Source organism: Panthera leo, chromosome B4 (genome assembly GCF_018350215.1).
Source record: "Panthera leo isolate Ple1 chromosome B4, P.leo_Ple1_pat1.1, whole genome shotgun sequence".
In the NCBI taxonomy this organism is placed as follows: domain Eukaryota; kingdom Metazoa; phylum Chordata; class Mammalia; order Carnivora; family Felidae; genus Panthera; species Panthera leo.
The window spans coordinates 95,569,968-95,694,760 of NC_056685.1; the positions used below are offsets into that span (position 1 = coordinate 95,569,968).

The following is a 124,793-nucleotide window of genomic DNA, read 5'->3' on the forward strand; positions in this document are numbered from 1 at the left end:
TTAGGAAGTTTTAAGAAATGCATAGGTTTCTAAACGTGTAAACCTTTCCATAATACTCAGGTGCAAGTAGCACGTAATTTTTGGAAATATTACGGGCCTTAATTTTTCCTATTTTATGACTTAGCCAATAATTCACTTAGCCAGGAAGACTTTCCCAACCTTTCTCAGCCCAAACTTGGAGCTCCTTTGAAAATGCTTCCTTGGCATACACTCTTCTGTTCTGTTAGACTCAAGAGCCTTTTTCATCTTTGTATCTGCAATGTCTAGCACAAAGTTCAAATTGATTCTGAAACCAAAAAAAAAAAAAAAAATGTGATTCTGCACTGTGGAGTCTCTGAAAACTTGTTGTGGGGTCTCTCTTGTGAAGATCAATGAAATGAAAAGCGGAGAAAATTCTACATCCATTTTACTACAAAAGACACAGCTATTATCTACCTCAAAGATGTCAGAAAAAAAAAAACAAACAAACTCTTCACATTTATTGCAGATACCTCAACCAAGTAGTACTGACAAAATACAGCATAGCCATTACTGAGGAGGCCATGTGAGTGGCCGTGGGCCATGGTAACAACAGCAGGGTGGGGCAGCATTTCCTTAGGCAGCTGTCCACTGGCCCCCAAAATAAGAAACGCACAACTGAAGAACACCTGCAGAAAGGGAGGGGACTTTCTGGAAGTAAATGAAAACAGCCCTAAAAAAATAAAAGAAACAGCTTGGAAAGATAGACTGAACTGTGAAATTTGAGGTTGGACAAAAAAGCAACAATTTCAAAAATGTTCTTGAGAAGTCTGCCTTCTCTTGATCAGTTCTTATTCCAAAATGTTCTGTATAATTACTATTATTTCTCATGGAGGGGCAATGATACATTTTCAGACATAATATCCAAATCTAAAAGGTTACTAAAATTTTATTTCCCCATTCTTCAGTCGAACTAATGTTAACATGCAGATATGAAAGCAGACTAAGGAAATTATGACTTATCTGTGAACACATGACAGCTTTAAGCAAGAATATTGGCCCTGTTTTGTGTTACAGCCATATGTTCCTACTTTTTCAACCACCTTGAAAAATAAATATTTGAACTACAATCTTCAATAAAGTCTCTCTACATTTGTTGTCAGTCTTAATCACCTTCTGCTTGTCTGCTTAGTGCCTTTAGCTCTTAGATGTTGCACCTGGAGATTCTTGCTTGCTTTATGATGTAGGTTTATATGCCCTTTAATTGAAAGCAAACCGCCTTAGATAATCCAGTGACAACAATGTTACAAGGTCCACTTTCCGTTAAAAGGCAAATAGAAATATTAGGCTGTTCTCTAAAATGAAGAAAAACACATAAAAATACACCGCAATCTGCCACACCACTTCCTTTATCAGAGATAAAGCCCCAAAGCCTAAAATGCCTCTTTTGTGTTTCCCCCCACCGGTAGGACTAAGGGAGTGCAAAGAACTGCAGTTCTCAATGACTAACCTTTCCTGACGGTAGGCCATTTCTCTGCCCAAAGACTTTGTCATACGGTATGTTAAGTAGTATATTCATGCTACCACAGTAACTTTGTCAAGTTATTAATACCAGGTTATTAAAACCTTTATCAAGTTTATTGAGTTTTAATATTCAAATTATTATATGTTGAAAGTACTTAATTTTAAAACTGATAAAAACAAATACCGAAGGATGACCAAAACATATACCTCACTTGTAAGCAGTACTTGCTTTTGGGGGGAGGGGAGATTAAAGGGAGTTTGTAAAATGACAGGAAGAAAGGGTGACATAAGAGGTATCTTAAAAGCAATATAATTTTTATACAATAGCTTCTTGATTTTACTTTTTAAAAACATTTTTTTATTAAAATTTTTTTAAATGTTTATTTTTGAGAGAGAGAGAGAGAGAGAGAGAGAGAGCAAGAGCAGGGGAAGGGCAGAGAGAGAGGGAGACACAGAATCCAAAGCAAGCTCCAGGCTCTGAACTGTCAGCACAGAGCCCGAGGTGGGGCTCGAACCCACAAACTGCAAGATCATGATCTGAGCGGAAGTTGGACACTTAACCGACTGAGACACCAGGTGCCCATTTTTTATTTTTTTATTTTTTGAAGTAAACTCCACTCCCAACGTGGGGCTCGAATTCAGAACCCCAAGATCAAGAGTCGCATACTCTACTGACTGAGCCAGTCAGGTACCCCAAGCTTCTTGATTTTAAATAGCAGTATGACAACTGATCAAAAAGGAAACAGCTGCTTAACAAATGCTAGGTCTTCTGCATGACTATGCACAGTGTAACAGCGACTCCTGGAGTTGTCACTGCGGATAGCCTGCATGGCAGGACCATGGAGCTGATGCACCAATGCAAAGTATTCTTTTTTTAAAAAGAGATAAAAGTTACTGCTGATGAATTGTTAATGCAACAAATGGTAAGTTTAAGAATATACAAAAGTTCAAGACTTATCACTGTCTGCAAAAAACTGACATTTCAGTTAATTAACATCAAAACTGTTACACTACGAGGGGACAGACTGGAAATTTTTTTCTAAGCACCTAACAATGGTTTCCAAATAGAGCGGGAAAAGCTTTCAGGGTTAAACAGTTAAATGCATACAATGGAGGAACACACCCCTCTGTGATTACTGTCTTCCATCCAAATTTCTTTGGTTTTAGAGAAAAATCAATTAGCCTCTTTTGATTTAATGAAAGACACTAGATAAGTGGGTTTCATTCCTGACCTCACCCAAGAGCACTTACTACCAAATACGCACTGTCTGGTAGGCACACAGTTGGGCCTCAAAACATGATTTTATTTTGACTAAGCATTATACAAATACACATGTGTACAAATTTGCCTACTATTTCATGGGGCTGCTGCTCTGTCTCCAGTAATCAGATTGAATTGTAGCTATAAAACCAGATTTGTGAAAGTGTGTGTGTGTATCATTAACCAATTTTCTACCAGGTGCAAACAACCGACTATAGACTAGGAAAAAGACCTCCAAAGTCTCCTCTATATTTGGTCATAATGATATTCAACATAAGAGAGCATGTCACTAAGCAACTCATTCAAACTACAGTTGAGAGATACTTTCTAAACACTGGGTTCTGAGAACGAGGAATTTAAAGGTAATGCAAACCTGTTACTGTCCTCAAAACAGAACAGAACCTATCTTCTCATAAATCAAGAAGTCACTGGAATGTTTATGGGAAAGCAGGCTAGGATATAATTACAGTGAAAATCCGTATCTCATATTGGAACCCTTTCCCACCACGTGTGTGTGAAAAGTGAATAAAGACAGCAACGTTTTTTAAAAAGTTAACTTATATTAAAAAATATTTTGTTTATAAACAATTTTAATACTACAAAGTAGTATTTCAATACAAAGCAGTTCAAATATTAACTGTTCTTTAAACTGTTAAACTTTATTATAAATTAAAATTTCTTTACAAAAAAATTGCACATAATATTTGACCACTCTTAGGTTCTGATGCACTGGCATTTGCAATAGTTTCTTTAATCTTCAAGTTAAACAGTCTCGGCAAGGAGTCCAGAACGTAGAAAGGGCAATAAACAACCCTGTTAGAGCATTCAAGTGCAACTAGCAGACTTGTGGCCATGGCAGTTACACTTTCCTTAAGATGGACTGCTTAAGTTTTAAATCCTGAAATGAAGAATCTCAAAGGTTTAAAAGAAGAAGAACTAAAAGGGACTGCCTGGTTTTTACTGTAAACACAGCCCTGGAAATTAAATCCCAACAAGAATCTCTCAGGCATCAGAGTGTGTCAAGTGAATCAGGAATAGCACAACGTAAAGAAAAGGGGGAAAGTAAAAAATAAAAACAAAACAAAGCAAAATTAAAATAAATGTCAGTCACTTTGAGGAACTATACTTACGTACATGATGTTATGAGAATCTGGCAGGGCCTAGAAGTAGGCCAAACAGGAAGTTCATTTATCCAACCGAAGAGGGTCATGTTCATTGCTTCCGGTTTTGAGGATAGGATATTGTAGGGGACTTGATATGATCAGTAAAATGCTTGTCTGCCTTACGCAGACCTTAGCCAGGGATCAGCCTAATCTTGAAGGATCATTCAAATAATTTTGGCAATTATTATAAGGACTTAGAACTGACTGCACCCAGTGTTCAGTGATTCTTGCTTTCTGTTTTGTAACTGTTTAAATTTAAGAGCTCATTTAGGCTGACTCCAATCTCTTGGCACTTGGAAACTAGTTTTCTCAGGTTATCAGTTTTACCTCCTTCTGATGCTTCAAACAAGAGTTGCTGTAAAAGACAGGGAAGCACAGAAGTAAGACTTAGCTAGATTTTGAGCATCACCACATCAATGGATATGGCACATGCAGAAAATTTATAGGAAAACTTCAAGATGAAATAAAAGGTAAAAAGCATTACATCTTTCCACAGTGATGCACAAAGAGGTAACTTCTGTAAGGCTCTCTGATATAAACGGTGGACCTATAAGATAGATATACACACAATTCCATCAGGAAACATGATGAAAAACACCTTTATAACCCTAATTATTTGACTGGGACCTCACGAAATACAAAACGGTTACACTGGGTTTTCAAGTTTCCAAACATTTAGAGTTCTTAGGATGGTAACATCTATGCATTAATCCTTTTAAACTGAGAAGTCAACAAAAGGGGCAGAACAGCTTAAAAACAAAGTGACCCATCTGATAATCATAGCTTACCTCTCTTTGTCCCTTTAGAACAATCTCAGCAGCAATGGCTCTAAGAAAAAACAAAGGAATATAGAAAAGGGAAAAGAAAAATTTATATATCTTTGAACGAAATGAGATACTACCACTGGCAGAATACTGACTGTGGGAATCTGAGTACAAAACTTCCTGAAAGTAACAGGCTAAACTTCCAAGGAGGGTAACCTATAGTGAAAAGAAAAATTCAACAATTTTTATCAACTTTACAAGAATTAAGCAGACCAGTGTTTTGAACATAAATAACGTTCATGAAAAATACTCATAATTACTAGTAAAAACACCTGGCACTCTTAATAGCTTAAAAAAAAAAAGACATCAGACTATAAAAGGAGGGAGGGAAACCCACACATTTAAAAAAAGATGGTCTTAAAATGTGTATAACAGATTTGCTTGATAACACTACTGTTACCTAAATGTTCTGCCGCAAAAAAAAATTCAAATTCTACCCATTTTTGCTTTTAAAAGCAATTGTTAATGAGCACTCCCTTACTCTTGGTAGAAAACCTCAGCAAGTGACAAAAACAAATCTAAATTAGAGTAGAGATCTGTCCAGGAAAAAAAAACATAGATGTCATTTCAGATTTACCTGTCTGGAGCAAACCTTACAAATAAAAGCAATAGCTATAAAAACATGTACATGATTGCTGCATTACATTTTCCAGGTGGCCAGGCATGTTGGAATATTATATGTAAACATCTTGGCTTGAAGTTTCAGAATCTGAACATTGCTTTCTTCCCATTCATGTTGAAGTAGCCTGCAAAGTACATTCAGGAAAATGAACAAGGCACTGTAAGTGTAGAGAACCCCCAATGTGCTCTATGAGCAGAATGTTTGATGAGGTACAATTTTTGATCAGTTAAATTCCCTCAAGGCTATTCAGCACGTGATTCTAGAATACCTCTTACAAAAATCACCCCGGGACAGGAATAAGCAAGCTAGCAAGATACCCAGTCAAGACCCATGCCATGTTCAATAAAGTAGAATAAGGTCCATGTACTCCTACACTAAAGCACTCCCTCCAAGCACCCCCTCCCCCAAAATTTTTATAATAATGACTAGATATATTAATGCAATTTCCTTGTATTTTTCTTTCTTTATTAAACAGAGTAGACGTAAATATGAATGTTTCTTGGGCTAAAATGTAAGTACAGTGACTAATTATTAAGTTCTCTACTCTGAAAAAAAAAAAAAAAGACAAGAATGATCACAAGGAAGTAACTATCAAAATACAGAAGTGGAGCTTTACCAACAAAACCAACAATTAAACTACCTTTCCTATAATGCCTATAATTCTATCATAACAGAAACTAGTCAAAATACTACATTTTATATTTTTCAAATGTTTTACCAAAGGTGATGCCTTATAATAGAAATTTCTGTATTAGCTTCCAAAGACTAGAATGTTTACTAAGAATTTTTATTATGAAACACTACTTTTGTTGCACCCTCAGACCTTCAAATTTTTTTCAACCTCATACCATTTTCCCACACACGGGCTAAGTGGAATGTAAATATTTTAACACATGAGGAAATATTTGATAAATTTAGGTACCTTATGATCCACAAAACAAACTTAGAAACATAAGACACAATACAATGCAGTGGGAATGACTGCACAAGTACAAGCCAAGGCATTAGCACGTAGGGTACCATTTTGAATTAAAAAGCACAATTCTTGACAGTGAAAATAAGTTTACTCTGTTGGAATAGAGAAACTACAAAGAGATGCTCAGAAATCTCCAGTTCAATATATGAAATCCGTACATAAGTGTTTCTCAAATGTGATTTGAGGGCTCAAGCTCAGGAATCTGTATTTTTAAGAATGCTCCACACCCAATGTGGGGCTTGAGCTCATGACCCTGAGATCAAGAGTCACAGACTCTACCAACTGAGCCAGCCAGGCACCCCCAGGGATCTGTATTTTACACAAACATCCCAGGAGATTCTGATGCATGTTAATACTTCAGAGCAACTGACATATATGAAAACAAGTCATAATAACCAAAATATATACAGTTGGCTGCTATCTTTGTAATAACACTTTACAAACCTCTTAAGTAATATTTCTTTGCTATGTAAAACATGATTATTGCTTATTATGCACGTGCTAAGGACAGATGGTATGTGCTTAGGGACATAAATGAACTTTACTTGAATTATATGCCCCTTAAAACCTGCAGTTTTCTGAAGTTATCAGATTTTTATACTGACTTTTATATGAAGCTGTATATTGCTTAACTCTGAAATTAAAGTAGTATATATCAACGAGAAAATAGTAAAGGACAGACTACTTTTAGTCACGTTTTCAAGAATAATTTTATATGAAGAGCTATATAATATTGAGCTGAGATTGAAAAGAATTTTATTTTTTCTTACCTCAGTGCAAGTCCAGAATTAGTTGGCATAATTGAGCAAAACCGTTCCAAGGTTTTGGAATGCTGAGTCTTTGGAACACAGCTCAAATAAAAGAAAATAACCTGGAAAGGTTGACGGGGGGAAAATAAATGCAACAAAATGTGAAATCCAATTACTTAAATGTTTTAATGAGAAAACCAAAATGGTCTTTAAGACATGAATGTATAAATTATAATAATGTATGATGCTGTGAGTTACAGTTCCTACCATTAATTATATTAGTGACTTTCCAAATATGAATTAGGAAATATGATCTAGTGATGATAGCCATGGACTGAGAACACTGACAAGAAGCCAGGAGTCCGGGTTTTCATTCCTGAGTCTACCTTTACTTGCTGTATAGCTGGGCAAGTCATAGGACTAATAATACCTGCCACATCTTGCTCATGGAATGCCCGTGTGTAAATGACTTAATGTCCACAAAGTGGTTTGAGATCCTGGGATAAAGAATGGCATAGAAGTACAAAGCATAATAATTGGTTATCCCGATTAGCAACAAACCATCCCACCAAAAAATAGAATACATATTATGTTTTAGTCTACATGGAGCTTTAATAGGAAATTTTAGCCTACACTGTACTGAATAAAAGGGGTCTCTGAAAAGAAACTAAAACAAACCTTTGCTTCCTTTCTTATAAGGAAATAACCTTATAAATAGATCATTAGTTCTATTCTACTATTAAAATTCTAAACAACATCTAATTTCAGCTTTCTTATGCCCTATGTATAGCTATATTCACTTAACACAGTATTAACCAAAAAAAAGTAGCTCCACTGTACATTATGGAATTTTTCATTCAGTGAATTTCCAACTAATCAAGCAAAACATTAGATATTATTATAATTACATTTTTTGATCTTTCTTCTTTAATATGTATTAAACCTTAACATTTCTTCAATTTTGCTTCAATGTTAATTTTTCTTAAATATAAGAATCAAAATACACATTTATCTTAACTGAACCTTAAAGGGCTCTGTTCCTAGATTTAAGAGATAAGCAGGAAACACGGTCAAGAATAACATTAAATGCTAGGAAAGTGGTCCTACAAAGCTCTCTTGATAAAAAACAGGAGTTTTACTGTCATTTTTCCAAGTCCCCTTCTTTTGTACAAGTATCTAAAGATAAAAGTTTTAAGTTCTTACCCTATTATGAAATTCATAGTTGGACCAGTAATCAGCACTGCTAAAAGGAATGGGGTATCGGGCAGGGACTGTAACCAAACATCTATTCACTAAATCAGTAAAAAATTTGAATTCTTGGACTTTGTTTCTGGATCCAGCAGCTCTATTATTGGCAAAGACAAGATAACTGCCAAAAGAAAAATATTATAATTTAGAATAATTAAGGCAGCGAGTCTCTCACTCAGAAAACTGATCACCCCTTTCCCCCCACCATATCCCCTTATTCCAAATCCCATTCTTATTAAGAGGAACTAAACTTACTCCATCCAAATCTTCTGCACTATATCAGATCTCATGGCCACCCCTAATGCTGCCTCATATGCCTCCACTGTCTCTTTAATACTTGATTGAAGAGGATGACAAAGGCTGTTTTAAAAATGAAGGAAAACAATGTATGTCTACAGCTCACTTCGATTAGTAAAGGAATGACAATATATATTTAAGCATCACAGATATAGAATGGAATTCTTCTTTTGATGTTTCTTCTTTAATAATGTATAAACCTTTAATAATGTATAAAGTATGTCCCTTCAATTTTGCTTCAATGACTTTAGCATCAAGTTAACTTTAACACAAGGTAATTTGGTAATAAATAACAAATGCAAGCCTAATATGCAACATTTCTCTCCATGTTAGATAATGTCTCACCAGTAAATCAGCCACAAATAAGGAACCTGGTGGTTAAACAACTCATCATCAAAAGTCCCTTTACATAAACGGGCTGGAATGTCAAGTGGTCCTGGGATATTTAAAAGATACCTGGAAAAAAACAAACAAAAAAACACTGTTGGAAATTATGCCTATGCACACATGGATTACTAACACTTAAGAAAAACAGAAACAAAACAAAACAAAAAAGACCTCTGTTTCAACTTAAATGTCCTTGAAGTATACTTTATTTTCACATGTATACCATACTGCTTTGGTCCCATCTCTAGCATCACACAGTCTATTATTTTATACCTACACGAGTAACTCTTCAAAAATGAATTCATTCTATGCCCCAGCCCCAAATTAAATAAACCACCATAATCATCTAATCAAAAACAGAGAACAAATGAGATTACTATGTATCTAAAATTTCTCCACAAAATCTATACATTTTTAAAAAAAAAAAATTATTTAAGAGTTATAAAAGTTGATATCTGAAAATAATCTCTTCCTCACATATACACACATAGCCTTTTAGATATATCAAAGTGTATTCGGTAACATATCGGTCCATAAGGTACTTGTCAGAAGAGGTCCATAATCAAGTAAAACTGGGAAATACTGAAAATTATAGTACAGTCTTATAAAAAGCCACAATAGAGTGTTTAATAGCATATTAAAGATTCTATGAAGTCAATCAGTAAAGAAATCTATTTGACTCTCACTAATTTAGGTCTCTCCCCAATACATCTGAATTTTTGTGTACATTTACCAACATCTGTAGGGACAATGTTTTTAAAGGAAATACATTAATCTCAACAATGACAATCTAGTGTAACTAATCTTGGATTTAAAAAGTATTTCAAGAAAAAAAAATTATTGCAAGGAACTCAGTTTTAATGGATTAGAGAAACTGTATGGAGGCAGAGGGCAGGAGGAACCATAAGCAAGAGAAAAAAAACAGGACATTTAGGAGTCAGGTTATTATCCTGCTGATGACTTGGCCTTAACTAGCTGTATTACTGTCATTTAATCACTTGACTTCTAAGGATACTAGTTTTGTCAACTGAAAACTGAGGTAAGAGGAGATCTAATCTATTTAAGACTCCATCCCTAAGCTAACTTCAGTACACTGAATAAAATCCCCTGGTTAACTTCTGTGGCTATCTACTAATCTCCAAATTGATTTGAAACACATGAAAATTACCTTATCTAGTTCTTTTTATAGAAAGGGAAATGATAGAACCCAACTCCATGTAAATATTACAACACATACAAAATTCTTAGTATTCTGTTTCACAATTTCTACTCATGAAATAAAAAAAAAATATTTTGAACCTATTAAGAGCATCGACTTACCGTATTAAATAAATCTTGACTCTATTTATAAATTAAAAATTTTTTTTATCAACATCAATAAGAAGTATGACAATGCTAACAACTATCTCACCTACTGCCATTCTCCTAATAACTGACTCAAAAAAGATTTCCTAAATGAACAAAAAATGCACACTGTGTAAATAAGGTCTTCAGTATTGTCTAAACTAAGCACAAGATACCTTTTCCTTGTAACTCTTGGTGTATTATGAATTATGACTATTCCCATGAAACATTTCATAAGGCAAGGTGACTTAGTAAACAATAGAAGATTATTAGGAGGCAGCCCCTTTCCAAATTTTTATTGACAGTTATTCAGTCTCCTTCATTAAGCTGACATCAAGAAGATCTGAAGATCTTTGATTAGTTACCACAGCAGAAACTGGCAGCATCTTCTTTTAAGCTAAACCAATTACCTCCATGCCCAAGGGAAGATCAGAACGAGCAAGTCTGTAAAATGTTCAGCTTTAGATCTGTCCTGTGCCTAAGTTTGAGACATTAAAGCAATCTAACTTGACAGAGATGAAGTCAGCATGAGGAAGCTGAACAATCTCTAAGTTTCTTACAGATAGTTTACTTATTCTCCATTATTTTGTATTTTAAATTATTCTTTCGTAATTAACTGTAAGATATTAATCTAGATGTAATAGAGCAGAAAGAATTTCAGAAACAGTACTAAAGTCACTATGTCAATAAACTGGTTACCATAAGAGGACAGACATAAAGACTCAAGTCTAGGAAAAGAATAGTGGCCCCAACTTTTGCCAAATCTCAAGTAAAACTGATATTCTAAGGTAGATGGACCACTGAATTAACAAAATGTGGGTTACTTTTAGAAAATGTTTTCATATAACACTGCTACACTGTGGGATAAGCAGGGGAAGCACCTAAGAAAAGAAAAATATTTGCAAGCTTTTGACTTACATATTTAAAACCAAAACTTTATCTGCACTATTTTCTACAACAAAAATTTTTAGGAGATATTCAACTTAGGTCTTCCTTCTCTCAGTTCTTCCTAACATAAAATGATAGAGTATGTTATGATAAAATATTTTCTTTTTGATGCTGTTTGATTTGGGATCAGCAAACTTATTTTTGTAAATAAAGTTTTATTAGCATACAGCCATGCTCATTCATTTAGCTCATTCATTTATATATTGTCTATGGCTACTTTCTTCCTAAACAGCATAGGTAACAAGAAGTGATAGACCACACAGCTTGCAAGCCTATTTACTATCTAGCCCTTATGAAAAAAAGTTTGCGAGGCAGGTGGGTGGCTCAATCAGTTAAGCATCTGACTTTGGCTCAGGTCATGATCTTGTGGTTCATGAGTTCAAGCCCCGTATCAGGCTCTGTGCTGACAGCTCAGAGACTGGAGCCTGCTTCGGATTCTGTCTCCCTCTCTCTCTGCCCCTCCTCTGCTCAAGCTCTGTCTCTCTCTCTCTCTCCAAAATAAACATTTAAAAAAGAAGAAGAAGAAAGAAAGAAAAGAAAAGAAAAAAGTTTGGTGGAACACCTGAGCATACAACTCTTGGGTCAAAGGCTCAGGTCATGATCTCAAGGTTGTGGGTCAAGCCCTGTATTGGGCTCTACGCTGAGGGCTCCGAGCTGAGTGTGGAGCCTGCCTGGGATTCTCTCTCTCCATCTCTCTCTGCCCCTCCCCCATCTGTGCGTGCTCTCTCTCACTCCCTCTCTCTCAAAATAAATATTTATAAAAAAAACAACAACTTTGCTGACCCCTATAGGGATGGGGAGGAAGGGAAGAGAAGTCCACCCAGAAGTAATTCCTCAGGATTGGCTGTGGCCTCCTATTATTGTTAGAGTAAGAATTCACAACTAAGCAAGCAAAGGCAGTAAATATAGAGCTCTCTGGAAATTACTGAGAAAGTGGTTGAAAAAGATTGCCTGAAAGCTTCCCACTCAATATTTCAGAGGCTAGAGCAATTCTCTTTAGATTTTAAGAAAAAGTAAAAGGCATATTATTTACATCTACTTGAGCTCACCAAATAAATTAAAATTCATTTTTTCAGAAATCACTGAGATTGTCTCCGATAATTCACTGCTATAGTATTAAGTACTAAAATGAACAATAATAAATTAAAAGCAGGATGAGTCACCATGATGTTAATATAAGCCTTCCTTTGTTAGTGTCTCTACTCCAAGGAATGCGTATTACCTCTTTTCTCCATTTTTATTAAGTTCTACTGCCCTCATAATAGTTCAATAAGAATGTTCAAGTATTTTTTTACATCAGTCTAAAATATAATCAACCCACACAAAAAAATGTAGTTTTTCCACTAAACTATACTCTCTTTCTTCTATAAGTCAAGAGTTCTACAAACTTACCGAAACAGATCCAAGTTACTATATTTCTCAAACCCAGGTTTAAAGAAGGATGCAATAAATTTCCGCAAAGATGGAAGAAGATTATCTCCTTGATTCTATTTTTTAAAAAGAGAGGAAGGATATACATTAGACTTACAGTGTTTAATTATATCATTCAAAGGAGGAGGGCACCGGGGTGGCTCAGTTGGTCACGCGTCTGACTCCTGATTTAGGCTCAGGTCATGATCTCATGATTTTTGAGTTCGAGCCCCAAGTCGGCATGGAGCCTGCTTGGGATTCTCTGTCTCCTTTTCTCTCTGCACAGCCCACCCCCCACCCTGCCTTTGCCTCTCAAAAATAAACATATAAACATTTAAAAAATTCTTTTTTCAAGGGAGGAAAAAGCCCTTAAAAAAAAAAAACACTGATCAGATTAAGTTTCTTGAATAGGTGGAGGTAGAGAGAACTTCTACATTTTGATCTCCAATTAAAGTCAACTAACCATTAAACAGCTTAACACCCGATATACCATATCCACCAATTGTCTAATAAGCTTCTATTACATGTTTAGCCCTGTGTGAGGTGTGTTGGAAGCTCTAAATCTGGTTAAGACATGATTCTTGCCCTCAAAGAGTAGAGTATATAAAGCAGCTATCAACAAAATTACAAAGCACTATAATAAGGGCAATGGCAGAACTATCCACAGAATATTTATAGCAAAGACAGAAGGAACATATAACACAGTCTGCAAAGGGAAAAAGGACCAGGAAAAGCTCCTTGGAGAGGCTGATGCCTGAAACATATTAAAGGATGAATAAGAAAATGTGAAACACAAAAACATATTTAAGAATTTTGAGGCTTTTTTTTTTTACCTGTAGGATGAAGAATTTGCACATATGATAAAAAATCTCTGCATTCTGAGGATTTTTTTCAAATGCAGTAAGCCACACTGCTCTGGCTTTGTCGTGCTGATTTGTTTGCAAATATAAAGCAACAAGGGCTTCCAACAATTGGCAGTTCATGGGACACGTTTCCAATAAACATTTACAAAGCTCCACTGCAGCCTCATACCTTTAATAACAAAAAAACATGTCTAAACACATGAGAAAAAAAATCAACTTTTAACGCACAGTTAACTGCTTGTCGATTAAGTTTTACCTCTCTAGAAGCTGGTGCAGAGCAATCATGTTTGTGTAAAGTGGAACACAGACTTCTACTCTTTCCTCAACAGTATGGCTCTCATCTGTGCAAGCTTTCACAGCATCTATCCAAAAACATCACAATAACAGAAATCAAACATAAAATGAATTATCTGACTATGTTATTTAAATTCTGGGAGATTAATACAACATGGTGGCCTACCCTTTTGCTTGCCCATAATCTTATTCATCTTTACTCCAGAGGTATTTTTAGGTATCTCCAAACTCCCTAAAACTCAACCTCTTACCCTCACATTCTTGGTAAGAATAAAACCATTCAATATGAGCTCTCACACGTATCAAAGGTTTCACTTAAGTGTCTCTGCATTTACCTAAATTTCTTAAAACTGGTCTCAAAAAAAAAAATCATAGAATGAATTATCTTTTGGTTTTTCTTTGACCCAATTCAAGAGGCCTTGCTCTCTGTTATACAGCCATTTAATTGTCTTCCCCTAAACTAGATCCTTTCCTTATTCCTTCAAAACACGTTTCCCTTGTAAAGAGTCCTTTACTTGATCCTGCTGGGTCTTAGAGAATGGTTCACTGTTTTACTTTGCACAGCTGTTACCATTTCCTCCTTTGCTCAGTGGTAGTATGATTTCCAGATAGAGTGTCATTCTGAAACTGCACTTCTGACGTTCACTTACAAAAATCATCTAAACAAACCTAAAGGCCAATACTACACTTGCTTCATTCTCAATTGATAATGTTCTTCCTCTTCTTCTCAATTTTTTTCTTCCCTATGCTATCAAGAGTTTATTTACATGTCCTCTTGGTCTCATTCATTGACTCTTCTCCTTCACCCCTGTTGCTATAGTCTTAAGTTTCCATTTTCTCAGAGAAAATATTTCATAGCTTCAACTACTAAAAAATTTACCGCAAGAGCACATTAAAAACTGTGAAGCACTTTATAATATAGTAGCTCCTACATTAATAACTTTCAAATCATTTTTCTATCCATAATCATCCACTTAAGGTCCACTTCCTTATTTCCTTCTGCCAGTAAGTATTTCCACTTGAATGGCCAATTACCATTCACAAATACTACTCCTACTACCAAAATCAGTCTTCCCAAATTTACTTGTTTTCTATTAATACACTTTTTCCCCCAGCCTCAAAACCCTGAAATCATCTTTGACTATTTCTTCTCTATTTCCCTCACATCTGCATGTGAGAACTTCAAATGTCTCCAATAAACATTCCCTCTTTCCCAGGTTCTGTTTTTTGTGCTTCACTTATGGCCATCAACTTCTGGTTTTCCTACCTTTCAAATCATTCCTCTTCAGCACATTCTTCCTTTCTTCAAGAACCTTGACTGTCATCAAGTCTACCACTTACAAAGTTCATGAAAATCTGATATCATTCCACTTACCGAACTTAATTTCTACTGTTCTCTAGCATAAAACTCTTGCTTTGATAAGAACTCTCCCTTCTTCTAATCTCCCTTCAAATCCACTGCACCAATTTCTATCTACTTGTTGCTTTTTATTAACTTAGCTCCCTTAACAGGAATGTCCTGCTTTTCCTTCCTTTTCTTTGGTTTATTCACTAAATATTTACTAAGCACTTAGTATGCTGCAGACATTATAGGTCCTTGGGAAATACAGAACAAATAAGACCAGGGTCCCATCTTTGAGGAAGCCAACTATGTCACAACAGAATCAGCTTCACAGTCCAGTTCCAAGTCTTAATTCTTCTGCAAAGACTTCTTTCATCATGCCAACCTACAATAAGCTCTCTCCTTTGGGGTTATGACCTGCACAATATAATTCTATACATCACAAATCTCTGTCTCTTCTGAAGCACAGAATTTAGACTATATACCAATACAGTTACATGGTCTCATACATTTAATAACTGTATCAAATGGATAAATTTTATCTTGTGACTAGGCTACATACTTCCTATTAGAAGGGAATAAGCTTTGTCCTTAACTGTTGTCCATAGCTGATATACCATTTAGCATATGGTAGTACTCAAACTCATTGACTAATGAAGAAAACATTAGTTACTTGAAAAGAGATGATATAACCTTTTAACTATCACCTTGATGGATTGTTTTAAAAAAATTACCTGGTTCTCTTATTCAATCAACTCATTAAATCTACATAATATGTTTTATCTACATATTTAGCCACAATCAAAAAAAATATTTAAGGTAATATAGTTCCTGGCTTTCATAGATGCCAAATGTCCATCTTATGTGACTCAACCCTTAATCTTTTAAGCATTGATATACTACTAAAGTGTTAAACTACAGCTTGAAATATGTAGATACAAATTTGTTCCAATTAATTATGAAGAATCATAATAAGGGGTAAGTTGATGTTCTAAATAACTTATAAACATTTGCACTTACCTTCGAAAACTGCTAGCAACATGTCAGGATTAGTCTTTACATCTTGAACTGTTTGCCATGGCATTACAAATGATTCTGTGTTAACAATTCTTGAAGGATTGGCATTAGATGGATCATAAAATTTTGAAGGGAGAACGTTGAATTCAATAAGATGTATGTAGGCCAGCCATGCCAAGCATCGATCACTTGTTTTAAGGTATTCAGCTACTATTCCACCATTAGCTGATTTCAGTGCATTCTAGGTAAAATGAAAAAACAGCCTGTGTTTTTAGAAATAATGACTCCTATTCTTAGTAAGATTCAAATGTAAGGGCAAAGAAGAATACAAGGGTCGTATTTCTTTGGAGTGGTTCTTAAATATCTAAGTCAAAATTTGACAGCTGCCAATTTTTTTTTAATGAAAAAACTCTTTAGAAATGTCAATACAGATTAATATAATTTTTCCTCTGCTAAGATTTATAAGCTAATTACTGAAAAAAATTCAATTTATCTGTACATTTTTAGTGTCTCGACATTCAAAATCTAGTAAGACAAAAACAGTAAAACAACAAACAAAAAGACCCACCATACCCATACAGGAGATTTTCACTATGGACTAATTTTTTTTCCTTATTGTCTGAATACTGAAGTTTATTCTGGTGGGTACTTAACATACGTCTTCATTTAAACCTCATAAATAATCTTAAAAAGGCATTATCCCCACTAAGCAAATGAGGAAACAGTCATAAACTGACCCAACTCTACACAACTTACTGATAATAAGTGGCAAAACAAGGATTCAAATCTAAAGCCTGTGTGCTTATTAAACAGCTAATCTGTAATGTTTCAGACCTTTAAAAAATTCTCTATAAAATGTAATTAAATGCTATGATAAATGTTTACCTGTAAAACTGCAAGTGCACTCTGGCACCTTCCAGTAAATATGTGCAGCTGAACTCTAAACAAGAGAGCCTCTAAGAGCTGAAAGGACAGAATATCTGATGCTTCCCGCTTGGCTGCTCCCATCAGAAACTCCACCATTCTTTCACATACATAATCCTTTTCTTCAAAGGTGCTTTCTAGGTGCAGAAACTGCCCAAAGGGGTTTCATATAATTAATCCTGCTTCATAAAAATAAACTGTAAAGCTACAGATTTTCCACAGTTCATTAAATGTCATATTAAATCTTCAATTTCTGCAAAAAGGATCATTATAAATACGTGTAAACCCATCTTCCTGGGGCACCTGTCTGGCTCAGTCAGTACAGCAGGCAACGGGTGATCTCGGGGTTTTGAGTTCAAGCCCCATGTTAGGCAAAGAGCTTACTTAAAAAAAACAAAAACAAAAACAAAACCATCTTCCAGTACCATATCCTAGATTTCCCATTCTACAAGTTAGAAAGTAGAACCAAATGAAAACTAAAATCATACAGATGTACTCTTAGAATTACCACTGAAGAAAATTCATCTTTCCCTTCCTTGAATCAACAAAGTAATGGCAGCAAGACCATGACAAATTTACGAAATTTCAGGTTGCTGGTCAAGTACTATTTACATTGCTCAGGTTTGAGCACAAATTTTGTACATAAATATTGTACACAAATTCTGAGAACAGCATTCATATTAGATATATGTAGCAAAATAATTAAAAAGCCCTAAGAAATTAAAAGACCCCTTAAAGACCAAACAACTTTAAGGAAAAACTTCACACCCTATAAAATCTTATGGCAATCAATAGCATTAACTTTGGCACAAGGCTCCAGGTCAAAAATCAAGCATCTTTCACTGTCCAAACCTATTTGGTACCTGAGTTAGGAGAGAGAATGGCAAGTTCATTCATTAAGGGATAGCATGTTATCCAAATCTCTCTGTTCTGAATTTCAGTTAGCAAATAAATGACAGATCTGACAGTTAATACATTTATCTAAAAGTTTAGCTAAAACTTATGGTTGCTGAGTTCAGCTGATAAAAGTTCAGATATTAATAAATATGCATTCTACAAGTGGATTAATTATAATTTTAAGTTTAAGCATGGGTAGGAAACATCCCATTGTCTCAGAGAATAAAGGACTCATTTTTTCACCAAATCTCTGTATCATGGTAAAGTTCAGTATTAGTATGAATTTACAGATTAAGATTATTTCCTTAAGTAATGAGGATAGATAATAAAAAGACCAAAATGTTTTCTGACATTCATAAAAATGTTACATGAACACAGTAAATTAAAAAAATATTTTTTCAGGTGCTTTACAAAAAAATTCACGTTGCCCAAACCAAAACTGCCAATGAATAGGTAAGTGTAAAATGTTTTAAACCGTTTATGTTTTTTCCTTACCAATAAGGTTAACAAGAAAATTTACCCCTTCACTACATATTTTCTTCTTATTTTAAATTTAGTCCTGACCCATGAGTGGTTTTGAAGTTACAGGACACTGAAAAGTCATTATATCTACCTGCAGATAAAGCATATGACTTTATTAAGCTATGCATCAATATTTAAGATGATCCAAAGAATTATAATAACACATACACATACACTATGCTATCTATTCTACTCACAGTCCAAAAACTTTGATAGTCAGGAGCATATTCAACAGCTGTTTCACACATTTCCTGCACTTCTTCCTTGGTTCCTCTTTTTGAGAACAATCTGAGGTAATGGCACCAAATTTCTGGATTGTCTTTGTTGTTTTCCAAAGCTCGAGCCAGAACATTTAAAGCAGAATCCAAGGACTCTGAACATAGCCTACATAAAAGAAAAAAACCAGGAACATCTTTTTTAAAAAATACTTCAAGATACTCTTAAATCAGGCTGATCTAATGAGTCAACTTTAAAGTTTCATTTAAAAAAAAATTTTTTTTTAATGTCTATTTATTTTTGAGAGAGAGTGAGACAGCACGAGCAGGGGAGGGGCAGAGAGAAAGAAAGACACAGAATCCGAAGCAGGCTCCAAACTCCACACTGTCAGCACAGAGCCCAATACGGGGCTCAAACCCACAAACTATGAGATCATGACTTGACCTGAAGTCGGATGCTTAACCAACGGAGCCACCCAGGTGCCCCTAAAGTTCCATTTTCTATTGGAACCTACCAAGAAGCTAGAAAGACCTATGACAAAGGGAGGTAGATTAGGATTTTAAATCACATCAGTCAAAAAAAAAAGGTCCTGATTTCCCACAGACCTAACAATTCCTTTTTAAGTGGATGTTCAATGAGCATTTACCAAAAAAAAAACCAAAAACCAAACAAACAAACAAAAAACCCACTGTTATAAAACCCTTAGATTATCAACTTCAAATGTACTTTATGTCTATATTTAGCAATACCTTTTATGAGTTACTCTGGTCTGGGAATGGGAAAAGTTAAACAATTCCCCCTCAAGGCCAACTACTGCCAACACAAAATATCAAAGCTTTCAATGTAACAGTTCTTTTCAACGGTCAAGGGCTTGCTATCTCTTCAAGAAGATAACTGTCTCATGATCCTATTCATAAAATAATGTACAGTTCTTTTGGCCTTCACTCAGTAAATGAGTCAGAAAAGAAAACACTGTAACTTACCCCAGTAACATGGAAATGACACACAAGGTAAGTTAAACAAGCACCATATTCAGGTATGTGTGATACATTAGCATCCTGCAGTGCTGCCTTACTAACAAAGCTTTTATACCAAGTTTTCTGACATTCAAAATAGCTTTCAAAAACTGAATTATAAATTTTCAAGTATAGTAATAAAAGACTATTCCTGATAATAAAAGAATACTCCTGTTAATAGTATCAAAAAGTTGGGAGTTAGAAAATGCAGGTTTATGAGAAAAATTACTATTTACCTTATTTGAATACATGTAACACCACCCACAGAAAAAAAGCCAATTCATCAGTATTTAGATGTTCCTAGACAAGCTTTAAACCCCTAAATTAAAAACTAACATAAAACTTAATTTGTTCCATTGTGATTTTACCATAATTTTAAGAGACTATCACTACGTGCCTAACTTTAAAAAAAAAAAAAAAAACCAAAACAATAATCCTTGCACCACTCAGAATATACTGTTTTAACTAATCCTGCTTTGAAATAAGAGCCTACTGGAGTTAAAAACTGTGGCTAATTTATTACCCACACACTGAGCCACACACACAACTCAAGATCTAACCTTAAACTTTTTCTAACGGCTTTTAAACAATACAGTGCTTCTGGTTTTGTCAAAAAACAAAGACCTCATTGATTCCATGATGTAAACGTGATTACCACAGATAAAATACACTTCAAACATAAAAATATAAATGTGCAACAGTTGACACAAAGATCAGAAGTGGACCTACCCCTCATTCTGATTCAAATACTTGTATGCAAGCTTGAGCCAAAGCTGTACATGAGATGGATTTTCAAGCACACTTGCTTCTAAATTAGCAATGTCATCAGTCTCATTTGTAAAGTATCTGACATCATCTGGAGTGACAACTGTATCCAAAGCTGGAACATTTATTCGGTTCTCTGGCTGGAAGGCTGGAAAGAAAAGTATCATTAGCTTCACACTTTCTTTTATCCACAGACGAAGAGAAAACAATTGGCCTCAACTTTAAAATAATCTAAAAATCTAAATATTCGAAATATATGCAGTAGCTCATAGCTTTAAGATAGAATGGTCATATACTAGGACCCTTCTAAAAGTGAAAGGGATGTTATTAAAAACTATATCAGAGTAACAGGTATAAACTAGGATTCTGCTGGACAAACCAGAAGTATGGTCTCCCTACTTGAAGGGTAAGTGGCATCACCTGATAATTCACATTTACTAAATTAGAAAAGAAAAAAAAAAAGTTATAATTTATGAAGATAAAATTATCCCACTACATTTAGAAAAAAGTATTAACATAAATAAGCACATGAAAGCATATATCCATTAGATATCTGCTAATCCACATATAGTAAACAAATTATGCAAACTTTATTTTTATTTATTTTTTTGACTTTTATTTATTTTTGAGAGAAAGAGAGAGACAGAACATGAACATAGGAGGGGCAGAGAGAGGAGAAGGAGACACAGAATCTGAAGCAGGCTGCAGGCTCTGAGCAAGCTGTCAGCACAGAGCCTGATGCGGGGCTCGAACCCACAAACTGTGAGATCATGACCTGAGCTGAGGTCAGATGCTCAACTGACTGAGCCACCCAGGCGCCCCAAATTACAAACTTTAAAAAAATTAGTAAATAAAGCAGAGTTAAGATAACATAAGATATACTTGACAATACACTACTCATTTATATTTACCTTGTTTGTTCGTTTATTCGTTCTGGAAGCCTACTGCATGTCAACAAGCAGACTCAAACACAAAAAAAATACTACCCTTACCCTCAAGGACACCCAGGCAGTAGTTCTCAAGTGGGAGCAGCACTGCTCGCCTCTCCCTTGCTCAAGTATGTTGAAACCATCACATTTACTAAAGAGTGATCCCTGTATTTACTGGGCAGGGGTCATGAATACAAGGGGCAATCCTACACAATGAAGAACTACATGCATTAAAGGCCAAATGGTATCACTGTTTTAAAAAAATAGAAAAAAACAAAAAACAAAAAACTAATAAGCTTGTAGCTACACCAAAAAATTAGTAAAGCGTTAGACAAAGATGAACACCACAATTTAATGATTCAGGATCTTAAATTACTTCTTACCATACTTAATTGGTCCTGTAGACTGTTCCTCATCACTACTGAAGCTATTCTCTGAAATAGGTTTTCTCCAAAATTTTGGCTTCCATTTTCTTTTATCTTTGTAGGTTGTAAATGGAGGTGCTAAAGTAGACAGATTTCTTACAGTTTTTAAGGCTATCCACACAATACTCAAAAAAAGCTAAATTTATTCTGTTAGTCAGAAATGACACACACATATATATATTTTCTGCCCTATAGGAAGAAACATTTATTCTACTCTATAAGCATGTTTTATATATATATATAAATATATGTGTATTTTTTTAGAACATAATGCCAAAAAATTTGCTATCATACAGAAACTCTAAGGTCCTTTTGTGGGTATGTGTGTGTGAGACAGAGAGAGAGATACTCACTATGGCCTTTACTTTCATTGATATTGCTAACAAGGAGCACAGCCATCTGGTCCATGGACATTCGATCTTTATTTACTCCAAAAAGTTTTTCAACGTATTTTTCTGAAATTAGAAGAATGCTGTCTTCATAAAAAGCATAAAACCATGGATTACAGAGACAAGGCTAATTAAAGAGTATAAAGTGAAGAGTAATTTAAAAATTAAAAGAAAGTATACGTTATTAGTCAAAAACATATATGCCTCCCAGAGGGCAAGGACTCCACTACCTTAATTACTATGGCAAATCCTACCACATCATGCACCCAATTTGGACTTAAAAAGAAAAAAAAGTATTTCCTGAAACAAACTAAACAAGTAAGTAAAAATTAAAGTGCCAAATTGAGAATGATCACACAGATTCAGTGACTTTACAATCACTCTGGGTTGTGATTAATACTAAATTTAATAAACACCAATTCCTTTATTTCCAGAAAACTTGTACTTTAAGGTTTAAAATTTGGCAATAAATCTAGAGAAAATCTTAACAGTATTTACTCACAATGTGTGACAGTAATCTACACTTTCTATAGTATCAGAGTGTATAAAGTCCTTTTTATTTCTTTGTAAAATATGAAACCACATTCATCTTAATTTCCATCCCTTCTCTATTTTTTAGAATAATAAAAATAGGAGTCTTTTAAAATCATTAATAAAACTGCTAAACGAGTATGTTAATATATTCTTCTAAATAAACTGAACTATTTATTTAGATGAGTTCTTCCCAAAGAACTTTCCACAACAATGGAAATGTCTTGTATCTACACTATCCTATTGGTAAGCACTTACGGCTGAGATCAAAAGCAACTATGAAGCACTTGAAATGTGGCTAGTGCAACTAAGGAAGAAATTTTAATTAACTTATATTTGAATAGCAACATGTGGCTAGTGACTACTATATAAAAGCAAATCTGGATAAAATGCCACAGATGAATGTACTGAATTATTACAACTACTTAAAGATGCCAATAAGTAAACATACAATTTTTAATTGCCTAAATTCAAGTTTTCACAACAAGAGGTCTTTAAGTACCTGCTGCAGCAGCAATTTCTTCATCAGTGCTTGTCTCTGAACAACCAATCAAAGACAGATTATATGACAGAATGTCCTGGAATAGCTGTTTTCGGCTAAGCGTATAGTCTTGTGTATGCTGCCTAAAATAAAATAACAACACAGAAAAGAGAATTATGTACATATCAAAACTAAATAACCAAGACCCTTTTAAATTATAAAATATTCACAAATAAAAACTACTCACCACTGACAATCATCATCATTACATGTTCCTGTTAAATCAAAACGGCAAAAACACTGATCGGGTTCAATCATATTACTGTATGATACTGAGCTCAAGGGAAGTTTTTCCTTGGTTCGATAGTATGGACTAAATCTAAGGAGGAGAAAGATAGACAGGCACATTATACTCCACAAACAATCCCTATAAAATTAAGAAATTTTTATTTTTCTCCATTAAAATTTCTATGCTTTGAGCTTATTATTTATCTAGTAACTTAATACCAAAATGAACTCGAAAAAACCAGAGTATCAACTGACAGAGACAACTACTTTTATACCTAAAACACAAAAGATCTGAAATAGAAAACAACAACAAAAATCCTTGTATTTAAACCTAGTGTCTTATCATATAATAAAACAGTATATAATATGGGCATTTCTTGTACAATTGGCATTTCTTGTGCAGCCAACAAAATAACCAGGGTTATAACTAGTGTCTGTACTACCCAATAGGTGCTTTACGATTTTATAATTAAATCCTACCCATTTAGTCTCACAAAGTCCAGAAGGCTTTAAAAAAGACATCCACAAAGCTAATCACCTAAGAATGTCTAAATCAATTTTATAAACACTAGCCAATGCATTCCTTAGAGTAATGATAAAATTCTTTTTAAAATTAAAAAATTCTTGTGGCGCCTGGGAGACTTAGTTAAGCGTCAGGTTCTTGATTTCAGCTCAGGTCATGATCTCATAGTTCATGAGATCGAGCCTTGCGTTGGGCTGTGTGCTGACACAGGTAACCTGCTTGGGATTCTCTTCTCCCGCTCTGCCCCTCTCCTGCTCGCTCATTCATGCTCTCTCTCCCAAAATAAACATTAAAACATTTTTTTTAATTCTCATTCGATTCCAGTTATTTTTCCTAAAATCCCTAATAGACAGTAATCCAGAATTCTCCACAATTCCCCAATAGCCAGAAATAAGGATTTGGTAAGAATAAACCCACTATGAGCTAAACTTTACTTCCTAATATGGTTCACATCTGACAACAAGACAATTTTATTTTCCCTAAAAGGACAAGTTCATTTTTCAGTCACCAAAACGCAATTATTTTTTCATTATTGTTAAACATCCAAGGTTATACTATCATTAAGATCAAGGAACAGTCCTGAAATTCAAGTTTACTGAATCTTTCTTTTATACCTGTACGACTTAAAAACTAGAAGAGGACTATGATAGGGTCTAAAAGGACATGGCTTCACTTCTGTTGTTTTACTCTGTGCTGTCACAAAATCCACATCCACAGAAATCTCCTACAAAAGAAAACAATAATTACATAAAGTAAATAAGCCTAGGGTGAATCCCAGATTTTATACGGAATATGAAATGTTCAGTTACCTGACCATGCAAGGCCTTTTCTGCAATGCCTGTGGTGGTTTTTAAAATCAGTTGTTTTAAGCTGTCAGCTTTTGAATATAATTTTTGCAATTCACCAATTTTTAACCCTAGAAAAAGTTCTGGTTTTTCTACCGTATTCTTAGCAGGTTTGTTTATGCATTCTTTGTTAGGTGTATCAGTGTGCTTAAGGTTAGGTTTAGTAAAAGAATTAGACTCTAAGAACGATCTTCTTCGTTCTCTGTTTGAACCAGACAAAATCTCATCATCAACATCATTTTCCTCAGTGTCCAGACTTAATTTATCTTGAGTCAGATCATGAAGTGATGGTTGGGGTAAAGAAAATTCAGGTTCCTCCTCCACAACTGGAGCAATATTTTGTTGTTCCTTTGCTTTAAGGGCCCGGGCTTCTTTTAGTTTCTGAATTTTCAGGGCATACTCATATTCTAGTTTTTGTAATCGTCTTTTTTCCATAGCAATTAGTTCTGCTGAATGCTTTCTTGGACTTGATATTGGAGAATTGTCCAGTCTCATCATTTTGTTTGGCTGGGGGGAAACATAGTATACATATTTTACATCACTATGATTTCATAAACAATTTTTGGTTGGTGTTATCCCTACAATACAATGCCAACAATATAAAACTAAATCACTGATGAGAATAAAACAGTTTTATAGAAGTCCCCAACAGTTATGCCAGTTAATCAATAATCTATGAAAAATAAAACAAAAAGATGAAATAAAACAACTAAAAAATTAAGTTTCCAAAAATATGGATGTCATTTAAAAACAAAGCTTTAATCTTTCAGAATATGCAGGAAAAAACGTGTTATTTTATATATCTCTTACCCTTAAAAGTATCATAAAACTTTCTCCTTTCCAAAAATAAAATATTCCTACAAACTTACTCCAAGGCGATCTTGTTCCAGTTTACGTTTTCCTATTTCTTTACTAGCCACTGCCTTTGCCCGAGCAAGCTCCTCTCCGTACTTTAGAGTCAAAGCTTTCTTAATTGTAACACGTTGTTGAACTTTGTGAATCTGAAAATATAGGATAATTCTGAAAATGTAAATGTAAATCTTAAGAGAGGACATACCTTCTCCTTAAATACAGCAGTTTTAGAATATTCAACTGAAAATAAAAATATTCCAAAATTATGTCTCAATGGAAGATAATATATCGGTTACACATTTTGATGGCTTTGGTTTATGGTTTTGTTTTATAAAAAAACTTAGCCCATAAAAATGAGTAGGAATGTGAGACTACAATATCTTCATTTAAAAAAAGAACATTACTTGTTCCTGAAGCTTCTTCAAAAACATTCTGTTGACACTGAGAATTTTCTCTGTTGCCTGAAGCTGTTCTGTAAGTTTTGTAATCTTTGTTTCAGCATTTCGAACAGATTCTTTCTTCTTGGCTTCTTGTTGTACTAGATTCTTTAAAACAGACTCATCTTTCATCAAGAGAATCCTAATTGGAAAATAAAATTTTTTTCTCAACTAGTGGATGAATACCATCAGAATAAAAAATTTCCAAAGCAGTAGCTCATTTTAAAAAATATATCAATACAGATGAAAATTTAAAAGGATTAATGTTTTCATATTCACACACATATTCAAATAAACACGATTACATTTAATGAAAGCAACTACAGGTCAATATCACTAAGTTTGACTAAGGTGAATTACAGCTGAAAAACTATTACTAGTAGATGTGACTGAATCTGACCCTATAGGATTCCTGAAAAATGAGAACTTAAGACAGAAAATTGCTATGTTTGCCTTCATTTATAATGCTCTTAATAGATACACAAATAAACATCTAATAAATATAATCAAGCACACTTACAAATCTCTTATCTATTTTATTTAAAGCTAGGCAAGCAAGGGGACAGGAAGTCTAAATTTTTAAACAATATACAGATATAAAGATTGGAACTGTGAATAAAAACAAAACAAATAAATTAATAAACAAACAAATAAATACAGATTTTAATTTTCTCAACTACTGAATATTATGGTAGACCATAAAATTAAAAAAATGAAAGACCTTGCCCAGGAGATATATTTCAACAGTCACAATTATCATCTAAAATGAATCACAGAGTCAGAGACTATGTGATAGAATGGGGAGTAGAAATAAAAGAATTTTTTAAAACCTTTTCACTTTCTGGGGCACCTAGGTAGCTCAGTTGGCTAAGCATCCAACTCTTGATTTCAGCTCGGTGATGATCTCATGGTTCATGGGATCAAGCCCCACATCGGACTCCATGCTGACAGTGTGAAGCCTACTAGAGATTCTCTCTCCCTCTCTGTCCCTCCCCTGCTCTCTCTCTAATAAACTTTAAATAAATAAATATTAAAACCTTTTCACTTTTTATCGAAGTTAACAAATAGAATCTAAATGAAATTTATTTTAATCTTTTTTAAAACATACACAATACCATTTCTCATTGATAATTTTGGAGATTTACAGTCACCGCAGCATTTCATTTATGAAGAATACTTTTCATATCTCTAATATCAGGGTGTGTATTAACATTATTATATATCATAGTTTGGCTAGCAGCAGGTTTTCTTTCTTAGTGAACAAAATAATGGCATATTTTAATTGTAATTAAAATATGGTAGTTAGCACAAAGACAAATATTCAAAATACTTAATCTCCAATGTCTTATTCAAAAATAAAGAACAGGGGCAGCTGGGTGGCTCAGTCAGTTAAGCGTCAACTCTTGGTTTCAGCTTAGGTGGTGAGCTCATGGTCCTGACATTGAGCCCCGCATCTGGTTCTGCGCTGACAGCCTGACAGCATGGAGCCTGCTTGGGATTCTCTCTCCCTGCCCCTTCCCCATGTGTGCTCTCATGTATGCGCACACTCTCTCTCTCTCTCACGAAATAAACTTTAAAATAAATAATAAAAGAAATAAGGAACAGAACATACTTTTGTTTACTTATAAAAATTTACATAGTCCCTATCACCTTAATACCTCTCCTTGAGGGATTTGTGTGTGGTGCCTTGTCAAAACACTCCAAATTAAAAAAAAAAAAAAAAAACACTCCAAATTACATTCTTTTTTATGATTTAAAAAAATAAAGAGTACCAAGGTGGTTGTAAATTCTACCTTTTCCCCTTCACTAATTAACTATGAGTGGATTAACTTCTGAAGCTTGTTTCAAAAACCATTATTTATACACCGTTAATGATTTTTAACATTAAGAATTAATCCATCCCTGTAATCATTTTTTACTATTAATCTTTGAAGTTTAAGAATCAGTTAGTCAGTCAGTTATTAAAAACAGAATAGGGGAAGTCTAACCATCTTTGCACAGAACCTCCCCTGACATGTGTAAACCTACAGGAGGACTAGCAGAACAAAACTCACAAGTGTTGATGTTAACTAAAGCCATTTTGCTCTTCATCAACTAATGATTTCAAGGTATATGGAGCAAAAAAGATATATAGCCATAATACTTCTATCAAATACACGCTAATGGTCCTCATCAAAGACTATTACAAAAATCTGCAACTATATATGGGGACAGATGTTAACTTAATGTGGTGATCATTTCATGATATACACCTGAAACTAATATAATATTATATGTCAATTATACCTCAATAAAATAACTTCCCAAATATGCTAATGAATTAAAATGAATTCTATGACTCATGTCCATCTTATGAAGTTACACATTTTCAAAATTTTGCAACACTACTCGAACATAGTAATTTCACAAAACACGTAAGTTTAGGATTGTAACTTAATATTCACACACATTTATAGTAACACCATATTTGACTATGTGTCTTACTGAACAGACTTGGTAATGATTATTTCCAACTGAGCCCATCTTCAACAATATGGTTCTAATGAAGTTATTTCAAAAAGATGTCAAAGTTTTAAGGAAAATTCCAAAACAAGGAGTTTCACAAATGTTTTTAGCAATGAATAAGCCATGTATATATCTAACAGGAAAAAAATCTCCTCTGAAATCTTGATATTTTTATTTAAACATTAATACTATTACTTTATGTAAATGTATTATTCAACAAAATGATAGCTTTCTATGGTTTTGCCAAATATAAAAGAATCTGTAATTATACAATATAGTTATTATTAACATTAACTGTAAAAATATATCATTCAAATATAGGAACATTTAAATATATGCCAGTACTTAATCAGATAAAGAGGCTCACCTATGTTTTTTAAGTTTCGCTTCTGCATCCGTAACCTGCTTAGTAACCATTGCTATTCTGCCAATCCCATCAATTTCTACATCAGAGTTTGCTGGGGACGATGAACTTGTCTTCAGATGATCTGATTTAATTAAACGCTGCTTCTCTCGACTAAAATAATCAATAGAAGTAGACGAATTACACCAAAAAATAAACTAAAATTACTTATCTTTGATAAAGATGTGTTCTATTTCATAAAATAAAGTAAAAATATTAATCATATTGACTAATAATAACCAAGCTGGCATTCAAAGTTGACAATATACAATAGCCTAGGTAGAGAAATGTCAAATCACAATGTTATACACCTGAGACTAATGTAACATCCTCCCATCAATTACTAAAACTACAACAGGAATCTACTACTGATTCTATTTTTTCAACTTTACTAAGGTATAATTGACAAATAAAATTATATATTTAAAGTATAAAAAAGTGTAGTTCTCCTTTATAGCAGCTTTAATCCTTTTCTAAGCTGTTTTTATCTCAGTGCACCACTGTATTCAAGCCTATAAGTGATCGATCATCTGGCTCCCCCTCCTGTGAATTATAAAGATATTAACTCTGCAGCTTGGATACTCTGCAGCTTGGATAAAAATCAGCATCACTCATTGCCTAATACGAATACGGTATATAAAGACTAAGTTAAGTATTAAAAGAGCACGTATCTTTAAAGCTAATTACATAAAATGCTACTTACTTGGCAATCTCTTCCTTTAACAATCTATATTCAATCTTCTTTTCTTCAGGCAAAGCTTCAGGTGTTCTCAAGGGATCATTTTCTTTTTCAGATTTTGGAGGTACTTTCGGTTTTGAAGCTTGCTAGAAAACAGTTGAAGTCAACCAGATCAACAGCTTTTCAATAATCCCATGCTAAGCTTTAGCTAAGTTTTATATTTATATTGCAACCCAGTGCACATTTATTTAGCTATTTAGAAATAACAGAGTATCTTCATCATTACTTTATATTTCTTTTCTTAAAACAACACAGCCTGTTAACCACAACTTAACTGTACAATCCACTAAGACCTACAGTTTTAAAATAATTGAACTAAATCATATGTAACCAACATATGCACAGTAAGAATAGGGGTAAAAGTTGTACTGGGGCACCTGGGTGGCACAGTCAGTTAGTTAAGTGTCTGACTTCAGCTCAGGTCATGATCTCGTGGTTCGGAAGTTCAAGCCCCACATTGTGCTCTGGGCTGACAGCTCAGAGCCAGAAGCCGGCTTTGGATCCTATGTCTCCCTCTCTTTCTGCTCCTCCCCCACTCATGCTCTGTCTCTCTCTGTCTCTCTTTCAAATAAATAAACACTAAAAAAAAATTTTTTTTAAGTTGTACTGAGATCATAAAAACTATTTTCTGGTAATATGATACAATTCCAAAGCAATACATTTCCTTGGTACAGAGGACAATTATCTACTCAATTTAACTATTTTGAAAAAGGTACTAGCCAATTTGAATAAAAATAAAGTGGACTTTAATAGTTAAGTCTAATTAAATTTATACATGCTTCATTACATAAAGTCCTAAATAACACAGTACTTAAAATATCTCCACAATTCAATATATTAAAAACTTACACCTCTAAGGTCTAATTTTCAGGGAAAAAAACTTTAACAGTGATCAATAAATCATCTTTTCATCTTTCATTATTGCACTTACTTCAGCAGTTCGCCTTGCTTCCTTAATCATGGACTCCAATCCACCAAAAACACTATTTGTTGCCTTGGAAGCCTCTCCATCAGATTCACTGTCATCTGAATCATTCAGTGTTACAACCACTGATTTATGCTTTGGAAGCTGCAAAGACAATATATCTGTTACTCTTGATGACAGAAGTTATCTATTCTTTTCTGGGCCCTACCACAATTAGATAGGTAACCTTGGACAAGTCACTTCACCTCTTTTAATTTCAATTCCTAAAAATAATGAATCCAAGTAGATATAGTTTTTTATGTTTATGTTGCCTAACTTTGTTCCACTTCACCAATACTGGTTATTTGCCCACAAAATAAAATATTCTATATTGTCAGTCTTTCTAGACACTTACTGGGACCACCCTTCTCATTAAGTTTTATATTCTCCAACTTTCTATAAAGAACCATAATGCCACCTAAATTAATTCTTTTACAACCAAACAAAAAAATAATTAATGACAAATTATACAATTTACAAATTACACAATTAATGACAAACTTTTTTGACACATATAAATAAACTGGGAGGCAGGGAATAAGACAGTAAAATTTCATAAAAATTTCTCACAAGCTATGTAGCAGTAGGATTAAATATTCTGCTTGTTTTTACCGAAATCACAGTTCGTGGAAGACGAGGTCCTCTATGAAACTTTGGATTCTGAATCCTAGGCTGAGATACTGTATTAATACTGACTATTGATAGATTGCTTCTTGGCACAGGCTGTGAATTGTTCAGTACTGGAGGTGAAGGTGGGTCACTATTACTAGATGTTTCCTAAATAATGAAAAGAGAAATATGAAACATTTTTAAATAAAAAGACACTTCTGTCATTTTTTAGACTAGTGCTACTTTACTGAAAAGCCCAATGAATCCCAAACAGAAAAGCAGAACTACCTAAAACTAAGCTCAAGAGCACCACCTAGAGGTTCAGGCACCTAAATTACCTCTGGCTTAAAAGCTCTTTTATTTGCAAGAGATTTAAGTAGCTCTTCTCGAAGCAGCATTTCTTCCTCCTCTTCCTCATCTGCAAAAGGTGGTTTTGGAGGCTGTTCTGGATCTTCAGGTGGAAGAGGTGGTAAAGGTGGTAGAGGAGGTAGAGGTTCAAGAGAAACACATAAGCCTTCCACATAAGGCTGGCTCAAAGGTGGCATAGACTAGTTATTTTTAGAAGAGAAGAAATAATAATTACAATGCAAATACTACCAATTCAAAATGTTTATCTATGGAGCTACATTAAATTTAAAAAGGTAAACTTTAGATTATTACTTCAATTGTAAACAGAAGTGAACTAAGCATCCTGTAAATCTTAAAACTAACCCAAATTCAATATTCAACCATGAAAAAAGTATAATTTTTACAATAAAAAAATCAACGATATTTGAAACATTTAATTTATGAACTTCAGGGCAATTATACAAACTCTTCCATTATCTTTCTTATTTTCATTTAGCATTCTAAAAGACAGAAATCAAATTTTACAGGGTCTTTCCCTTTAGATGACTACCTGAAAACAAGTGGAATTACTGAAAACAAAGGTGATATTTAAGTAAAAAACAAAATTAGGCACCAAAGAGATTCTGAGAATAGTCCAGAGTATCTCAAGAACTGTCAAGAACAATCTCTTAATTCCTTGTGAAATGGCTTCTTAGAAATTATAAAGAAAACTAATTGTATACAAATCCTTGAGTTTGGAAAGTTTTGTTTCAAAGACCTTCTAGTATTTCCCTTGGCACTTAGCTCATCCATTCTCCATTTCCCAAAAGAAAACATTTCAAAGGGGAAAAAAAACCTTTTCCTTCACTCTGTGCTCTAATATTCCCCTCACCTTAAGCCAGGACACCAGATGTCCACCTAGCAACTGTGAAATGGTAATGTTCCCACTAACTCACTGAGAACTTCAGAACTTTTACTTAATGATTCCCTCACTTCCTTTTTTCCCTTTTTTTTATAATTGGGGGACTGGCAGTTCTTTTAAAAGGAAGATGGGGAAAAAGAAATTAACTTCTACATAAAATGATCTTTTTTTGCTGAAATTTCAAATAAAAAATAACCATAATTCACCAAAAGAAAAAGGAAAGAATTTATTTCTAGAAGTATCCTTCATGCATCTAAATCCCAACTGCCAAAAAAGATAATACAAAACAGGAGATAATCTCATTCTTCTTTGGAATAAAGTTTTGGAGTAGCTACTAGCTAAGAAGGAAAAAGGAAACATGGTAAGTACTGAACAAAAGTACACGAGATTAAAAAATAGCTATGAAAAAAAATCTACCTTCTGGACAACCCCGCCAATACATAAATAACTATTTATTCTATAGGTTTCATAGCTATTCATTTTGGTAAACAATTCTAATTGAAGCTCTCTTCAAACATTAACTGCTTTTAATTACCTGCCAGTTTTTCAGAACAAATTAGAAAAGACACAAAACAACAAAATAATTCTCTTAGAAATCACATCAGTTCTCACTTACAGAAACCTGAGGTGGTGGAGGCAAAGAAATAGATGGTGCTGGAGAAAAATACCCCAGTGAACATTCAGAGAAGAATGGTGGTTGCACCGGTGAAGGGGCTGTAAAAAATTTTTTCATTAAGAATTTACAGACAAATATTCTTCAACAGGAATAAATTAAGATTATGATATGTTTGAAGAAATAAAAATACATCAAAGTAGAGTGCAAATTAATCTCTAGCAAATTCTTTAACCTCCATGAATCCTTTCCACCTATTTAAAATTATCCTTTATCATAACATCAGCCTTCCAACTTAAGCTGACAATTAGTGCCTTAAAACTCTCTAGTTTGAAAAAAACAAAAAAATCCAAAAACCTCTCTAGTTTGTTCCACTTTTCACCTAATGATGGTAACAAGGAAGGAATAGAGCAGGAAAGGCTCTTTTTTTTTACATACTTTTTTTTTTACAAACATATTTTTTAAAGGAATAGTAAAACAAAAAATTCCCTTGAATCTGCTAAAGTGCCCTAACCAATAAAACAAAACAAAACCAGTGATGTAATTTCATTCTTCATGTGGAGCAAAGAAATGAACTATTAAGCTGTACAGAAAGCAAATAGCGGGGCGCCTGGGTGGCTCAGTCGGTTGAGCTTCCGACTTCAGCTCAGGTCATGATCTCACGGTCCGTGAGTTCGAGCCCCGCGTCCGGCTCTGTGCTGACAGCTCAGAGCCTCGAGCCTGTTTCAGATTCTGTGTCTCCCTCTCTCTCTGTCCCTCCCCCATTCATGCTCTCTCTCTGTCTCAAAAATAAATAAACATAAAAAAAAAAAAAAAGAAAGAAAGCAAATAGGACTAGAAATGAAAAGAACTACTTATATTTAATCAATTAAATGTACACTAAGTCACATTTTAATAATTCTGAAATAAAATCAATGCATCTCTTAAATTGTTAGCATTTTTTCTTCCATGGTAGCAGATAAAAATAATTATGCATTTCAACTTCAGTAGTTTCTTAAGACTAGGTGAAATATGGCAGATTCAAAGACGACTCTTGCTACCCAGTAACTATAGACAAACTTCAGGGAAAAACTAATGCTTCTTCTTATCCAGCTGTCTCACAAATCAATATGGCTATTACCCACATGATTTATATGGTTAACTTGTACCATATAATGATAGCATTTGAATATACATTGGCCTTTAGAACATTATACTTCTTAAATATCAGTACCTGTACTGAATATAGCAAAAGTTAAAATTTGATAAAGTTGAGTAAAGACTGCATTCTCTATTAATTTTTTAAAGTTTATCTATTTATTTAAAGTGGGCCCTACACCCAACACGAGGCTTGAACTCACAACCCCAATGACAAGAGTTGCATGCTCCACTGACTGAGCCAGCCAGGTGCCCCATTTTACAAAATTCTTTTGAAAGCATAGTTCATAAAGTTATTTTATAGAAATAGAAAGTATTAATAATATTATCAATATTGGGAATGCAATGAATTATCTCAAAGAATCTACGAATAAGAAAACTTAATACTGACCAAAGAGTTAAACGTTGAAATAAAAACAGGGGTGCGTGGGTGGCTCAATTAAGCTTCCAACTCTTGATTTTGGCTTAGGTCATGATCTCACAGTAGTGAGATCGAGCCCCGAGTTAGGCTCTGCTGCTTGGGATTCTCTCTCCCTCTCTCTCTCTCTCTGCCCCTCCCCTGCTTGCGCTTGGGCTCTCTCACTCTCAAAATAAATGTATGATGTGAAATTATCAAACATCAGCCTTAAAACAACCTAAAATGAGCACTTTGGGTAAACATTAGTCAATCATATGTTTTTCTTTGTCTCTGTCTAGACACACCCAGCATGATTCTAGTTTTGATTTGCTCTGACAACATGACCACAGGAAGAAATACATTGATCATACGATCGTTCAAGTAAGTATTCCAGCTCCTAGAATGCCAACTGCATTCAGTTATCTGCCTTAGTCTTACGTGTGGTTACTTTTTTTTAATGTTTATTTATTTTTGAGAGAGTCAGAGCACATAAGCACAAGCTGGGGAGGGGCAGAGAGAGAGTGTGAGAAAATCCCAGGGAGGCTCCATGCTGTCAACACAGAGCCCAATGAGGGGCTAGAATTCACGAACTGTGAAATCATGACCTGAGCAGTAATAAAGAGTCAGACACCTAACTGACACACAGGCACCCCAGTCTTATGTGTTTTAATTAGTAAGAAAATAGGCCTCTCACAAAATCACCCTTGACTATCACCTAAGCAAGTCTCTAGCTCTCAAGAATAGTCACATCCTAATGTATGCGATCAAACTGAGGTACTGCCCTCATCAGTTCTAAGCAGCCTCTCTTGAGATGCTACTAGTACTACTTTCCGTCTGCAAATTCCTTAGAAGTAACATCGCTGGAAAGAGAAAGGAAGCCTCAAAACAAGATTTTTTTTTTTTACTAAACTAGAAAGTATCTTTAACATAAAGGTAACTTTAGAGATCAAAAGTTTATTGTGTTTTATTTAAAAACAGTGTTCCCATCTTTCCAACTATCTTCACTTTTTAGATCCAACAGTTAATAGGAGTTTAAATACTGCCTTTTTATTTAAATCCTATCTAGAAACAAACACCTAGAAATAAAGGTTCATATTACATATTTGAGGACCATTAAATGTCTACAGTTACACAATTCACCAGCAAATGTCACTTTTCATGACACATTTCTTCCAAGGTTTGGGTAGCTTTATGATCATTTTCTATTTATGACAATTTGTGAATATGATAATGTTTTAAGTTTTGGTTCATACCTGGAGAATTGGTTTCACTATCTGTATCCATAGCAACTTCTTCATAGTTATCATATTGATAAATGCCTCCTCCACTATCAGTAGGTTGCTTATCTAAGGATCGTCTTAGGTCAGGATCTGAAGACTAATAACAAGATTTTTTTTAGTTTCAAAGCATTTTCTGTCTCAGTCTATTCTTACACTAGAAACTACGAAACAATTGACAGTTATTTCTAGGGAACACTATCAAAAATCATATTCATCTGTAAAATTAAGATGTTCGAGTTCTTGAATACTTATGGCCTCTCTAAGAAACCAGATGAATAAACTCAAGTTTTAGGTCATTGAGACTATATTTTGGAGTATTTCCAAAAAATCCAGTAACATCTTAGTTATGGATACATTAATGATAGCTGAAAACTAGAAATTCTTGGTTGACATGTTTATGTGTAGTTTTCTTTTTTTATTTCTTACACGTTTCAGAGACAGTTCTTAACAAACCAAAATCTAACAAAACCAATCCTGATGGATAAAAAGAGTCATGTAAAAGTGCAACACTTTTCTCTAAAAGAGATTCTATCAAAGTACTTTTTAGAAGTTCAAAGTATATTGATAAATTCCTTGCTTAAGCAAACCTAATTCCTGACTCCCTACAAAGTGCTTTTACTTTTTAACATCCCTCTCTTCAACAGTCCATTCACTAGTCTCAAATCTCAAAATTCTAATATGTCACTTATACCACTAGAGACTGATATTAAAACTCCAATTTACTGCCTAACACCATCCAGAAAAACCAATGACTTAATTATTAATGACTTTACATAATAAATTCTTAATGCTTAAACTAAATGCTTAATAACTAAAGTAGCCACAAGCAGTCAGACCAGGATGATTTAACTTTCTTTAAAACATTCCATACCAACTGGTCATGACACACTTCTAATTCTACAATACTAAACAAATGTTAAAAAACAAAAACCAAAAAAACAACTAATGAAATTCTGCCCTTATAACTTAAGGTATGGCCATTTTTTTTTTTTTTTTGGATAGGTCTATACTACAATTTAGTAATCTCACTTTCTTCTAAATAGAGAAGGATGAAAAAGCCAAAAGCAGACTTTGCTAACCATATTTCAGTCTTTCATTTCTTCTATTTCTATTATCTGTAACTATATAAGACTCATTCTCGATTATAACCAACCTTCTCATCTCCCCAAAAATGTTTTATCAAATTCTATCAAATACAAGAGATCTACACTTTTTCTTAATTGACTGACTTTATGATAAAAGACAACAAAGACACTTAGATTTGAATAACATTTTGATTTTATATTTTAGCACTCTTTACCTTACTTCTTGATCTCCTCTTTCCACCAACCAATTTCATGAATCGATTGTACTGCTCTTCCTGATTTGAGAGATCTCGAATTTTTCTGATTTCTTCTTCTCTTTTCCTTCTCTCTTCTTCTTCAGCTTGTTTCCGCTGATCCTCTTCTTTCTGTCTTTCCTGTTCTTTTTGTTGTTGTAGTTTCTTCCAAGCCTTTGTTTGCTGCTTCCTTAATGCCTGTTTAGCTTTAAATAGAAAATACAGAAACATCAGTACCTACTAGAGTTAGAATTTCCTACATAAAAGAAAACAAGAGCTTTATAATTTATTTTCATTATTGTTAAGTCAAATATACTAGCTGTTCCTCCAAGTTCTGTTTATACAGGATTGTCTCCCATTCAGGGCCCTGTAATTCTGCAAACTCAAAACTTTGAGTTAAAATCTTGAAATTAGGGGCACCTAGGTGGCTCAGTCGGTTGAGTGTCTGACTCTTGATTTCGGCTCAGGTCACAAACCCAGAGTCATAGGACTGAATCCCATATTAGGCTCTGTGCCAAGTGTGGAGCTTGCTTGAGACGGTCTCTCTCTCTCCCCACCGCTCCCCTCCCCCCCGCTTGCGTTTTTTCTCTAAAATTAAAAAAAAATTTTTTTTAATCTTGAAACTATACTGATATATGAAATCAATTAAAAGAATTTAACAGGGGCACCTGGGTGGCTAAGTCGGTTAAGCGTCCGACTTTGGCTCAGGTCATGATTTCGCGGTTTGTGAGTTCGAGTCCTGCGTCGGGCTCTGTGCTGACAGCTCGGAGCCTGGAGCCTGCTTCAGATTCTGTGCCTCCCTCTCTCTCTGCCCCTCCCCTCGCTCGCACTCTGTCTCCCTCTCCCTCTCTCAAAAATAAAAAAACATTAAAAAGAATTTTTTTAAAGAATTTAACAGAAATGATCAATCACCTGTAGTGCTAACTTTTTTGGCTGAATGTGTTTTTGTACTGGTTTTAACTTTTTGTTGTACAGTTTTCGTCTTAGTCAACTTTTCTTTGCTTTCTTTCATCACCTGCTGTTCTTTTTGTTGCCATTTTTTACTGGCTGACTGAAGAGCCAAAAGTCGAAGTTGTAGTTCAGACAGTTCCTCTTCATCTTCACCAAGTTTCTTTAAAAAAATAAACAGTTGCAATTTTTTAGTTCTATTATTTAACCTTAAACATTTTACCAAGTCAAATCTTTCCTAAGATCAGAATTTAAAGTTAGCTGTAAGGCAAATATTTAAATAGCAATGTAACTGAAATAAGGAAACTAAACTACTTTCCGCACAGCCCTACATCCTAATTCAGTCCCTATGATATAGAAGATCAATCTGTAGACTGTGTGTGTGTATATGTAAGTTGAAGGGTTAGAAGAGGTGGATATAACTGATGGAACAGGATGATGCAAAAAGAAAAAAAAAAAGGAAAGTTAAAGGTCAGAGATCAGCATTTAACTGAACTTCCCAAACAAGTAAAAATCTGATGACAACAAATGCAAGAAATCAACCCAGAGGTGACTTAACGAATGAAGAATGTCTCTGTTCCTCCCCCACTTACCCTCTGTCTCTCTCTCTCTCAAAAATAACTAAACATTTAAAAAAAAAATTTTTTTTGAAATGGGGTGCCTGGGTGGCTCCGTCGGTTAAGCATCTGACTCTCAAGCGTCTCAAGTGTCATGACTCTAAGCGTCATGATCTCACAGTTCGTGGTTCGAGCCCCCCCTCTGGCTCGGTGCTGACAGCTCATAGCCTGGAACCTGCTTCGGATTCTATGTCTCCACTCTTTCTGTTCCTTCCCCACTTGCCCTCTGTCTCTCTCTCTCTCTCAAAAATAAACATTAAAAAAAAATTTTTTTTAAAAGAATAAAGAATGAAGTGGTTCTGTAATCATGTGATTTACTAGTGTTACAAGGAATACAGAGAACAAGTACACTGAATGTCAAGGTTGAAATTTGCAAACTTTAAAAAAATACGTATTTTGGGGTGCGTGGGTGGCTCAGTCGGTTAAGTGTCCAACTCTTGGTTTCGGCTCTGGTCATGATCTCCCAGGTTTGTGAGTTCAAGTCCTATATTGGGCTCTGTGCTGACAGTGCAGAGCCTGCTTGGGATTCTGTCTCTCCCTCTATCGCTTCCCCTCCCCTGCTTGCTCTGTCTCTCTCTTAAAAATAAATAAACTTAAAAAATAAATAAATAAATAAATAAATAAATAAACTTAAAAAATATTTTTTTAAATACGTATTTTATTATTCTTTAAATGAGATTTACTTATATTTGAACATTACATGTTCTAAAACTACAGATATGTATCTGAACATTTAAAATATTTTGAACACCCAAGACTTTTCTTCAGGGAAGCTGAAATAGGAAAACAGGTTACAAGCAAATGTTTGAAATTTTTTTTCCAACTGAAATACCTTCTTAAATTTTTCACTCTACCTTTTTTGAGATAATTTAAAAAATCAATCTATTCTCCACATTTTAGCTAAAATGTAATGTCAGGCAAACAAAACGGAAGTTCTAAATGGAGTACGTGGATTTGGTGGGAAGAGAGATTTTGGGAGTCCTCTGTCCTCCCCACCCTTTGAGGTTAAATGCAAAACTGTTTTTCCTTTATGTGTATTTATTTATTTATTTTTTAATGTTTTATTTTATTTTTGACAGAGACAGAATGCGAGGGGGTTAGGGGCAGAGAGAGAGGGAGACACAGAAGCAGAAGCAGGCTTCAGGCTCTGAGCCGTCAGCACAGAGCCCAACGCGGGGCTCGAACTCACGAGCTGTGAGATCATGACCTGAGCCGAAGTCAGATGCTCAACCGACTGAGCCACCCAGGCACCCCCCTTTATGTGTATTTATAAAGCAGGGAATCAAAACAAACTACGACTCAAAACAACGGTTAAGGCCCACTTATCTAATGACTTTTACTTATAGGTGAATTGTAATCACTTTTTTCCTAATATCCAATTAAATTATTTAACACCTAAGAATAAAGAAACCTTTCTTTATGGATCCTTCTTACGGGCTTCAATTTACTATGCACTATTTTAAGTGCCTAACTGAATTACCATCACATATGTCAGTACTTCAGTTTATCCAAACCAGGATATAGTTACTCTTTCCATTGCTGGGAAATATATGTAACAAATGAACTGAAAAATTATCTTTTTGGGGAGACTGGGTGGCTCAGTCTGTTGAGCTTTGGACTTTGGCTCAGGTCAAAACCTCAGAGTTCATGAGTTTGAGCCCCGCGTCAGGCTCTGGGCTGACAGCTCAGAGCCTAGAGCCTGCTTCAGATTCTGTGTATCCCTCTCTCTCTGCCCCTCCCCTACTCATGCTCGCTCTCTCTCTCTCTCTCTCTCAAAAATGAGTAGGTGTTAAAAAAATAAATAAATAAAAATTTTTAAAAAACATACCAAATTCTACTGCTTTGTACGGACATTCTACAGCTGTGCTATCCAGTTTGGTGGCAATGAGCCCCCATGTGGCTATTTAAATTTAAATTAACTAAAATTGAGTAGGAAATTTAGTTCCTCTGCCATACTAATCACACTTCAAGTGCTTAAAAGCCACATGTGGTTAATAGCTACCATATTGGAGAGTGCAGATAAAGGACATTTCTATTACTGCAGAAAATTCCATTGGATACTGCTGATCTAGAGAATTTAAAATAAAGCTATCATCACCATTTCATTGAGACTTAAAAGTCTTTGATTACTTTTTATTCTTTAGGAATAAAATAAGTTACTGATTCTGTCACACAACTATATGCTACTTAAAGCAGCTACCTCATTAGCAAGAGCACTGAACCTCATTCAACTCCTTGCTCTGACACTTAAGTCCTACGTAACTTTAGGTAAGTCACTTAATCTACCCATATGAATCTTACCTCATCTGTAAACCGGAAAATGTCAACTTAATTTAGCAGGTTATTGTGAGAACATTCAAAACATATACAAGTGTATATGTGTGTGCATACATATATATATACATATATATATATATGTACCTGTTATATTATCAATCTTAAATTCAGGTCCACCTCTTTCCTAAAGCTCCTAGGCTCTCTGCATCATTTTGATTTACTCATAAAAACTAAGTGAAATAAGGGGTGCCTGGATGGCTCAGTCAGTTAAGCGTGTGACTTCGGCTAGGGTCATGATCTCACCGTTCGTGCATTCAAGCCCTGCACCGGGCTCTGTCCTGACAGCTCAGAGTCTGGAGCTTGCTTCAGATTCTGTGTCTCCCTCTCTCTCTGTGCCTCCCCTGTTAAACTCTGTCTCTCTCTCAAAAATAAACATTAAAAAAAAAAAAAGGAAGTGAAATCTTAAAAGAAGGAACTGAAGGTATTTCATATTTCTAATTAAATAAAGAAAAGGCTTGGGCTGGGGTGCCTGGGTGGCTCAGTCAGTTGAGTGGCTGACTTTGGCTCAGGTCATGATCTCCAGGTTCAAGAGTTTGAGCCCCACGTTGGGCTCTGTGCTGACAGCTCAGAGCCTGGAGCCTGCTTTGGAGTCTGTGTCTCCCTGTCTCTCTGTCCCTCCCTTGCTTGTGCTGTCTCTCTCACTCTTGAAAATAAAAAAAAAAAAATTAAAAAAACAAAAAGGCTTGGGCTATTGAAAGCTATTATGTATCAAACACAGTACTTGGTGCTTCTGTACTTTATCCTGCTGAACCTCACCACAATCCAGAAAACAGACGACATTAAATTCATTTTGTAGAAAAGAAAATAGAGGCAAGTAAAGGCTAAAGAGCTTATGCAAGATCACTCAGCTAGTAAGAGGAGGAGCTAGAACTGAAAAGCTGGTCAAAGTCTAACTCCAAAGATTTCCAATACAGGATAACCTCCCAAAAGTAGGAAAACACAATCTCTGGGTGAAAATTAAAAGTTTCAAAAAACTAACAAGCAAAAAGATCATCTATGAATATATATACGAAAATCGTCGGACTTTGGCTCAGGTCATGATCTCATGGCTCGGGAGTTCGAGCCTCACATCAGGTCCCATGCTAACGGCTCAGAGCCTGGAGCCTGTGCCAATTCTGTGTCTCCATTTCTGTCTGCCCCTCCCCAACTTATGCGCACACATGCTTTCTCTGTCAAAAATAAACATTAAAAAAAATTTCAATTCAATTGAACCCAGTGCAAAGACACTTCAGGACATCTCTCCAGATTTTCTTATATTTAAGGCTTATGTCCAAATGGAGGTAATGATGAAAAAATGATAAAGAAAATGAGCAAAAAGCAAGACAGAATCTTCTTTCACAAGAAGTGAGCAAAGTGAGCAAGAATCAGTTTTACAGAGACATCCAATTCCAAAAAGCAGCATCTTACCTTTTCAGATAAAATGTCAGAGGCACTAATTCTTCTTGTTAAATTTTGTTCTTTATCTTCTAATCCTTTAAAATAAAACAGCATACTCTGAATACTCAATAAATAGCTACAATCAATTTAAAATGAAATGCTGTATGATATTTAGTAGTTATTATTTTAAAAGGTCTCTCATTTCCACAATATTTGAACGAAAAGGAAAGGATGTTATTAGAATGAAAATCTGACCAAACTTCTCATATCAGCTTTATCTCTGAAAGTTATAAGACGAAATTATTAAAAATATCAAATAAGTTAAAACTGTACTTTGATAAAAAATGACTTCTGAAATAAAAGTAATTATTTGAATAACAGAATTTACATTAAGCTGGCAGGTACCTTATGAGCACAATGCTACCTTAAAAATAAGTACAAACCATAAATTTCAAACTATAAATATAACTTTACGCAAAGTTTATAAAAGCAAGTAATGGTTTAATTCACCAAACATGTACTTAGGCATTGTCCTACCATTGTTACAGGTCTCTAACAATACAATTATTTCAATTTTGCCTCAATACTTCCAAAATGAAAATTGGTCTTGTGCAGTCACGCAGTATTAGCTAGAATTCTAAACTGAGTTAAAGACAATCGTCAGGATATAGGTAGTAGTTAAAATCATAGTAATTAAGAACACTCCTGGAGAATGGAACACTGAGGAAGGACATCAACAGTAAGAAATTACAAATGAAAACTAATTATATTTTAATTAGTTTTAAAAAAGGAAAATCAGGTTATAAGAAATTCCAGATGTGTATGGTATTACAAAAATCCCAAATTTTCAAGATTATCAAGAAAAACAGGGGCGCCTGGGTGGCTCAGTCGGTTAAGCGTCTGACTTCGGCCCAGGTCATGATCTCGCGATTCATGAGTTCGAGCCCCGCATCAGGTTCTGTGCTGACAGCCTGGAGCCTGTTTCAGATTCTGTGTCTCCCTCTCTCTCTGTCCCTCCCCTGCTCATGCTCTGTCTCTCTCTGTCTCAAAAATAAATAAAAACATTTAAAAAAATTTAAAAAAAAAAAAAAGAAAAACATCACTGAATATAATAGATACATCTACTCCCTATAGAATATTCTCAACATTGTAACCTGAATGGTCCTTTGAGAATATACAACAAATTATGCCAGTCCTTTGCTCAAGACTCCACAGTAGCTCACATTTCACTCAGTATAAAACACAAAATTCTTATAAGGCTCTACATGATCTAACCCAACCCATCATCCCTGACCTCTTCTTTCCCACTATTCAGCACTCCCATGCTTTTTTTCTTTAGTGGCAGAGGCCTCCCTGTTATTCCCCAAATATGCCAATATCCTTCTCCCTTAACAGTAGTTATCCTGGTTCACAGATTCTCAAACTTTATTAACAGGTATTAGAATCAGCAAGAATGGGGGCGCCTGGGTGGCTCAGTCGGTTAAGTGTCCCACTTCAGCTCAGGTCATGATCTCATGGTTCATGGGTTTGAGCCCCATATCGAGCCCTGTGCTGACAGCTCAGAGCCTGGACCTTGCTTCGGATTCTGGGTCTCCCTCTCTCTGCCCTTCCCTGATCATGCTCTGTCTCTATCTCTCAAACATAAACATTAAAAAAAAAATTAAAAAAAAAAATCAACAAGAATGCTTGCCAAATATAGATTGTTAGTCCCCACTTCCAGAGTTTCCAATTCAGTAGATCTAAGATACGGCATGAGCATTTGCATTTCTATCAAGTGCCCAGGTAAGGCTGATCCAATGAACAAGGTTAGAAAACCACTGCTCTATTTATTCTTTGCCTAGAAAGCTCTTCCCCAGATACCCATTTGGCTATTCCCTCACTGTCTTCAAAGGCTTCATTTAAATCTTTGTCCAAATTCAGGCCTCTCCTGATCACTCATTAACACTGCAACCTATTCCTGCTACCGCCCTCCTACTTACCCTGCTATACTTTTTCCATAACTGTTATTTACTAATCATATTTACTTTCCCCTTTCTAAAATGGAGGCCAATGAAGGCATAAATGACTGGCTACTTTGTTCACGGATATATTTCAACAAGTCTGGAATTCAAGTGCTTAATTTTGAGTGAATGGAAGAATGAAATAAAAAAATGTAGGAAATGAAAAATTAATTTTGCAATGACATCAAGTAATCCAGCCCTGACTAGTTTCAGTATTCAGGTAAGGAGCAGAAAAAGCAGATTACATTGTATTAAGAGGGAATGAGAGGTATAGTGAAGAGAGTCAGCACAGGTTAGTGTTTCCAGAAGTCTGGCTGAAAAGACAGAAGTTATGGGAGAATACAGAGTGGGGAGAGAGTGATTAAATTTGGGAAGGAAAAACGCAAATGTTTATAATAACCCCTTAAGAGAATGTGGTTAAAGATGAATCAAAATAAACAACAGACGGAGCGCAAGGTCCAAAAGATGGTAGAAAGTAGAGCCAGGAGTACAGATTAAAACAAGTTACCATAAACAAAAAGAAAGTCTCCATTTCATCAGTGTGGAAACACTGAAGTGAAAATCAATATGGATATAAGTTTACAATCAGAAAGTGAAAAGTTGGAAGTTGAGTGAGAGAACCTGAAATAAGAGGCACACTCATAGACTGACAACAGGAATAAAGTTGAGTAAAAGGCCTGAAAAAAATGATAAAGGTTTAGAAGAGTTGTTGAGAGAAGTGGAAAAGAAGCTGATCACTAACAACTTAAAAGCTTGATGGCAGAGTCTTACTGAAGAGCTGGGAGGGCTGGATGGTGGCAGCTGCAAGATGCATATGAAGAAACACTAACCAAATAATTTATTGATTCATATAAATTTTAGCTCTTTTGGTTTTCCTCCAATCCCTCCCCTTCTACACTGCTATCAGTTACTTTTCTAAAAAGATACCTGATAATATCATTTTCCTGTTTAAAAATATTCAGTGGCATACATGATGTTTAAGAAAATCTAAATTCCTTAGCCAAGACATTCAAGGCCCTCTGCAATCTGATCTCAATCTACCCTTTTACCCCTCCCAGAAATATACCATATATTTCAAACTGTGCCTGTACTAGATCAATCTCAATTATCCTTTAAAAATTCTCTGTGCTTTATCTGCTTATTTGGTTCCTTCCAACTTCCCAAGTCAAAAAAACTCATTTTTTTGAGGCACATATCAAACATTTCCATCACTATGAAAATTTTCCAAGCCCAGGGGTGGACATATCTGATCCATCCCCTGTATTACTGCAGGCTTTCATACATAACTTTTATTATACTCTCATGTATACTTTTATACATAACTCATTATTTCATACATAACTCTTACTAATAGTTACTTGTGTCTTTTCTATCCCACTGAGTTACTCTTTTTGAAACTGACTGCCTGGAATCATGGTGCTAAACTGAAGAGGAAAAAACACATCCCTGAGTAAGTGTAACCAAAATCAGTCACCACTCAGGTTTATAACCCAATCTATACTACATGGGTGGCCTTGAAAACTTCGAATATAAAGTACTCCCAGAACAAAAGTCTACTCAGGTGCCTGACAGTGGCAAAAACAAGCTCTCCCTTAGAAATCCATCTTTGTCCCAGGTCTCAAAAAATTCCCACCGAAAAAACTGAAAGAAAAATGAACACCTGTTAAAAAAAAAAAAAAAAAAAAAAAAAAATAGGAGGAGCACCTGGGTGGCTTAGTCGGTTGGGTGTCTGACTTTGGCTCGGATCATGATCTCACGGTTTGTGAGTTCAGGCCCCACATCGGGCTCTGTGCTGATGGCTCGGAGCCTGGAGCTTGCTTCAGATTCTGTGTGTCTCTCTCTGCTCCTCCCCCACTTGCTCTCTCTCTCTCTCAAAAATAAATAAACATTAAAAAAAATTTTTTTTTAAAGGAAAAAAGAAAAAAGAAAGAAAAGAAAAAGAAACTAATCACTAAACATTCAAGAAAAGAAGGCACCAAAATATGGGAACCAGAAATGAAACCCATAAAAACTTTAGATACTGGAAATTAGCAAAGGAAAAAAAAAACAAAACATCATGGTTTGTGAGTTCAAGTCCCACATTGGGCTCTGTGCTGACAGCTCAGAGCCTGGAGCCTGCCCCACTACGTTCTTTCTTTGCCTCAAAAATAAATAAACTTTAAAAAAATTAAAAAAAAAAGAAAGATAAATTTGAAGATTCTCTTCGTCTCCCTCTGCTCCTCTATCCTATCTGCTCACTCTTTCTAATAAAATTAAAAAATAAATTTTTTCTTTAAATTTAAAAAGGGGTGCCTGGGTGGCTCAGTTGGTTGAGCATCTGACTCTCGATTTCACATCAGGTCATGATCACAGAGTCGTGGGATCGAGCCCTGTATCAGGCTCCTTGCTGAGCATGAAGCCTGCTTATGTTTCTCATCCTCTCTCTCTCTTTCTCAGTCTCTCAGGGCGCCTGCGTGGCTCAGTTGGTTAAGGTCTGACTCTTGATTTCAGCTCAGGTCATGATCTGTTTGGGAGTTTTAGCCCATCAGGCTCTGTGCTGTCAGCCCAGAATCTGCTTGGGATTCTGTCTCCCTCTCTCTCTGCCCCTCCCCCACTTGCTCTCTATGTCTCTCAAAATAAATAAATGTTTTTTTAAATATATTTTAAAAATCTCTCTCTCTTTCTCTCTCCCCCTCTCTCCAACTCGCTCTCTCTCTCTAAAATAAAATAAATAAAAAATTTTTAAAATACTATTTAGAAAAAAGAAATAAATTTGAAAAACTAAGCAGAAAAATCTAAAAAGAATGACCAAAGTAATTTGAAAAACAAAATAAAAATGAAATACTAAAATAAAAACTATAACTGAAATTTAAAATTCAATAGGTGAGCTTCAGGCAAATCAGGCACAGCTAAAGAGAGAATCCGTGAACTGAAAGATATATGAGAAGAAACTTCACAGAATGTAGCACAGATTTACAAAGAGATGAAAACTAGGAGTCAGTTGGGCATCCAACTCTTGGTTTCAGCTCAGGTCACAATCTCACAGTTCATGAAATTAAGCTCCATGTCAGAGCCTGCTTGGGATTCTCTTTCTGCCTCTCTGTCCATCCCCTGCTCATGCTCTCCCTCTCTCTCAAAGTAAAAAACCTTACAAACAAAACAAAACAAAAACCAAAGAGACAGAAACTTAAAGGAAATTAGGAGAAATGGAAGATAAAGTGAGATGATTTGATATAACATACAGATACACAGAATTCCACAAAAGACAGAGAATGGGAAAATATTTAAGCAATAATGACAATTTTTCAGAATCAATGAAAACAAAAAGCACAACAAATGCCAAGCTGGATAAATAAAAAGAAATCTGCAATCAACACATCACAGTTAAACTACAGAACATCAAAGACAAAAATCGGATTTTTAAAGCAAGCAGAGAAAGATAAACTACCTTCAAATTAGAAACTATTAAGACTGATAGTGAACTTTTCAATATCAATAGTGGAAGCCAGAAAATATCTTCAATATTTTGAGAATGTAACTAGCCAATATAGAATTTCAAACCTAGACAACTATCTTTAAAAAGGGGCAAACAAAGGGCGCCTGGGTGGCTTAGTTAAGTGTCTGACTTTTGATTTCGGCTCAGGTCATGATCTCATGGTTCATGAGTTTGAGCCTTGCATCAGGTCCTGCACTGACAGCATGGAGCTTGCTTGGGATTCTCTCTCTCCTTCTCTCTTCCCCTTCCTCTCTTGCTCTCTCTCAAAATAAATAAATAAACTTTTTAAAAGGGCAACCAGAAATAAGTTTTCCATCAAGCAGACACATTCTAAAGAAAATCCTAAAAAATTTATTTTAAGCATAAATGATTCTAGACATAGAAAAGTGAGCCAAGGGGCGCCTGGGTGGCGCAGTCGGTTAAGCGTCCGACTTCAGCCAGGTCACGATCTCGCGGTCCGTGAGTTCGAGCCCCGCGTCAGGCTCTGGGCTGATGGCTCGGAGCCTGGAGCCTGTTTCCGATTCTGTGTCTCCCTCTCTCTCTGCCCCTCCCCCATTCATGCTCTGTCTCTCTCTGTCCCAAAAATAAATAAAAAACGTTGAAAAAAAAAATTTAAAAAAAAATAAAAAAATAAAAATAAAAAAAATAAAATAAAAAAAGAAAAGTGAGCCAAGAAAACATTAACTATATGAGCAAAGCTAGGCATGTACTGGCCTTTGTATACCAGGACAGGATAAAGGTCTTGATTAATTTCAAACATTGATAAGAATTCATGTTACAATTCCTAAAGGAACTAATGAGACAAGAAACTTAATATCTACCTTCCAAACTAGTAAAAGAAAAAAAAATGTTTGAAAAAAAAGCCCAAAAAACAAAAGAGGCAAGAAAAAAAAAATCCAAATGTCAGTAATCATGAAAAATGTGAATGGAATATATATTCTAGTTAAAGAACAAAGATTGTCAGACTAAATTACAAATGAAATCCAGTTCTATACTATGTACAAGTGACATTTGAGACATGAGGATATGGAAAGACTGAAAGAATGGAAAATGATATACAAGGCATATATACTTACCAAAAGAAAGATGGTGTGGACTGTTACCATAAGTCTTTTAGGCAGAAACATTGCTAGAGATAAAGGCCACTACATAATAATGAGAATAATGAGTCAATTCCTTAGTCTCGGGGTAGTTAAAGCAAAAACTGAAAACCATAAATCCATCATCATAGTGGCTGACTTTAACCTCTCAGTAGTTAATCAAGCAGATCAAAAAATGAAGGAAGATGTGAACATAAAAAAACATATCTAACGATCCATTTATTCCTTTCAAACACACAGAAGAGTTATAAAAATCAATCACATACAATAAAGCAAATCTCTACAAATAAATGACAGTAAATTCTCATTCTATCTTTCTCTAATATCTCATTCTCTGACAATATGACTGACTTAGAAATCAATAACAAAAAATACAGCTAAAGAACCTCCATGCTTGGAAGTTAAGAAACATACTTCCAAATAGCCTACAGATCAAAGAAAAACAAAACTCGCAAATATTTAGAATAAATGGCAAAAAATTACACATCACAAACAGCTGAAGTAGAAATTTCATAACTCAAAATGATCTTAATAGAAGAGAGGCTGAAAACCCATAAGTTTAAAAAGCTATGGATTTCTTTCTAAGAAAATTTAAAAACAGGGGTGATACAACTTATAAAAGCTATAATAGAAAAATGAGATTCTTAATAATAATTTTTTATAGAGGCACCTGGGTGGCTCAGTCGGTTTAGCATCTGACTTTGGCTCAGGTCCTGATCTCACCATTTGTGAGTTCAAGCCCTGCGTCGTGGTCTGTGCTAACAGCTCAGAGCCTGGACCTGCTTCAGATTCTGTGTCTCCCTCTCTCTCTGCCCCTTCCTGGCTTATGCTCTTTCTCTCAAAAATAAACAAACATTAAAAAAAAAATTTTTTTAATATTAATAATTTTTTATAAATGTTACAACTTACAGGAAAAGGACACTTTACTAGAAAAGTATGTTTTACCTAAACTGCCTTAACCAGAAATAGAAAGGATGAACAGTCAATAGTTTAAAACCTTCCCAGAAAAAATTCTACCCAGGCCCAAACACTTCTACCAACAAAGCCTACCAAGTATCCCAGGAACAATTCTAATCTTAACTTATTCTTGAAAATAGAGGAAACCACTCCCCAGCTCATTTTGAGCATATCATAACCTTATACTAGAATTTGGCATGGGAAAAGAAGGGAAAAAATTAACCTATAAACCCAGATGAAAAATTCTAACCCAAATATCCCTCAAGTGGGAAATGGATAAACAAACTGTAGCACAGCCATACAAATGGCACATTTAGCAATAAGAATGCACTAGTGATACGTACAATAACAAGGATGAATCTGAAATACACTATTAAATGAAAGAATCCAGAATCAAAAGGCAATATATTGAACGATTCCATTTATATGACATTCTGGAAAAGGCAAAACTATAAGGACAGAAAACCCATCAGTAGTTACCTGGTAGGCTGGGGGAGGAAGGAATTGATTGCAAAGGGACATGGGGGAATCTGTGAGAGGTGACAAAACTGTTCTAGATCTTAATTGTGGTCGCTGGCAATGGTTAGCCAACTGCCTGTATTTCTCAAAACTTAAAGAACTATACACTAAAAAGGCTAAATTTTACTGCATATAATTTATACCTTCATAAAAAAGAGAAAAAGAAAAAATTAGCAAATCCAACCCAGAAATGATGTATCACGAACTGGAATTATCCCAAGAATACAAAGGTGGTTTAACAGTACAAAAATATAATCCATTACACTAATAAATTAAAGGAGAAAAATACATGTTCTTCTCAATAATGAAGAAAAAAGATACGATAAACTTCAACATCCATTCATGCTGAAAATGTCAAATAATAGGGGGAAAAAACTTTTTACTCAATAAGGATATCTCTAAAAAACCTAACATCATGTGAAAAGTAAATATCTAAAGCATTCCTTTAAGGTAGGGAACAAAGGTGTCCACATTATTGCTTATTTTAAAAAATATATTAGAAGTCTTGACCAGCATGTAAGGCCAAAAAAGAAAGATGAGAATGAATCTAAACCTATCATTATTGAATAATGACTGTCTATCTAGAAAGTGCAAGAAGAATTCACAGATGAGGTATCAAAACAATTTCAATGAAACACAGCATCAAAATGACTAGTTACCCCATAAAGAAAGAATCTTAGTACTAATTGAAATTTTTTATTCCATTACCTTGACTAGGTTCAGTAGTGTCAGATTTCAGGGAAAGCTGTTTTGTTCCATCTTTAACTTTTTTCAACCGGTTCTTATCCCCTGGTAAAGTCAATTTTTGCCTGAGTGGTTTTAATTCAAATGCCTGAAAAGTTTTGACCTGCGTTTTCTCCTCAGGAGCTACTTCTTTACTTGGGTCCTTTGTAATACTGACATTATCAGTGCTTGTTTGGTCCTCAAAGTTCAATGTTTTAGGATCTTCCTGCACATTCTCTTCTTTGCTACTCAAAGCTAGTTTTTCATCCTTATTGATGCACTCTAGTTCCAACTGTATTTGCTTATACTTCAAAAGTAAGTCTTCAAAAGTTTCTTCCCCACAGTTTTCACTTTTAGATGAATAATTTTGTTTTCTTGATGGAGATCTTCCAAAACTTTTGGCTGAACAGCATATTAAGGAAACCAGTTTCCAAAATTTTTCCAGTAAATTTAACAAAAACACATTAAGTTATAGATTAATTGCCTCCCTTTTATATCTGTTTTTCAAAAAAGATGAATTGGTAGTTTCAAATTACTAAAGTCCATTCAACATATGTGCTAATGCCCACTTTCATTATGCGCCCATATTTCAAATTGAATAAGTAACCACATAAAATAATCCACTTAGAAAATCACTAATGTCAGTTGTTACCCACAGTAACTACAGGTATTCCAACCACTTAGAGGTCTACAGCAGCCTTCCTTCTGAGGTTATCAGAAAAAGCCATAATATGCTGGATGTTAAAAATTCCTTTCTGAAAGAAGAGGAGAAACTGGTTTGTCACAGGTGTGGATAATTTACCCTTCAGATAATCAGAAGGAAACATTTCTTCTTTTAGTTTCTTCTCAAGTCTCAAATTTTTAAAAAAGAGATAAAAAATGAACATTGACAGCTAATAGCTAAAACTAGTTTATAAATAGCAAACATTTTCTTAAATACCTAGTACATAACAATCTTAGAGCTCCTCAAATATACTAATATCCAACATATGCACAACTAAGACAATGAAGGCAGTTATACTATAAAAAAAATAATAAAATCTTTCAATAGCATTCAAAATGTATTTTGTAAACTAATTTAATTTGTCCCTGAAGATAAGGACAACTACCAAATTTTTTCTTCTTCTCTAACAAGTGATACACAGAACATAACTTTTTCCTTGGAAATGGCTACAAAATTCCAATACTATTCTTATTCAAAATAATTAACATAGGTGAAAATTGCTATCCCTCACTTCTGCCTAGAAATTAACAAGATTTAAAGATAAGTACTTTATGTGATTTTAATACAATATGTCCTTTATAGATCATTTACAGTTCCCTAAAGATGGTTCCTCTGTTTAACAATTTACAGGACAATCAGCCTCCAGATATTGTTCAATTTCCCTAATAATTAATAGAAGAATGGGAATCACCACCAAATATTGTTTTTTCACCAATAATTTTAGAAACTAAACCAGCATTACCACTTACATCTCAACATCTTAACAGTTCTACAGCAAAACTGTTTTAGTAAATCTTTGGACCTCTGATCTAACCTCTGCAGAGCCAAGTTTCTTTAAAGAATACTAGTTTCTCATTATCCTACTCTTCAAACGAAATCTAGATTCTGCTGGCTGAGTTTGTTTATCCACCGTGTTTTCAAACTTTATTTCACCTGACCTCTCTGCAGCTTTGGACACTGCAAACCACTTCCCTTCCCTAACCCCACTTTCCTCCTGTTTCCCTACCTTCTTTTTTCCTTTAAGTCTTCATGACTCCTTTCTAACTCCGCAATAATGGTGCTCTTCAGTAAGCTCTATTTAACCCTCTTTCACTTTTCCTTTTGAGCGTTCTAATGCACCCCCATACATTTACACAATACAAGGAAGAAGTCTTGCCTCATGATAGATATTTGGGGTTTTATCTCCCACAAGCCACCTCCCACTCTGTTGCCACACTAATAATCTTTCTAGAACACAAATCTGATCAGATCTCTCCCCTTGTTTAAATCTCATTAAGAACAGAGTCCAAAATCCTTACAATGGCATATATAATGCCTCATGATTTGACCTGTACTTCCTTTCCAATCTTACCATTTCCCCGTTAATCACAATCATGCACAGCTTTGTATTTAGATTTTTTGGTTCTTCAAACTGACCCCAATTCAAAATTGAAATGTCACCTCCTATGTGAAGCTAGAGCATTATTTGCTCCCCTAACCCACATTACTCTTTGTACATGAATTCACTAATTAGCTGCATTACATCTCACTTTTCAGTAGAGCCATCTAAAGGCACAACCACAGTGATTAATAAAAATAAAACTGAAGACCTTGGAAAGATTTGTAGAGGAAAAAGATTCAATACACTGACAAAAAAATAAAAGAAAAATGAGGAAAAGTAATTCAGTTACAACTGTAACTAAGTAATCTCCATCAAGGCTAAATGAAATCTATTTCTAATACAGGACAACTAGGATGAAACCAACATTTAAAAGATTTAATTTTAAGCTAGTTAAAATGCAATTTCTACCTCAGATCTGGTTTAAAAAAAGAACTGCTATTCAACCTTTACAACTGCAGGTGAAAATGAAATGACTTTTACTGATGAGAGACACTGGCCTAATTATGTTAGCTCTCATCAGATTAGAAAGTGTAAAACAGTAGTCATCCAAAGGAAACATGCTAAGACTGAATGAGCATCTGTCTATCACTAAGAAAAATTTTAAATGAATGAGAATGAAAATAAGTGCCACAATAGAATCTGGTTCATTCTACCTTTTTAAAGCTGCAATCAGCATACCTTAATCATTACAGAAAAAGAGTTAAAAAACAAAACAAAACAAAAAACTTGTACTCATGTTACTTTACTTCCACATTAATTACAGAAATGAACCACAGTACAACCCTTCTTCTTCTTTTTTTTTTTGTAAATTCTACCCCCAACATGGGGCTCAAACCTATGACGCCAACATCAAGAGTCACATGCTCTAATGACTGAGCCAGCCAGGTTTCCCATAACCCTTATTCTTTCTTAATGTAATATCTGCAAAATTAAAATGTCATTATTATAATTGCACAGTGAAATATAGGAATAAACCTAAGTAAAATCTTGGTATTAAGAAATCTGAATTAATAAATATTTGTATGACAAATTTTGTTTGCTCACATCATATAAAAGTAGTTGGAAACTATGTTTTCCTTCACAAATTCTTACAAAGACTATCAACCCTAGGGTGGATTAATGATACTTCATGAGGAAAACAATGAGCAGAGGATCAAAGTAAGCATCCTTTTCTTAAGAGCAGCATCTGTGAAAAGAAAAACAGCAAGACAGCTCATTTCTGGTAAGTTACTACAGAAATCAGATTGGATATATTCTTGTGCTTTTTCACATCATATGCCTGTTTACTAATAAAAACATAAGCTTAGCAATGAATAAAGGTATATGTGACAGAGGCCAAATTGGTATTGAATGAATGGACAAAAAAAAAGCAAAGGCAGCAGCTGGGCAAACCCCCTTCCTCACCACCTTCTCTAATACAATTAGATGAAGAAAAAACTCTGCTCCCACAGTACTTTTTACACACCTCAATACGAACTGCTTTACATTAAACTATATTTACTCACGTTTGTCTCTCCAACACAAATTCCAAACTTCCTCTCTTGTATTCTTAAAAAATATACATATATGTACTTAAACATCCTGTTTTTTAGATTCAGAATCGACAATAAATCTTTCATTAAAAAAGTACCTTAGGCAGAGTTCTTTTCTTCTTTTTTTTTTGAAAGAACATCCTCTTTTTAAAAGTTAAATATCTACATGATTTTCTTTGAAATGAGCCTGGGATGCTCCTAACCCAACTTCTGGTGGCAAAATTAAGTTTTTTCTGGGCACTAGCATCAGAAGTTGCTACTTCTTACCTAAACTTACATTTCTTGTCCCCTTTATATCCTAAAATCTGGGGAAAACCATCTGGTCCTAAATATTCTATAAAAATAATGTTGCGTGTCTTCCAAACACATGTCATTGCACATAAGTTCCAAATATAATTAATGTTATAAAATCATTACACTATAGAAATTACAACCAGTAATAACTATACTTAGTAAACTATTTTAATGCCGTTATCATGAAATAAGACCTAGTTCTACAAACTCATAAACTAGCAAACCTTCAGATGACTAATTCCCCAGTATAAATCTTAAGGAAATTTAGGACTGTTAAAGATTATGGGCTTAGAGATGACAAAAACCAGGTATTTTGCTATTTCCCTTCTCAACCTCTCCATAATCTCCACCCTCCCATATACTCCATGGCTTCCAATATATTAAAATTAAAATGCTGTTTGTCTTCCTCTAACCTACATTTGTCAGCACTGAGTTACAAAATTTCCAAAAAGTGAACATAGAGAAGGCGGTAAAGTTTTACTAAAAGTTTATGAATTTGAAACCTCTGAATTAACAGACTTGGTAATTCTGGTAATTCTTGGTAACAGACTTGGTAAAGGCTACGGGCCTTTTCCCTGTCCCCCACTTTAAAAAGCAGCAATGTGTAAGAATCAATCAAGAATGGTAAAGCAGAATCACAAATAAAAACTGTAGAATTACGCAGAATGGAACTTTACAATTTTCAATGCCAAAGTTCAATATGGTATAAGCAACACTATTCCCCAAACTGACTCTTTTTTTTCCCCTCTAACAATCTAAATCAACCTCACATACAAACAAATGCTAATGAAACCTAGGCTTATGATGTACTATTACAAATGTGATTTTAGACTTTCTTGTATTTCACTAACTTGGTGCCAACCCATACACGTTTACATTAAAAAGCAATAATACACCCAGTAAACCAATCTTAAGAAACCAGACTCTATAGTGTGACACATGGGGATCACCAAAGAGCAACTTACTTTTAGTATATTGACACTGACAAATAAGCGGTTCTGATGGTTCAGAAAAGTTACGCATCTCATAGACCTAATAATGACGCTAAAGGGAACTTTGTTAAGTGACACACCCAGGGCGGACCGCCACGTTAAGGATACAACTCTTCCGAGGTGGAGAGGGCTCTCGCCAGCCCTGACTGCTGCTGAATCCGGATCCTGCTCCTCCTCCCAGAGGAGGTCTGCCCCCCGACTTGCCTCCTCGCTCACCCCCTCCTCGCCCCCGACTCCAGCGACTTCCACCCCGGTACGGCCTGCCTCGAAAGCGGAAACGGTCCAAGGCGATGTGGCTCCGTTCCCAAAAGGACGGTCGGGGGCTGCTTTCGGACAGCGAGCTCGAAGGCATCCGCACGGAGGGCGGGTGAGACCGGAACGGCTCTTTGGGTCGGTAGCTGCTGTGTCCCCTGAGGTGGCCCCGCTCCGACGCGTGCCGCGAGCGTGAGAAATTCCTCAACTGCTGCTGAGAAGAGGACGACGACGAGGAGGAGCCACCGCCTCCGCCAGATCCACCGCCCCGGGCCGGGTGAGGAGGCCTTCGCCGTGGATACGGTAACAGCCCGCCGCCACTGCTGCTGCTGCTGCTCCGGCTCCGTATCTGGCTGTTGTTATCGTCGTCGCTGATTTCCCCATCTTCTAGCTCCCCTTCTTCCTTGGGCGAGAGGCCACTGGAGGCCGGGGCCGGAATATCTGCGGTCGCCATCCCGGGAGCAGCGCCTTCCACACAACCTTAGCCCTCCGTCCGGGGATCCGCCCGACAATTGCCTTCCTCCTCGGTTCCCTTTTTTTCTAACGGACCCGGTCGGTGCGGCCTTACCCTACTCGGACACCTAGCGGGCTTTGCTCCCCAACTTCCCCGCACCCCAGCTCTTTCTCGCCGGACCGTCGCAATCCAGTTCCCTTCCCTAGCGCCCCCTTGCTCCTCCGCGCTCGGGGCTCTTCCGCCTCGCGAGAAAGGGGCTCTGGAAGTGGCTCGCCCGTGACGTCGCTTCCTGCGGCACGCAGGAAACAAGGCTTCCAGTTCACGCGATAATAATCCGGACAACGCGATTCTCAGTGGGACTTGTAGTCTTTCTTCTCTCTCTCTTCGGGTTTGTCCTTCCAACCCATAGCTCACACCCACCGCGGGCTCGGGATTGGGATATCTGGGTGCGTGGCGGGGTGGGCGGGCCCGTTCTTAGTCTTGGCCGCAAGAGTTTCATAGTGATGGGGGGAGGGCAAGAGACACCTTTCTAACTGCTCTGAGGTCGGCTGCCAAAGAGACGCAGTAGTCCCACTCCCTTTTGGGGGCCGGGAGGGGGTGGCTTTTGTCCGCCATGTTGGTGAAGGTAGACGAAGGAGATCGGAGGTCCAGGACTGTCTGCTCTGCTGGCTGAAGTCCGCCATATTAATAAAGAGACAGAAGGTTGACACCACCACCCCCCCAAATACACACAACCCGTCTTTCCCACCCCGTTCCCACGACTCCTGTCGGTGGGCCCTTCCCCTGCCTCGCTTGCCTAGCCTTTGCGCGAAGGAAGCGTAGCAGCCAGCGCCTCAGAACAGGCTTAAGACAGCGCCGAATGAGGGGGAAAGGGAAATGCCGACCAATTGCGCCGCGGCGGGCTGTGCCACTACCTACAACAAGCACATTAACATCAGCTTCCACAGGTAACCTGGGCAGGGAGTGGGGGTGCCGGAAACGGGAGCTCCTAGATTGGGTGTCGCTTGTGTGGAAGGAACAAGAGGATCCTACTAATTCTGAAGACTTCACTACCTAGCTGGTAGCAGGGGAGCATCATTTCTGTCCGCCCTTTGTGTGTGTTTCTCAAATACGCCCAATTTTTCTGTCACTTCAGGGAAGGTTTACTCACTTTGTACAAGAAATCCAAGTTCTGTGTGGTGGCTACCCCTTAGAGAAAAAGTGAGAGGAGAATATCTTAATTTTCTGTTCTTTCATGTATTAGACTGGGCCTTGACATGAATGATGCCTTAAAAGGAAGCGAAACCTTCCTGTTCAAGTCCGCAGTCACCTTAAAAGCCTGCTGTGTGCTTTCATCAAAGTTAGGAAATTGTCACGAGCTGAATTGGCATGGGAAGCATTTCGATTTCAGTCACAGAACAGTTAACTGCGGAGGAGTTGAGTCATCATTGATAGCTAAAGAATTAAGCGATGTTAATGAAAGTGCAAAAGATAAGCTTTCTAAACGGAACAGTAATAAAAAGAACTTACATTTTGCTTTTCCTCCGATTGCTGGAAGAGCGATCAAAATTTAGTTCTGTCACATCAGAACTCTTGAAAACATTTTGAACACTGCATGAGATATAATAGGTACTCTGTAAATGTTTACCTTTGTAATACCCAAGTGCCTGCCATGTGCCTGAAGAAGCATTGAAAGAAAGTTTAAGCGCAAATAGTTCTGATTTTATATATCTCACAACTTAACACGATCTTAGAATGTGGAAAACTATAACCTTGACGCTTTCCCTACCTAATTATGACTAAATGCCCCTCTTATTAAAAACTGCTGCTTTAAAAAAGTCCTTGTGATGTTTCTGATTTTCAGCTATTTGATGGAAACGTAGCACTTCATTCATTCATTCATTCATTCATCGAATGTGTACAGAGTTCTCATTTGCCTGACATAGTGCTAGGGATCTAGAAAATTCTTACACCTTGAGTTTAGCCTGTAGTGAGAAAGAAAGACATAATTATGGGTCAGTGCCACAGTAGAGATACTCGGGGATACCTAACTAAGCCTTAGTAAGTCAACACTTCTCAGAGGATGTGAAATTTCAGATAATACCAAAAGATGACAGAGATTTAGTCCTGTGTGCTACTTCACAGATTTCTCATTTACCCAGTAAGTGTTTGAGAAGACGTGAAAGTTTTTAAAAGAAAGACATGATTAGATTTGCATATTAAAAAGCCATCTGGCTGCAGTGTGGAGAATTATTTGACACTTAAAGTGCTGGTCAAGCATCATCAAGAGATGAATTTGATGACAAAGGAGCTTATTACACAATGTTAATTTACCTACTATTTCTTTCACAGAGAAATTCTGCTATAATGTCAACTGAGCTAAGCAATATACTTCATTGCTGGCACAACCAGCAGTAAATTAGACGAGGTGAGAGTTATAGAGAAAAAAACAGAAACTTGCAGTAAAACAAGAGAGAGTCCACCAGTAGCCTAGACTAGAGTGGTACTGACAGAGATGGAAAGAAGTGGACAGATTTAAGAAATATTCGAGTTAGGGGCGCCTGGGTGGCTCACTCGGTTAAGCGTCTGACTTCGACTCAGGTCATTATCTCACGGTTTGTGGGTTCGTGCCCTGTATCGGGCTCTGTGCTGACAGCTCAGAGCCTGGAGCCTACTTCAGATTCTGTGTCCCCCTCTCTCTGCCCCACCCCTGCTTATGCTCTGTCTCTCAAAAACGAATAAACATTAAAAAAATAACGTTAAAAAAATTTTTTTTAAGATTTTTGAGTAGAAACTACCGTGTTTGGTAATTTGATGTGGAAGATGAGGGAGAGAGGAGTCAAGCAAGGCACCAATAATATTGAATGTTTAAGAGATACACAGTGATACAGTAACATGCATACCTGACCATTTTTCTTCCTATGAAATTAGCATTTTCATGTGTAACCTCAGAAATTTAGATCTTAATATTATAATAAATTACATTCCTATTTCACAAATACAATGTCTGACTAACTTCTAGGATGTTGGTAGACGTCTTTATCCCCATGTACAACTTATGTTGCCTCAACTTACTGTCTCCATTTTTATCTCTTAGCCCACTGCAGTCTAAGTCTCCCCAATAATCTTCTGAACTTCTCTTGCTGAGTTGTCATTTTTGTGCTTCTTTTTTATGGCATGTGATCATTTCTTCCATGAAATACTCTCTACTTTTGAATTATTTGACACTACTTTTGTGATTTTTGTCTTTGATCTGTTTTCTCTGCCAGCCCCTTTCTCTGCACCCTGACCTAGGTCTTACCACTATTCTCAAAAAGATTTCAACTGTTCTGTGGTCTCAGCTAACACTTAATCCATGATGCCTCCCAACTCAATATCTCCAGTCCAATCTTTCTAATGAGTTCTAGACCCCGTAGGACAAGTGTCTCAGTATTTGCCTGTTCTTTCTTCAGTTCCTTGGGTTCAACATTTCGAAACTGTACTAATGAGCTTGCTCTTCCCCCAAACCTACACCACTTCCCTTAACCCCTTTCTCAGTAAATGAAAACACTATCCACCCAGAAGGTGGTAGGTCATCCTCCCTTGACTTCTCACCATTCCCTCTTGATTGGATTATTACAACAGCCTTTTAACTGGTTCACTGCTTCTATTCATACACTACTAACCTCTCTCTATAATTGTAGCTGTGTTGCTAAAGGTTTAACAACAGGATCTCCAGGGAAAGAGGATAGCCCTGATTGATAGTATTTGCCCAATTTCCATGATATAAATACTCCTACCATGACTAGTTTCAAGTTACCAATATGACATGACTGATCATAGAGTTGGGAATAAATGTGCAGTACCACACTGTTCTATAGCAATTATACCACACAGATATAACAGACATAAATAACTTCAAGAATATAGATACAGTAATTAAGAAATGATGGGTTTCAGTATTTATTACCTTTGTTCTTAATTGCAAATATACCTAATTTTTAATGACTGTGTTCAACAGCTAGTTAAGATATGTTAATAATCAGCTCTCTAAATTAGGCCTTTAAAAAATAAAAATAAAAAAATAATAAATTAGGCCTTTAAAAGGCTTACCAGTGCCATTTTGGATAGAGTTCAAAATCACTCTTTAACCCAGAAGGCCCTCCAACATCATTTCATGTCATAACACTCTTCACTGTCCCCAAGCTAAAACTCTTCACTATTCCCACCCTAAATTCCCTGGCTAATTCCTAACTCAAAGTGTCCTGACTAGATTAGCTCTTACCCTTTTATGACACTCATGACACCTGTAATTATTTTTGTATTCATAAATAGCCCCTATTTAGTATTTAATGTATACAATGCACTGGGCTAAGCATTTACTCATATTATCTAATTTATTCCCTAGAAATGTACTAAGTACCATTATTACTCCAATTATAGATGATAAAACTGAGACCTAAAAAGGTTAAATAACTTGCCTAAAGTCACCCAGCTATTACATTGAAAGCACCAGGATTGGCACCTTGATTTGACTCCAGAGACTATACTCTCAGCCACTCTTTTATTGCATCAAGTCATTTGATTATGTACCCTTCCCATTACTATATACACAAAAACTAACCCCATTAGTTTGCACATTCATTGATTCATTGAGAAAGTTCATTGAGTGCTTGCTTAACAGGATAAAGTAGTGAAAAACAGCTCCTAACCAGGAGAAACTTATGATCTAGGAGTGGAAATAGAAAAGTAAACAATTAGAATACAGTGATATTTTGTATGATACAGGAACACCTTATTCATTCCATGAACAATTTCCTTAGGAAGATGGGATTCCTAAATTGAATCTTAAGGAAGGAAAATTGACTCGTTAAGGTTCAATTATGCCTTGGTTTCATAATTAGGGAGTTAGTTTTAAAAAGAGCAAAGGGTATCTGGCTGGCTCAGTTGGTAGAGCATGCGACATTTGATCTCAGGGTCTTGAGTTCAAGCCCCACATTGAGTGTGGAGCCTATTTAAAAAAAAAAAAAAAAAAAAAAAAAAAAGCTTTCTACAAAGAGCTAAAGAAATTAAAAGGTTGAAAAATAATTTTGAAAGATAGCCTTCATATATCTGAAGAGTCTTAAAGCAATGATAATACAATGACAGTACTTAATTTGTTCTGTATCTTTATTGAGGCCCAAACAAGAAATGTGCTTGTAAACTAAAGCTTGACTTTTAGCTTAGGCCCCAGGAAACATTTCCAAACCACTAAATATTGGAACACAGTAGATAAATTCTCCATCAGAGGTTTCTAATGAAATAGAAAAAACTTACATACATGAAAGCGAACTGTAGAGTGACATACAAATGTTATCTTCAGATTAGGGTATTTTTGGGTGGGGGGATAGGAGATGGAAGGGTACTTACAGTAAATCGGGGTTTTCTTCTATGCCCCTTAGTGCTGGCAATTTGAGCAAACCTAAATATCTAATCTAGCTAAAGCTATTGTTACCTAATCAAGCTTCACTTGGGAGCTTCTAACGTGATTTTTTTTTTAAATGTTTTTATTTATTTTTGAGACAGAGAGAGACAGAGCATGAGCGGGGAAGGGGCAGAGAGAGAGGGAGACACAGAATCTGAAGCAGGCTCCAGGCTCTGAGCTGTCAGCACAGAGCCCGACGCGGGGCTTGAACTCACAGGCTGTGAAATCGTGACCTGAGCTGAAGTCGGACGCTTAACCGACTGAGCCACCCAGGCGCCCCTAACATGTGATCTTTTAACATGATTTTAATGGTTCTTTTTAAACACTAGTCAGTTCATTATTAATACTTAAAGGATTAATCAAACTAAAGAAGAGCTCAATTCAAACTTACGTGAACGTTGATTCTTATGTTTTCAAGTCAGTCAGTACAGTGGCCACTAGAATTTTGGGGCAGTCCCCTACAATTTTCTCTTCCTACCAGGTATACACTGGTACATATCAGTATATTTTATACTTAAAATAAATATGAAAGGGAAAACATTCCTGCTGGGCTTGACAGCAGCATTTTACTTTTTGGAATAATTATGCTTTCTACTACAGAGCTTAAGAGTTCTTTTTTTTTTTTTTTTTTTTAATATGTGTAGTTAGGGGCACCTGGGTAGCTTAGTCAGTTAAGCGTCCAACTCCTGATTTCAGCTCAGGTCACGATCTCACAGTTTTGTGAGTTTGAGCCCTGCGTAGGGCTCTGCACTGACAGCACAGAGCCTACTTGGGATTCTCTTTCTCCCTCTGCCCCTCCCCCCCAAAAAAATTAATAAATAAGCTTAAAAATATATGTATGTAGTTTAACTACATGGACGTAATATAGTAAATTTTAATTTATGTATTCTGTTTCATAGCAATTAAGCAAATATTTATTGGGCCCCTAGTGTTTGCAAGGCTCTGTGCTAAGTGTCAAAGATAAATAGATGATATAATGATCCCTGTCCTCAAGAAACTTATAACCTACTTTTATTTCACTGGAAATTTATTAAAATGGAAAAATTCCTAAACAATGTGTTAAGTGTCACAATGAACAAACACAGAGGAAGGAATACCAGAATCTGTCTAGGCTTTCCTTGATAAGATTTAATCTGCAGATATTTTGTCTTGACCGTGTGCATCAGCAGCACATCACAGCATTGTGAATTACTCCTGCTTAAAATGGTTCTATATAACCTCGATCTAAATCAATATAGTCTTGTATTTTTACTGCCCATGTTAAGGACTGTGGGGGGGGGGGGGGAGGAAGAAAGTTCTCTTAAAAATCCTGAAAAATCAAAATAAAACCACTCAAGTCAGTTTTTGAGTAATTTTTTTGCCAACTTATAAAAATTAGCATGAATTGGTTTCTGTTTCAGTGTCTGGATATTAAAATGTTTTATGTAAATGGAAGACACTTTAAATCAGCATCTTTTAAAATTTCTTTTAACCATTTAGGTGCAACCAGAAGTGTAATAGTTGGAATTTGAGTTGCCCTTTTTTTTTTTTTTTTTTAAAGGTTTCCTTTGGATCCTAAAAGAAGAAAAGAATGGGTTCGCCTACTTAGGCGCAAAAATTTTGTGCCAGGAAAACACACTTTTCTTTGCTCAAAGCACTTTGAAGCCTCCTGTTTTGACTTAACAGGACAAACTCGACGACTTAAAATGGATGCTGTTCCAACCATTTTTGATTTTTGTAACCATTTAAAGTCTATGGTAGGTAACATTACTTTTCTTTTACCCATTTTTACCATTTTTAGTACCCATTCTTTTTTGCTTGTAAAGTGGGACCATTCAGAATACATGGAAATTCATATATAATGATCTGCCTCAAGAAAGTTGCAAAACTTCCTCTTTTGCAGTAAAGGTGCAGGCTAGAGACCAGGTCTCCCTAACTCCAATATTTTTTCCCCATTCCAAACTGTTTTTACTATATTGGGATTTTACATTATTTCCAGTCATTATCAATAATTGAACCAATGATAAAACTGAGAAATCATGAGTAATGAAACCTCCAGCATCACTCTGCTCTGATTTTAAGGTAACATTTAAAATGTGTGCAAAGAACTTTAAGAATAACACACCCAAAGAATACAAGAGTTACACTAAAGAATATAAGTTCAGAGGAAAGCATAACAAAGATTCATAGAGCTCAGGCATTTAGGCTGGCTTGAGCTTGGAGTTTGGAACTTAAGAGAGGGTTCTTGACCTTGCACAGAACAATTACGATAACATGATGAGAACAAAAGCCAATGGGTTGAGGGGTAAGTAGAAAATAATCAAATGTTAGCAAGTGATATGTAAAAGGAAAGAGAATTAAGGCACATGATGAATGTATTAGAACAACGTTTTATATAGCTAGGCAAAATCTGATCAGAGAGGAAAATTTATTTGTCCACAAATGAATCCCTATATGTTTTAATGTTTGTTCAGTCAATAAAAAACACAAAGTTATGAGGTTATGACATACCCTCAGAACTGGAAGTGGTTTAGTATTGTGAGTATAAATCAAGATGGTGAATGGCAGGAGTGAGATCCTAAATAGTAAGTTTGCCATGTTTTTTCTTTATATAGTTAGGCAAAGAGGAATTTAGCCAGTTACAGAAACATCAAATCTGTTAGAAAAATTATTCTGGTGGCAGAATATGAATTAAGATCAGAATAAGGCAGGCATCAATAAAGAAGTTTCTAATATCCTCAAACCAGTTGTGATGTATGGGCCTGATGTGGACAGTAGCATTAAGAATGATGGAGAGGGAAAGATTCATGATAGAGATATTTAGGAGGTAGAAATAATGGGACTTGATGAACAATCAAATGAAAGACATAAAGGGAAAAAAGGTCCTCAGGGTCCTTGGGTTTGGGTAAAAAGTTCCTAGCCAGATTTTAAATCCTTGAATGGAAGATGTAACTGAACAATTAATAAGTAAATCTATTCAGGAGCTTGATACTTGGAAATAATTTAAAATATTACCAAATTGAAAGAATAGGATGTACCTAAAAAAGAGTTTAAATCACTATCACAGATAAAACAAATGTTTAAATACATTACATTGGCCTTAGTGAGAAAATTGCAAAAGGTTTTAGAGTTTCCATAGAATCATACTCAATCACTTGAAAGAGACCTTGGTAGTCCATTGTCTATTTTCTAATAATATTCACATCCGTCTGAAGAGAAAACACAAAAAGAAATAAGTAAATGGGGCTAATTCAACAAGTTGAGAAACTTGAATCCATGATTATACGAGATGGGCTGTTGATGTTGCCTATCAAACTTTTAAAATCAGTTTTTAAAAGAGAGGTTTAATTACGTGTATACAAAACAGGATAAAATTCCCTTATTTGTGATATTCCATCATTTATGTTCAACCCTTTGATTTTATTTGGCTTAGAAACTCAAGTCAAGGAATCTTTTGAAGAAAAACAACACTTGTACTCCGACAGGACCATCTAATTTAAAATCAAACATTAGTAGTCAGCAAGTACTGCTCGAACACAGTTATGCTTTTAGGAATCCTATGGAGGCCAAAAAGAGGATAATAAAACTGGAAAAAGAAATAGCAAGCTTAAGAAAGAAAATGAAAACTTGCTTACAAAAAGAACGCAGAGCAACACGGAGATGGATCAAAGCCACGTGCTTGGTGAAGAATCTGGAAGCAAATAACATATTACCTAAGGGTACATCAGAACACATTTTACCAACTGCCTTAAGCAGTCTTCCTTTGGAAGATTTCAAGATTCTTGAACAAGAGCAACAAGATAAAACATTATCAATTCTCTAAAACAGGCTAAGAATACCTTCATTTAAGATTAGCCTACATAAAACTTGATGCCCATCCTTCATTCTCTTCAAAGATAAAGATATTTAAGGAAATTATGCCAAAATTGGGTATTTAATAAAGTTTTACTTGAACTAACATTATTACTGTATAATTCCTGAAGATTTGATTACAAAAAAAATGGAAACTTTTTATGAAAATTTTATTTGAAAAAGAATGAAAGTGCCTTACATGAGAATTATGTACTTAAAAATTTTGCTAGGGAATTGTATGTTTGCAAGATGTTTTGTGTTTTTGTCTTTTAAGGCTACTTTTAAAGAACTATCTATGACAATGTGTTTAATTTATATTAGAAAAACAGGGTTTTTTTTCCTGTAACAATGTTAGGATATTACATTCTAAATAGGATGCTAAGTGGGAGTTAACCAACATTAAATATGACTTTAAAACTGCTGGGTTTTGTATTAATTATTATTGGCACTGTGATCTGGAAATTTTATAGGAAAAAAAGATATACAAGGCAAGTTCTTTTATTTAAATTTTCTGTATCTGCTTACCAATAAAAGTGTGCTAATCATGGCCTCCCTCATAAAAATATTAGCTTTTAAAATAGATTGTAAAATATTTCGAAAATAATATTTTCAATATGAAGTACTCTGGAGTCATCCAAGCAAGGTTAAGACCTCAAGTACCTCAGACTAGTAAAAACTGGTAGCTGATTATATGTTGTGAAATAATCCAGATGTTGTGATCTAGCTTTTACCTTAGTTAAACAAAAAGATAAATCTATACTATTTTTCTCATAATAAAAATATTACATTTTTTATTCCAAAATGTATGCATTAGACAACATGATACAAAGTTCCATATTAGGAATATGTTCTCTACCCCCATGTATGTTGGTACTGAAACTCTTAAGCTTTTTTTTCTCCATAACCCCACAATAGGATTTAATAACAGAAGTACTTACTATATACCTTCACAACTTATAACTTAAAATGGAATCAATTTATCGTATATATCAGCTTGCTTTTATCTTTTTTAGTGAGTCAAATAGAGCAACTGTACTGCATAAGGGAAGTGAAATGTATTTTCTGTAAAAATACTGTGTCCAGGGGCACCTAGGTGGCTCTGTGGGTTAAATGACCTACTCTTGATTTTGTCTCAGGTCATGGGCTCATGGTTCATGAGTCCAAGCCCCACATCGGAGCCTGCTTGGAATTCTGTCTGTCTCTTCCTCGTGTGCATGGTCTCTCTCTAAAATAAATAAACTTTTTAAAAAAATATATGTGTCTGATAAAGCTATGCAAATGCTATTTTACAAAACAATCTGAGAACTATTCTTATAGTTGCCTCTTGACTAATTAAAAGAGTTCACATTATTTCACCAGATAAATTGTAATTTTAATAAGAACGCTTTCCTTCAAACAGCTTTGGGCAAATCACATTAAGTTTATTAATGTGTAATCAAGTTATTAATCCTAGTTCAAGCTTCTGACACTACCATATGAAAGTAGCATATACCTAACCATAATTGCTATACCTTTTTCCTTTAAAGTAATGGCTATTTTGTAAAAAAAAAAAAAAAAAAAAAAATTGGGGAAAATTTTTTTGTTGTTTTTGTTGTGATGGTTTGTTTTTTTTTTTTTTTTTTTTTTTTTTTTTTTTTTGGTGACATTTGCTTGGATCCTAGCAATAGTCTTTTTTACAGTATTAGCAATCTGTCTTTTAATAGGGAATGCCTCCCAAGCAACTGGATTTCACAAAGGCAAAAGTAAGAAAAGGCTGTTTTAGTTATATCAGGCATTTAAATATTTATGAAAATCTTTTTGTGAATATTGGAAGCCTTGTTAGTCATTTTATCTTAAATATTGGATGTAGCTCCTTGGAATTGTCATTACATGTTTGTTTGTTTTTTTAATATGGTTCCAAATATCTCTTTGCTTACTGACCATAACCTTATGCCTCAAAATAAGTTGAGCAAATAATCATTTAAACATAACTGTGTTGGGGCGCCTGGGTGGCTCAGTCAGTTAAGTGTCCAACTTCGGCTTAGGTCATGATCTCACGGCTTATGGGTTTGAGCCCTGCGTCGGGCTCTGCACTGATAGCTCAAAGCGTGGAGCCTGCTTTGGATTCTGTGTGTCTCTCTCTCTCTGCCCCTCCCCGGCTCATGCTCTGTCTCTCTCTTAAAATAAATAAACATAATAAAAATAAAACTTTAAACATTAACTGTGTTTTCCAAGTATAAACTCTCATGTGGTTCAGCACCCTCCCCAATACAAAACAAAATACTAATTAATGCAGGCTAGTTCCCATCTACAAAAGTATCTTGATATCTTAATATATTAAAAATCACAAAATATTATAAAATACAAGCTTTTGGCAAAATTAACTAGTCTTTATTCATTATTATTTGAGACCACTGGATAAACTACCACTCAATAATTTTAAAGTAAATTTATTTTGGTGTTTTCTCCATGTCATTTTCATATTCCTGTCCTGATAAAATGCCCTAAACACTCCCTGCATCAAATCGTTTTCGTTAACATACATCTGTCTACCTTAAAACTAGTCTTACTCATAGAGAAAAACCTAAATCTTTTTAAATCCTGTTTTCAGATGTTGATAAACATCACTTTGACCATCTACAATAAAAATAATAAAAATCAGAATAGCTCTTTTTCTTCTGCTGGACCCAATATGTATCCTCTGTTCATTCGATGTCTGTTATTCATTCTAACCTGTTAGGCACTAACCTCTACAAAGAACGAGCCAAAGGCTAGTAACATGATGATATAAAAATGATACCATTATCTCCCCTTAAGTTCCTCAAAAGTCTCCTGCAAGGAAAAAAAAATATTTGTAACACAATAAATGCTATAAAAGAAGGATACATGAAGTGCTTTGGTAAATGCTGTTGACTTAGAATTTAATAAGCATATAAACTTTAGATCTTTTTCCAAAAAAAATTTTCCCTTGAAACACAACAGATTTCTTACGACTTATCAGAGGAGGTAGAAGGACATCAGTGCTGACCTGAAATGTACAGTGTTTTTTAATGAATTGTAAGACATTTTTCTCCTTGAAAATGAACACTGAACAAATTGGTTATTAATGATATCTTTGTCAACAGGAAAACATAACTAAAGAAAATACTGTACCAAAGCCAAGTCCTCAAGTTTATTTGACATTTGGTATTTTTACAAAATAACAAACCCTACCAACAAGATTTTTACAAATAATTTAGCTCAGAGTCTTAAGGTTAACAAAACACTATGGCATCCATTAGATCTCTTGTTCTTTACAAATATTCTTTGTGGTATGTGGTATTATCTCCAATTTACAGATGGAATCTTTGTTAATTTTATTTACTTATTTATTTATTTACTTACTTATTTTAGACGTTTAATATGTGCCACTAGCACAAGGGATAGAAATGCCAACAATCTAGGAAGTTCAATCCTAGGTTGAACAATGGTTGTCAGCCTTCAAATCCTGTGCTCTACCCTCCACATTATAACCCTCTGTCAAACATAATGAATCATGTTATTAAAATAGGACAAGTCATGTGTCTCAAAAAATAAATTACATATATGTATATAGTAAAGATGGTCTATGAAGTCATTGTTGATCTTTTCTAGGTAGACTTTCTAATGTTGGTATTTTATCTCATTTCTCAATGTTAGAACACGGGTAAATTTCAATTTTGGTATAATAAAGAAAATAGTTCATCTTAATGCCTGAACATGGGATTCTTTAGGTAGTTGGAAGTCTTCTAAAATTAATGATTTTATAATGTATATTAGACAATTGCATATTGTATTCTGAGTATATTAATATTAAAAACTTTTTTACAAGGAAATTACCATCATGCCTATTTTTTTAAATGTACATGAATATCTCTGTGGAAGTCTTTCCCCTAGATGGGCCCTAAAATACTTCTGTAGAAGTCCTTGCCCATAAATTGAAGCAAACTATAAACAAAATAAAGATATGTAAAGCATAGAAGAGGAATTATCCTTTTTATTTTTGTTGCTCAAATTCTATCTAACAATACATTATACTTTATTTGCACTGTTTTATACTGGTTATGCAATCTAAATCAGATACACAAAAGACTATAAAAATTATCTGTCTATCCTGACAATAGAGGATCACACAGAGGATATTTGTAGAAACAATTATCAAAGCATTATTTCAATAACAATAGCATTTGTTCAATAACAAAAAAGGAAATAAGATGTGATTTTTAATTCATTTTTTCATTTGATACTTTACTCCAAAAAAATACTATCTTAACATTCACTAAAAAACACTGAGCAAACCAGATAGACGAGGTCCCTATCCTCAAAGTTACTGAAAGTAAAGACTCCATTTGTTTATTTCTCCCCTCACTGCTCCCTAGTCTCTTTCTAATGTCCTTTAGAATGAGTTGAATCTAATACAAGAAATCAGTCTTCAGATTGCTACTTGGGCTTTTAAAATTTACACTCCAAAAGTTGAAAACATAAAACAGCCTTTGAGTTTAATATCAAGAAAGCAGATGTGTGCCTATCTCTCAGTAGAACAAAGCTTTTAGTTTGTTTAGATAATATTTCAAGGCTTATTTCTAACTCTTCTCCATTCTCCTGAACTTATTTTCATGCTCTCCCTAACCACCAAACCTTTACAAATTGCCCTTCCCTTAGCTTGGTCACTTAAACTTGTCATCTTTCACATCTTAGCTCTCACAATCCCTCTATGACACTTCCCTTAACATACTGAAGTGACAGTAAGTGCCCAGGCACCGACTCTCCACCACTTCCTGGCTTCGCCAGCTCGTAGGAGTTGCCCACCTCTCTGGGCCTCAGTTTCCTCATCTGTAGCACAGCAGAAAACAGCACAAATCCCCATCCTTGTGAGCTGGTGGGAGAGACCGGGAACAATCTAGAATGTTCAGTGGGGCGCCTGGATGGCTCAGTCAGTTGAGCATCCGACTCTTGGTTTTCGGCCCAGGTCCTGATCTTATGGTCATGGGATCGAGCCCTGCGTCAGCTGCTACACTCAGCGTGGAGCCTGCTTGGGATTCTCTCTCTTCCCTCTCTCTGCCCCTCCCCAGCTCGCTCACTCTCTCTCAAAACAAATAAACATTTCTAGAATGATCGATGGGATAAGTGCTGAGGAGAAAACAAGTTTCTAAAAAAAAAAAAAAGGTCCTTGAGTCCTGTTTTACACATAACTTGGGTGAAGTCATCATATTAATATAATTGTCTCCACATTGATTTTCATCTATGTTCCTTCAAGGCACATGTGTATGTATGTGTTTTTTTCTTTTTGGGCTTTCAGTCTGACATATATACATTAGGCAGTCAAATATTAACACATTTCAGAAAACCTAAACCACTCCTTTGGCTCAAATTCAAAAGGAATATACATAGAATTCTCTGATATTTCCCTAGCAATGATAAGTGCTTTTTGCCATTGGGATGACTTTTACAATGGTGTCAAGTACCAAATGTTTATCCCCCAAAATATCCAAATTTGTTTATATCAAAAAACAACTAAAGGGGCGCCTGGGTGGCTCAGTCGGTTAAGCGTCCGACTTCGCTCAGGTCACGATCTCGCGGTCCGCGAGTTCGAGCCCCGCGTCGGGCTCTGGGCTGATGGCTCAGAGCCTGGAGCCTGCTTCTGATTCTGTGTTCCCCTCTCTCTCTGCCCCTCCCCCGTTCATGCTGTGTCTCTCTCTGTCTCAAAAATAAATAAACGTTAAAAAACAACTAAAAATAGGTTTATATGGTTACATTTAAAGATTATTGGTGTAATAATGAATTTTCAGTCTGTTCTGATTATTATAGAAATTCTCAAACTGTTGAGTTTTCTGGGGGAAAAATCTGATAAAACAATTAACTGTTGGAAAGATTTAAACAAAGGTGTTCAAGTTTTCTAACTTCTCAGAGCCTTTAAAATAATGCGTTCTCAAAGTCCTCTGAGGACACAAAATTCTCAACCTTATTCGATCAAAGGTATCGTTTGGGGAAGGGGAGCAGAGCAGAGAGTAGCATACCTACTAATATCTTAAGGAATATAGTTTAGGAAATCTTGTCCAAAAATTCTGTGTTGCTAGAAAATTACTTTTATTTTTTTTTAATGTTTATTTATTTATTGACAGAGACAGTGAGGGAGAGCAGGGGAGAGGCAGAGAGAAAGGGAGAGACAGAGAACCCCAAGCAGGCAATGCGCTGACGCAGGGCTCAAACTTACAACCTGTGAGATCATGGACCTGAGCCGAAATCAAGAGTCAGATGCTGAATGGAATGGGCCATCCAGGCGCCCCGAAAATGACTTTTAATATGAATAGAAAAATACTGTGGGAATTTTGAAAATTATCAAACTGTATAAAAATTATCAGACTGTAAAATAATGGTATTTTTTCAAATAATTAGTGTATCTTCAGGCGCCTGGGTGGCTCAGTTAGTTAAGTACCCAACTTTGGCTCAGGTCATGCTCTCGCAGTTTGTAAGTTCAAGCCCTACAACGGGCTCTGTGCTGACAGCTAGGAGCCTGGAGCCTGCTTTGGATTTGGTGTCTCCCTCTCGCAGCCCCTCCCCCACTCACGCTCTCTCAAAAATAAATAAACATTAAAAAAAATTTTTTTAAAGAATTAGTGTATATTAACTACAGTAACTCCCCCAAATTGTTTCAACCTTAAGCTAAAATAACTTTAAATAAATAAATAAAATAACATGATGGAGAATGACAGCAGTAATTGGACACTGAGAAAAAATGAAAGAGAAATATTCATTTTTAGGCTCACTATTATTTATTATTTAATATTCAATTTTAGTCACAGTCACGAGAAAATCATCCCTGGCATCCGGGAACTAGCCTGACACATCTAGACTTCAGTGTTTTTAGGAGATGCCTGACACAGCTAGGCGTCATCGATGGTTTTCTAATTAACGTAAAAATCTCGTAAAACACCAACATCGGACAAGGTTACCCTTGTAACCTTGTGACTGATGAAAGGAGGGGGAAGGAAAAGCAAGATCAGTTCATAATCTTCTCTATGGGACAAAAGCAAGGTCACTATGCAAACCACAAAAATAATAGGTTTTACTGTTAATAACTGTATCCAGTTGTGTGGTGTGACTGATATTAGCTAGTCAGCTTGCTGAGGTAATCCAATTATTTACCTGTACCGAACAGTGTGAGACAAAAATAAAGTGGGCACATATTTTCTGCATGAAGACCATATATGCAAGGAGTCTAATAAGAAGGCCGCTACTATCTACTCTTACTTCACAGATTTGGTTCTTAGTTAATCAGTTAATTCGATGTCTTACCAAAGGAAAGGATGTTGTTTTGACATGTTATTTAAATTTAGACTTGTGTTTTTAAAAAGTACTCAGTAGTTAAAAAACTATTCAAAGAAAACGTTTTCTGGGTTAAAACACATCCGTGTATATATCTGAAACTCATTTACGTCCTCTTCTTACATTGTCAGCAATTAACTGAAAAAGTTCAAATATACTGTAATTATTAATTAGTTTTAACCAAGGCATACCAATGTTAATGTCAAATAAACCACGAAATAAGCCACAAGATTCAGACTTTTAATGTTAATAAGACGTTCTGCTTTCTAAGTTAAATGACTTAATGCACACACTTAAAGTGTGAGCGGTGTAGGAACAGATCTCAATGTAAATGCTGTCATTACAATAATTATTTGAGCTCAATAGCAGGTACTATGTGCAACTTTACATCTCTAGCAATTACAAGTGTTCACCACATACTAAATGCTGTCGTCTTAAATAATTTTCTCAGTCATAAAATTTTTACAACACAACATATGCCCCTTCCCCTAAAAATCCGTAATATTATGTGCCATAAACTCTTTATAGATGAAAATGTATTCGATTATGCTTGAAACGGACTTATGGGGTCTAAATTTATTTGCATTCACTACCCGGGTAGTGGTTTCAGCATTCGGTGTTTGCCTATGTTCTCAATCCTAAGTACCTAAGGTTCACAGACATCAGTATTCTGAGAAGCATTACAAACCCACCAGGCCCCGGTCGCAGGTGGCCTCTGAGTAGGTCCGCCCCGCTCGACCTCTGGGAGACGCCCTTAAACCGCTCACGTGGACTAAGCGACGTCTCGGGCGGCCGCAGCGCATGCGCGCAGGAAAGGGAGACGCGACTCGCCGCAGGGCTGAGGTCCGGGAACCTCGGCCCAGGCGGGCTGGACCAGGATTCTGAAGCGGCGCGCGCAGCGGTCGGGACGTGACCGCGCTCCATTGCGCTGGGCTCACCGCCTGGACCCACCTGGGCTCTGGCTGCGCACCTTGTCTTTTTGCGGCCCGCGTCGACACGCGGGCGGGAGGTGGAGGCGGAGCCCACGGTCCTAAGACCAGCGATTGGCTGATTCCGCTTTCCCGTCGCTTTCCACCCTGCTGAGTTGCGGTGTGAAGTGACCGCCGACTAGGAACCGGCACTCTGCGGGGGTGGGCTTTGCTTTTCCAGTGAAGTGTTAACCTCGCCCACGGGAGTTTCAGCTCTCCACCTGCCGAAGTTTCCGGAAATAGTTTCAGGTTTTTTGGGTTTTTTTTCGGTCGGTGGGAGACGTTCGCATTTACGTTTGCCTCTACATGAGTTTTTTGCTGGCAACTTAAATGACTGATTTTTTTTATTAGGAACACTGTATATTTTCTCCCTCGGGGGCTCGTTCATATCCTTGCTTTCCATGACAGATCTTAACGACAATATATGCAAAAAATATATAAAGATGATCACTAATATAGTTATATTGAGCCTGATCATTTGCATTTCTTTAGCTTTCTGGATTATGTCTATGACTGCAAGCACCTATTATGGTAAGTATGAATGTTCTAAGTTGTTTTTCTATAAGCTAATTGGTGGAATTGAAAATAGTCACATTAACGAAATCCAAAACTCCTGTCCTCTGAGTGGTTATGAACTGTTGTGTTTACTTAACTCCCATGGTCCGAATTTACAAACATTAAAATGTAATCACTGCCTTGAACATTTTAGAACCTTTAATAAACACAGCTTGTGGATAATACTAGTTAAACCTATTTCAAAATGTTTTTATGTTGTATGTAGTTATTACATCTATCTTGAGAAATAAGTGAAATGAAACATGGTTTTGTAAAACAACTGCAGTGATTTTTAAATAAGAATATTTGTAACTATCAGTTTCTCGTATCCTGTAAAAAATCACAGTAAAAATGAAAGGTGGTATAATGTTTACATTTGGAGAGTTGGAGGATTTGTCTGCTGTTTTAGTCACTTCAGAAGAACAGATTCCTTTTAAAGTCTGAAACCACATTGCGTACTCTGGACTCAAATCTTGATAGTTTTGACACCTCCTAAGAGCATACATATGCCTTTACACAAATTCCTTGGTACCCCTGTAAAAATGGAATACTGTTCAGCTGAAAGGAAAAGTGAAAAGTAGAGTGATAAAGCGATTGCCATCTCAGAACTTACCCTTCTGCAGACATGTGAATAATTGAATGGGTATTCTTCAGGGTTCAGAAGCTTTCAGAGTTGGTTCATAATGACTCACAGTAGGGGATGAGGGTTTAGGGAGGAGAGGTATGGGAGAAGATTCTGGTTTGCGCTAGTATTAACTATTGCTTGAACACAATGGAATAAACCAGGATCTGTAAACCCAAGTGTCCCTCTGGGGCCAGGAACATGATCATTGCATCTTAAACACATGGGAATAGTTTTCATTTTCAGAAATAGAATTTTTTGGTTGAACATTTGGCCCTCTTTGTCTTCCATTTTCCCATTTTTGATAGAAACATGGGCTCAGGCAATAGTTCACATTTTTCCTTACCGTAATCACTCAGTCTTGTGTGTACGAGTCTGTCAGGAATGGTGGGGACTTTAAAGGGGAAAACAATGGCCTGTATATGGGAGGAGGCCTCTCTCCACTACAGTCAATTCTGCCACGTGAGCCTGAACTTCCACATTTTAAAACATAAGCGAAGGTTCTGGATTTTTATACTGAAATATCCTAATCTTAAATATTAACTTCCAATTGTTTGAAAACATTATGTTAGCCAAACAAAATACCTGTGAGCTGGATGCAACCTTTGGAAAACTCAGTTGCTAATTGTTGAATTGAGGTGTATAGCTCGTGAGAATGTTACTTTAAAACACACACACACACACACACACACACACACACAAACAAAAAAAAAAAAAAAAACCTCTCTACAAGGCAGAAAGTGAAATAATTGGATCCTGTTAATAGTTTGCTTTATGCAGTTCTTGAGATTTAATACATGCCTCCTTTCCAAAACAATGGTGAACTATAGAGAATCATTTCAAATCTCCACATATGTATGAAATATCAAAACTTGGACAGGACTTATTTGGTCATTCCCCAGTAGGATTGTCTCTCTGGAAATAAAAAAGTCTCAACATATTTTACTTTGGTGACTTCATCTCTGTTTCCCTACTTATGCCAGTATTTTAATCCAGAATGCAGTTAATCAGAGTTTACAGCCAGGACTAACATGTGCAGGCTTCACACAATTTGTGCTCTATCTTTATAATTTTTAGGTAATTTACAGCCTATTTCTCCTTGGCGTTGGCTGTTTTCCGTTGTCGTTCCTGTTTTGATTGTCTCTAATGGCTTTAAGAAGAAAAGTCTAGACCACAGTGGGGCTGTAGGAGGTATGTTTTTCTTTTGAATGTTAACTATATAATAAGTGCTTGCTAATATAATTTAAAACCATGTTTTCTAAATTCCAGATATATGAGACGACAGTCACAATGTTATGTATTTTAGACAATGATAAAGTGATTTATTGCTCAGCATTCCTATTCTGTCAAAATTGCAGATACTAACATACTCAGTGTAATGTTCAAATTTATCTTTGTAATTGATGTCAAGTAGATTAATAGGATAGCTTTTTTTTTTCAGTTCCTTAATTATTCTGCTCCTTTAGTTGTATTAAATTATCTGCTGGCAGAAATGCTAGAGAACTCCTAGGTGTAAAGTAGAGGAACTGGTGGAAAGAATTGTTCTTGGAAATCGCTATTAGTAGCCTCAAGCAGAGCAGTACAAATTAAGTATCCTAGATATGTTTTTCAGAACTGAGTTAGGGATAGGCCATTTATCTGTTCTTTTAGCACATATTTATTGAGCACTTACTATATGCCACTCTTCTAGAAACTGAGGATGTGACTGTGAACAAGGACAAGGTTTCAAGTTCTTGTGGAACTTTTATTCTTTAGAAGAGATAACAAACAAAATACATTAAACTTTTTATATAATAAAGTTTGTGAGAAAAACTGAGATAATAAAGAGTGTATGTTGGGGGATGCAGGCATTCTTTTGTAGATAGGGTCAGGCATAACCCGTTTCTCTAAGGAGGTAGTTGTGAACCGAGACTTGAAGAAGCCAGCAATGAGAAAGTCTGAGAGAAGCAGGTTGCAGGCTGACAGAATCACATGGGAAAAGACCCCGATGTATACCCTGGCTTATTTGGTGTGAGCATAAAGTTCATTTGACTGGAAAATAGTGAAAAAAGGAAAATGGTGAGAGATAAAATTGAAGAAATAGGCAAGGGCCAGGTAATTAAGGGGGCTTGTGGGACACAGTAAAGATTTTATTTCAAACTAGGTGGAACCTCACCTGCCTCAGATCAGTGGGGTGACATGGTCTGATATGACATTGAGACTTTCATTCCTGGCAGTGTTTTAAATCCTAAGACATGAGAATCCCCCTCAATTACTACATGGATCACTAGATAAGATCACTATAGAATGACAATTATTCAGAACTGGCAGGTCTTGAAGCCACCTATCTAACCTGCAAAATATTGCTCATTAGCCTAACTTAGCACTGTAAACACACTCTGCTGCCACTGTATTCACATAGAGCAGATGTTTCTCAAAGTTTTATAAACTTGAGCAGGCCTTCATGGAAGCAATATAACATGATGGGTAAAAGAACAAGTGCTAGAATCAGGCAGGATGGATTTGAATGATAGTTACAGCAGGTGCCTGGGTGGCTCAGTCAGTTAAGCATCTGACTTCGGCTCAGGTCATGATTTCATGGTTCGTGAGTTCAGGTCCCCTGTCCAGCTCTGCACTGACAGCATGGAGCCTGCTTGGGATTCTCTGTCTCCCTCTCTATCTGCCCCTTCCCTGCTCACATGTTTGCTCTCTTTCAAAAATAAACATTTTTTTAAGTTAAAAAAATAAAATAAAAATAAATGAATATTAGTTATGGCTTTGGGAGAGTCACTTAACCTCCCTATGCCTTAGTTTTCTCTTCAGTGAAATGGGATTTTTAATATCCAACCTAAAGAACTACCATGAAGTTAATACAGCTTAAACTTCATGGCATCTTCACTTGCAGTGGTACCTTCTAAGGCCTTGGGAAGAACCCTAGCAGTGTATGCTCATGGTCCTATGGTTTTGTAAATTTTACAAAGGTAAGAGCTATGTTTGTGTGTGTATGTGTGTGTATATATGTATACATATATATATATGTACATATATATATATATATATTTTTTTTTTTAATTTATAAGCACCAGGCCCTATAAATCCTTGATCTATTTCTGATTTCATTCTTACGGGTTGCAGTAAGAATTAAATCAGGTAATCACAGTAAAGTTCCTAGCTCAGTGCATAGACATAGCCAGCATTCATTGGCTGCTTATTTTCAGGCAGTTCTTCAGAATCATGCTAAGTCTCTTCCTTTATGATTGAGAAACATTGTTCAAGGACTTTTTTCCCTCCCATGAGGGTAATTGAGAATTACAGTTAACAGACCATATTGACATATATTTTGTCTTGCCATATAATTTAGGAATGGTTATGTTTTATCTGTTTAGCAAATGCTTATGTTGCGTATACTGTGTACCAGGCACTGCTGTTAGCACTTTGGAAGTATTAACTCACTTAAAGTGAATAATTTGGGGGGCACCTGGGTGGCTCAGTCGGTTGAGCGTCCGACTTCAGCTCAGGTCACGAACTCACGTTCGTGAGTTCGAGCCCCGCGTCAGGCTCTGGGCTGATGGCTCAGAGCCTGGAGCCTGCTTCCGTTTCTGTGTCTCCCTCTCTCTCTGCCCCTCCCCCATCATGCTCTGTCTCAAAAATAAACATTAAAAAAAAAAAATTTAAAGTGAATAATTTGGTCTCCGTTTGAATATAACACATAGTTATGCTTTGTTAAAAATGTCCTTTCTCAAGTAGTCTTGCCTTGATTATTATCATTCTTGACATATAGAAAGGGCAAGTCCTTCCTGAAATTCTGTCTTCCCTGGTTTCCATGTTGTATATTGCCCTGCTTTTTCTTTTCCGATCTCTACTTTTGTTTCTTTCCTGCTACCATTTGCTTTCCTGCCTTCTAGTCCTTGGGCTTCTATTCCTCTCCTGCCTAGCTTGATTTAGAATTAGAAGATACATATTTGAATTCTGAGACTTCCACTTGCTATCTCAGTGAAGTTTGCTGTCACATACTATGAGTCTGGAGTTCTCTCTTGTCCAGCAAGAGAACGGATGCAGAATTGAATACAAGAGAGGCTTGTGTCCAGGAAGAGACAAGAGCCCCAAATAGGGGTTTCGTCTCCACATTTATTGAGCTTACAAGATATTACCCATGTGGGTGAACATGAAGAAAACAAGATCTTACACATGTGAACGTGGAGAAAACAATCAGTAATCATTAAGTTGTGTGCGTAAGAAGCAAAGGGTGTGGGGGCAAGTGGAGTTTGTGATCAGAGTACAATAGTATATTGGCGTCAGATGGAAGTATTTGTGATCCCATTACAATATCTTGCTAGCTAGCTAACCTTGGGCATTTTTGCCCTGTGGCAGCTGCTTTCCACCCTAAGCTTTTTCTAACCCATTTATGTAAGTAGAACCTATTTCCCCACATTTTACCACATTGCCTAACAATTTGGAGTCTCAGTTTCTTCATCTCTTATGAAATAGTTCCTTAGGGCTTATTGGTGAGGTTCAGACAAGATAATGTATGGGACAATATGTCTGTTTAAGCTATAGAGCGTTAGGGGTGCCTGGGTGGCTCAGTCAGTTAAGCGTCTGACTTCGGCTCAGGTCATGATCTCACAGTTCGTGGGTTCAAGCCCTGCATTGGGCTCTGGGCTGACAGCTCAGAGCCTGGAGCCTGCTTTGGATTCTGCATCTCCTTCTTTCTCTGCTGTTCCCCCATTCATGCTCTGTCTCTCTCTCTCTCTCTCTCTCTCTCAAAAAAAAATTAAAAAGTTTAAAAAAATTTTTAAAAAGCTATAGAGCATTATGTAAACATTTACTATTAGTGATTTATTGTGTGCTTTCGATTGTATTGTAAACTCCCAGAAGACAGAAGTGGATCTTATGCTTCTGTGTCCCATGCTTCTTTGAATAGTGTTACACGCATAACAGGTACTTAGGAAATATATGATTGATTCTTTTTAATGTTTTTTTTTATTTATTGGAGGGGAGAAAGGAGAGGGAGGGGATTGGGAGAATCCCAAGCAAGCTGTGTGTGTCAGCACAGAGCCCAATGTGCAGCTTGGAACTCAGGAACTGTGAGATCATGACCTGAGCTGATACCAAGAGGACGCTCAACCGACCAAGCCACCCAGTCACTCCTGTACATTGATTTTAAAACCTCTGTTCTTTTTTCTAATCATTTCATTCCATGAATATTGGTATCTTTTGTTTGGAGCTTTTTTTTTTCCCCTTAAGAACAAAAAAAAAAATTGTAATGCTAGTTCAAATTATATAGGACTTGGGAATACCATCCTGGAGTATGACTATAAATTACTTAAACCATCAGTGTTGTCATTTGCCTATCTGTAAAGTGAGAAGAAATTATATTATCTACAGCATTGATCTGTGAGAAGCCATCCATGTACAAAGGTTAGCACAGTACCTGGCACACACATTAAGTATTTTATAGATGTTAGTTACTGTTATTGTCTTCCTTCCACTACTGTTCACAGTCATAGGAATTTTACTAAGGTTGTCCATATCATGCCTTTAGTGTGCTTGGGATCGAGAAGAGTTTCATAACTTCCTCAGGATATGGGTGTTAAGAGCCCCCTATGACACTGGAACACGTACTTCGGTGATGATGGAAGAGAGGAGGGGTTGAGGCAGTGCTTAAGGTGAACACTGAAGTGGAGGCCTCTGATCTCTTTGAGAGAGATTATTTCTAGAATAAGGAGGATCACATGAGGGAATATATGGGAAAGTGATTATAAAGCACTGGGAAGCACTGTGTAAATGATTTACTCTAAGGAAGTATTACTAGTCATTGTATTCCTTTGAGCTCAGAATGGACAATCCGTCATCAGTTTTTTGACTTGACAATTTTAAATTTGATTTTACCTACCAAGACTATTAGGCATAATGGTTTACCATTTTTTCTCATTCATTCATTCATTCATTCATTCAACAAATATATAGTTAGGGTTCCCTGTATGCCAGGCACTGTCCTGGACACTTAGGATTTAGTAGTAAACAAAATGGATAAAAATCCCACTGTCACTCCTGAAACCAATATTATACTATATGTTAAATAACTAGAATTTATTTTTTTTTTAAGGTTCTTTACTTCTTTTGAGAGATAGAGGAAGAGAGAGAATCCCAAGCAGGCTCCTTGCTGTCAGCATGGAGCCTGACACGGGGCTCAATCCTATGAACTGCAAGATCATGATTTGAGCCGAAATCAAGAGTTGGATGCTTAACTAAGACCCCAGGCACTCCAACTAACTATAATTTAAATGAAAACCTAAAAAAAATACCACTGTTAGAGAACTTACAGTTTTAGGGAACAGAGATAAATAAGATGGGCTTGAGGCATTTACTATTAAATTTTTTTAATGTTTTATTTATTTTTGAGAGAGAGAGAGAGAGAGTGAACAGGGGAGGGGCAGAGATTGAGGGAGACACAGAATCCAAAGCAGGCTCCAGGCTCTGAGCTGTCAGCACAGAACCTGATGTGGGGCTCAAACTCACAAACTGTGAGATCATGACCTGAGCCGAAGTCGGACGCTTAACCAACTGAGCCACCCAGGCACCCCAGGTTTGAGGCATTTAATCCCCAGAAATATACATTGTAAATGTAATGGAAATGCACACAAATGGAGTATTGTCTGGAAAGGCTAGTGGTTGTATTCCGTGTGGTCTTGCAGAGGGTGGCCTTACCTCTTTTGGGTCACCATGGTTCGGATCTGGTGATCGATCTTTCTGAAATAGAAGCCTCATTCTGTCAGGTACCCAGAGTTGATAAGACCTAAGAAAACCAGTTTATGTTGTTCATTGTCACAAGGGACTGGTATTAGCAATCAGTATACCACTTTTATTAATCTGATTAATATGGAACTAGTCAGGGTGCCTGGCTGGCTCAGTCAGTAGAACATGTGACTCTTGATCTCAGAGTCATGAGTTCAAGTCCCACATTGGGTGTGGAGCTTACTTTAAAAATAATAATAATAAAGTATGTCTTTAAAAAGATATATGGAACTAGTTGATTGCAGACTGAATAAAAACATCACTGCTGAGGCATGCCCAATTCTTGTAGTCAGGCCACTTGAGAAGTAAGATTATAACCAGAACTTTTTTTGGTGAGTACTAAGTCTAAGAAACAGTCTATATGATGCCAGCAAGCCGAGTCTAAAGACCCAGATGGGGGTCACACAGGACCAACCAAGAGAATCCCTGACTGTGCGCAGGGTAGAAATCAAATGTGAGTCAGCATGAAATGAAAGTGAAGTTTATGGAAGATATAGAGTCCAAATACAGACAGAGGGAGACACAGAAAGGAAAGGAGAGAGAGTCCCATCTTTGTTTGGCGTGTGGGGTTTTAATGAGGATTGTGGTCTGGTGTATGTGTTTTTTTAGGCATCCAGGAACCAGTTAGAACAAAGGAGAAGGTCCAGGTGTTATTTCTTGGAGCCAGGGGGCCTTGGTCAAGATGTCTAGCACCAGTGGTCTGGAATACACATATGCTGGCTTCCTCGGGTCATTCTTACCTGGTCCTTCCTTAGAAGTTATCTATTCTAAAGAAATCATTAACTCCTTGTCCCTTACAAGGAGGATATACACTGTTTGCTTTATGAGGCATGTATAAAGTGGGGGTGCAGGTCCTAGCAAGAACAGAAGCAGGAAAAGGAACAGAAAGCAGATTATTTTATGGAGTCCTTCAGTTTCCCTGTCTCCAGTATTGCAAATCCACCAGTCAAAGGGTCCCATCCCTTGTACGGAATTCAACAAGTCTGCCAACTTCTGGTTCTTTGGCCTTCATGTTCTTTATTTTGGGCTAATGAGCCTTCTGTTGATTCCCACAGTCTTTCTGTAGTAGGTTACCTATGATAGAATTGATTATATTTGAGTTGATTAAATTATAAAATTCTAGTCCTGCCTTTCCCTTTTCTGCCTCTCAGGGTTATTATACCCAGGTCACCATGGTTGAAATTTGGGGTGTAACTCTACTCCTGCTATCAGTGACATTTGTAGACAGTGTTGTTTTACTTCCCCCTATGGCTCTGTTAAGTGCAGAATTTACCTGTTTAAAACTCAGGAGGCAGCCATAATTCTTGAATCTTGAAGTGCTTTGAGAGCACCCTTTTGTTTTTCATATCAGTTTTTATTACTGACAATTAGAGATTCCAGAGGTGGTTCCAGGAGATGGAATCTAGAACTGGAAACTGTAGTTACTAATTTAAGAGTTCAGACATAGCTAGCAGTTGCAAAAAATTCCAAGATATTTTTAGACTACATGAAAGAAATCATTCTTTCAAAGTACATTGCCTTTGATTTATTTCCTCATTCTGAACCTGTCATCCATATGAACATTGATCACTTCCTGTGGTATTTTAGGTGGTTGAAGTAAAAAGGATGTAGATGACTGGTAGCATTTCAGTATAGGTTGTTTTAGGGCCCTCCTACTCTGGGTTTGTTTACAAACAGTGGAACGAATTGTTAATAGTGACTCTAGAGAAGGGATGGGAGTGTGGGGGTGTACAGAGACATTTTCACATTTACTATGTATACTTCCATATTTTTGGCTTTCTCCTCCAATAGTTATGTACTACTTTTGTAATACTGTAAAATCAATTGAAAAAAACTTCAAGGTTGAATAGGTTTTTCCACTGCAGCTGCTTTTATTGCCAGTGATATTAGTTAACATTTATTAAAGGCCTTCTACATCTGTGTAATATAATAAGTATATTATAAAAATTATTTAACTTTTCACAGCAAGCCAATGAGGTAGGAATTGCTGTTATTATTTCACCAATGAAAAGTTGAGGCTTACAGTTGGGAAACATTTAGTTATTCAGAGGTAAATGGAGGAGCCAAAGTTTGAACTCCAGACTTCAACTCCAGAGCTAAAGTACTTTGTTAGTACTTTATACAGCATTACCCTACTTCTTGCGCTTTATTTATTTTTTTAAGTTTATTTATTTTGAGAGAGAAAGAGAGAAAGAAAGTGGGGGAGGGGCAGAGAGGGAGAGAGAGAATCCCATGCAGGCTCCACACTGGCAGCCCAACTTGGGGCTCACACCCCCAAACCATGAGCTCATGACCTGAGCCAAAAATAAGAGTAAGACACTCAACCGACTGAGCCACCCAGGCGCCCCCTACTTCTTACACTTTAAATTAGAATGCACTAAAGTTGGAGTGCCTGGGTGACTCAGTCCGTTAAGCATCTGACTCTTGATATCATCTTAGGTCTTCATCTCAGGGTCGTGGAGCCTACTTAAAGTACTAAGCTTGATAAACTTGAGTAAAATGCCAATATTTGAGTATCTCTGGAGTGATCAATCAATAAATGTCTCACTAGTTGCAGTATCTGAATGTTGAGCTAATCAGAGTTTCTACAAAAATAAAAACCTGGTCCCCTGTTCTGTTATTTAAGAAGATACTATTTCATACTCATTTATTAAGTAAATATTAACACCTGCTTAATATCTTTTCTATTAATAGTTTTGTTTAATGTGTTAACAAAAATCTTTATATGACAACACTGAATATATTTATCTTAAAAGTTACAGAGAATGGAAATTGTTTTTTGGGGGGTTTTTTGTTTGTTTAAATTTTAACTAGGCCTCACATTCAACATGGGGCTTGAACTCATGACTCTGAAACTAAGAGTCACATGCTCTTAATGCTGACTGAGCCATCCACGTGCCCTGAGAATGGAAATTGTTAACAATAAAGTTAGACAGGGATGGAAGAATTTGTACTTAGAAATACAAGCAAGCAGTCTGGACAGGGCCACACAAGATAACAGTGCCTTGGTGTGATGATCCCATTCTAGGAAACTGGTCCCCAACCCTGCAGGGCCAGCAGGTGGATTTTTTTCACACACCGACTCTAAACTGGAAACTTAGACTTAAAGCAGCCAAGCTCATGAGAGACTAATTAACAATAAATGTAAATTTTTTGGGTGCCACTGACCCGAGTGTTCAAAGGCAGAATTAGGACACTCTCTCCCTGAAAGGAGAACTATAAAAATTACTATAAAAGGGGTGCCTGGGTGGCTTAGTTAATTAAGCATCCACTCTTGATTTGGCTCAGGTCATGATCTCACAATTCGCGAGATCAAACCCTACTGGGCTCTGCACTGACAGCATGGAGCTTCTTTGGAACTCTCTCTTTTCCTCTCTCTCTGCACCCCTACCCCAAAATAAACATTTTTTAAAAACCCAATAAAAAATTATTATAAAAAATATGATTATAGGGGCACCTGGCTGGCTTCGTCAGAGCATCGTGCAACTTGCAATCTTGGGGTCATGAGTTTGAGCCCCACATTGGGTGCAGAGATTAATAAATAAAACTTTTTTAAAATGTGCTTTTAAGGTGAGAAGGACTTAGAGAATAGAGAATGCTGCTTTTATATAAAGAAGAAGGGAGGTACCTGGTTGGCTCAGTCAGTAAGCCACTGACTTGGTTTCTGCTCAGGTCATGATCTTGTGGTTCGTGAGTTCAAGCCCCACATCGGGCTCCGCCAGTGTAAAGTTTGCTTGGGATCTCTCTTTCCCTCTCTCCCTGCCCCTGCCCTGCTCATTCTCTGTCTCTCTCAAAATAAATAAACTTTAAAAATTAAAAAAAAGGGAAAATAAAACATATATATATATATATATATGCATATATATATGCATATATATATCTGCATATATATATATATATGCATATATGTATATATCTTTCGAAAAAGAAATGCAGGAATGATAAGCTAGAAAATAATGAAGTTTGTTATCTACAAAGAATGGAGGGGGAGCAAAATATAGTCAGAGGGGCAAAGGGACCTGGGAGGAAGTGACCCTTCTCTGAATATACTTTTTTGTGTAAGTTTGACTTTTGAAATCATGCTAGTATTCTACATATTTTAAGCAATAAAATTAGAAAGGATGGAAAAGGGGAAATCTACAACTGAAAGCAAACTAAAACAAATGAACCCAATTGTATTTTAAATTAATACTATAAGCACACTGGAGGGAAAAAGAGAAAACATAGTATTTAACTATATTCCTTCAGTCTTGGGTTAAGGGAAGAAGAGAATTGCAAACAAATCCTGAACTATTTTTGGTGTGGTTTGTTTTTGTTGTAGTAAGAGTGAAGTAATTCTACAAATTTTAGATGTGATAGGGGATTGAGAAAATGAGTGAAATTGTCATTGTTGTTTTAAACTGTGGGGTTCTTACCAAAGAAGGAGGCATACAAATGTGGAAGGAGGAGGAGCAAGAGAATCTGTGGAGATGGATTGTAATGGGAGCTCTTGGTATGATCTTGTGATTTCTAAAATACATGTATGTGTATGTATGTGTAGATGTGCACATGTATGTGCATGTGTGTATATTTGTATGTTCATGTGTATGCATGTATTTACTTGTCCTGTCCAAAAAAAAGTAAATATACCCCAGTAGCAATGAGCACACTGTGAGATTGGCCACTGAAATGAACCAAAGCTCCTCAGAGAAATGACTGGTTCCAGGGCTGGGGAAAACCAGGTTTGGGAAGAACCTAGAGCATCTATGTTATGCCAGAAAGAAAGGAAATACTAAAAAAAAAAAAAAAAAAAAAAAAAGAAGAAGAAGAAGAAGAAAGAGAAAGAAAAAGATGGGGTTATGTCACACAGGTATAGTAATGAGCTTATCTATTTTGTCTGTTACTAGTATAGCACCCCCCTGCTCTCTTTTGGTTACTGTTTGCATGGGATATTTTTTTCAGTCCTTTTACTTTCAACCCCTTTGTGTCTTTAAAGTGCATTCTTTGTAGACAGCATTGGACTATGTATTTTTATTTCACATAGACAGTCTACGTCTTTTGATTAGAGTGTTTCATCCCCTTACACATACTTGGTTTTTTTTGGAAGATTTTTTTTTTTGTAAGTAATCTCTACACCCAGTGTGGGGCTCAAATTTACAACCCTGAGATCGAGAGTGCTCTACCAATTGAGCCAGCCAGGCGCCCCTAGCCCCTTACATTTAAAGTAATTAAGGAGAAACTTATTTCTGTCATTTTGCTATTTGTTTCTATATGCCTTTCAGTTTTTTTCTTCCTCATTTTTTGTATTACTGTCTTCTTTTGTGTTTAATTTTTTGTAGTGGAATGTTTGAATTCCTTTCTCATTTCCTTTTGTGTATATTTTATAACTGTTTTCTTTATGGTTACCAAAAGAATTACATTTAACATCCTGGAGTTACAACATTTTCATTTAAATTTTTGCCAGCATAACATCAATAACCTACAAACTTTTAATTTCTCCTTTGCTTTTGAAAAATAGTTTGGCTAGATTTAAGCCTCTTGTTTGACAGGTGTTTTTTTTTTTTTTTTTTTCTTTCCTTTTCACACTTTGAGTATATCAGCCCTGTGCCTTCTAGCCTTCTGGCCTCCAAAATTTCTGATAAGAAATCTGTTGATAATCTTACTGAGGATCACTCGTATGTGATGAGTTGCTTACCTTTTTCTGCTTTCAAGACTGTCTTTGTCTTTGAACAGTTTGATTATAATGTGTCTCAGTGTGGCTCTCTGAATTCATTCTACTTGGAGTTTGGTAAGCTGCTTTCTTGCATGTTTATACATGTGTCTTTCATCAAACTTGGTAAGTTTAATAAAAAAACAAAACTTGGGAAGGTTTCAGCTGTTATTTCTTCAAAGAATTTCTCTATCCCTTGTCCTCTTTTCTTCTTCTGGGATTCCCACGTGTGTGTTGTTCCACTTGTCCCTTAGGCTTTGTTCACTTTTCTTCAGTCTTTTTTTTTTTCTGTTCTTCAGACTGGATAATTTCCTTTGCCTGCCTTCAAGTTCATTGATTTCTTTATTCTGCCAGCTCAAATGTGCCTTTGAATCTTTACTGAATTGTTTTCAGCTCCAATATTTCCTTTTGTTTTTTCTCTAGATTTCTGTCCTCTTTATTAGCATTTCCATATTCCATATTGTTTTCTTGACTTTCTTCATGTCTTCTTTTCATTCTTTGAGCATCCTTAAGACTGTTGTTTTGAGGTCTTTGCTTAGTAGGTCCACCATCTGGCCCTTCCAGTGACAGTCTCCATTGATTTTTTTTTTTCCCCTGTGAATGGGCCATACTTTCCTATTTCTTTGTATGCCTTGTGATATTTTTCTTGAAAACTAAACATTTAAATCTAGTAAGACGGTAACTCTGGAAGTCAGAATTTCCCCTGTCCCCAAGGTTTGCTCTTTTTTGTTTTTGTTTTGTCTTGTTTTTGATTGTTGCAGGCTGTCTCTATGCCAGAGATCACCCTAAGGTGTAAACTTAAGGTCTTCCCAGTCTTTTCTAAGCCTATACCTTTCTCTGGGTATGCACTGTGACTTTCTAATTTTCCCCGTAAATTCAGTTTCTTTCGAATGTCCTAGTCTTTAATGTATGGCTCTCCAAATGAGGAAAACCAGAAATGAAGGGAGGCTGGAATCAACCCTTTAAATCCTTTGGAAGTTCCTTCAGCAAGAAAGGGCTTGCAACAGTAAGGGGTGGAGTGCAACAATGGCTGCCATCCTCTGTGTCTATATCTGCATTATCAGAAGTAGCAATCATTGATCAAAGTACAAATCCTCATATTTGAAAGACAAGTCCAGGGGCCCTTGGGTGTCTGACTTCAGCTCAGGTCATGATTTCATGGTTGAAGTGTTAGAGCTCTGCATCAGGCTCTGTGCTGACAGCTCTGAGCCTGGAGCCTGCTTCAGATTCTATCTCCCTCTCTCTCTGTCTCTCCCCTGCTCACGTTTTCTCTCTCTCTCTCTCTCTCTCTCTCTCTCAAAAATAAAGATTAAAAAATTTTTAAAGAAAGACAAGTCCTTATTGTCCGCCCTGGCTTTCATAACCTGTGTGCAGACTGCTCCTGCAATTCCTGTACTTCCTGCCATGGGGCTGGGAGTGGTGATGGGAAACTGACCAAAATTACTGCAGTTTCCCTTCCAAGCCTTCCTTTGAAAGTTACAAGCCTTCAGTAGACTCCAGAGTTCCAAAAAAGTTTTGTCAGACAGATTCTGCCTGTGCAATTGTTGTCTAGGTGGGAAGACAGATTCTTAATGCTTCCTACTCCTCCATCTTTCCAGAATCCTCTGTCTCATTCATTTTTGTAGAATTTACTAACCATTGTGGTAATAGAAACTAGGGTACTTTGCTATCTCAGCCACCAAGTTTTACTACTAAGAACAATTTCTTTTTTATTTTTATTTTATTATATAGAGCACACACACATGGGGAAGAGGGGCAGAGGGAGGGAGAGAAAGAATCTTAAGCAGGCTCCATGCTCAGCATGGAGCCCAGTGCAGGGCTTGATCCCACAACCCTGGGATCATGACCTGAGCCAAAATCAAGAGTTAGTCACTCAACCGACTAAGCCACCCAGGCATCTCTCATAAGAACATTTATTTTCAAATTTTCTAACAAAGGCCTTTAAGGATTATCTGAGTAATTTAAGAAGCTAATTCCAGCAGATGTGCATTTTCTTTATAGAATTACTGAGAGACAGGCTTTATAATTTCTCAGTTTAGTAACCTACAACAAGTTAAGTCTCAAGCATGTTTGACTGATTTAGCAGTTGATTTCAGTGGCCTCTTTACATATTGCTATAATATCAAGAGTACATCTTTCTTTCTTTCTGTTTTTTTTCTTTTCTGTTTCATTTAATGTAAGCTTCCCTCTTTTTTGCTCTCCTGATAAGCCTTCCTTGAAATTGGTCATTCATGGAAAAATGTAAGATGTTCCCTTTCTTCTTTGTCCAATAAAAGAAACAAAGAAAAAGTTAAAAAATACATTCACAGAAAATACTCCATTTTTAATTTCACATAAAATCCAGGACTGTTTTCATAGATTTACATAAGAAAACATAGCTAAGAAACACTATCTATATCTTCTCCCATAGTTTATGAGGCTCAAGAAGAGAGCATGTAGAACTGTTTTTGAAAAGCCAAAAAGCTAGCCTTTAAGTAGAAAAAAAGATCTAGACTGTGGGGGGAAATGTAAAAATTAGAAGCCTGAAAGATGCCACAGTTTAACCTCTCTGCAGAGATCCACAGTTAACTTTGAAATTTTCCAAACTAGCTGTCTATCCAAATGTTGTATATAACATATATAATATGTATTGCTTAATAATGAATCACTGCTATTTATTGTGTTCTGTAATTTGATTATAAAATAAAATGTCTACAGTAATACATTCATATATTCATAGTTTGAAAGGAGGTCAAAATATGGTTTAAAAAAAATCTCTCAATTTAATGAAATCAACATTTAGTTTACTATTTGGTAATATCTGAACTGATAAAAGTGAAAATGTATTAGAAATGTACATTTCAGGTTTAATGTGAAAAAGAACTGAAAAAAAATCCATTCTTTTTTTTCACAGCATTAATGTATGGACTAAATATAATTCTGTGTATATATATGTTTCTTTCAGGACTCGTGGTTGGATTTATCCTAACCATTGCAAATTACAGCTTTTTTACCTCTTTGCTGATGTTTTTCCTTTCTTCTTCAAAACTCACTAAATGGAAGGGAGAAATAAAGAAGCGTCTAGATTCAGAATACAAAGAAGGTAAAATGAATTATGTTTGATATCACTCAAAATAGTAACCTTTATTTCATCCTAACATATTATAAGCTTACAGTAAGAACATGTTTAGATTGTTGAAACAGATAAATTTTAGATGAGAATAACTTTAAGTAGTAGCCTAATTTAGTTTATCATTACTTCACCATAAAAGTAAGAGCGAATTTTAGAAGCATTAGAATCTATCATTAATTATTCTAAAATAATATAGAATATAGAAAAACGTACTATCCAATTTTAATCATTTTTAAAATTGTAGTCATTTTTTTCTTTTCTTAAACATTAAAATAAATTCCTGTAACTGCATGATTGCCCTTCTGAGGAGAAAACATTTCTTGTCCTTTTTATGTACTTGTTTGTTTGTAGGCGGGCAGAGGAATTGGATTCAGGTATTCTGTAATGGAGCTGTGCCTACAGAGCTGGCCCTGCTGTATATGATAGAAAATGGCCCCGGGGAAATCCCAATAGATTTTTCCAAGCAGTACACTGCTTCCTGGATGTGTTTGTCTCTCTTGGCTGCACTGGCCTGCTCTGCTGGAGACACGTGGGCTTCAGAAGTTGGCACCGTTCTGAGTAAAAGCCCGCCAAGGCTAATAACAACCTGGGAAAAAGTTCCAGTTGGTGAGTCTATATTTAAATTTCTTCAAAAAAACAAAGTGAACAAAAAAACCCGATTGATTGTGTTTCTTACCTAGGAGGCTTTTAAGAATTTTGGTTATTCCCTTAATTGGAAAATTACTGTAGGCTGTTAAATTGGTGATAATAATATTTGCAGGAAATGTTAGCAAGTCCTAGATAAATAATACAGGAATGCAGAGACCTATCAGTAGGAGAGGAGAAAAGGAAAGGAATAGTAGAGTATTTCTTGAGGACCTGTTATGTGGTTAGTGCTTTACCACAGATCTCAGTTCCCTTACCATTATCATCATCATCTACTACTACTACGACTACTGCATTTTTGTCTCTGTTATCACCCGCCCTCCTCCTTCATCTTCTTCCCTTCCTTCTCCTCGTCTTTTACTCCTCTACTTTCTCCTCCTCTTCCTTTTCTTCCTCACCTCCTCCTTTTTATCTCTTCCTCATTATCGTCATCCTTAATATTCTCAATATTCATGTGTATTGGTTCTTTAATTTATTTTCATCTAACAAGGAAATTAAGAGAAGTTAAGTAACTTCACTACAATTACATAACTTGGAAGTGGCAGAAGGAAGATTGAAATCAGGCAGTCTGGCTCCATTGAACCATTCCCCCGCACTGCTTATAATGTCAGGAGTTAATGTGCAGAAAAGACTTCTTTTTAAGTAGGCTATGAGCTTTGGATTGTATGAAAGAGAACCCTTTCTTTGAATTAGTCTTAGTAAGATAGGTACTACAATTTTTTGCTTTCCTTGATTTTAAGTGTTTGTTGATTTTTAACCAGATTATTTTTATCTATGTTTCTTCTTCAGGGACCAATGGAGGGGTCACAGTGGTGGGCCTTGCCTCCAGTCTCCTTGGTGGTACCTTTGTGGGCATCACGTACTTCCTCACACAGTTGGTTTTTGTTAATGATTTGGACATTTCTGCTCCCCAGTGGCCAATTATTGCATTTGGGGGTCTGGCTGGATTACTAGGATCAGTTGTAGACTCATACTTAGGAGCTACAATGCAATTTACTGGTAAGAGCATCACTTTATTATTGCAACTTATTAGTATATTAAATGGGAACAAATATGGGGGGAGAAAACATGAAAACAATCTCAAAGAGGAAATTGAGAGGCCAGGAATGATAGGACAGAATCTTTTCCACAATTTTGATTTTAATTTTTGTGTCTGTTAAATTAATTGAAAGAGAATTAGTCCTACAGAACAATGAATAGAAGCTATGTGGGGAGGATATGATAGTGCAGGAAACAGATACTTTTGCTTATGGGACTTTATCTAATCCCAGGAAAGCAGAACATTTCTAATCAGATCATTTTAATGCCCACCCTCTATTTGTTTTTCAAGTCTGTTTGAGAAAGAATTATTGTACTACTCTGTACACATATGACCTACTTTTCTACTGTGACATAATGCTTTCTGTCCCCACTGAATTTTTAGCCCCACTCAAGATACATGGGAGAGTTGGTTTTCCCCACAATTTTCTGTGCTTTGCTTTTGAGGCTGTCCTGTCATGTCAGTATACTGACATATTCTGGTAGGTGTGTATTTCTTCCACACTCTGACCAACCATGTGTTCTCCTTTGACTCATACAGTGAAGAAGCTGGGAGTCTGGAGAAAGTTTCTCTGTGTACAGTCCTTCTATTTCTTTTCATGTGCCAAGATCATCTACTTGCCCTTATGCTTCGCTCCCCACCAATCAGAATGTTTGTTCTCTCAGATTTGTTAGTCTCATCTAGATACTAAGGAGGAAGCAGTCTGATTTTAGTTCAGGGTAAAGGTCAGTAACTACATACACACACAGACTCACCGTCTCTCTGTCTCTCTCTCTCTCTCTCCCTCTCTCCCTCCCTCCCTCCCTCCTCCATCCCTACGTTTTTTTGTTTGTTCTTGTTTTTTTTAAGAACCTAGGTTTATTCTAAACTGGGCTCTAACTGGGGAAGTTTCTGATCATATTGAGTGGGTTGAAAAAATAATCTGTTAATCTTGGGACAGATTAACTCGTTAATTCTTTGTGTGCCTCCTTTGTGCTGGCACCGTGCTGGGTCCTGGGTTTCCAGTGCAGAGGCCAAAGACATGATCCCTATTGGTCTTGCAGGCCTAGTCTTCATGACATCTCTACTTTTAATGTTCTCCCTTCCACCTGTGAAGGAATTCGAGCAGTGTTGAGAGAACAGTATTAAGGTGTACTGAAAATCACATTTCAAAAAAGTCTATTGTAATTGAGGGTTCCATATCTCTCCCCATTTAATTATCCACTGAAATCAATTTTTAAAAAATTTGTTTTAAATGTTTATCTTATTTCTGAGGGAGAGAGACACAGAGCATGAGCAGGGGAGGGGCAGAGACAGAGGGAGGCACAACATTCGAAGCAGGCTCCAGGCTCTGAGCTGTCAGCACAGAGCCCAACGCAGGGCTCGAACTCACAAACTGTGAGATCATGGTATGAGCCAAAGTAGGATGCTTAACCTACTGAGCCACCCAGGCGCGCCTCCACTGAAATCAATTTTAAGTGGCCGAGAATCTTTCAAAGATTATATTCTTTGGAAGGGATGAGCTTATTTGTTTTAAATCAAGTCATTTGGATTTTCTACCTCACTTGCTTCTTTTCTACTCCAGGTTTAGATGAAAGCACTGGCATGGTGGTCAACAGCCCAGTGAATGAGGTGAAGTACATAGCAGGGAAACCGATTCTTGATAACAATGCAGTGAATCTGTTTTCTTCTGTCCTTATTGCCCTCTTGCTCCCAACTGCTGCTTGCCATTTTTGGCCCAGCGAGTGAACTTTATTTCATTTACAAAGGTTGAAACTGTGGTAAATTCAGCTAAATTTGCAATTCTGAGTTTCATCGTAAAAAGAATAATTACAATGGCAAAGAGGAAATAGCAGCTCTTCCCATATTCCATTGTGATGAAATTCCACATTTTTCCTTTCGTTAACTCCCTTGTAACAGCTAACATGTTTGTAGTGAAAGATAAGTATACACAGAACTTATTCATATTTTTCTTCTGCTGAGTAGAGCTTCTTGAGCAATGAAGCTGTGATATCCATATATATTGCTATATACTGAACTGAAAATTCCTACAGAGTAAATAATAGATTTTGTTCTCGTTAAACCAGTATAGGGACTAAAAGTGTAATGCCACATGTAACAGTTACCCAAATTGTAGTTTGGGGTGGTTTAAACTGATGTGTGTATGTGGAATCCTGAATAAGTGTAATCCTGGACTCCATTACTTGCCATACACAATTGGGAAAAGTGTGGAGTTTGGTTCTTAATGAGCTATGAGGCCTACTCCACATTTGTTCTCCCTTTCTCAGGGTTAGTAATGGGAAAAAAGTAAATGTCTTTTTCATATGACCATTAGAAAGCATACTTTTTTAAGTAAAAGCAAAAAAGATTTATATCTAAGATATGTGCACCTTCTATTTCAATTGATCTTTGAGAAGTTATCTTGTATTTAATATTTTTTAATGTATTTTCTAGTTTTCTTTGAAATTTGTATAGGAATTTGTTTTACTTTGGCATCCTGAACAATTAGAGTCACTGGGAAGCTATTGTAACTGTTTTTTTATTTGCTACCTAGAATTCACTGGAAGATGCTATGATTTCCTCTTCTGTACTTAAGTTATGCTCTTCTGGACAATATAAACTCAAATGAATTCTACTTTTCAGTTTTGTTCTTCACTTTGATTTACTGTGCACCAAAGGAGTTTAATATGGTATGGATTATTTTGCTCAAAGTATTTTAGTATATGTGCTGCTGAAGTGAGCACGTTGCTGAAAGTATTTAAAAATATTTCTCATGTGATTTCCACACATCCCTCCCCCTTCTTTTGCATTGAAATTGAAGAGAGATTGCATGAATTAAGCCACTATTATTTTAGAGTGGATAAAGCTTACAATTCTTTACTGGTGGGGCGCCTGGGTGGCTCATTTGGTTAAGTGACCAACTTTGGCTCATGACTGACTTTGGCTCAGGTCATGATCTCACTGTGAGTTCGAGCCCCAAGTCAGGCTCTGCCTTAACAATGCAGAGCTTGCTTCAGATTCTCTGTCTCCCTCTTGCCCTCTGCCCTCCCCCTTTCATGCTCTCTCTCTCTCTCTCTCTCTCTCTCACTCGCTCGCTCTCTGTCAAAAATAAATAAACAGTAAAAAAAAAAAAAAAAGAATTCTTTACTGGTGGCTCTACTACAGTGATAATTAAGACCTGTGTTGACTCAGGAAGAAAGAAAGAAAAGAGAGAGAAAGAAGATGGGGGGGGGGAGGGGGGAGGGGGGAAGGGGAAGGGGAGAGAAAAAACAACGCAGACATCCTTAATCCTTAAGCCAAGCAACACAGTGTGTCTCAAGCATCGGTTTTCACCTTTGGGTATAGAGTGTAATCACCTGAGGATCTTTAAAAAAAAAAAAAAAAAACCCTTGTGTCTGGGCTTTGCTTCCAGGGATTCTGATTCATCTGTTCTGGGGTAGAGCCTCGGTGTTAGGACATTTTAGAGCTCTTGCTGTACATTAGAATCACATAGGGTGTTTTTTGTTTTTCTTAAATCTCTACACCCAATGTGGGGCTTGAATTTACAACCCCAGGATCAAGAGTCCCATGCTGTACCAACTGAGCCATCCAGGCATAGGGTGTTTTTAAAAATATTTGCCAAAACCCCTCCAAACAAGTAAATCTGAGCATCTGAAGGTGAGGTTCATGCATAGGTTATTTTTAGAAAACTCTCTAGGAGATTCTAATGTTTAGACAGGTTGAGAACTACTAAATAAGAATGTCCTAAAGCACCATATATAAAAGAAGCTTCAAAAGAATGGGACTTTCCATTTTTATGCAGACAGCTGTTAGTAGCAGTGCTGTATGCTCTCTTTTTGCATTAATAGCTTCTGGTAATTATACTGTGTCTTATGGCCACATCACTTACCAAATCATTCCCGTGTCAGTTTTTGATGCAGCCTGTTTATTGTTTGAACAGCCTGTATCTGTTCCAACATGCCTTTTCTCTTTTCCTGGTGATTCATCCTCATGACATACAATGGAATATAAATATTTATTGCAACCATCTTTGGGTTTGGTAGAATCACCGTATCATTAATGGTGTAGGGAAATACTGCTTGACAAGCCTTTATTTGAAAACCTAGGTCTAGTTGTGTTTTGGAATCAAAATCTTCAGATTTTAGAAAACTAATGGAGTACATGTATTTTACTTAAATTCCCAAAAAAAAGAGTCTCAGGTGGTACCTATTCTCAAATACACTAATGTTTCTATGGTGAATGTATGAATAGTACCACCAAGTGTGATAACTGAACACTATAAAGAGAGCCTCAGATCAGGTCAGTTTTGGCACCAAATTTAGGAAGGAACTTTCTGTTTTCAGAGCTTCTTTTGGATATGAGAATTACAGATAAGGAATTGTGGCTCTTTTTGTTTTCTTTAATCTTAGATGTATTTTATTGTAACATCCTTCATAATTGAATATTTAACTAGTTCAACCTCTTCTTCCTCTTTACTGAATGAACAGTTTATTTTAAAAACACGTTCTGGGGCACCTGGGTTGCTCAGCAGGTTGAGTGTCTGGCTTCGGCTCAGGGCACGATCTTGTGATTCGTGAGTTCGAGCCCCACATCGGACTCTCTGCTGTCTGCAGAGCCGGCTTCAGATCCTCTGTCCCCATCTCTCTCTTTGCCCCTCCCCAACTTGTGCTCTCTCTCCCTCTCTCAGAAGTAAACATTAAAAACAAAACCTTTTTGATAGAAAAAAATAAAAACACTTTCATAGAAAGAACTCCATGTAAGAGTATAACAAAACAATACGTACTGCCTACCTAGGGCAGCCTAAAGGTATACATACCATTTTTATCATACTGTTATACAGTAGAGGAGAGGAAGGTTATGTGGCTCAAGGCTTTTGAAGCTTTTGAAGGAGACCTAAAGATTTCAAGGAGTGGCATATGAAGACTCATCAAATGGAGCTACCAGGAGAACAATGAATTGATACAACAGGTCATTCCATTCTTAGCTTTTCTCATTACTTGGGTTATGAGTGTCTCAACCAAGGTGTACAAATTTCTTTCTTGTTTCTAACTGCTGTATTTGTAGGATGCTAGCTTCAGAAATGCCAGACCCATCCCAGTTAAAGACCTAGTGGAGAGAAAAATCATGCAAGGTGAGATATAAACTCTGCCTCATGCCTGTAGTAGTAACGGCTGCTACCTATTATGCACGGCAGATACACTGGAGTGCAATCATCTGATGTCCTTCATCTGCTGTTGCTGATGCCATCACAGTGAGAAAAAAACTGTCTTAGCCCCCAGATCTCAGGTGAATTGTACATATTTTAAAGATGAAAACACAGTTATGCAGCTAAATTATTTAATCTCCTAATAGAGTATCTGTTGCTATAATTCCAAATGGTCCTGAATATTTTATTAAAAAAATTTTTTTTAATGTTTGTTTATTTTTGAGAGAGACAGAGTGTGAGCAGGGGAGGGTCAGAGAGAGAGGGAGACACAGAATCTGAAGCAGGCTCCAGGCTCTGAGCTGAAGTCTGACGCTTAACCGACTGAGCCACCCCAGTGCACCTGGTCCTGAATATTTTAAAAAATATATAGATGTTCGGTATATGTTTGTTAAATTAAGTTGTTTGACTTTAATCAGTGTTTCCTTTAAGAGTCACTGAAAGCTGATAATCAGGAACATTGTTCTGGAGGAAAATAAAAAATAAAAAAAACCAGTTTGGCTACCTGAATTTCTGAGGACTGTGATGATTCCAGCATTTATCAGTCATGCGACACACTATTAATGGTTTTGAAACTAATGAGTCAGGAAAGGTAATCAGGGTAAGGCTCCTAAAATTGTTTTCTCTGCCAAGACTAGACATGTTAACTCTCATTCGTCACCACCTTCAAAATTTATTTTATACATGTGGCAACCCTTTTTTTAATGTTTGGATTTTTTTTCTTTCTTTTTTAAATTTATTTTTTAGTTTTTTAAGTAATCTCTACCTCAATGTAGGGCTTGAACTCATGACCCCAAGACCAAGAGTCACACGCTCCACTAACTGAGCCAGCCATGTGTCCCAGATAGTTTTTCTTTTTTGTTGTTAATATTTAATTATTATGGAATACACTGAATTTATTTTTTTAAATATTAGTATATTAGAGATAAAACTAAAATATCCTTTTGCCTCCACAACCCCCTCAACAGACGTGGCCCTCTCCTACCTTTCCCAAAATAACTAGCACTAGAAATTTGAGATCTTTTCTACACAGTAATTGTGTTGGGTTTATTTTAACATATATTATTTTTAATCAATGAGATCTTGTTATAATTAATACTATGACTTCGCTGCTTTAAGTTGGATGCTTTCATCCAAGAAAAATCTATTAAGGAGAAAAAAAGGGTGAAAAAGATGTATACCAAAATATCAATGTGTTATTTCTAAAACATCTACAATCAAATGCATTTATTCTACCAATCAAGAAGATACTCAAAGTAATCTCTAGAAATTACCTCTCTTCTCCATCTACCCCTCCCCACCATTGTTTTAAATGGCTTTCCTTTTCTTTATAAACTACCTTATTAGTACTCAATTGAAAGACTAAAGTGGGAGTTTAGTATAACATAATGAAAAGTAACAGTGGATACTCAAAGCAGTACTTTAACACCTTCACTTTTAGATTGTTGCAAACATTAATACAAGTATCACATATCTTTGTACCCGTGTGTATATTTTGAGTGTGATTTTTTTTTCCAATTTTTTACATTCTTCTCATCTTAGCTGCTTGCATTTGGAATTATACATGGCAAACACTTTTGACAAAATTGTCAACACGTTGTTGAATTCTAGAACAAAGAACCATAAGGAATCTTAGCCCATTGATCAGATTTGAAATTAAAAAATATGTATACCATCTCATACGAGTGAGTGTAGTGTTTTTCTAACACTGTCTTTTCTACTTGGAATTTCTTCCCTCTCTCTTCCCTTATAGATCCTTCAAAAACTGGCTTAGTGGCACTTCCTCTAACAGTCTTCCTAGGCTGAATTAGATATGCCCATACACATTCTACACTTAACTACAACAGTTATCACACAATAAACATTTATTGAGTCGTTATATTAATACTTAACCTTCTTCAAACTACTAGTCTTCTCATTGCTAAGAACTAGCATGCATAGGGGTGCCTGGGTGGCTCAGCCAGTTGAGTATCTGACTCTTGATTTCAGCTCAGGTCATGATCTCAGGTGAGATCAAGCCTTGTGTGGAGCTCCATGCTGACAGCATGAAACCTGCTTGGGATTCATTCTCATTCTCTCTGCTCCTCCCATGCATGTGTGCATGCACTCTCAAAATAAATAAACTTAAAAAAAATAAATGAAATAACCTTTTTCTTGATTTTAAAGCAATATATCCATTATATAAAATTTAGAAAATAGGAAAAAGGTGTAGAAAGGAAAAAAGATTTATTTCACATCTTGCCCAGAGGCAAGCACAATATTTTAGTATATGTGCTCTTCCCATCTTTAATCTGAGTGTGATTGTTTGTTTTTTGGGTTTTTTTACATAATTGTGGTCACACTATACAATTTCACAGCCTGGTATCATCACTTAACACTAAAATGTAAACACTGCCTTGCTATTAAAAATTATGTGAATATGTTTCTGATGGCCAGGAAATATTCCAGCTTAGAGAGCACCATCTATAATTCCTTATTGGGGGGTTTTGGGTTATTTGTATTGGCTATTAAGTAAAAAGTAGTCTAAAAGCCAGAATTGGCAGTATGGTTTCATTTTGGTTTAAAAATATCCATAGCTATATAGCCATCAAAAAAATGTCAAGATGTATATGCATCCTTACTGTTAATGATGCCTGGGAAGTGGGATTATTAGAGTTTTAACACTGTCTTTATTTTAACTATGTTTTTTATATCCTCTACAATGAGTATTCCTGTTTTTGTGATTAACTAATAAAGTATTTTTTGTTAAAGGGGGAGATGGAATAGGCAAATGGCCACCTGATTTATCACAATACAGTACAGAGGGGACATGATGGTTTTTCAGTAAATGGTGCTGGATTATTTAATATCCATATGAAGAAAACAAAGTATCTTGACCCCTTCTTCATATCATATAGAAAATCACTTCCAGGGGCGCCTGGGTGGCTCAGTCGGTTGGGCGTCCGACTTCGGCTCAGGTCATGATCTCGCGGTCCGTGAGTTTGAGCCCTGCGGCGGGCTCTGTGCTGACAGCTCAGAGCCTGGAGCCTGTTTCAGATTCTGTGTCTCCCTCTCTCTGACCCTCCCCCATTCATGCTGTGTCTCTCTCTGTCTCAAAAATGAATAAATGTTAAAAAAAAAAAAAAAAATCACTTCCAGATGTATTACAGATCTAACTGAGAAAGATTAAATAAAGGTGTTGAGAAAAACAGAAGAACTTTGTGACCCTGGAGCATGGATCATGATTTCTCAAATAGGACACAAAAGTGCTAACCACAAAGAAAGTTGGACTATATTAAAATTAACTGTTTCTGTTAATCAAGACACTATTAAGAGTGAAAAGCAGCCCATGTGTATCCAACAAAAGGTTCATATTTAGAATGTAAAACAATTACCTGCAAATCAGTTTTTAAAAGAAAAATGGAAATAGAAAATGGAAATATGAAGTATAGAAATAAAGTATAGGCAAAAGACCTGAACAGCATCTCCATAAAAGAGAGTATCCACATGGACAATAGACATATGCATATGTGCCTCTTTAGGTCATCAGAAAAATGCAAATTAAAACGACACTGGATGGTGGGAGGAGGGAAAAAAACTATAGTGTGGAATGGTCACAGGATGCAAATGGTTTATAACAATGAGAATGAACAGCCGACACTGGCACTCAGCCTCTCAAAATGGCTGAAATGAAAAATGACAAAATAAATGTTAAAGGAGATGTAGTATAGCTGCAACTCTTACAGGGCTGGAGGGAATATAAATTTGGTGTAACCATGTTGTGAAAGTAAGTACTCAGCAGTGTCTACTAAAGTTGAACATACATAATTTGACCCATTTATTCCATGCCTAGCCATATACTCAAGAGAAGTGTTCATACCAGTTCCCTTCATAATGGTCAAACTGGAAACTACCAAATGCCCATCAGCCAACCTCAGATTAATATACTGTGGAATGGTCACAGGATGGAGATGCTGTATAACAATGAGAATGAAAAGGGGCTCCTATGGCTCAGTCGGTCGAGCGTCCGACTTCAGCTCAGGTCATGACATCATGGTTTGTGAGTTCAAGCCCCATGTCGGGCTCTGTGCGGGCAGCTCAGAACCTAGAGCCTACTTTGGATTCTGTGTCTCCCTCTCTCTCTGCCCCTCCCCTGCTTGTGCGCTCTCTCTCTCTCTCTCTCTCGCTCTCTCTCTCTCTCTCTCTCAAAAAATAAATAAACATTAAGAAAAAAAACAATGAAAATGAACAGCCTACACCTGCTACACCTGCACTGAGTATAGATGAGTTGAGCAAAAGAAATTAGACTTACAAAAAAATGTATACTGTGATTCGGGGCACCTGGCTGGCTCAGTTGGTTGAGTGTTTGAGTCTTGATTTCAGCTCAGGTCCTGATCCCAGGGTCATGGGATCAACCCCCACGTTAGGCTCTATACTGAGCATGGAGCCTGCTCTCTCTCTCTCTCTCTTCTGCCCCTCACCCCAACTTGCTCGTTCTCTCTAAAGTAAGTTTAAAAAATACATACTTGGATTTCATTTATATTAAGAACAAAAATGTATAAAACTCATTTGTGCTATAGGAGGTCAGGGATAGTGGTTACCTGGAGGATAGAGAATGAATGGAAGTTTCAAGAGAGGAGCTTCTGAGGTGCTAAAACATGTTTCTTGATCTGGGTTTTGTCTATATGAGTGTGATCCATTTGTGGAAATGTGTCGAGCTAAACATTTATATGCATTTATTATTTCAATAAAAAGATGAAATAAATATCACAGTAAATGGAATGTTCTATTTGATGATTATTTCTTTAAAAAGAAGGAAAGAAAATACCTAAATCCTTTTGTGAGTGTATCTTGGTGTAGAGGAAAGAATGATTGTTGAGGGGTCTGGTCCCAGGCATACCATTCTGTTTTATATTTCTCACTATTTCATGTCCTGTCTCACCTGAGCAGTGATAGAGGGTTTAATCCCAACGTAGGGAAACCTGGGTTTTAGCTTCCAGTCAAACAAACATTCATTTGGTACCTCTATGCTTTAGGAACTGTGTTTGAAGTTGGTGAATCAAAGAAGAGTAAGACAAGAACGGTGCCCATCTGATAAGAGTGGGGGAGACAAATGTGTGTAACTAACCACCATGAACAAATATCAAATACAATGTGTCTACTATGATTTTTTTTTAAGTGATTTTATTTTTGCCTTTTGGTGCCCCTTAAAACTTCCCATAACCTTCTATAAAAACTCTGGAAAACCCTTGACATTTCTCTTATTCTTAGAAACTAGTGGGGAAGTAGGTAGGTGAGCTGTGAGAGAATAGAGAACTGTGTCCCCCTTTCCCACAGCAGGCTTCTAGCTTGAAGCAGGTCCAAGCTGAGAAGACTAAGTCAAATTAGATTTTTTTTTTTTTTTTGCTTTTGTTTTTTAAGCCAGGTATGGCTATTTTAAATGCTGAACTGAGACTAATGACAAAATTGAAGGTTTGCTGATACTGTTCGTTATGGGCTGCATATTTGTATGTCCCCCAAATTCACATATCGAAATCTTAACCTCCAGTGTGATGGCATTAGGAGGTGAAGTCTTTGGGAAGTGATTAGGTCATGAGAGGGGGGAGGCTCATGAATGGGACTAGTGCTATTTTCTCACAGGAGTCTGAACGGATTAAGGCACTGGTGTGGAAGTAGGAAGGGAGATAGAGGCAGGAAGAAGAGATGTGTGTAAAGATAGTTTGGTTGTCTAGGCACGGCAGATGGCTTAAGCTGGTGTTATTGGATGATTTTGGTAGATAGAAGATTAAGGCTGGTGCTAGCTTGGGGGGTGCTTTTGTCGGCTATCTGGAGGTTGCCTGCTGAGCCCCTTTTTGACAGTTCTTGAAGCAGCAGATGCATCTCTGGTTCAAGTGGCTGCCTGCAGCAGTTATCTATTAATGCAAACCATCCCAAACCTAGTGGGTTAAAGCAAAAACCATTTATTTGCATTTAGTTTTGTGGCTGGCAATTTGGGTTAGGATCAACCGGAAAATTCTGTTCCACATGTCAGCTGGGCTCACTCAGGTTTGCAGAGAGTTGACAGGCTGAGGTACTAGTCAGGAAGGCCTCATTTGTATGTCTGGCACTGGATGGCACTTGCCTCTTGGCTGGGCTTCTGTACGTGACCTGTCTGTCATCCTCCAGTATGCGTTTCTTTACACTGATGACACAAGTGTTCCAAGAAAGCACAAGTAGCAGCTGCAAGTTCTCTTAAAGCCTGGCCTCAAAAGTCTCATGATGTCATTTCTGCTAGTCATTAGTCAAAAAAGTCCAAAGGCCAGGACAATTCAAGGGGTGGGGAAATGTACCCCACAGCCCCATGGAAGGATTAGTTACACTGTAGAGGAGAAAGATGATAGAGAGGTGTGATGCCCTGGGGGCCATTATTCTAACACTCTACCACTCTTACTTCCTCAGCTCCTGGTCATCATGCTCTTTCTGCTGAGATATTCCCACTTGTCGGGCACCCCTATTGGACTGGATTCAAGACAACTTCATGATAGGGTTTTACCAGATGACCTACATAAGCTGCTTGGGAAAACTGTCTTGCTTTTACCATGCCTGGAATTGCTGGCCAGTTTCAGGGCAGCAGGCTCTCTCTGGCTTTAGCATCAAACACAGTCAAGCATTTGCTTGCCTTTTGGAATCCCTGGCAAGAGTCAGCCCCCAGGATGATATAGTCGGCTTTAACTTTCCTTTAAAAAAAAAATGTTTATTCATTTATTTTGAGGAGTGAGGGAGGGGAGGGACAGAGAGAGACAGGGAGAGAGAATCCCAAGCAGTCCCCGCACTGACGGAGCCCAGTGTGGGGCTTTACCAACTGAGCCACCCAGGCGCCCACAGCTTTAACTTTCTTAGGCATGACTCGGGCACTAGTCCTCTCTGTGCCAACTAAAGGAAACACTCACCAAAGGTACACTTTAAGTCTTCTGCCCAAGTGGGATTCACAGTCCAGCTACCACTCACTTTAAAGAAACTCTTTGGGGGTGCCTGGGTGGCTCAGTCGGTTTAAGTGTCTGACTCTTGATTTCAGCTCAGGTCATGATCTCACAGTTTCGTGAGTTCGAGCCCCACATTGGGCTCTGCACTGACAGCTCGGAGCCTGCTTGGGATTCTCTCACTCCCCCTCTCTCTGCCCCTCCCCTGGTCACATACATTCACAAGCTCTCTCTCTCAAAATAAAGAAAGAAACTTAAAAAAAAAATGAAAAGAAACTCTTCATTACTTGCTGAAGCTTTCTCCTCTCTGGCCTCACTTTATAACGCTGATCTGGCTGAGGAGCCCAGGAAATGTGCCATAAGTTGTTAAGTTCTCCATGGACGGCTGCGTGTCGTCTTGGTGGCTTGGCAAATCAAGATGCTCCCTCCAGAGAGTATAACAACACATTTAAAGACTGAGTTTTGAAGGGGTATGACTTTTTGAGGGGGGGAAAAAAAGTTCACTGAGACTAGAGATTAGGTGGAAGGCAATGAAGCCAAAGAGGTAGATTGCGACCCATTCATAAAGGACCCTAATACTAGCTGTACGATCTTGGGACAAAAAACAATATTCGTCTCTCTATATGGAAAAATGAGATTGATATGCATTTATTTATCTATCTACTTATTTATTTATTTATTTATTTGTTTTAGAGAAACATTATTTATTGATTTACTTATTTCACTAGAGAGAGAGCACAAGCCGGGGAGAGTGGTAGAGGGACAGAGAGAGAATCTCAAGCAGTCTCCACACTCAGCACAGAGCCCGATGTGGGGCTCAATTTCATGACCCTGGGACCATGACCTGAACCAAAATCAAGTCAGACACCTAGCCAACTGAGCTACCCACATGACCTTATATGAATATTTTCTATTCCGCCATATTGTTGATATCACATGAGTTATATATGTGAAAAGCCTTTGGAGAAAACGTGGGGGAGGCAGAATAATAGTCCCTAGAAGATGTCCATGTTCCAATCCTCAGAACCTATTTACATGACAAAGGACTTGCAGATGTGTTCAAGATTAAGAACCTTGAGATGGAGAGATTATCCTGGATTGTCCAAATGGGTCCAATTGAATCACATGAACCCTTAAAAGTAGAGACCCTTTCCTGGCTGTGGTCAAAGAGAGATGTGACAACAGAAGAAGAGTCAGAGAGATCCTGGTTTTGAAGATTGAGGAAGGAGGCTATAAGTCAAGGAATGTGGGCAGCCTGTAGAAGCTGGAAAAGGCAAGGAAACATGTTCTTTCCTAGAACCTCCAGAAAGGAACGCAACCCTGCTGACACCTTAATTTTAGGACTTCTGCCCTACAGAGCACTGAGGCAATAAATTTGTATTGTTTTAAGCCGTTAAGTTTATGATAATTTGTTTCAGCAGCCACAGAAAACTAATAGAACATGCAGCAATAATGCAGCAACAGTCTCTGGAGCTAGAACAGTCCCCTGGATTCAAATCCTAGTTCTTCTGCTCAGTAGCTGCATGACCTCTGTATCTCAAGTTCCTCATCCATAAAATGAGGCTATCAACAGCACCTAGTGCATGAAGTTGCTGTGAGAATCAAGTAAGTTAAGTCATCTAACATATTTAGCACAGTCTCTAGTATATATTAAGCAGTCAGTGTTATCATTACTATGTGACATGTTTATAGTGCCATGCAACTGCAAGGTAGTTCTGCTCTTTTATATTTATTATTATTGCTATTATTCTATGAAAAAGATAACTCCTAATATTATATAAATGAACTGTGCCATATAATTCACTTCGCCAGAGATAAGAAAGATACTATTTTTTTAAGTTTATTTATTTATTTTGAGAGAGAGAGCATGCACACGTACATGTGCAGAGGAGGGGTGCAGAGAGAGGGAGAGAGAGAATCCCAAGCAGTGCGGAGCCCAACTCGGGGCTGTAACTCACAAACTGTGAGATCATGACCTGAGCCAAAATTAAGAGTCAGATGCTTAACCAACTGAGCCACCCAGGTGCCCCAAGAAAGATATTCTTTTTCACACTTCGCCATTTTAACCAAAACCTCATTCTTAAGCTTTTGGTACCATTTTTCTCCTAGTGAGAAGAATGGGTGCCTACTATTAGGCATAAGGATCCCTAGGCTCTTTGGCCTTATCAATAGTTATTCCCCTACAAACATGGCCTTCATGTATCTAGGCCATCTAGACTATTCCTAGTCCTAGAATATATCCTATGCTTTCCCATATCTCCACATTATTCCATAGTTGAGGGTTCTGGCAGAAGTTCACTGGCATCTGTAAGTAGACGTATGTACTTTCATGTTAAAAATTAGATCCTCAAGTGATAGGAGTATGGTAAAATGATCTCTGTGTCCACTTGACAAATTCCTGTACTCTTCCACTTAATTCATATCCCCATACCCACAGCCAAATACGCTTAAAGCCTTTGAGGAAAGAAACAGGAAATATTACAAGTAGTAGGTGCTCTCTAAATGTTGAGATCACCATTGTCCCTGCTCAGCCTCCCTTGGGTGGAAGAAGGGAAAAAATTGGCTTAAAACGAAGCATGGTCTTGGGGCACCTGGGTGGTTCGGTCGGTTAAGCATCTGACTTCAGCTCAGGTCATGACCTCATGGTCCGTGAGTTCAAGCCCCATGTCAGGCTCTGTACTGACAGCTCAAAGCCTGAAACCTGCTTCAGATTCTGTGTCTCCCTCTCTTTCTGACCCTCCCCCGTTCATGCTCTGTCTCTCTGTCTCAAAAATAAACATTTTTTAAAAATTAAAAAAAGAGAAAAGGAAGCATGGTCTTAGCTATCTTTATGTCATGTTTGCTGGCCTACTTCCCCTAAGAGCTTAATGAGTTTCACCAATTTTTACATAATTAACAAAGCAGGTAAAAATGTGCTCCTGGAAGATTTTCTCACTACCCATCTTCCACCACCAGATTTTTGTGACCTAATCGTAATCAGGGTTACTAAGGTGCTCTGACTTTGTTGGTATGCAATTCAAAATGCAGCCTTCACAAGATACAAATGCTCTTATAATTAGCATTTTATTTATTTTTATTTTTTAAATATATTTTTATGTTAAATGTTTATTCATTTTTGAGAGAGAGCGCGTGCATGAGCAGGGCAGGAGCAGAGACAGAGGGAGACACAGAATCTGAAGCAGGCTCCAGGCTCTGAGCTGTCAGCACAGAGCCCGGCGCGGGGCTCAGACTCACAAGCCATGAGATCATGACCTGAGCCAAAGTCAGATGTCTAACCAACTGAGCTACCCAGGCGCCCCTTTAATTCGCATTTTAGAACAAAAGGAAATATAAACTTTTACACAAAACAGTTTGGCTTTAGTTTTTAAACTTATTTTGTAACGATGAAACACATACAAAGTAGACAGAATAATATAATGAGCCCTGAAATATCTATCACTCAGCTTCGATAATTAATATTCTGCCATTCTTGTTCCATGTATACTACATTCATGTATACTCATTCCCAATTCTCACTTGATTTTCTTATGGGACTATTTTTTGAGGTAAATGTTTCTACATTGAAATACACAAGTATTTTTAATTGTACAACTCTGACAAACGATACACCCATGTGAGGCACACCCTATCAAGATACAGAACATTTCTATCACCCTAGAAATTCCCTTGGTTATTTCCTGTCAATCACTCCCCTTCCCAGAGGTAATAACTATAGATTAGTTTTGTCTGTTCTAGAACATCATATAAATAAGAGTACAGTACATACTCTTTAGTGTCTGGCATTTTTTTTCATTATAATATCTGAGCTTCATCTAAATGGTTGTATGTGTTAGTGATTTCTTCTCATTGCTAAAAGGATTCCATTGTATGTTGTCATAAACAACCTCTAAGATGGCTCTTGGTTTAGTCTCTTTCCATACTGAATAGAGCTAGTCTGTGCAACCAATAGGATATTGAGGAAATGATGAATATGACTTCTGAAGCGAGGTCATAAAAGACATTACAGCTTCTACCTTGCTTTCTTTTGGATCATTCATTCTGGGGAAAGCCAGCCTCCATGTCAGGAAAACAGTTAACCAACCAGTGGAGAGGCCCACATGGGGAGAAACTGAGGCCTTCTGTCAACAACCAGCGCCATGTGATATAAATCCTCCTGTCAAGTCTTCTACTTGGCCAAATTCTTGACTGCCGCTTCATGAGGGTTCCTAAGCCAGAACCACCCAGCTAAGATGCTCCTGAATTCCTGACCCACAGAAACTATGCTCATGAAAGACATCAGTCCATAGTTTTCCTTTCTTGATAATGTCTCTGATTTCGTATTAAGTAATGTTGGCCTTATAGAGTAGGTTAGGAGGTGTTCCCTTTGCTTCTACTTTTTACATCATTGTAGAGAACTGGTTCCTTAAATTTGTTCCTTAATTGGTTGATAAATTCACCAGTGAAACCATCTGGGTTTGGTGCTTTCTGTCTTGGAAAGTTATTAATTACCAATTCAGTTTCTTTAATACATAGGCCTAGACAGATATTTCTTTTTGTGTGAGTTTTAGTTTATTGCATCTTTCAAGGAATTGGTTGACTTTATCTAAGTTATCAACTTTGTGGGAATAGTTGTTTATAATATTCCTTTATTATCCTTTTAGTGTGCATGAGATTGGTAGTGACGATACCTCTTTCCTCTGTGATATTGGTAATTTGTATCTCCTCTTTTTTTTCTTTTTAATTTCTATCCTTTCTTCTTGGTTAGCTTGACTAGGGGTTTTTCAGTTTTATTGATCTTTCAAAGGACCAACTTTTTGTTAATTTTCTCTGTTGTTTTTGTTTTCAAATTCATTAATTTCTGTTCTCATTTTTAGTATTTCCTTTCCTCTGGTTTAATTTGCTTTGGATTTAATTTGCTCTTCTTTTTCTAGCTTTCCTAAATTGAAAGCTCAGACGACTGACCTTTTTTCCCCCCTAAAATGCATTGCAGGGATTCCTGGGTGGCTCAGTCAGTTAAATGTCCGACTCTTGATTTCCGCTCAGGTCTTGGTTTCAGGGTCTTGAGTTCAAGCCCCACATTGGGCCCCACACTGGATGTAAAGCCTACTTAAAAAGAAAAATGCATTTCAGTGTTATAAATGTCCCTCTAAACACTACTTTCACTGCAACCCACAACTTTGGACAGGTTGTATTTCAATTTTTACTTATTATAAAACATTTTTAAAATTATTTTTATTATTATGAGTAAGTTCTATACCTAACGTGGGGCTTGAACTGATGACTCTGAGATCAAGACTTGCATGCTCTACTGACTGAGCCAACCAGGCACTCCTTAAAATATTTTTTAATTCCTTTTGAGACTTATTCACTGACTCATGTATTATTTAGAAGTATATTGTTTGATCTCCAAATATGTTGGGATTTTCGAGCTATCTTTGTTATTGATTTCTAATTACCTTGTGGTCTAAGGGCAAACTTTGTATGATGTCTATTCTTTTAAATTTGTTAAGGTGTGTTTTATGGCTCAGAACGTGGTCTATCTTGGTGCATGTTTCGTGTGAACTTAAGAAGAATGTGTATTTTGCTGTTGTTGGATGAAGTATTCTATAAATGTCAATTACATCCAGTTGATTGATAGCACTCTTCAATTCTACTCTATCCTTCCTGATTTTTTGCTTGTTGCATCTGTCAATTACTGATAGTTACTGAAGTCTCAAACTCTAATAGTGGACATATCTATTTCTCCTTGCAATTCTATCAGTTTTTGCCTCACGTATCTTCAAGCTTACTAATTCTTCCCTCACCCAGGTTCCAGTCTATTGATGAGTCCATCAAAAGCATTCTTCATTTCTGTTATGTGTTTTTTATTTCTAGCCTTTCCTTTTGACTCTTTATTAGGATTTCCATCCCTCTGCTTATATAACTCATCAACATTTTCCACATTGTCCACTTTTTTCTTTAAAGCACTTAGTATATTAATCAGTTGATTTTAAATTCCTTGTCTTGTGGAGCCTGGCTGGGTCAGTCAGTTAAGTGTCTGACTCTTGATTTTGGCTGAGGTCATGAGCTCACAGTTCCTGAGTACAAACCCTGAGTCAAAATCCCCACTGACAGTGCAGGGCCTGCTTGGGATTCTCCATCTCTACTCCTCCTCCATTCACTCTCTCTCTCTCTCAAAAATAAATAAACTTAAAAAAATAAAAAATAAATTCCTTGCCTCATAATTCCAAAATCTTTGCCATGTCTGAATCTGGTTCTGATGCTTGCTGTCTCTTAAGGTTGGTTTTTACCTGTTAGCATGCCTTGTAATTTTTTGTTGAAAGCTCACATGATATACCAGGTATGGGCCTTTGGTGTGAGTTTTTATGTTTACCTGCTAGGAGTTGGGCTATGTTTAATGCTTGCTGTGGTGTCGGAGACTAAAATTTCCCCTAGGGTCCTTGTTTTTGTCTCCCCTATTGTCTTTGGGTATTCCTAGAATAGGAATTTAAGAATAGAGTCTGAGTCTTGCAGTTCTTTTAGCCTTAATCTCCAGTTATTATTATTCAGAAGGCCTCTTGATGAGGTGGCAAAGTGTGGGAGAAGTGTTATATAATCCTATAATTCAGTCTCCATCTTCTGGTGAGCTTGAGTTGGTTATTTCCTTTCCCCCTTGTCAAAGGCTAGAGGAGGCTGGAGTTGGGTATTTCCCTTCCCCCAGGTGGGTTAGGCTTTGGGAAAACCCCAGTCAGTTAGGCTTCAGTAAAACAGTTTTCCTTGAAGGACCACTTTGTGAAGGAGAACTGAGAGCTCTTTAGCACTCTAAAAATGATTACTGTCCTCCTGCCCCTCAAGGGATTTTTCTCTGCTCCTTACAGCGAAAATTTGGTATAGCTCTTCATGGTAAAATTTAGGAAAGTGTAAGGGCCTTCCTAATCCTGGGCCTCTTAGGTGTTTTAAACTCTCAAGTGAGTCGGCAATGAGTTTCCAACAATCTTTTTAGTTGTAGTTTAAAGTTTTCTCACTGATACTGGCTCTAGCTGCTGGTTTTTGCTCCTGGGCTTCTGCTCCCTGTCAACTGTGATTCTCTGTATCCATTTGTCTGTCTCTCAGTTTTTAGGGCAGCAGTTTGCCCTGTGACTTCAGTTCTCTGCTAGATCTGAGAAAAGTTGTTGATTTTCAATTTGTTCAGCTTTTTTCTTGTTGGGAGGTTGGAAGTGATGACTTCCAAGCTCTTTACATGTCAGGTGGGACCAATGTGGTGTCAGTGTTAACCATTTGTGAACTATGTGATAATGAGTCTCATTTTCTCATCTGTGAATAATATCTACTTTGCAAAGTTGTAGCTATTTGGGGTTTGTGTATGCAAATCACTTAGCCAAGGTATAGGAGTTTAATGAGTGGTTGCTTTTTTATTGGTTGATGCCACACTTTTCTGAGAATCTGGACACATTCCAAATAGTAATCTAATCTGGACTAAGGATTGCAAACAACCTTTCACAATGATTTAACTAAGTCTTTATTTATTCACTTCTTTCATTTGAAAACTAACACTCAGTTCAGTTTTCAACATCTTCTAACACTTACTTTATATTATCATTCAGTAAAAATTATTTTTCTGAATGATGAGTGTATTAAATCTTCATTCATTCCATATATATAAATTACTTTCTTGAGCTTCTTGTTTTATATCTGCAGCAGCAAATCACTTAGTACCAGAAAGTTCATCAGAGTTAGAAATGGAAGAAATGAGAATGAGTCCTAATTCCCTCACTAATTAGCTGAATGATTTTAGGCAAGTCATTTACATACTTGGGCAAGTCATTTACATACTTCAGTTTCTTCATTCAAATCACAAACTGTTTGAAAGAGATGATCAAAAACTCCTTTCAGGACTAAATTTCAAGCTTTTTTTTTTTTCCCCCAGTAATCTCTACATTCAAGTGGGGCTCAAACTCATGACCCCAAGATCAAGAGTTGCATATTCTTCCAACTGAGCCAGCCAGGCACCCCTAAAATTTAATCTTTTAATCATGGATCAAAATTAAGAACTAACACTTTGTTTTATCATTATTAAATATTTATTTATTTTTGAGAGAGAGAGAGAGAGAGACAGGGTGTGAGTGTGGGAGGGGCAGAGGGAGAGGGAGACACAGATTTCAAAGCAGTCTCCAGGCCCTGAGCTGTCTGCACAGAGCCCGACGTGGGGCTCGAACTCATGAACCGTGAGATCATGACCTGAGCTGAAGTCAGTCGCTCAACCAACTGAGCCACCCAGGCGCCCCAAGAACTAACACTTTTCATTTATTGATTTATTAAATATTTATTTATGAGCTCTTGGGTATATTGCACAGTATTAGCCATAAGGTATTGAGATAAAGAAGTAGAACCAAATAAACGTAAAGCTTATAGTCCAGTTAGGAGTCAGGCATTACACCAATAATCACACAAGTAAATAATTACACATTGTGGTAGGTTCTGTGAAGGAAACTTCAGTGTTGGTGAATAGTGGGCCCTAGAAGGACTGATTTTATTGGAAGGTCACGAAATATTTTTCTAAGTGACAGTAAGCAATGGTCAGGTAAAGTGTAGGGAGTAGAGAGCATTCCTGGTATAAGAATAGCCAATTCCAGGTATAAGAAAAGTCCTGAGACAGGAAGAGCTTGACACATTAAAAAAAAAATGCAAAGGTGGCTGGCTAGGCTGGAGCCTAGTGAGCAGAGGGGAAATGATGTAAGGAGGCTAGAGGCGCAGACAGGGACTTGATCCCCAGAGAGACTTGCCTTGTCAGACTTTGGGTTCTCTCTTAGTGTAATGGAAAATAACTAGGTTCTTCCAAAGTTCCTTGAAGCTGACGTTTAGCCTCACTCTGTAGACCTTTTTCTCTTTAAGATCTGTACTCTGCAGAGCAAAAGAACCTGTCTGAAGAAATCATATCTACAATGACTAATACAAGAGTAGCTCAAGAAGCAAACACTGGATTGCCTTTGGTGTAGGGTTTAAGGCAATGGCTCTCATTGTTGGCTACAGAGTGGAATCCCCTGGGAAGTTTAAAAAATTCCCACTGCCTTGTTTCCCCTTTTGAGAAATTTCATCTAATTAGTCAGGGGTACAGCGAGAAAATTTCTCAAGCTTCTTGGTGATTCAAATGTGTAGTCCAAAAGGAGAACAATTGGGAGGGAAAGCTAGAAAGCTCAAAGTTTTAACAGTTTTTGTTCCACCACATATTCATCCATTTTCAGAAGGAATTTTTAAAAACAGCCAATATGCTTGTCAGGAAGTGTTCTCAGTATTTCACAAAAGTAGACCCTTATAATTCTCACAAGAATGCTGTGATTATTTTCCCCACTGGATAAACAAGGAAATTCAGAGTTTGAGTAACTTGCCCAAGGCCACATCATTAGTAAACAGCAGAGCTGTATTTGAACTGAGGCAATCTGGCTCCAAAGTCTTCATTCTTATCTACTTTGTTATAAGGTCTCCATTTTTGGAATCAGAAGAGAAGTGATAACCTGCCTGCTTTCTGCATTATCAGTACAAGTCTAATAACTACTTATTGGACTTCAAGTCCTCCAAAAAAACCACTTATTAAACTTCAAGTCCTTCAAGACCTGATCCCTAATAAGAAAAAAAGAAAGAAAAACAAAAGCACCCCGGGGGTACCTAGCTGGCTCAGTTGGTAGAGCATATGACTCTTGATCTCTGGGTTGTGAGTTCAAGCCCCACACTGCACATAGAGCTTATTAAAAAAAAAAGAGAGAGAGAGAGAGAAAGAAAGAAAAGAGAAGAAAATCACCCTATATAGGTAAGACCAGGAAAAGAGTCATAAACAGAAAATAATCTCTTCAAAGTGAACAACTCACATTGTTTTTTAAAACTACTTAATGAAATTCAAGTGCAGTAAAGAAAAAGTACTAGAAACATATAAAACAGAAATCTCCAACTAAATATGTTGGTAGATAAACTGAAAAAGATTGGTTGGTCACTGTAGTGGCCTAGAAAGTAAAGTGTAAGAATGCTCTCAAAGTGCAAAGGAAAAGCAGACATGGAAATCAAGAGGGCAAACAAGCAACTAAGAGCAGAAAGGCAAAAGACCTAACATATAAACAACAGGCACTATAGACAGACAAAAAGAAGCATTCAAGAGAGCTGAAAGATCTGATTTTGTAAATTAAAAAGGCTCCCAGAATTCAGGGTAGACTGAATTGATAAGAAAATATACATACACAACCTGATAAAAATTCCTGAACTCTATGAATAAAGAGAAAATATTATTTGCTACCATTTAGAAAGAACAAATTGCTGAAAAGGAAAAAAAGAACCAGATTTGCATTGAACTTACTGTTAACTCCAGAAGCTTCAAGGCAGTAGAATAGGATCTTTACAATGGGAAAAGGCAAGATTTTTAACTTAGCTATGATGTAATTAGCCCCATCAAATGAAGGAACAGTCCTTTTCTTTTTTTTAAATGCTTATTTATTTTTGAGAGGGAGCAGGGGAGGAGCAGAGAGAGAAGGAAACAAAGGATCTCAAACAAGCTCTGTTCTGGTAGCAGGCAGCTGGAGGCAGGGTTTGAACTCACAAACCCTAGTTCATGACCTGAGCCGAAGTCAGATGCTTAACCGAGCCACCCAGGCACCCCAAAGAACAATCTCGGAAAATGTGCAGTAATTCAGGGGTGCCTGCCTGTGTGGCTCAGTTGGTTAAGTGTCCTACTTTTCATTTTGGCTCAGGTCATGATCTCATGGTTTATTAGATCGAGCCCCAGAGTGGGGCTCTGCACTGACAGCATGGAGCCTGCTTGGGATTCTATCTCCCTCTCTCTCTGCTCCTTCCCTGCTCTCTCTCTCTCTCTCTCTCTCAGAATAAATAGACTTTAAAAAAAAAGAAAGAAAGAAAATGTGCAGTAATTCAGAGAATAGATCATTCACATGCCTCATCTAGAAAAATATTAAGAAAAAAAACAAATAAGCTCATGGGTCTGATTAAGTGAGAGAGAGCAAAAATAGACACAATTGGACATGAGAAAGAAAACATACAACATATTCAGCAGAGATTAAAAGGATTATGAGAATACATGACTAGCAATTCTATAACAACAAATCTGAAAGCCTTTGATGAAATGGAAAATTTTCTGGCAAAATATAAATTACCAAATATGTGCACTCTGTATACAAATTACAATCTTTATAAAAGAGATAGTAAAGATGATTTAAAAAAAAAATTCAGTACTTGAAAAAGGCTCCAGTACCAGATGAATTCCCAACTTCTAAAGAATAGGTAATTCTGTTCCTTTTAAAGAAAGTTATTGTTTAAACTAGAAGGATTCCCAATTTATTTTAAGAAGCCAGAATAAGTTTATGGGGTGCCTGGGTGGCTCAGTCGGTTGAGTGTCCGACTTCAGCTCAGGTCATGATCTTACACCCATGAGTTAGAGCCCTGCATCAGACTCTGTGCTGACAGCTCAGAGCCTGGAGCCTGCTTCAGTTCTGTGTCTCCCTCTCTCTCTCTGCCCCTCCCCTGCTCATACTCTGTCTCTCTCTGTCTCAAAAATAAATAAAAACATTAAAAAAAATTTAAGAAGCCAGAATAAGTTTAAAATATAGCATTTAACTTCCCATATGTTAGGCATATTTTATCCAATTCTATAATAAACACAATCGGGGTAACAACTAATTAATACATTACTGGGACTCCTGGCTGACTCAGTTGGTAGAGCATACAACTCTTGATCTCGGGGTCATGGAGTCTCGGGGTCCATGTTGGGTATAGAGCTTACTTAAAGATATTTATATTACATTTGGGGAAAATGTTATTTTAATGCTAACTTCGCATCCAAGAATGTAGTGTGTCTTCCCATATCTTCAGGTCTAACTTTTTTTTTATTATGCCTACAAATAAAATTTTATAGATTTCATATATTTAATCAATATTTTTCCTAAGCATTTTATATTTTTCCACTATTATGAATAAAACATGGAATATTTTTCTCATTATTTCTAGGTGCTTGTTGCCAGAAAACTGAAAAACCTAATGAATTTAGTATATTGCTTTGATACATAGCCGCTTTACTAATCTCTTATTAATTCTACTAAGTATTTTATTGAATACCTTAGGTATATAAGCAGTAAGGATGTTATTAATGCTGTCACATCCACAGTTTCCCAGAAATTTAAAAAACAATTTTTTTTTTTTTTTTTAGAGAAAAAGAGAGAGTGTGAGTGGTGGAGAGGAGCAAAGGGAGAGAGAAAGAGAATCTCAAGCAGGCCCCAGGCTGTCAGCACAGAGCCCTTGCACAGCCCGATGCAGGGCTTGATACCACGGCCCTGGGATCGTGACTTGAAGAAATCGAGAGTCAGAAGCTCAATGGACTGAGCCACCCAGGTGCCCCTGGAAGTTGTTTTTTTAATGAAAACCACACTAGGGGGGCATTATAAGGACATAAAGAAGACAAATCTTGTTAATTTCTCCCCGCCCCCCCCCCCCCCCCAGCATCCTAAGGGATTCCACTGGGGAAGAGAAGAATGGTTGCGTTTCAGCCAAGCTTCATCTCCTTTCTAGTCGATCTTAATAAATAATGTAGCTCACAAAATCTGTGCCTTTGAGAGGTTTTTTTGTTTGCTTGCATAGAAATGACAAAAAATAATATACTCATCAGTAAATGGTTTTCATTAATTCATTGATTTAACTAAATATTTTTAAATGCCTACAATGTGCCAGGCACATTGTATGCATTTTGTGTGCACTGGGCATACAAAAATAAGAAACAGTCTCTGATGTCAGGGGCCTTATGAGATAGTAAGTAGACAAGCTCCTGAACATTTAATTTCGATATATTATATAATTGCAAAAATAAGAATATATATAGGGTGTTATGGGAGCATTGTGAAAAGAGATTCCTAATCCAGTTTAGATAGGAGTGGTTAATAAAGTCAAATACAGTAGAGAGAGCCAAACAGGTAACTAAGACATGTCTACTGGATTTTGCAATATTGAGATAATTTTTAATTATACCTGAGGAGTGCTATGGAAACAGATAGAGTGGTTTGAGTACTGAAAAAGTGGAGATAATGTATGAAGATATCTTATTTAAAAATGAATTTGAAGTGGAAGACTCCTTCAAAGATGGAGAGGCCATATAGTGTGAGATTACTACCTAAAGCTATACTGTTTACATTTGGAATTTGGCTCTAATGTTTCTTAATCTGATCTTAGTCAAGTTACTTAACCTTTCTGTATCTTGGTTTTCCTTCTCTGTAAACTGGGAAAGAAACTAATAGTACCCACCTCATAGTATTGTTAATGGAATTAAATTAGTAAATACATGTAAATAGAAGTATGGTACATAGAAAATGCTGAATAATTGTAGCTTTTATTATTAGGTAGGAGAGTTGGAAGTTGAGGAAGAATATACCTGTTGACCTAGTTTTAGTGATCTCAGCAGAGTCATTTACTGAGAGTACCTGTTGTAGGTTTAATTAAGACCAGGAATACCAATTAAAAACCAGAGGTTGTCAGACTAGATTTAAACAAAACAAAACAAAAACAAGACTCAACCATATACTGTTTACAAGAAACCCATAAACATAAATTAAAAGTAGACAGAAAAAGATATACCATACAAACGATAATCAGTACAGTGTTTAAAAAGAATTACAACAGGGGCACCTGGATGGCTCAGTCGGTTAAGCGGCCGACTTCGGCTCAGGTCATGATCTCTCAGTCCGTGGGTTTGAGCCCCGCGTCGGGCTCTGTGCTGCCAGCTCAGAGCCTGGAGCCTGTTTCAGATTCTGTGTCTCCCTCTCTCTCTGCCCCTCCCCTGTTCATGCTCTCTCTCTCTCTGTCTCAAAAATAAATAAACGTTAAAAAAAAAATTAAAAAAAAAAAAAGAATTACAACAGCTATATAGATTTTTTTTTAAGATTTTATTTTTAAGTAATCTCTACATGCAATGTGGGGCTTAAACTCACAACCCCAGATCAAGAGTCACACACTCCACTCGAGCCAGCCAGGTGCTCCTGCAATAACTATATTACTATCAGACATAGTAGACTTCAAAACAAGGACTGACATCAGGAATAATGAGGGGTATTACATAATAATAGAGGGTCAATTCTCCAAGAAGGTCTAACAGTAGTAAATGTATATGCACTTAATAACAGAGCTTCAAAAATAGATGAAACAAAAACTGATAGAGCTGAAAAGAGAAATAGACAAATCCACAAATGGGGTTGGAGACTTTGTCATAGAAGTATTAGAAAGTCAATATAAAGATAGAGAAGATCTGAATAATTCTATCAATTCACTTGACCTAATTGACATTTATAAAAAAAAAAAAAAAAAAAAACAACAAAAAAAAAAACTTGTCCCAACATCAACAGAATGCACATTCCTTCCAAATAAATAGAATGTTCACTAAGACCAGATTCTTGACCATAAGACAATTTAAAACAAATTTAAACAAACATACGAAGGACGTTCTTAAGTGATGACAATTAAATTATAAATCCAAAACAGAAAGATATGGCAAATCCTCAAATATTTGGAAATTAAATGACACATTTATAAGTAACTATTAGTTTTATATTGCTGCTATAACACATTGCCACAAATTTAATGGCTTAAAGTAAAATAAATTTATTATCTTACAGTTCTATAGGTAAGACACAACATGGGACCCCACTTGCCTTTTCCAGCTTCCAGGTGCCATCTGCATACTCAGTTCATGATACCCTTCCCATATCTTTAAAGCTAGCAATGCTGGATCATCACTCTAACCTTGTTTTTGTTGTCACATCTCCTTTTCTGCTTCTGGCTTCCACTTTTAAGGATCCCTGTGATTACACTGGGCCTGCCTGGATAATCCAACATAATCTCACTATTTAAAGGTCAAATGATTAGCAACATTAATGCCATCTGCAACCGCAATGCCCCTTTGTTGTGTAACCTACCATATTCACAGGTTCCAGTAATTAAGGGCTGGGAGAAGGAGAAGAGGGATGTTATTCTGCCTTCCACAACAACCGCATTTGCTCAAAGAAGAGAAAGCTTCAAGGGAAATGTAAAATGTGTGTGTGTGTGTGTGTGTGTGTGTGTGTGTAATGAAAATACATTGTGTTAAAATTTGTGGATACAGCCATTATAAATACTTGTAATAAAAAAGAATAAAGATCTCAATTCAGTAATCTAAGCTCCCACCTTAAGGAACTGGAGAAAGAAGGTCAAATTAAATCCAAGCAAGCAGAAGGCAGGAAATAATAAAGAGTAGAAATCAATGAAATTGAGAACTGAAAAATAATTGAGAAAAATCAATGAAATCAAAGCCAATTCTTAGAAAAAACATAAATAAAATTGATAAATCTCTAGTGAGCCTGACCAAGAAAAAAAAAAAGAATACATAATAAGCAATATCAGGAATAAAAGGAAGATCAGTACAGACGTACCGACACTAAAGAATAATAAGGAAATATTATGAAGAACTCAAATTAGAACCAGAAGTAGAATGAGGAAAGCCTAACAGTGATAAAAGGGTATGGGAGGAAGCTGAAGCCAGAAAAGAAAAGGAACTGATAGGTAGCCCTGAGAATGAAGTTAATGACTATGAATATGTATTGATGCACAAAATCCAGGTGGCTTAGAGAATTTTTACAGTTTACTTGAAAGGTGGTGTTCTGTGATGATGCAGTAGGAATATAAGGATATAAGACAATAAAGCATGTTGGTAAAAGAAGAGTTTAGTTGCTCAATATGGAGGCCAAGCCTGGTGATGAGGGAAGGCAAGGGTATGAGGGAGTTAGAAGTAGGGGGGATGGAGAGACCAAGAGAGGGCTGATAGATGGACTGGGGATGGGGGTGAATTTTCTGCATTACAGCTCCTCTGTAAATGTTCTTTCCTCAGTAGCTGTTCTTGGTTCAGCCTCATGGGGTTTACACACAACCTGGAATTTAGTCTAAATGATTCAAGGAAGGGACACATACGCAAATAGGGTTGGGGAGTCAGCAGCAGATGGAGGCTCAAAGAATTGGAGGTTTGTACAAAAGAAAAAAAAAAGATTTATTGAAAACGAAGGCATAAGAGAGCTGGTATTTGTGGAGGGTTGTTCATTTATTTTACATCTCCCATGTTCTAGGCATTATTCTGGACACAGGGTATAATGAATGGTGAGCAAGGCAGACAGATCTTTACTACCATAGGGTTTATGGCTGTAATACTGATAAATAAATAGGTAATTGTAATATTTAATGTTATATGCTAGGAAGTACTTAGAAAGTGGCATAGAGGAATGGCAAGATTTTAAATGAGAACTTACCAAGCAGGAGTGAGTAGCCAATAGGAGAAAACACTCAAGCAAGTGGGACTGAATGTTATAATCCTCAGTATATATATACTTACAAACTTCCCATTAGAGCATCCATGGCCATTGGAAAGCTCTCCAAAATCACAAATCTCTCATAAGAGCACTCAAATTATTTCACCAGGGCAAAACAGTTTCTCTGGTAAGAGACTTTTCCATCACTATACTGATTTATTACTCAAGAAAATGGAAAAGTATAGTCATTCAGGCCTAGTTGAAGTGGACAAGTCTCTTTAGAATTCCAGCTCTATATAACTACTGATATTTAGTTTTAAGAAGTAAGCATACTGGCCTGACTCAAAGAGACTGCTAACATTCTGAACTGAACCTTTTCAGTAATTTAGAAATTGCTGGTACACAATTCTATTGCCAATCACGCCAAACAAACACTTTCATCTGATACAACTTCATGTTCTGGTTATTTCAAAATACAATTTATAAATGTAAATATAAAATAAACATCAAAGGAGCCTGGGTGGCTCAGTCAGTTAATCATCCAACTTCAGCTCAGGTCATGATCTCTCTGTTTGTGAGTTTGAGTTCCACATTGGGCTTCCCACTGTCAGCATAAAGTCTGCTTCAGATCCTCTGTCCCCCTCTCCTTCTGCCCTTCCCTTGCTCTCTCTCTCTCAAATAAATAAACATTAAATAAAATAAAATACACATCACAAGTAAACAAAGTGGCTTCTTGTCCTACCTTTTTAACTATTGAGAGTGTATGTTTTTAGTGGAAATTGGTAAGTTGTAAGAATCTCGAAGTTTGGCTTAGATTCCTTCTTCTTCTTGTTCTTTTTTTTTTTTTAATTTTTATTTTAGAGAGAGGGACTGCACACAAAAGGGGGAGAGGGGCAGGGCGGGGGGTGGGGGTGGGGAGAGAGAATGAATATCACGATCCTGGGATCATGACCTGAGCCTAAAACAAGAGTCGGATGCTCAACTGATTGAGCCACCAAGGCGCCCCTTAAATTCCTTCTCTGACAAAAATATATATCTCAAGACACTTTTTTTTGGAGACACTTTTAATTAATATTGTCACCTTAGGGATAAACACCTTGGAAACTGTCCCTTCCTCCCTTCTCCTAGACTACATGTCTCTTGGAATATTCTCGTTTTCTATAACTCAGAAGAAAATCTCCCAATGGTTTCTTTCTTTTTCATGTTGAGGCACTTCTGAGTTAGTCTTGGGTGTGCTCTAGCCAACTTGGTAAATTTCATTGAGCTGCTTGTGCCCCATTGTGGCTGGTGCTTACAATTACAGCTCAGTTTTGTTTGCCTTTGCGAAGCCTCTGAACTGTTGCTTCAGATGCATGAATAGTCGCCTCTGAAAGCTGGAAAGAACCACAGGAAAATGGGAAGAAAGCCAGCTAGAAGGTAGGGGCATATGGGCTGCACAAGAGGAGAGGATACCTGAGCAAGGACCAGATTCTGATTGAAAGGAGAAGGAGGTATGGATGCCAGGTTGGCATCAAACATGGCCACTACACATTACTGTAACTGTGTTGCCTCCCACACTAAAATACGATCAAGCCCCATGAAGGCAGAGACATCTTGCATGACACTCTGCAAAGATTGTTGAATGAGCAAATGGAGGAACAAATGGGTTTAGTCTATAGCAAGTTCACAGGAGAGAACACTTTTTCTTTCTATTGTCCTTTTGTTTTTTAAGTTTTTTTTTTATTTAAGTAAGCTCTATACCCAACATGGGGCTTGAACTCATGACCCTGAGGTCAAGAGTTCCATGCTCTTCCAACTGAGCCCGCCAGGTGCCCCTCTTCCTATTGTTAATTACTAGTACTAGATGCTTAAAATGGAAAATGTTTTGACAATTCTGTTTAACAAAGCCCCATATGTCCAAGAGCATTTCTCAAACTTAGTATTTTATAGGCTTAGATTTATGTGTTCACTTGTTGTAATTAATAAATGTTATTTATTACATTCCAAGGGCACTTGGGCACTACATTCCAAGATCTGAAGATTTAAAAAATGTGAAAGACACAGTTCTAGCCCCCAGAAGAGAGCACATCAGATTATAGTGTTATCTTTTCCAATCCATTTTTCAAATTATAGGCAGAGTGATTTTTTTTTAAATTAAATCTGATTATGTCAGCCCCTTGATTAAAATCCTTCATTGCTGAAAGGCTCTTTCAGTATTGGCCCCTGGCTTCCTTACAGGTCTCATCTGGAGCTCTTTTCCTCTCTGCATTCTTACCACATTTTCAGTTGCTGAACTTTAGATGCTCCTTCCTACATCAACGCTGTTGGACATACTGTTCTACTTGCAAAGCTATCCTCCCTTCTGGCCTAGATTACTCCTAACCAAATGCATGCATTACTCTAGAATGCAAAATGGGTTGAGTCCTGATATACCTTTGCAGGATACTCTGAACTGCTTTATCAAGATGAAAGCATTCATTATGTAATTGACTGTTTTTGTCTTCTGCTAAAATGTAAGCTTTAAAAAAAAAAAAAAAAGATTTTCTTTTTAAGCAATCTCTACACCCAACTTGGGGCTTGAACCCAGAACCCTGAGATCAAGAGATGAATTCTCAACAGACTGAGCCAGCCAGGCACCCCTAAAATGTAAGCTCCTGATGATAGAGATGTTGTATCATGTTCAGTACAGTGCCTGGCACATGGTAGGCACCTTCAAATATTTGTTGAATGAATGGACTATCAGGTTTGAAGTGGAAAAGGAGTCTAATGAAAAAGAATATGTTTGCTTGAGTGACACTAGATTTCTAGTTGCCACATTTCAGAACACCTGTGTGGTTTCTTAGAAGAGTGTGTTTCATAAAAGAGGAGGGAGGCAGATCAGGAAAGATAAGCAATCATCCAAAAAGTCAGTTCTCTCAAGGTGGAATCAATATGGAATGTCAGAAGCTTCATGGAAGACAGAAAAACTGGGGAGCCAAGACATACTGGCTTAAGATGTATCATTCATTCATTCCCAAGTATCTCTAGAATTCCTATTATGTGCTTGGAACAGGAGTTAGAAATTCAAAGGTGGGCCAGTCTTACACAGTTCTTGCCCTTAACAAATCTACAGCCTACTGAGAGACAAATACTCAGCGAAGTAATTTCCGTGAAGTGTTGCTAAAGAAGGTATGTACACCGGTGTCATGAAATACCTAATTAGGGGTGGGGGCCGGGGGAGAAGGAGAGGGATGGACAAAGGGACAAGAATGGGCGGTGAGGCGAGCCTTTTCGGTTTAAACTG

The 124,793-nt window shown here is 36.7% G+C and overlaps 3 protein-coding genes across 5 annotated transcripts; 2 read left to right on the plus strand and 1 right to left on the minus strand.

Annotated features, from left to right (window-relative positions):
• Positions 1-3,883: 3,883 nt before the first annotated feature.
• ZFC3H1 (zinc finger C3H1-type containing) lies at positions 3,884-57,415 on the minus strand. Its single transcript, XM_042947175.1, has 35 exons — positions 56,566-57,415; positions 51,520-51,936; positions 42,791-42,855; positions 38,394-38,592; positions 37,464-37,687; positions 36,137-36,260; positions 33,353-33,450; positions 31,826-32,035; positions 31,491-31,655; positions 30,846-30,983; positions 29,879-30,000; positions 29,140-29,289; positions 26,235-26,409; positions 25,848-25,979; positions 24,943-25,485; positions 24,748-24,857; positions 23,570-23,701; positions 23,344-23,465; positions 22,275-22,376; positions 21,880-21,999; positions 20,532-20,715; positions 18,768-18,954; positions 17,113-17,301; positions 16,231-16,468; positions 13,831-13,936; positions 13,545-13,743; positions 12,694-12,788; positions 8,968-9,078; positions 8,581-8,685; positions 8,281-8,446; positions 7,099-7,199; positions 5,375-5,476; positions 4,695-4,734; positions 4,391-4,453; positions 3,884-4,261 (listed from the first exon to the last, which is right to left on the minus strand). Exons 1-35 carry the CDS (start codon positions 57,161-57,163, stop codon positions 4,124-4,126), a joined length of 5,970 nt encoding a protein of 1,989 aa, XP_042803109.1. The 5' UTR covers positions 57,164-57,415; the 3' UTR covers positions 3,884-4,123.
• A 69-nt stretch (positions 57,416-57,484) lies between these two features.
• Positions 57,485-66,522, plus strand: THAP2 (THAP domain containing 2). Its single transcript, XM_042947178.1, has 3 exons — positions 57,485-58,110; positions 64,126-64,321; positions 65,998-66,522. Exons 1-3 carry the CDS (start codon positions 58,040-58,042, stop codon positions 66,385-66,387), a joined length of 657 nt encoding a protein of 218 aa, XP_042803112.1. The 5' UTR covers positions 57,485-58,039; the 3' UTR covers positions 66,388-66,522.
• Positions 66,523-74,560: 8,038 nt separating this feature from the next.
• TMEM19 (transmembrane protein 19) lies at positions 74,561-105,002 on the plus strand. 3 transcript variants are annotated; one of them, XM_042947181.1, is made up of 7 exons: positions 74,561-74,956; positions 75,200-75,238; positions 76,962-77,075; positions 91,292-91,429; positions 91,811-92,065; positions 92,894-93,103; positions 94,708-95,757. In XM_042947181.1, the coding sequence occupies exons 2-7, from the start codon at positions 75,211-75,213 to the stop codon at positions 94,869-94,871; spliced, it is 909 nt and encodes a 302-aa protein (XP_042803115.1). In that variant the 5' UTR covers positions 74,561-74,956; positions 75,200-75,210; the 3' UTR covers positions 94,872-95,757. The 3 variants fall into 3 exon arrangements, with proteins under 3 accessions (XP_042803115.1, XP_042803114.1, XP_042803113.1); XM_042947180.1 differs by lacking the exon at positions 94,708-95,757 and adding an exon at positions 104,743-105,002 and having other exon boundaries at positions 74,561-75,238; XM_042947179.1 differs by having other exon boundaries at positions 74,561-75,238.
• The last annotated feature ends 19,791 nt before the right edge of the window (positions 105,003-124,793 follow it).

Coding starts and splice junctions, on each gene's coding strand:
- TMEM19 (XM_042947179.1), top strand. CDS start 75,109: ATGACAGATCTTAACGACAATATATGCAAAAAATATATAAAGATGATC. Junction 92,066..92,893: donor CTGGGAAAAAGTTCCAGTTG/GTGAGTCTATAT, acceptor TTTCTTCTTCAG/GGACCAATGGAGGGGTCACA. Junction 93,104..94,707: donor AGCTACAATGCAATTTACTG/GTAAGAGCATCA, acceptor TTTCTACTCCAG/GTTTAGATGAAAGCACTGGC.
- ZFC3H1 (XM_042947175.1), bottom strand. CDS start 57,163: ATGGCGACCGCAGATATTCCGGCCCCGGCCTCCAGTGGCCTCTCGCCC. Junction 51,937..56,565: donor CTCTCCACCTCGGAAGAGTT/GTATCCTTAACG, acceptor TATGCTGTTCAG/CCAAAAGTTTTGGAAGATCT. Junction 17,302..18,767: donor ACTATCAAAGTTTTTGGACT/GTGAGTAGAATA, acceptor CCCTTTGGGCAG/TTTCTGCACCTAGAAAGCAC.
- THAP2 (XM_042947178.1), top strand. CDS start 58,040: ATGCCGACCAATTGCGCCGCGGCGGGCTGTGCCACTACCTACAACAAG. Junction 58,111..64,125: donor ATTAACATCAGCTTCCACAG/GTAACCTGGGCA, acceptor TTTTTTTTAAAG/GTTTCCTTTGGATCCTAAAA. Junction 64,322..65,997: donor GTAACCATTTAAAGTCTATG/GTAGGTAACATT, acceptor TATTTGGCTTAG/AAACTCAAGTCAAGGAATCT.